The sequence below is a fragment of the Rhyacophila brunnea genome, unplaced genomic scaffold (genome assembly GCF_057557595.1).
Source record: "Rhyacophila brunnea isolate RB1 unplaced genomic scaffold, BYU_Rbru_1.0 scaffold_21, whole genome shotgun sequence".
NCBI classification, from domain to species: Eukaryota; Metazoa; Arthropoda; class Insecta; order Trichoptera; family Rhyacophilidae; genus Rhyacophila; species Rhyacophila brunnea.
Window position 1 is genome coordinate 37509264 of NW_028232871.1, and position 144179 is coordinate 37653442.

The following is a 144179-nucleotide window of genomic DNA, read 5'->3' on the forward strand; positions in this document are numbered from 1 at the left end:
ACAGTGGAAGGTCACTTTTGAAGACATTATTCAGGCGGCCAAAAGCACTCCAGCCTAGCTTTACTCTGAGAACAATTTCATCAAATATACATCCATCTATAGACACTTGTTGTCCCAGATAGATGTAGCTTTTCACCTGTTCGAGCTGAGTGCCATTGAAGAGGATCTCTTTTTGGCCCGCAAAGCAGTTGAACATGACTTTCGTCTTTGTTACATTTATTTTCAAACCTACTTTCTTAGATTATAGAAAAATACCTACTTTGTTGCTTACTTCAGCGAATTCCTGCATTCTACTTTGGAGGTTTTCTGAGTCTTGCGAGAAAATTACTAGGATGTAATTAAATATGTCATCGGCAAATCATGTAATAATTATCTATCTAAGATGTGAGGCCCCTTTTATATCTTATAACTGAATCGACTGCGTCATTTGCGTTACAGATATTATGGAACGACGGGATCATTTTCATATATAAACACCTTTTTATACATATTTAAACTGATTTTATTAGAAGCTAATTAATATAATGTATAATATAACAGATTATATTTTAGAGTTGTAGACAATAACTTGTTACCTACAGTATGGTTTAATACAGTGAATGCAGTCGATGCGTCTTTCTCTAAAGTTGAATTTAAACTTAATAATTGTAAATGTACCTATTTTGATTGAGTATATTATAAAACAAACATTGATATTACATATGGCATTCTCCGACGACAATATCCATTGGATGGAACTTTAAAACAATAAGCGATAAATCAAATCTTTATCAAACGCATTTCAAGACATTCATTGTACTCCTTACTAACACTTGATATAAAATTGAAAAAGATAAGCTCAATTGCAGGGCTATAAAACACAGAAACATTGATATCAAATACATCTAGATTCTAGGGTCATGAAAAAGTGGATATATAACTGAAACAATTTAATTAGATGGAGTGTTTATTGAAACATAATTATATAACAGACTTAATTATAGGACAGTGGGTAGATTGACTGCACACCAGAAATTTACTTTTACTAGGAGAGATCGGAACATACGGATAACAAATATACTATAACTTATAACAACCCTTATTACATCATAGTATTACTTATATAATATGTAAAAAATGCCTATAGGAAATACGGTATAAATTAATGTGATATGCTAGAGAATTAATAATACAGTGTTAAGTTTATGGAAAAATATACATTTCCAAGAGCAGTAAATGTTTGCTAGGTACGTCTGAATTGGTATAAGTAGTCAATTATAATTAAAATGCGTACTTATGGAAAATGGTTCAGTTAGTAAACATAGTGGGGCTGCAAGAGAAATTCATTTAGTATTTTTTTATGTAAGTATATAAATAGAAACTTCGTCAAATTGTTTAAATATAATATACTTAAGCCTAATTTCTAATTAAATAATCTGATTATCAAAATTATTACAACGTCTATAGTTGTGGTAGTATGCAATATTTACTAATCAGATGTTTTCTGGATTATGCAGTGATTTTTTTTTGTTTTTTTTTGTACTTATCTAATAAATCATCTAAAGTTTAGACTCTAGACCAGTGTCTGCCAAACTTTTTTACTTCACGGCACACTGGTGAAAGGGATTTCTTCCGCGGCACACCAAATAAAAATGCATTAAAAAAGGAAATGTACCTTATTTATATGAATAAAGGAAATAATAATGTAGGTATAATTTTTTTTAAATATTTTATCAACATATATGTAAGTACATAGGTGGTAATAATTTTATCAGTGAGAAGGATGCAATTGATTTTTAGAAAGAATTCTGTCAATACGCGACTCTAAATTAGATAAACAAACACGTAACTCGTCATCTACCATCTGTAACTGTTCACGTTTTTTGATTTCATTTCCTCGAGCGCTGAAAAACCAAATTCTCAAAGATACGACGATCCAAACGGCAACAGACAGATTTAATTGTTGTTGTAGTCAATCGAGGATATTGACTTCAAAGCCATATTAAAAATGCTGACAACTCTAGCTCAGAAAATGAGGCTTGTGCACAGGGTCGTTTTTAGATCTATTAAAGTTTCCTCCTCTGTTAGTGACAGGTGTGTACCGTCGAATCTTGTGAATGGATTGATGACCCACTGGTACATTATTTGATAATCAAGTGATGTAAAATACTTGGAAAATTATGCAGAAAGAGTTATAATGTCCTCTGTACTTCTAGCAAATTTAAAAATTTGTTTGAGGAAACGTCTACACCTGGGAAGCAATTAAGCTGTGAGTTTTAACGTTTTAACTTTAAAATTGAAGAAAATTTAAATGTAACGACATTGTTTAAAATGAACAGTTTGGAGACTTCTTGCGGCACCAGTTTGGCAGACACTGCTCTAGACTCTAGATAATCGTGGGATGTCACCACGAACCGAGAAAAGGAGGCCTCAGAAATGAGTCAACAAAGCCTTAATTGACATCAAACTGTGGCCATCTATAATCTAACGTCAGTACATACAAATTGATACATTAACATCAATAATATCTTCAAATGATTCGAACACTCCTCGTCCTTTTTCCTCTGCTTAATACTCCAGATGCTGGAGCTAATTCTTTGGTGAGATTTGTTCGATCTGCATACACTTCTGTTGTCAGGTGTTGTATCACTTCATGATCACGGTGCTGGTGAGACAGGTCTTTGGCGGCTGTGCGATGAGTCGACTGTTTCAGGTCTCTCTTGCAGACGAACTCGCTGCAGTCACCCGCCTTCGCCGCTTTGAAGAGCTTCTTTAGTCCAGATTTTTCCGCCACGTGCTCGGGAGTACTGCAATCAACATTAAGACATTCCTCTAATTCAGTAAGTGTATTGTTGTTACATTTAGCACATATTGTTAAATACAAGATGAAAAAAATAGTTATTTCAGCGCACAAGACTGCTATCGGCAGCTATCTAGGGTAGTTTTTCTTATGTTTGTATCGAAATATAATTGTTACAATAAGTCAAAACTGTCTACATTGCTCTAAAATTTAGCACACCCAAGAGAGGTGCTGTTAAAAACTAACTTATTGTAATTGTTACAACAAGTGCTAATACTTCGATACAAAACTACTGATAGCTGCCGATAGCAGTCTTGTGTATAGGATAGATGCACATATGGTATTTGACGTACAACTGTAACGATTAGTATATGTATATGTAAGTTTATGTGCGTAGGTACTTATGCGAAATGATTTCTAATTCTAACATACCCGTTTGTAAGCAAATGATGGGGGGAGGGGTACCAAAACTCACATATGACTGCAGTGTCGGGAAGAGGAAAAAATATTCCTAGTTATTTTTTAAATCTCAAAATAAAAACTAAGTATCTTTTATCCGTGTTACCAATCAATATAATATGTACGAATAAAATCCAATACCAAGAATGCGATTTACAAACACCCGACAAAACTGCCCGAACCAAAACCACTCGGATATTGCCGCCCAGACAATACCGCCAAAACAATTTAGAAACAAGACAATTTTTATTTTTACATAATATTATATTTTAGATACCTACACAAATAAACAAAACAGACGAATAAAGATATAAAAAATATAAGTACCTATTACTTAAATTATTTAGAATTAAATAAGTATCTATCAATATTGTGTTTCAATAATCTAAGGTGGTTAGGCGACCGTACATTAACTCTTGCAGTCTTTAGTTTAATTTATAATGTAGTATCGGCATTTTTTTTGTTTTTAGTAAGTACTAAGTGTTAAAAGCTGTCGATTTTAAATTATTATTCTACTAACAGCTATAACGGATTCAACCTCAAATTACACTGATTATTGTAAGAATGTAAATTTCTACCGATACGCAATTCGAAAAAACAAAAAATTACTTGTTTTATATATTTTTGTATTTTTTGCGGACGGTTTTGTATAGGCGGATTTGCACTGGTACGGGCGGATTTGGTTTGGCGGCAATGTCCGGGCATTTTTGTCGGGGTGCCCAAACATTTTAATACATCGTCTAAAAAAATTTAAATAATATGAATATTTTTTTAAATAAGTACACAATATAGGTGCGTACCTACCTACTCGTTGAATGCATCGGAAAGAGAACAATAATATGCAACACTAGAATCCTCGAGTGGAATATATCAAAGATAAAAGCAAAGAATATGTTCATTTTAAATGGTGCTCCAGGAGAAAGCTCTGAGTCCCATGAAAGTCCAAGTTGACAAACTCAAAAAATACAACCAAGGCAGGATGACAATATGAAAATATAACGGTATTAGGCCAGGTTCAAAGTTCGAAGGAATTGTGGAATGACTTCCGCCAGACGGGTAGGACGACAGTGACGCCCCGAGACAAAATGCTGCCCCATTTTTTATCATCCTTTCATGACTCCAATATCTAAGAAATGTGTTGTATGGATACAATATTACTACCTAACAAAATATATACCACTAAACCTAAATTTTAATGCCATCTCTACTTCAATAGACAATATTGCGAGTCCACGGTTTTAGATATATTAAAAAATACACCTGACAACTTTCAAAACTCGCGAGTGACTCTCAAAAATATTCAGATAAATTAATTAGGTAAGCATGTCCCGACCTGTAGTTCAAATATAATTCGCAAATCTGCACGTGTCATTGCTGGTCATCAAGGACGTTACGTCCAAGGACAACGGAAATTAACTAGACATTGCAAACCCGACAAAAAATACAGTCGTGTTAAACCTTACATTATTAATACATTATATTATGTCCGTTATTACTAAGTTTACTGTCCAACAAGATCTTCTTGGGTACGGGTTAAAACTGTGAACTAACAAGCTCTTCCCATTTTTAGCCGCACTTCGATTGAAGCGCCTTCCGGTTAGCGACGAGTTGCCCACGTGTTAAAACTGTGAACTACTAAGACTCCTCCTATTTAGTCGACGACAGCGACTTCCAGCTTGTGCCTAAATCTTCTTGTTGGACAGTAGGTACCTATTTCTATATATACCTAATGATTCTTCTCGATTTTCCGCCCTTTGAGTAACTACCCCCCCAAGCGACGCTCAATCTGTGTCACTGGGACGAAGTACCTACGTGACACGCCATGTTACTTAAAGCAAAATTAGGCTAGCCACAGCCCACAACATACGTCCATGGCCCCCACAAGGGGAGGGCTAACAGGGCTCTAGCCTGGGGGCCCGGGTTCTGGGGGTGCCCGGCGTGGCGCGTCTACCTTATAAGTGAGATAAACAGTCATCACAATTTTTCTCTAATGGTAAAAAAGTTGCCTGCGGCGCAATTTTACTTAAAAAATATTAGATAACATTATAAAATATGTGATACAAATTTTGATTATTGTGTGTCGTCGATATTCGAAAACTTCATAACTCAAGTGGATTTAATGAAAAATACATAATATAATCGCTAAAAATACACTGAATACCCTAAATTTTAATTGGAACACCATTTGAAAAACGTTTCTGTCGAGCGTCACACTGCTTTTAACCATAGCAATAGGTAGGGGCCGACAAAGATCCTGACCTGGGGGCCCGCTTTAGGATGTGGGGGCCATGCATACGTCATACGACAATGAATGAATGTCGAATTAACGTAAAATCAGTTACAATATTATTATCATCAATTTATCATAAAGAAACTGTGAGATAAATACCGCTGGCCTCTTATTATTATAAAACTTTACCCATTCTCGAAAATACCGTAACTATTCCGTTTAACTTTTGCTTTTCTTTAGAGAAGTACTAAAAAAAATCGATTTGGTCCGGCGTATTCGCAGAGAGAATAAAATTCATACACCGGCAGCCGGAGAAATTACTATTTCTCTTGCACCGAATTCCATACTCTGTGTGTGAAAGAGAAACTTATTGACTTGCGTTAAGCTCAAATTACATTGGCAGATTGCGTCTGGCCCAATCGGCGATCGTCTGCCACGACTGTCAAACTCTATTCTCTATGGTTTTCAAGGATCGTGAGCGATCGGGACAAAAGTGGAAAATTTTCTATTATTACGTCGTGCGATCCATTCATTAGCAAGCGAAGATTGCCGAAAGCGTACTAAAATAGCCGAGTACGCGCCCGCTCGCGAGCCACGCAAACGGTCGTTCATTCTACTACTCGATTTCAACAACTACAAGATGGCGAAATCTCAAAAAAATGTATGGACTAGCGTCCACGGAAGACACGGTCCTCGTCGAATTAATACACGCCAGTTGAAATATAGCCATACGCTACAATTAGTCTTAATCGATTGGCTTGGAGATTCAAACTCGCCTAGTTATTCATGATGTAAATTAACAATAAGTATACAAAACTTTCTATAAATGTCAAACAGCCGCGCAAATTTCAACATATGCTCGCTAGGTTTGACAGCTCAGTTTTTTTGACGTAAAATTGCGCGGGAATACGTTCAGTGCAGCCACCAATCTAAGAAATATCTAGTTTTCGGTCAACCTATATTTTTAATAATAGCAACATTATGTTTTTTTTTTAACTAATCAAAAGCAAGGACCAACGCGATTGAATCGTTGCGTGTAATTGCAAAAAGTGTTAAAACGTTTGCCACGACGGTTGTTGAATCGGGTTGGGTCTGCGCGTCTGCCAATGTAATTAAGCCTTTAGTTAGTTAGTCAGCTCGTATTGCAGTTAATCGAAGAAGCAAAATAATTGTCTTTTAATTTCAGTAGGTAATAAATGAAAAAATCAATTCTACAATATCATAATTAACAGTTTATTATTTAATTAGATTATCTGACAATCGCATTATAGCTGTCAGATTGGTCTTTCTCATATCCGGGAATTTTATGAAAAATAAACTTTCGCATGGCATTTACGGTAGGTGCAATGCGTGAATATTAAAATTGAAAAAAAAAAACGAAAAAAATATCATACATAATTTGGAATAATCTTGGACTTAAATCCGCATCCATCGCAGTTCGGAATTCGGCGGTGAAATTTAACGATTATGCTAACGGTACAACTGAGTATTATTTATACCTACATAAAAAATATTTATTTTCAATGTTGCATTCTTAAATCTGGTTTATTATTCATTGAATAATAATAACAATATGTCATTGACAGTCCATTGCTAAGGGTGAAAACTCCCAAACTTCTACGTGCGTCTTGCTACTGGACGGGGATATTCTTTCCTTAGAATGTCCAGCAGTACAGCGACTCGGCAACCTTTTCTTCCACCCCTTTTGCGATGATTACCAGCCACTCGAGACTGTTGGCATCCCTGTTCACAATACTAATTGAAGAATCAGTTGTTTGTTCTCCCGAGGAGCAGAACTAACCTGCCATTGGTGATGCCAATTGGGAGGGCAATAACTCTGTTCAACCAAATCGCTTCGGATGTTGATATATTCCATCTACGTGATGATGAGTATAGGTGGACGTTATTTTATAAATTATTAAAATAGGGTCTGCTTAACTCATCCGGTGTACTTGCTTGTACCTATATAATTTTTTTGTATTTACACATTTATACTGTATAATAACTTAATACTGATCTATCTCTTTTGTTATGTACCTAATATTGTTTTAATAATATTTCGTTGTTTCCAAATGTCATGTTGTGAACGTCTTAAACTTATAATTTGTAATGTCCACAATATGTAAAATAAATTAATTGAATAGAAGAATGCATATTACGCATTACGCTGGCATCCTGGGCCGCGATGTTAGAACTTGCGAGTGCAAGCTTCCCGGTCGACATGACGTCATATGACATCATTGTGACGTACTACCGGAGTGATAATAGCGCTCGAGAATATAACGCTACTCCTACAGCGGCGCTATTCATTGTCACCATACACATATACGTGTTTCATCATAATATTTTCTATGGTGGCACTGTGCGCGGGCGGCATGCCTCGAGCGTGACGTCACAATTACGTCATGTCGTCTGGTGCCACACGAGACGATAGTTAGGAAATCGCGGTGCTGGTTACGTATTTACAAACATTTCATCGTGGCACAGTTGGCCGTGAGCTTTCTTATCGGAAAGAGATGACCATACGGTCTCCAATTTTATTAGATTCAATATGAACATTAATTCAATTTTCATTGCTGACTTTGGCAAAATTCATGATTTCAAGAATGAAAACCTAACTTAACCTAACAAATAATATTCCAGTATATCGGCTATTTTCCAAATTTGATTACCTACTGCTGGCTTCCTGTAAAGTGTAAACCGACAAAAACTGTGTTTTATTTAGACATGAATGTTATGTCAGTACTATACGACCTAAAGAGGTTAGGCGGTCTTTAATATAAGTACGGCTATATATTTCCGATACAACATTTCATGGTGAAATGTGATACGGCGAACTACATACGTACAAGTTTCTGGACACATGATATCCTATTTTGGACGCTCTCCACATACCTGTGCTTGACTTTAAAAATGTCCCATTTCTTTAAAAGTTGTAAGCACCTGCTACAAGAATATTACACCTAATGAGTGATGACATGAGATGTTTTTAATATTTAACACGAAATATGTATGTAAATATATTTTTTTAATGAAATAGTACTAAAAATATGTCGGTGTCAGATTAGAAATTATTCCAATTTTTAAATGTTGTAAGTATACCATTTAATATGATACTATAGCCTATTACTTACGATACTTACCTACTATTACGATACTTACTAGAGGTAAGTTGGAAATACTGTCACCAGTTTGTGTACTCAAGTATCGGATGAAACTACCCATACTCAGTACGTGTGGCCCAATAAACTTGTTCCAAAAAACTTGTGATGATAAATCATCGCGAGTCGCTGGCTAATTGATCATAAATTTGTAAATGTGTTGAGTGACTGAGGTGACATAGTACAATAAAAAAAAATCATTGTTATTCATTTTTTGTTAACAAGAATATTATAACTTATAACATAACATAAAAACAACTCATAAATTTAAAATGTGTTTAAAATTTTATAATAAATGGGACATTTAGGAAAGACCAGCTAAGTGTATTTTTAGCGATTCTATTGAAGCCGATATTTCAAATACTGATTGGAGTTAAGTTTTAGTTCCAGTTTAGTATGAGACTTATGTCGCATACTACTGTCGCTCTATATAGTATTCCAAATACTAGTAAGTATTTTGGAACAAGTTTTGATACTAAGTATTTTTTATACCGGTAGTAAGTATACTTAGTCTTCAAAATCGACCAGTTTTCCCACCTCTAATACTTACCATTACCTTACTATAGCATTACCATTACTTAGCTTATGGCTTAGCTGGGGAACTACAGATCTTCACGCACTTTCAAGAATACATCGAGTGACTAGTCCGTTATTATTGCATAGGTACAGCGCTACAAAATCGTAGCCAAGATATAATGGTTCTAGTATAGTTTCCTGGAACTACTCCCTATGCGACAAAATGTGGTGCTTGGTGTGAATTTATAATGTTGATTTCAATATATACCTACTACATAAAGTGCAATATTATGATCATACTAATATGTTATATTCTTTTAATTCTTTTTATCATTATAACAGACCATGAGGCCCAAAGACATTTAAGTTAATGCGCCCACCAAACCACATCCATCCTGCACCACACCCGGTCTTAATCGGACGTATCACGGGACCATACGTTTGGATATGAAGCATCAGTTATCTTTTATGACTGGGAATGTCAGGTCGCCATGCACTCAAATGAGACCCAAAGACAGTAGTATAGTGAAACAGTAGTGTAATTACTAATATAAGTGAAACAATCAATCGATAGAGACTTCTGAAGGAGAAAGTTTGTTCTGCTGATTCAATAATAAATAATATCACATGTCTTGTAACATTATAATATGTCCGATAGGTTTTTAAATTAGTAGCAATCAATAAACAAATAATTACAAGATAAAAATAACTTTTTATAGACCACGTTTTTAAATTGTCTGTTGAATCATATAAACTTGACAATTCTATGTATTAATAAATACTTTTTTTTGCACTTGATAGAAATACTGAATAAATTTAGAATACTGAAATGTCATTTTGACATTTCATATTGATTTCCATAGTAACGCACGTATATATTAATAATTTAGTTGCTAGGACCCCCTTAGCAACCAATAATAGTGTTTTACTTTTTACGATTTTTTTCCGAAATAACTTTCCATACAAAACAGAATTAACTGAAAATGAATTAAAAGAATGCACTGTCGTCGTGTTCTGATATATTCTAAGAGTTCCAAATGTCTAGCTAGTCGGAAGTTAGTTAAAAATCTTCAATCGTCCAATACAAGTCTTGGACAAACAAGAAAAAATGTGTACTGGACACACAAGATAAAATTTGTACTGGACAAACAAGTATACGAGGTAATAAAAACGTGGTAAAATAGAGAATAAATTGTCAGATAAAATAGTTTGTATCCACGTGACATTAGATGGAAGGTTCTATTGTTTTATTTAAAGCTTTAATAAAATTAGTAAGTATTAGATTTTCGGAATAATGAACTTTAAAATTGGAATAATGGCAACGGAAGTGCTTACGCCTTACATCCATATAGATATCAGAAAATACCGCTTATACGTTTAATATCATCTTCTTCTTTCACCCTGTCACGACCCAGCATTTGGGGCATAGGGCAAACACTCGATCCATCGCCACCTCTTGCGCCTCCCGCTATGCCAGACCTACAGCGCGTAGATCGCTTTTGTAGCACCGTAGCAGGGTGAGCGAGGGCCGGCCACGACGACGGAACCCTTGAGGCTGTTTCACTCTTTGGCGGTATCAGCATGGCGGTCTCGGCTTTTCACCTTTGAGAATCGATGTCTCCGCCGAATCTTAGCCTCCCAAAACTCGCCTCGCCCGGAACGTGTCGAATACGTCGATGTGACATCATCATTATTCACAAAACACACGTTGCCAAAATGGAACTCCGCAGATTCACCCGACATACAGCGTAGGTATAATCCCAAAATTTCGCACTTCGTCAGTCATTTTGGCTTCGCGAGTGACGCCATTGTCCTCGCGAGGCCTTGCTATACACACATAAAAAAGTTGCATGTTGCGCTCAGTTTTGATTATTATCCCGGACGAGACGATTTTCAATGTGCGACCGGGCTTAGGGATACATTGGTACGACCGCGTTACTAACACCAAAGTTAGTGAACGGACACATCAGCCTTCGGTGATTGAGGTAATCACGTAGAGACGCTTTACATTTAATATAATATATTATGACTATTATTTATTCGTAAAATAAATATAGATCCATTGCATTTTAATTAAACCCGTTAATAAAATAATCAGTACGCTAGAATAATTATTAATAATATCACGGAGAATTTATTTAAAAGTATTCATAGTTAACAGTTGCTTTTAATGAATGTGTAACGGAGTCTGAATAATAAATTCTTGATGTAACTATGTCGGTACTCGGTAGCCCATACAAAAAGTAAAAGTTAATGTTATATTTCACTTACAACAAGTAAAAGGGCATATTATCTGAATGATGTCGCGTTCATAACTACATCAATACCATATTAATATTAATTCCACCGTAATATAATTAATATTGTAATTACTAATTAGCAATGGCGAAGGGTGGAGGTAGGCTTATAAGATCCGACATAAATAGTGCACACTAAACTATTTCAGACAGACGTTTTTGTTTTCATTGAACTAACACTAGAATGTGTAGAATGTAGATAGTGTTTGTTAGTTTTTAAAATTCAATTAAAACCTTCTTCTAATCCAACCCACAGTAGATAATAGTCAAAAAATATTCAGTTATCTAGAAAATATCTAACATTATGCCATTAAACCATGCATAGTTTTAGATCGTTTATAGATAGAATAATATTTTTGTCGATTTGCGTTTGGTATAAGTCAGGGGTAGTCAACCTGATCCCTACCGCGTTCCAGCTTTCATGGTGGGCGGTAGGGGTTTTAAAAACATTTTCATTATGCATCAGCCACAGGGATCTCATTAATAATTTAATTAATTAAATGTAATTCCGTCAGACTTCATGCTTCTATGTATGCAAAGTATAAATAAAACGATAGATTTAACTACAGTTAGTTGTTTTATACAGTATAGATAATATATTAAATTGGGGCAGGCATAACAAACTGGAGTTCAATATTGATAAATGCAATGTTTTATCGTTTACTAAAGCCTCACGAGTATTGTTTTTCCAGTACTCGATGCATGGCAGAGTTCTCTCGCGAATATCATCTGTAAAAGATCTTGAAATTACGTTTGACGGTAAACTGACGTTTAGTGGTCATATAGATACCATTTGCAAAAAGGCACTAAAGATGTTGGGCTTTGTCTTGCGTACTTCCCGGGTCTTTTCAGATGTTACGGTACTAAAAAACGTATATAACTCCTTAGTTAGAAGCAGACTTGAAAGTGGGTCTATCGTTTGGGCCCCGCACCAGTTGAAGTACGGCCTTATGGTGGAGAGAGTCCAAAAGAAATTTTTAAGACTCCTTTACTTTCGGCTGTATGGATATTATCCGTGGCTCTATCCGACTGATTTTCTCTTAGGGATGCTTACATACTGTAGCTTAAAATTTAGAAGGGATCTTTATTTAGCTACATTTTTTTTCAGACTTATACGCGGCGTAAATGTGAACTCTGCCATTCTTGGTGGTATTGGCTTGTGTGTCTCTGATAATTACCTTAGGAATCGAGGGCATCCGTTGTTTGTTCTCCCAAGGTGCAAAACTAACCTGCCATTAGTAATGTCAATTGGGAGGGCAGTAACCATGTTTAATGAAATCGCTTCGGATATTGATATATTCCACTTACGTGAGGGTGAATTTAGGTGGACGTTGTTTTATAAGTTTTTTAAGATATGGTCTATCAAAGTTCACTCTGTGTGCTTCCACTACTTTTATTTTGTTACTTATTTTATTTATTTTCTTATTTTATTACTTATTCTCTGTATTTTTATTTAAAAAAATTATTAACACTTATTTTATGTCATGTCATGAACGCTTTGAATTTATAATTTGTTATGTTCATTATATGTAAAATAAATAAATTTGATTTAATTTTATAAAGATGTATTCTGCCAAACTTAAAACTAAAAAGCGAAAATCTAACATAAAGTATTTGGTAAGTAATTATTATTATATGCTTTAACTTGCTGTAACTCTGCTTTATAAATTTTATAAAGTAAAGTTACTTCCCTACCTACTTTATAAATCACCATTACTGTGGAACCGGTGGGCGGTTAGAAAATTTTACTTACTAACAGAGATGCAAAAGTGGGCGGTAGGTATAAAAAGGTTGACTACCCCTGGTATAAGTAGACGGGGCTGAATGAATTTTAAAAAAAACTATTCAACACCATCTGTAATAGGATGTATTAATTGATCGGATGCGTATGACTGAAAAAGTGTGCACTATTTTTGTGGGATCGCCCATAGCATACCTAAACTATTATGGGTTGGTTTAGGCAGGGTTCATTTAATTTTAAAAACTAATCAACACCATCTACAAAGTGTATTCTTAGTTCAATGAAAACAAATAAGTATGACTGACAAAGTTTAGTGTGTGCTATTTATGTCGAATCTTAACAGCCTACCTCCACCCCTCGCCACAGGTAGGTATTTATTAAGATTGATTTGAGTACATAATTATGAGTTTTTTTTTAAAATTTAATAACATAATAACAGTACGCTGTTGAACAGGATGACGATAAACGTCCGAGTGTGCTACGTGATTTTAAATTCCACGTTACAATTAATACGGTTCTGTCTCTTTTAATTAAACACCCCATAAACATTTGATAATCTAGCTAGAAAGTAGTGAAGATTTACAATGCTTCGTTCTGTATTCAATTGTGTCTCATAGCGTAATGCCGAGCAAGTGCCTGTGTCCTATCCATGGCGCCCACATCCCGAAACGGCCCCCCTACCTATCACTAAGGTTAAGAGCAGTTCTACAGTAGTGTTCCCCAAATCCCCAAATGATATTCCTTGGGGTAAAATTAATGGTATTACGTGTACCTATTGATTGAGATACTTAATATTATTATCAATCATAATAATATCACATCAAATTGTATCACACAGACATGTTAATATTCTTTAATTAAATAAAATAGCGGTTTTTTACTAACAGAACGAATTTGTAGTGTGTGTTTATACAGTTTTACATGAATCCAGCGTATCAACTATTTGAACATAATAATATGATACAACTATTATGAAAGGTAAAATATATAAATATATTAGTGGCGAGGACGGAAGTAGGCTGTTAATATCCGACATAAATACATAGTGCACATTAAACTTTGTTAGTCATACGTATTTGTTTTTATTGAACCAATACTACAATTTTATTTTCAGACGGTGTTGGTTAGTTTTTAAAAATCAATTAAACCCTGTCTAAGCCAAACCATAATAGATTTGGTATATTTTGGGCGATCCGACAAAATTGTGCAAACATTTTCATTCACTCTTATTTGTTTTCGTTGAATTAGAAATATATTATTTGTTGTCAACAAAGCCTGGAGGGACCGCATAGTCGAGTTCAACTGCATTTCTGACAGGGTCGCAAGCGTGATACTTAAAATCAATGCTAGGTACCGGATTCAGATTTTGCAAGTATATGCTCCGACACAGAGCTATCCTGATGAAAAAGTGGAAGAGTTTTACGAGGAAATAATATCCTTGAAAAATAAAAGTAAATGCCACTTCAACATCATAATGGGAGATTTCAATGCACGTATTGGATCATACCAAAGAGATGACGTAACGGTCGGACATTTCGGACATGGCTCAAGGGATGGTAGAGGGGACATGCTTGTGGAGTTTGCTGAAACCAACAATCTTCACATCATGAATTCCTTTTTTCAACATAAACCTACACGTAAATGGACGTGGAGAAGCCCGACAGGAAGGACCAGCGAAATCGATTACATCCTCACTGACAGAAAATATACATTTTTAAACTGTAAGGTGATCAATCAGTTTAACACCGGCAGTGATCACCGGATGGTGAGATGTAAGATAAGATTGAACGTCAAATCAGAAAGATCCAAACTGCAGAAGAAGTCAAATGCTCGCGTATACCTGCAGAACAATACTGAATTCCAAAATGAACTCAAAAATGCACTATCGGCTTTCTTAGATGAGAACGAAACCGTTTCCCTATCCAACGCAGAGGATATAACGAATATTATTCTACAATGTGCAGAAAAAACAGGCGTAAAAAGCTCAGAAGTTACACCTTCCACCAAGCTTTCGAAGGCAACATTGAATCTTATGGAGCAGAGAAGGAAAACCAAGAGCGATAGACAGGCACAAAACGATATGGAGTTTTCATCACATTGCAAAACCCTCCGAAGGAAGATTAGAGAAGACCTTCGTAAATTCAATGTAAACCTCATACAAGCAATTGTGAAAGCAGGCAGAAGTTTAAACAAAAACAAGCAATGCTTGTCGATAGGAAAACGTCAAATCACAGCACTAAAAGCAAAAGATGGTTCTATCGTCAGAAATTGGGAACACTTGTTAAGCCGAGTTGAAGAGTTCTACAGCGATCTCTACAGTGATGACACTGACAATACGACTATAGACTTAGATCTTCAGAGAAATGGAAATTCGGAAGACCATACTCCCGAAATTACATCCTGGAAAGTAACCCATGCTTTAAATTACATGAAAAGTGGGAAAGCCCCCGGGGAAGACGGTTTAACGATAGATATCCTCAAAAAAGCAGGAAAGGATGCAAATGAAGTACTTGCACAATTGTTCACAGCCTGCATATGCAAAGAGGATGTCCCAGAGGTATGGAAAATGCCAGCATTGTCATTCTTCACAAAAAAGGTGACAGAGAAGACCTAACAAATTATCGTCCAATAAGTCTACTCCCTATTCTCTACAAGACGTTCACAAAAATTCTCTCAAACCGTCTGCAAAATGTACTAGACGAGAACCAACCGAGAGAACAAGCCGGATTTAGAGGAGGATACAGCACTATGGACCATATCCAAGTCGTCAGAGAAATCATAGAGCGGTACCAGGAATACAAACTGCCACTATGCATGGGTTTTATAGACTATGAGAAGGCGTTTGATTCGATAAAGAAATGTTCAATACTCGACGCACTCAGAAAACAAGGAATCCCTGGACGCTATATAAATATTTTCAATAATATATACAGTAGCGCAACAGCATCTGTAAATCTCCATAAACCATCGCGCAGATTTCCTATCAGCAAAGGAGTCCGACAAGGTGATACAATCTCACCTAAACTATTTACAGCTACCCTTGAAGACTTATTCAGGCAACTTGACTGGAATGACAAAGGGATCCCCATAAATGGAGAATACCTGAGTCATCTGCGCTTTGCCGATGACATAGTAATTTTCTCGCAAGACTCAGAAGACCTCCAAAGCAGAATGCAGGAACTCGCTGAAGTAAGCAACAAAGTAGGTTTGAAAATAAATGTAACAAAGACGAAAGTCATGTTCAACTGCTTTGCAGGCCAAAAAGAGATCCTCATCAATGGCACTCAGCTCGAACAGGTGAAAAGCTACATCTATCTGGGACAACAAGTATCTATAGATGGATGTATATTTGATGAAATTGTTCGCAGAGTAAAGCTAGGCTGGAGTGCTTTTGGCCGCCTGAATAATGTCTTCAAAAGTGACCTTCCACTGTGCCTAAAGCGCAAAGTGTTCAACCAGTGTGTGCTTCCCGTGATGACATATGCGTGTGAAACATGGACCCGAAGTAAAAGAGAGATCCAGAAACTTAGAGTAGCACAACGTGGTATGGAGAGGTGCATGCTGGGCATAACGCGAAAGGACAAAAAGAGGAATGAGTGGATAAGGAAGCAGACAAGGGTTTGCGATGTAATAGAGTTTATTAAAAGCCTTAAATGGAGATGGGCTGGACACATAGCTCGAAGAAGAGACAATCGTTGGACAAATCTAGTCATCCAGTGGTATCCAAGAAGTACAAAACGTCCACAAGGTAGACCTAGAGGCCGCTGGATCGATGAAATGATAAAGTTCTGCGGAAGTACGTGGCAACGCAATGCACAGGACCGAGAGAAGTGGAAGCAACTTGAAGAGGCCTTCATCCAGCAGTGGATAGATTCAGGCTGATGATGATGATGATGATGATGATGATGAGAAATATATTATAGGTACCTATTACACAATATGTTGTTGGCTATTTTTTTAATTAATTAAGCCCTGCCTAAGCCAAACTATAATAGATAAAAAATATTATTCTATCCATGAAATATTCAAAATTATGTTTGATTTAATGACATAATTTTAGATATTTTGAAGATAGATAAGTATTTTTTGACTATTATCTATTATGGGTTAGTTTCGTAGGGTTAATTAAATTTTAAAAACTAACCAACACAAAAGTGTAGTTCTAGTTCAATGAAAACAAATAAGTATGACTGACAAAGTTTTGTGTGCACTATTTATGTATAATCTTATTCTTAACAGCCTGCCTCCACCCCTCGCCGCTGATATATAATATCTACTGTAGATTCAATGTTGGTCCTTAGCATCCGTAGTTGTAGCTGCAAACCAGGTGTTCATTGCTCGACCCGACCCAAAATACGAAGTATCTGTGTAGGTACAGAAAATTCACCCGAAAATAATTACAAGATAAAAAGAACTGGTACTGATAGAAATAATACTGAAATGTCATTTTGACATTTCATATTGATTTCCATAGTTACGCACGTATATATTAATAATTTAGTTGCTATAACCCCAGTCCCCTAGCAACCAATAATAGTGGATTGGATTACGGATTTCTTCCGAAATAACTTTTCATACAAAACAGAATTAGCTGAAAATGAATTCAATTCTATTTAAAGATGGCTAAAAGCAGGGCTTTTTTTAAAAAAAAAAAGGTGCCGGAACTCACTTCATGTCAAGCTTTTTACTAAATAAAATTATATTCAAATGTCACTTAAATGAAATTTAAAGGAGCTATGCCACGAAGCGAACAAAAAAAGGTTGATTTTTACGATAATTTTTTATTTTAGTCAAAACAAAGCTACAGAAACAATAAAATACATACATTATATTTGAAATATATTGTACAAATAAGACTAAATAAGACTAACTTTAAAATATAATTGTAAATACATATGTAATGTATTTATTTATGAACTTGAATAAAAGTTTAGAGTGATTTCCAAAGTTTTTTTCCAATTCTCGTCTGATACATCATCTCGATTCCTTTTCTTAGTGTTAGAGTCTAAGGCCGAATGTCTTCCTTTAAGTAACCACCTATCAACATATTTTGAAGGATCGAAAAGTGTCAAGGGTGGTCCCACGAGTTTGATGAACAAGAGTGCCGAAACTGTTTTAGTGTTTAACGAAGCTCTTGTTGGGGTAATAATAAGATTCATTTGCGAAAACCCCCGTTCACATTCACTTGAAGAAATGGGAATAGAATTCAGAGCATATACCAAACGCAAGAGTTTTTCAGAATATGTCTTTTCGAGAATGTATTCGCGAAATCCACGAATCATTTCTCGTTCATCTAGTTGTAGCCTGATCGAAATGTTTCTAATTTCCATCTCTCCAAATGTCAACCGATTATCAATGTCTTCAGGCCAATATTTTTGGTCAAGTACGCGAGCCCAAAGTGCAAACTCAACATCTTTATTATCTAGCAGCCTTTTTTCAATTGACGTTTTCAACGTGGAATAAAATATTTTCGGATCAATAGGAGGATCATTTTTAGAAACTTTTTCGTGAAGTAAAACTCAACGAAAATGCAGATTGCTTATAGCAGCTGCAGCACATTTATAATAGGGTCCAAAATTCTGTTTTCTTTCTTCAAAAACTTGAACGAGTTCATTTATTTTTCGATTTGCAATGTAAAGGTTCACATTGCGATTTTGTAGGTCCAAACTAAGTTCCGACAATTCTTGGAGAGCGTCGCACATCAATGCTAGATCCAATAAAAATGCTGTTGATGTTATTTTGTTCTTGAAGCCACTGTAAGTACACTTGTCATTTTTATCTCTTGTAGGGTCATTCATCGCTTCTTCAAAATGACGCACAAGGGATTCATAATTATTCCACACAGCCGAAACTGAACGAAAACTAGATGCCACCCATCGGGTACTTAAAACTCTTCCGATTTTCAGTACCTCAACGCCTAGTGATTCTGCACATAAATGCAACTCTCTATTATTTTTCGGCGACGCGTGGTATAAAACATAAAGTTTATCAATAAATGATTTGAATCTATTGATCCCTGAAATTTTTTTTACAACATCACTTACTGATAATTCTAATCTGTGATTAGTACAATGCCAAACTATAATTGAAGGAAATTTTTCTGTCAGCAATTTTTTCACTCCATTTTTAGAACCTAACATCACAGCAGCGCCGTCGCATGCAACCGAAACTAAATATTTTTTTAAATATTCTTCTGTCATCCCATATAAATCAAGAGATTGGAGTAATGATTCAAATATTCCTTTTGCCGTTACGTCTTTAAGTTCAATCAAATCCAAAAACAAATTAATTGGTGAATTCATTCCAACACTTTCGACACAGCATCGAACATACACAATGAGGGTGGTTTTTTGGCTTATGGTGGTAGACTCATCAATTATCAAAGAAATTATATTTTTCGATTGAACAATTTCTTTGAAAACATTTTTTCTCATTTCATCACATATATGATTTACAATGTTAACACATGCGTTAGTGGAATGGAGAATATGACCCATTTCGATCCCATTTAGTTCTTGGAGATTAATTTCACTTTCAAACATATTGAATGATTGATTTTCCTTAGCTACTTTATATGCAGTTCGAAAAATGTTTGCTGTTATTACTTTTTCGCGAGATAACGATTTTAAAAAGTATTTTCAATCTGCTTTTTTTTGGCTTCAGAAATGATTTTTAACGCTGCTTTGTGTGCAATAGATCCTCTGTGATCGAAAATTTTTTTTCGAAGTGACCCCAATTGTAGCTTCCTCTCTTTCCCAGAATACGTGATTTCATTATTGGCCCATTCTTTGGATATTTTCATTCCCATTGTCGTTTCAGTTCCAAGAGTTCCAACGTTTCTGCAAATTGTGCAGCCAAGTTTCATTTTGTGTACATTCAACCATTCGTTTTTTGAGCAAAAATCGTTTTTTTGATCTAATGACCAGCAGTCTGGCCAATCGTTTTGAGTTCGACCTTGATCCCCGAGATCAGCTAGAGATGATTCAGGAACATCTACATGTACCGATATTTCCATATCTTCTGTCATCGTTTCTGTTTTGAGCTTTTTATTTGCGGAATCGGCGCCGCTGCCGGTGGTTGAGAAGTAACAGGAAATTTTTTTCATATTTAAACTTGGGGTTGCACTAAATAATATATAAAATAGTTGCACAACACGTAATCGTAACACAAACTGACTAAACAAACGTAAATAACAATATACGCAGATGCTGCCATGCGATAAACGTCAAACTGTCAAAATCATAATACGCAGCATACGTATGAAGCTAGTTACATACACATGTTTGCTATTTAAACTATACGGTTACTTCACTAACACTAACACGCCAACATTCAAAATGGCTTCCACCTGTACCTTATTTTATCATTTTAACGAATTATTATTGTAATTACTTAAGCGCAAATATTTTTTCGTTTAATTGATTTTGAAATAAAACCGTGAAAAAAGGTGCCGGAACGCCGTTCCACCGCGTTAAATGGAAAAAAAAGCCCTGGCTAAAAGTATTAAAAGAATGCATTGGCATCGTTTTCTGATATATTCTAAAAGTTTCAAATGTCTAGCTAGTCGGAAAGTTAGTTAAAAATCGATTGCAAGATTTGTACTGGATAAACAACCACCGGACAAATAAGAATACGACTAAATAAAAACGTTGTAAAATAGTGGGGTTCACAGTAGTTGAAGGGGCAGCCATCTATAATTATTACTTAGTAGGCGGCGTAAATACGGAAGTCAGTGGCCTCCCGTCTTATTATTATAGATATTTTTTTCGAAATGGACACATCCCACCCCACAACATTTATATATGTGCGCACATATCATAGTAATAGCGCTTGTACACGTCCATAGATTTACTGGCAGCAAGAGTGCGTATTTTAAACTATCGCGACAATAACTGTTTACACGTAAAAGTGTTACATTCTTCAAGAGTATGCGAGACGCGATGTTGTCATTTTATGGTACTGTTTGACAGGTAGTGAAAATCGGTTAACCTCAAAATTAGTACTTATAGTTTTTTTTCCGATAGGTTCGCCACTATTGTTCCACTGCGCAGGCGTACATCGAAAAAATCCCTACTGTCGCATGAAAATTCAGAAGCTTCCAAATTTTTTTGATTCATGCATGCAAGCTTGGAACTGCAGGATAATATGTACATGTTTACCCACACATTTTCTTGTTATGGGTTAATACCAAAGAGATTGAAAGACTGGAGAGGGAACACGCCATCATTTATGTACTAAAAAATACTAATACTTACTCTCAACAATAAATGAATGCATGTGTATAGGGGTTTTTTTTTTTAGAATTATTAATAACCATATCCTTGCTTTTTCGTACAAGGTGGTTGTTAGTAATTTTTGAACAATCATAAACGCCCAGACTTTGAGAAAAACACGTGTGTCCGACCGGGAATCGAACCCAAGAACTCTCGGGTGGAAGGCAAGCGCCTTACACACTGCACCACGAGAGCCGCCCGTGTAAACGGGTTATACCTAATGATAGTTTCCCATCAGAGTCCACGGATACCTTATAATATTATATCTCCTACAATATCTGAAGTAGTGAGTAGGTACCTAATACATTGTCGTTCATGTGAAATAACTGTAATTTTAATGCGATGTGATCAAAAAAATAAACAATTTCGATTGGTATTTGATTGAAACGTCATTATAATAGGTAGCCATTCCATTAAAAATTCAATAAACAATGAGATATGCTTTATTAATTTGGTTTGGAGAACGTTCGCGAGCTAAAATGCGCTCACATTGCATGCGCACAACTCCGGTAAGTAGGTATGTGAACCAGATCTGCTCAATCTAGACAACTGCATGATATAATAAACAATTTTTTTTATTCAAGAATAAGACACAACATTTGAGAATGTTACATTCTATATATTGAATATATACATAATTTGGAAACATCTCATTCATATACACACCAGAAAAAATCATTTTAAATTAAGGAATTAATTGTTACCTACTTCAATTTAATATATTAAACCGATAACCAACATTATAACGCAATTCGATAAGCATTTCATGTAACAACTACTAGTTAAAATCGTCGTAATTAACTAAGATGCCCGTAGTTTAACTGGAAAAACATTCTGGCCCGAATCCAGCAGATACAGGTTCAAGTCACGTTGGGTGTCGTATTTTTTTCTACAAAATGATTTTTTCTTATGTTCATAATATTTCAAATTAAAATAAATTAAACTACTTACTTATTTTTATCAAATCAATAATAATTAGATACTTGTAGATAAGTACACAAAATTGGAGAATGAAACATTTGTCATTAAACACACATAATTTGGAACACGTCAGATTTTTTGTAAAAAGGTTTCAGTATGGACCGCGGAGTGTCTATGGTCCAAACACTCCAAACCATGGCCCCGCATCCTGAAACGTGTCCCCAGGCCTGGATCTTTGGTGACCACCCCCCCACCCCGTTCCTATCGCCCAAGGTTAAGGCCAATGTGCTGTTATACAAATGAAGCGTTTACCAAATTCTACACGTGAATATGTTATCAATCATCAGTCATCACATTAAATTGCATCGTCCAACTGCATATCTTAACTTGACTTTTTTTACTATTAGAACCAAGGCCTGAACAAAAACAAACCATAAGTGCGAGTAAGTAAGCATTCGGAACGATTGTATTTCTACACTATGCGTTAGAGTACGATATAATTTCTACGACCAAAGTAAATGTTTTTTGTAGACGTAGCCGGTAAATATGGATATTGGATTTGACTGATTACATTCATTTAAAAATTGCGAGCACGTGTTGCACAAATTTATTGTTTTGTGTTAAAAATAAAGTTAGTGGTAATTATTGTAGTAGAACATTATTGTTAACTATGTTGTGTTTAAATTTGGTAGCCATACTGAGAAGCAACACTATGGTATAACGTTTTATAGTTTAGTTGATAATAGTAAAATCGAGGTTCTTCTGTGCCTTATACGCAAGAAACACGGTTTCATTTTGCCGAAAAATAGGCGCTTACATAACCTATCATTACTCTGAGATTAGAACAAATTTTAAGTATTTCACTTAGCTGATTGAAACTTTTTTTATTAAATACAAAAGATAAGCTTGGACGTGACTCTTGTGGAACGGAATAGTTCGTGTTTTGTGCTACAGTTAACCCTCATTACTTATTTATGTGTTAATGTCATCCGCATACTCAAAATTTTTGAACATATTGAAGGCTGTCTAGACCAGTGGTTCTCATGTGCGGCCACCAGAGGATTTTGCTGCGGCCACCAACATCATTTTCAGTAACTAATATAATTAACAGGGCTAACGTAAAAAATGAATTATTGGAAATGATAGAAATGGCATGACCAAATACTTAAAAACCATTTTAATAATAGCACGGTTCAAAAATTTTGGTCGAAGTTATACGTTGACCAAGAATCAAGTCAATTCAAAGAATTGGCAACAATTGCTTTATTAATATTGTCGATTTTTCCTAATACTGTATACTGTGAAAGATCATTCAGTGTAATGCACTTCATAAAAACAAATATCGAATAGAGTTGACAGATTTAAACTTAGAAGCAGCCATGCGGCTCGCATTGGAAAAAAGAAGTATTGAGGAATTTCCATTTGCATTATTACAACGTTTTTATAAGGTCGTATTCTTATTTGTCCGGTGGTTGTTTATCCAGTACAAATCTTGCAATCGATTTTTAACTGACTTCCCGACTAGCTAGACATTTGAAACTTTTAGAATATATCAGAACATGATGCCAATGCATTTTTTTAAACACTTTTAGCCATCTTTAAGTAGAATTGAATTCATTTTCAGTTAATTCTGTTTTGTAAGAAAAGTTTAGTAATCCAATCCACTATTATTGGTTGCTAGGGGTCTGGGGTCCTAGCAACTAAATTATTAATATTTACGTGCGTTACTATGGAAATCAATATGAAATGTCAAAATGACATTTCAGTATTATTTCTATCAAGTACAAATTTTTTTCATCGTTTTAGCTAGTCAAGTCAAGTTTATATGATTCAACAGAAAATTTAAAAACGTTGTAAGTATATAAAAAGTTTATTTTATCTTGTAATATTTTTAAATAAATATATAAGTATGTAAGTACTAAAATGTTCAAAATGTATTTTAATAAATAAATTGATCCATTTTTTTAGTAAATACAATTTAGGTGTATTTTTTCAATCACAACAAAAGAGAAATTTGATGCGGCCACCAGACGTTTCCATAGAACTGTCAATGTCAATTGTGCGGCCACAGTTAAATTTCACGTGAGATGTCTAGACATTGGAAATTCGAATTTAAGTTCATTCTGATTTCGCGAAAATCTTCGTCAAAAAATGTAATCGCTTTAGGATAGTTGAGAATACCTGCAAATTTAGTTTCGGTTGAGACGCTCGGTTAAACGAAGAGTCGTTGCGCTTATGATTTCGGTTCAATGCCAAAGAAAGTTGACTCGGAAATGATAATTTTTATTTTTATTGAGGTTGGTTGCCTGCCGCCGCCTGAGCTCGACATGCCACTCATCGCGAAATATTTTCGCATCGCAAAACTTAGACAAATAATACGATTGTCATTTTATTGTATTTGCAATCTGCTATCTGATCTAATATTTAGGCTAAGACCACATAGGTAGACCCACGGTGGCCGCGCGGCATAAGCGTTGGACTATCACGCCGTGGGTCTCAGGTTCGAATCCTGGGTCTGGCAAGTACACATATTGTTTTTCAATTTGTGTGTGTCAGGGTATGGACCTAATAGGTTGAGCAAGTGGCTGACATCCATTTCTCGTAAAAAACAAAAATCTCTTAATACAAAACCTCTACCCTGTGGAGGCCCATATGATCCTATTAGGATCGGACATGGTCGGAAAAAAACATAGGTAGGTGCCTTGCTTGGTGGCTACGTGCTAGGTGACATATCCTAGCGAACGGACGCACACTATACTATCGCAATGGCGACATTGCAAGCTTCGCGCCTCGCTACGTGATTATTAGTCAACTAGTGAGTCTCCCGGCGATCAAACGTCTTCGTTAATTTTATTGCGTCACCTAGTGATTTTGCAAGATGGCGGATGTTTATTCAGTATGACAAACGTCATACACGGTATATTTTGAGGTTATGAATAATGACGGATGGGATGAATCAACATAATGCACCCAACATCCGCCATCTTGCAAAATCCATAGACAATGGCAAAATCACTAGGTGACACAATAAAAATAACCATCACGTTTGTTCGCCGGGAAACTCATAATCACCATTGCGATAGACTAGTGTGCGTTTGTTCGCTAGAATATGTCACCTAGCACGTAGCCACCTAGCAAGGCACCTGTCTATGTGGCCTTAGCCTTAAGGGTTTTGGCTGGTATCAATGACACTCGTCACCAAATTTATTCAGAAATTCACGATAATATTATGAAAGATGACATCAAACTCATGAATTAGGTACGAGTACCAATGTGTTGAATATTATATCACTCGACGAAAGGATAACTGTTTTTTTCATAATACTATCGACCGCAGGTACTTGATGGAATTTGAATTTAAATTCTAATGGATTTATGTTTTGTACTATTATAATATTTTATAATAGTACTACTTTATATATTACTTATATTATTACTCGTATTATTTTATAAATTATTATAATATGCTTATCGAGTGTAGGTATTATATTATTAATAAGATAGGGGGTTTTTACTAACACTTCAACTAGTATTCATAATTTGTTTTGTTATATTTTTTATTGTGACCTTGACTTGATAGATAAGTAATGCTAATGGAGTTTTTACCAACTTAATTGTATTGATTTATTATATAAGTTCGAGTTAAGTTAAGAGTGTTCATTGTCAGTGTGTGTTTGCCTTTGGTGAGTATACACATCCGGTACACCCGGGTCGCAAAAAATGACTCAAATGTTTTATTATTATTATTATTATTGACACCCATGGTGGCCGCGCGGCTTAAGCGTTGGACTATGACGCCGTGGGTCCCAGGTTCTAATCCTGAGTCTGGCAAGTACACATATTGTTTTTCAATTTGTGTGTGAGTCAGGGTATGGACCTAATAGGTTGAGCAAGTGGCTGACATCCATTTCTCGTAAAAAACAAAATCTGTTAAAACAAATCTCTACTCTGTAGAGGCCCATATGATCCTATTAGGATCGGACATGGTCAGAATAAATTATTATTGATAAACCATGTCCTTGCTTTTTTGTACAATGTGGTTGTTAGTAATTTTGAAAAATCACAAACACCCAGACTTTGAGAAAATCACATAAATATATTGTGTCCTCACCGGGATCGAACCCAAAGCCCCTGGATGGAAGGCCAGCGCCTTACGCATTGCTCCACGAGAGCCGCCAATGGATAACTGTTGAACTGACAAATTTAGTCATACAGTGGTATCGAAGAGGTATTTTTAAGGACCACAGAGCCAACCTAAATCTTGCTGTACCTATCGACGGAAATACGTGGAAGAGTAACCACAAAGACCGAGAGTAGTAAATGGAACTGAGGGGGTTACATTCAATTGTACGTAAAACATTTCACCGTGATACGATTAGCCGTGGGCTTTCTATCGGAAAGAGATGACCATACCTATAGTACTATACGGTCTCCAATTTTATTAGATTCAATATGAATAAGAATTCATTTTTCATAGCTGATTTTGACAAAATTCATAAATTCAAACCTAACCTAACCTAACAAATAATCCAGTATCGGCTATTTTCAAAATTTGTTTGCTGCTGGCTTCCTGTAAAGTGTAAACCGACAAGCACCATGTTTTATATTTAGACATGAATTTTATGTCAGTACTATACGACCCTAAGAGGTTGGACGGTCTTTAAAATACGGTCATATATTTCCGATACAACATTTCTCGGTGAAGTGTGATACGGCGAACTGCATACGTACAAGTTTCCGGACACGAACTGAGGGAGGGTTTCATCTAGCAGTGGATAAGCCCCGACTGATGACAATGTTAATTTAAAATATGTGAGGATATCTTCACATGTGTCGTAAACAGATCGGTACCTAGCTTGACGGTTAAGAACACATACACGTACAGCGAAAGATGTGAATTCAAATCCCAAACAGTCCTAGGTTTCCCGCGATTTTTTTTCCAATATGTATGTTTTTGGGTTAATGGTGTTTTTCAAAAATATGTAAGTACTTATTTATTTTGTCCTCATTTAGTCTAAAATATGTATGTATACGTAAACATGAGCTCACTGATTGTCAGTAACACCACACCACTTGTACGTGGATCATAAGAAGTGAGTTTTAACGTTCAATTAAGGGACACTAGGTGAAAAAAAATGTGGTGCCTATTACTCGTAACACATCATGCAAGTATAATAAATTTAAAATAAAAACCTAATATGTATGATTCTCACTCACTCTTGGGCTATTTTCCAGTATACATTTTCAATGGTAGAAGGATCTGAAGTCTTTCCCTTCCTGATGACCTCGCAAAATTGCCAGTCATCGCAAGCTGCATCCCCTTGGCTGACCTTGGAATCAGTCGCCCTGATTAACTCCAAGAGAGGCGTGGTCAACTTCAAAGGGTTGCCATTATCATCGCTTAGAGATCTCTGGCGTATTGGGTAGTTTTTATCTCTGAAACAAATATTAAAATAATGCAATTAGAACATATTAATTAACCATTGGTTAATTAATTAACCATTCCAAGGTTCTGTGTTCAAATTCTATTTAGTTATCATCTTCTTGAATTGACAGTAGGTTTGACACCGTTAATAGGACCTTTTAACATTTTGCACTGGTGAAATCTCACACGGCGGATTAGGCTGAATACTTCGATTTTTACCTTATGGATATTAAGGCAATCAAAATATATTCAAAGCTGTATTTATTCTGTAATCTGAGGCTGTATTATAAGAAACAGGAAATACTATAGTATAAATTCGAGTAGGTAGATATTTATGTCAAACGTATATAAGTACTTAGTGGTGTTTTTCGCAAAGGTTTAATTTTTCTTACAGTTTTATTAAATATATATTTCATATTCATTCATCCAGATGCAGTGCACGGTTTTTCCGAAATATGAATTTACAGCTGGTGCAAATAATAAAATTGTAATCATCTAAGTATTCAGGTATTCGATGCCCAAAGATGCCAATCATCAAGTACGGCTGACTGAACTAACCCTCAAGATGGACTACCTAGCTAGTTGCTACTAGTTGCAAAGTCAATTATCTCCATATACATGTAAGTACTCCCCGATATTTATAAAAATAATTAGAAGATAAAAAGAACTTTTTATATAGGTACTTACAACGTTTTTAAATTATCTGTTGAATCATATAAACTTGACTTGACTACTTAGATTTTAGAAACTATGACTAGCTTAAACGATCAAAAAAAATGTACTTGATAGAAATAGTGATAGTAACGCACGAATATATTATTAATAATTTAGTTGCTTGGACCCCCAAGCAAATAATAATGGTATCGAAATAACTTTTCATACAAAACAGAATTAACTAAAAATGAATTCAATTCTACTTAAAGATGGCTAAAAGTATTAAAAAATGCATTGGCATCGAGTTCAGATATATTCTAAAAGTTTCAAATGTCTAGCTAGTCGGGAAGTTAGTTAAAAATCGATTGCAAGATTTGTACCGGACAAACAATCACCGGACAAATAAGAATACGAACTAAGAAGTAAAATACCGCATGTCATATAATTAAATAATTCTAAATGCAAATGGCGATACACAATGACATGGCAATAGGGATTTTAAAACCGGTATTTTCGGTATTAACAAAGCATACACATTTATGTTTTTTGAAAACGAATTTAATGTCATTTTTATCTTACTACTTATTTACTACTATATTCTATATTAAAGTTATTACAGTTATGCTGCCAAAACGCAATTATATTGACTGACAACAACAAAGATAAATACTTATTTAATATTATAAGAAAACCCTCAAATATACTTAAGTACAGAATTGTCGCGATGAATTAAGGCGATACATCAGTGAAACGGCAAATAATTTTCAACTATAGGCGCGACGAAATTTTGGACTCGCTGGCACTCGGAGAGCGATCGTCGAGGTGTGAATACGTCAATTTGTTTCGTGATGGCAACGGGGGTATTAATTCTTAAATCGTGTAAAGATGACTAAAAACGTTACCCATTTACTTTAAAAAGAAAACATGTCAATGAATATATTATTATTGTTACTAATAGAACAATAAACAGAACATTATATGGACGCATGTTGGATTTATATGACATATTATATTTCGTTCGGCATGCTTCATTTGCACCCGCGACCCGCGATCCGCGCATCGCCTAGCCACGATCTTTTTAGACCATGCCTCAACTGAGAAAAAGGAAACATTCGTGGGAAATATTTCCAATTATTCTATAGCTTTACTATTGATCCAACGTTGATTGTAAATCCAAGAAACGTTAAATTTGAGAGAGATTTTCCTGTGCCCGGACTTATAGTATTTGTAAAAATTAGCAGTTCTAAAATATTATGATCTATTCCTATTCTATACATATTATTTATAAATGTCAACATAATAAAATATGTAGGTAGCAGTGGCGACCGGTGAGTTATTTTACTGGGAGTTCACTTTTTTTAGTACAAGTACCTATGGTATTATTCATTTGTATGAGAAATCCATTCTTCTGTATTTTATCGACACAAATTTTGCAATCATACGTTTGTTGAAGTCAGGAATGTCTTATATCATCCTTTTTTTGGATACTGAGCATATATAATGCGCTCAATCTTAGTTGCATGATGGTGTTTCTGCTAAAACACTAGAAAAACTTGACACATATGTTACTTACCAACTTAAATAATTTGACTACTGAAAGGAATTGTCTTTGATTAATGATTATTGATTACTTATCTAACTGGTAGAAAACATTCTAGAAATTATTTAAATACATAATGTATGTAAGTATACCTAGGTACCTAACTTTGCAGGCCCTTTCGAGATAAAAGTGTTGGCAATTGGACCAAAGTGATTGGGATTGTTTTGAAATCGCACAGTAAATAGAAACAAACCAATTGAATGATAAGTCAGCGGAAATAGCTGAAATTTCTTGTGCACGATATTTATTTGCAAAATGCAACCGGACACAAATGTTTAGAAAGATTTTCTCCCGAGAGAAAGAGAGAAACTATTGTAGGTAAGTAGGTACATTCGTTTAGTGTTTAAATTGAACCATTTCTATAAACGTCAATATTTTATAACCACTCATTATGTACAACGATAATTACAATGAAACACTTAGTGCTTAGTGCTTCACATAAAAGCGATTTTATTTACTAAGTAGGTAGGTACCTACTTAAGTGTATGGATGTTTTTTTTTTTTGTTGAGAAAATGCGGTCTTACGAGTTACGAGATATAAAATCTAGCAGTCCTAAAATAGGTACCTATATTTTGTTCTCAAAAGTCAAATGAAAAAGACAAGTTGTGTATATTTCTTCTTTCTCAGTGGTTCTATCTATATGATGAAGTCTATAGCATAGATCGATTGAAAAGAAGGTAACTTTTAGTATGCAGTATGCTGTTTATACTGACCGGCAGATTATTACGATTGATTGCCCATCATGTTCATTTCTCAAATTGTATTTATTGGCCATCTATTTCAAGTATTTCGGTGTATGAACTTGCGTAATTGGTGTATTTATTTAACATATTCTGGGATGCAGATGACGCACTCGCTTCATCATAGAGCACGAATCTTAAAAATATGTTATAGTAAAAATTCAATACCTATGACTGTATTTTAAAAATTCATTATAGGTAGATATACATTTATATTCATAATACGTTCGTAAAATAGATATTGACATGACCCTGAAATGTTGGCCTTCAGCTGATATTTCAGACGCAGCATTGGGCAACGCGACTATGCGGTCGGACCTCCTCGTCAACCCTTCTATTAAATAAGTAAGTCGATCTCTTGGCAGAGCTGGTGTATAATATGTACTAAGTCCCACAGCGCTGACGGATATAACGACCCTCCAGGATGAAGAGAAGGCGGCCTCAAGGGCCATGATAATTATGAATACAGTAGGTTCCTACTCTCATCTTAAATGTTATGTAAGTGATTGCTAACATTCGTTATTGCTAACATTCGACTTTAGGTGGAAACAATAAATTCATTGTTTCACTAGGCATGTGTCATGATCTGTTCAATCATGTTTAATTTTGGTGTCTTTCATCATCGATCTTATTCCTGTTTCTCCAGAATTATACGAGTAAAAAAACACTCTTTCGTTCGTAATTCGTTGGACTTCTAACCAATAACACATATTATTGTAATATTTAAACTTTATATTAGCATTAGAGTAAGTATTCTTTTGTGATTCCTATTATTGTATAAAGTGGATAATAAAAGGACAATATTAATTCAATTAATATATTTTAATATCTCTAACCCATAACATAAAATATCATAATACTTTTGAGTTTCAATGTGGAAATTATCTAAACTCTGAAACCGACACTCTAGCGATCCACATATTTGGGTTGTATTGCAAATATGGGTTAATTTAAATATAGCGGTATGTCCAGTGTCAGTCAGTTGTCATTGCGTGAAACAAATATTTTCATACAAAAGTTTCGTTCGTCTGGAAATGCAATATATTTGCATGTTGTACCTACTTCTTTTAATCTATCTTAAATTATTGATAGGTACGACATCTTCTCAAATATCTTATTTGAACGTAGGGGAACCTGTTGTACCTCGGACCTATTTTCTGTTTTTGATTTTTCATAAATTACTGGTTATAGGTAAAATTTTCAACTTTAGTTGGTTTGATTTTAGCATCTGTTGCGCATGCTTTGATACATGTATCAAATTAAATATCTTGATATTTATGGTGATTTTAGGCCATATAAAAAAATGTGGATTTAGGTCCAAGGTACAACAGGGGTGTTGTACCTCGAACATATGAAGGTTGTACCTTGGACATACATTTAAAAATCTTAATAAGATGAAATTTAGGTACCTATGCTAAATAAAAACACAGATTTATTAAATTCGCATTCGCTTGTTTATTACGACAAAAGAAAATAAGCTTTTTACAAATATATTTTATGGAACAGAAGAACATTTTTTCATAACAGTTATACTTAATTACAAACCATAATTATCTTAATTAGAATTAGGTAGATATTATAACATACAAAATGAATCGTATTTAATAATAAAACCTCAATTATCTCTTTCTTATTACCCTAATACTTGACCATTTCCTTAACTTGATAAATGTAGATTTAAAATTTAGTAAATTAAGTAAATTTAGATTGGCATTTTTCAGGTAGTAGAATTTTCTGGATTACGTCACCTCAAGGATAATTCTTTGAGTCGATGTTCTCCGACCATTTCCAACCCGTTAGCGATTTTTGCATTGAGCTAATCTTGGCTCCATCCTTGCATATTTCTAGGATCTTTCCTTGAAAATAATTATTCTCTTTCATGAAGAAAAATTACAAAATCCCCCACTTGATATTCTAAATTCAGTGTAGATTAAAATTCATCTGGAAATTCTTGAGGTCCTTCTGAATCGCTGGAGTCTTGAAGTGCAAAATTATCAGCCGATGACTCTGCTGATGAAGATTCGAAACTAACTAATAGCTTTTTCTTAACAGCAGAAACTTTTTAAAGAACATAATTAGTTTTTTTCGATGGAATAATATTTTAAGTCTTCGCCAGCTTGGTTTTCTTCTTATCCTCGATTTTTAATTTCTCCGGTGTATCAGTCAGACTACGAGATCGACCCTTTTCTCGCCCCTGGCGATTATTTTTCCGCGGGGCAGCTTTGGGGTGAGGTATTATCATAGAAGGCATACTGCAAAGATGCAGCTTCTGTAATGTATTGCAGTAACATATTATGTTCTTCTTCTTCACTGAAAATTTTCTTTAAAGCAAGATTTTCATAAAGGGTGCAGGCTTTTCAGTATTTTCAAAATGATGAATATACTTTCTTATTGTGCTTCTGAGTAACCCGTTTAGTTTCGGAGCTCTGTTCAGCGTATATTTATGTTATTTTATTAAACGGATCGCACTGTGTATTTTTTCGTTATCCGGGCGAACCCTCTTGATTCCTGTCTTGATACCTGCGAGGCATATTAAGTAAACACCTGGAACAAGTTTAAACAATAGTTTGAATTAAATTGAATGTTTAAATGAATGAACAATACTAATCATAGTCATACACAATATGGGTGGCAAACGCGTTGTACCTTGGACATGTTCGAGGTACAACGCATTTTTTATGTCCAAGGTACAACACCACGCCAAAATGACAAAAACAATTAATAGTTATTTTTAGGTAAGGAATACAAAATCTATAATAACCCAATGTTATGGACATATGAAATTTAATTCCATTACACCATTACTTATTCACACAAGAAACATAGTATGGCATATATTTACAAAAAAAAAATGAAAAAAACTTACTTTTACGAACGAAAATTTTCAAACTCACTTCACATAAACACGCGTGCCGCTTGCCATCTGAAACTAGCGTTAATTATCCACCAAGATGAAGGTGTTCAAACTACTATTGTAAATTTTAAGATAAAATGGCGCTAACATACAAAAACATGCATGTGTTCGAGGTACAACCCTGTCCAAGGTACAACAGCTTCCCCTACTTACAATATTTTAACCGCATAAAGATACGACGTAGATGTAGAAGAACGTTTTGTGTATGTTAACTCAATTTTGACTCGTCAACTCAAGTCAATAAATAACTGGACTTAAAATATCTTTGCACTGAACATCGATTTCTATACAATCATGCATTAAATATAGAATTATATAATAATTATTATAAATGTAAACTTAGCCATTAAAATAACGTGTAATTAAAATATCCAAAACTGTGAGAAAAACGAAGATGCATATAAAATGATAGTAGTAATAAGATCTTTTAGTTATCTTTAGTAAGTGATAATTTTGTTAGCCCTCTGTTATAAATTTTATTCTAATCTTGTATTTTAAATGCATTGAGGTATGCGTAGTCCGTAGGAGAAGCAAAGGTTACGCAATATTTTTTTTTTGTCAGAAAGCATCGGCCAGATGTCCAAAGTTTCACCTACCTATGGGGTGGGGTGTAGTAACTAGGGGTAGGCCCGTCGCAGGCAAGTCCCACCCCCACCTCCGTTTTTCCCTATACAGCGCGCGCAGGTCTAGTTCGCGAGTCTCGTTTCCATGAATCTAGGTACATGTAAAAAATATTGGACAAAGACAGCTCCTTTGGCGACCCAAATCCTTGTAAAACTATGCGTGCGAAAAGGATGGCGAATATAGTTCGATTGCACTCCCTAGTCGCCAGGATGACACGCGAGGTTGCCAACTGTACTATAATTATTATAGTATTTGTACTATAATTTGGGTCCGCGTACTATGTACAATATAAACAGGTATAGTACGCCAAAGATACTATAATTTTGAATATCGGAAAAAATATGTAAAAAGTACTAAAATTTCGATATATCCGTTAAATAAATTGTTGCAAAGTACTATAATTTCGTAATACAAGAAGATTTGGTGAACTTAAAAAATTAAATTTCTTGAATTCTTCGGTAAGCATTTTTGGTTGGAAGAGGTACCTAAATAAAAAGGGGTCTCGGAGTTTCTAAAATTCTCCGTTATTTTTTTCTTCTGAGAAACAAAAAACCTAAGTATACATTTTCAATAGATGACAACGTGTACTATATTATATTTCCCCCAAATACTATAATTTTGGAGGCTCTGTACTATAATTCCACTTTGAAAAAATGGCAACACTGACTTCTATACTATTGTGAAGCGCAATGGCTATCAAAAAATGAAATAAAGGGGTCAAATTAATCATAATGTTGAAATTTGAGGCAAATTTGTTTAGGAACGATAATTTTGTTGTTAAACTTGTCTATTTGATTGTAATTTAAAAAAAAATGAGTGAATAAATCAATCCAAGGACCACTAATGCATTCACTGATTTAAACGACAAAGTGAAGGCATTCATAAAAAAATGGAGCTTAGGAAATCAAAATGACAAAAAAAAAGTTCGCCATGTCTCCACTTTTAAATGATTTCTACGCCAGATATATTGAAGCAAACAAAAATATATTTACTGAGTTCTTGGTTAGTTTGCTAATGCACTTTTCGCATTATTTTATTAATAGCAATTAAAAGTAGGAGTTCGGAGCTATTAAATAAAAAAGCCTGACCCGGGGGTTCCGCTTCAGAATGTGGGGTCCATGATAGAATCCATTTTTGTCAATGAACGAAGATGAATTTGGATTGACTACTATTCTGTCCCCAGACGCAAATGGGAAAAAATGAAAAATTAAAGTAAGTATGAGGAGGTATAAAATTCTGAACATAATTACATAACAAAATAAACAGGAAATCATTTATTTTAGTATACAAATCATCATAATGTGTTCATTACTTTTGCAAAAATGTTAGGCTTTTCGAAGCAACAAAACAGTAAATAATGATTCATAAGCAAAAACACAGCACATCTATCGATTTGCTGCGTTTTTTGCTTAAAAACGCTGGCTTACTGTTTTTTTGTTTATGATTCTAGAATTTTTACACAAACTTAATACCGCATGCAACTGGCAATAGTGAGATAACCTCAAATTAATCATTCAGTAACTTCATATCGCCCTACATTTTTAGCGATATTTTAAGACTCAATGGTGATTTAGTTCGAAATTGGACTAAGAATCGTGAAAAAAAGATTCTCAACCTTGTTTTGGAGAGTATGCAATTGGATAAACTTGGTCAAAATGCTGCAAAATCCAATGAAATTATAAGTGCAAGTAAAATGTTAATGACTAGTTAATTACATTTTAATTACCACATTTAAATGTCATGTTAATTATATCTAATGGCCAACTACTGAAATCGCGCCAGTCCTCAATATTCCTTTTTTTACAATGCGAGCCGCATGGCTGCTTCTAAGTTTACATCTGTCAACTGGCTTCGATATTTGTTTTTTATGAAGTGCATTACACTGAATAATCTTTCACAGTATACAGTAGTAGGTAAAATTGACAAATTGAAAAATTTTGTGCTGACACTGCGACTGGCGCGTTTGGCACGACCGGCCATTAGATATAATTAACATGATATTTAAATATGGTAATTAAATGTTATTTAACAGGTCAGCAGTGATTGTGTTAATAAAGCAATTGTTGCCGACTCTTTGAATTGACTTTATTCTCAGAAACGGACTATTTCACATATGATCTCATCAGAAAAAACACATTGTGGATCATTTTTGAACGTGGAAAGAAATTTAAGACAAGTCGTGTATTCAACTAATTTCATAATTTTATAAATACATTTTTGAAATATTATTCTGTAAAGCGCTGGTAGCCGCATGCGGCCACCAGGGCCACAGATGAAAGCTACTGTTGTAGACTCTACATGAAGGACATGATGATTATCAAAGCCGTCAGAGGCAATAAATTTAAAATACAAAACATCGTTTGATATCGCTTCTGCGGAGCACGATATGAAGTTTTTGACTAAAACTTCTCTCCTTAATATACCAAAACCTCAAGTGTACGTTAAACCATGCGGAGTAACAGAGGAAAAGAAGAAATGCATAATTCAAAAATAAGCAAGAGTAATGTCTACAAATAGGATGACGTTTTGGGAGTCTTCCCACCAAAACTGACGGATTTTTGTATATTTAAACACATATATTGTCATTCCAATATTATTTAATAAATAAACTAACATTACATTAAAAAATAAGTATTTCGTTTTTCAAAAATATCCATTGCAATTTAAATTATAAGCAAAAAAACATATTTACTGTTTTTTCCTTATGAAACTGACATTATTCCATTCAAAATCATAGATAAAAAGACAATAGTGAAGTTTTATAATCAATATTTTTGTAATTTTGCCATTTTTATGTAATCAACATATCAATTTTTAACTAATCTATTATAAACCGAAACATGTATTAAAATTGATCAACTTTTAATGAAGCAGCAATAAAAAACATGATAACCTCTCTTTTCTCAAAATTGACTTTTTCCCATTAGCTGTGTTTTTGCTTATGGGGGCAGTATTGAAATTGATTGTGCTAATAAACAAGCACATTCGTCAAAAATTAATGTAATATAAGTAGTAAAACCTTGTTTATTTTTTTTCATTTTTGTATTCGTAAGTAGGTACGTTGTTGACTATTTAAAAAGGTATTATTTAATGAAATAAGGGGGGGAGACGCATAGATTAGATTTTTTAAAAGGGAGGCGTAGTAACATAAAGTTTGGAAACCACTGACTTAACATTTGAAATTTGTCTATAAAAACAGGACGTTAATTACCCTTCATGGATATTTTGTCTAAAAATAACAAGACGTTAATTACCCCATGTTTAATTTTTTGAAAATGCAGAAAATTATTGGTCCTATATGCGTACTATATTTTTTGCCGAAATACTAGAATTTTGAAGGCACTGTACTATAATTCCACTTTCAAAATATGGCATCACTGCTGGGCAGTAGCTTTTTCAGTAATCAGTAGTAGCTAAGCTGTTCAAACCGACAGGATAAAGTCACGTCGCTACGCGATTATATCGGGGCGATTTCAAATTTCTTTTACAAGTCCAGATTCGACTATTGAGTTATTTGTGCGATTATTTCGGAATATTTTACCAAGCATTTACTATACCTTTACTTTTACAATTCTGTAAGATCTGTGAATAAAACTATAACCTATAATAATAAAGTAGTGTGGCAATATAGTGGAACTTTCAAAAAAACCTAATAAAAGTTAAGTTGAAAAAAACTAAGTAGGTACATAAGTTTTTCACCGTTAATAAAACCGGTATTTTTTAAATACAAATCGATGTACGACGATCACGATACACTCAGTGTCTCCTGTGTCTCCAGTGTGATGTCAAACGCCGCAGCACTCGAGCCGAGAGCCTACCCGCCATGGGCACCAGAGCCGAAATTACGGGTCACGTTTGACGGCCACCCTAAACAGCGCATTGCGGTATTCCTCAAGCACTGCGAGGATTATTTCAAAGCCGTGGACTATCCGGATAAATACTGGTCGAAGATAGTCCTTGGCCAGTTAAGAGGAGAGGCGAAGGCTTGGAGCCGAACCATTGACCCATTAGACAGCTGGGGCTCGTTCTGCGATAACGCCACGAGATTCTTCGAATCTCCGGCCAGACGACGCGGCCAGAAAATCGAGTTGGAAAATAAAGAACAGCGGCTAGACGAAGAGCCGTATGTTTTCTTGTTAAGGAAGATGGAGCTGGCAAAGGTCCTGATGCCAGACACCAAGTCCGAGGTCTTGGCGACCACTTTCTACGAACTCCTCACAGAGCGCGACCAGTTACGCCTAAGCTGGGCTCCATGGAAGACCATGGAAGAGCTGCTAGCCATAGCGGCCGTCCTCCGCCCGCTTAATAATTCGCGGGCTGTTGCCATGCCAACGCCACCGGTCGCCAAAAAGGAAGACCGGAAGTCCTGTAACTCCTGTGGATGTAATTGCAAAGTGCAACGAGAAGAAAGCGGCCAGCCAAAGCAATTGTAGTTAGTTTCACTTATAAAATCCCATTTAAAGATTTTTTCCGTTGATATTATTGATACAGTATAAAATAAATAGGTACTTACTAACTTAATTAAAAATCGCTTCTCATTATAATGCAGTATTTTATAGGTAAAATGTGTCTCAAATTTTGTTGTAATTTGAATATTCTCATGAAAATAAAATAGTTGAGTACTTATTTAATTTTTTTTTTGTATTTAAGTACTTATAATAATTATATTTCTACTTAAAATATATAGGTAAGTATAAGGCAACGGAATCAGTGGCGTGCGGTCCATAAAGCTGTGGATGCGGAGCATGCTCAAAAATGGTCAGTTAAATTAAATGGCGGCAATCGGCTCCGGGAGCTCCGGGTTCGACCCGGTGAGGTTAAAATACATTTACAAAATCTAATATGTAAATTCATCAAGCCTGGGAGTTTTGCCACTGTAATTGGGCTACACGACGTGTTGTGGTGTTTGACAAAGAAACAAAAAAATATATTTATATTATATTGTCTTTGTTATGTAATTGGATAGTAAGAAAGCATATTTAAAGTGTAAAATGTAAGTCTTGTTTCAAGATTCACTTTGCGACGCAAGTTGACAATAATATTATAGTCTGTATGTAATTATGTATAGACTTATTTTTTTGATTCACCGATCGAAAGGGTGGCAAATTTAATTTGAACTGGCACCCGGGTGCGCTAACCACATTCGAAAAGGTGTCCAACCCGTGGAATAGAATATAATATTAATTATTGTCATGATCTCTACCACATCAAGATACCATTTTTAAAAGCTAAAATGAAAAAACATTGGGCTTATCACAATAATTGAAAGATGTTAAAAATAATAATTCAAACACCTAATCTATTATAATATGAAAACTTATTTACCAGGTACCATATTCTATGTAACAATTTATTAATACAGCTATGCTGCCAAAACGCAATTATATTGACTGACACCAACAAAGACAAATAATATTAAAACAAAACCCTCAAATATTATACTTAAGTACACAGAATTGTCGCGACGAATTAATTAACATATTTCGAAAGAGGAAACATTCGTGGGAAATATTTCCAATTATTCTATAACTTTACTATTATCCAACGTTGATTGTAAATCCAAGAAACGTTAAATTTGAGAGAGATTTTCCTGTGCCCGGACTTATAGTATTTGTAAAAATTAGCAGTTCTAAAATATTATGATCTATTCCAATTATATTAATATTATTTATAAATGTCAACAATAAATGTAGGTAAGTACTTTACGTTGCAATAAAATAGTGTTTTGAAATAGATTTTAATAGTATCTAATATTTATTGTTAGGTACTTCTTTTTTTCTATAATATGTTTTGACGAATACCGGTACTCAATAAAAAATACCGACATATCGGTATTGATATATTCATTCGGTATTGCAATCCCTACATGGAACAAATACAGTGGGAGTTTTATTAAGTCTTCTACATCATGCTCCGGAATCGGTGTGCCGCGAGACAATGCTAGGTGTGCCGCGGAGCATTGCTTAAAAAACACAAATGATTTTGTATATTATACAATAATTACTTGATAGCCAAAATTGCGTACATGGCTGGTAATAAATAAATTTGAGCACGTGCATAAACTTAATAAAACAATGCAATATCAGAATGAAAATATATTGACGTGATCTGACAAATTAGAAGGATTTAAGACAAGGATCTCTACAAATGTACCAAAGGACCTACCAGACCACCAATGAAAACAAGCAATTAACTTTGGATCCGTCTCCTAAACATTTAACTTTGCTTTAAAAGAAATTTCATCATTACTTTCATTCAATCAATACGTCTGGATTCGAAACCCTTTTGCAACCAATGCCGAAAATTCTATAGAAGCGCTTATGATATTTTCTGGATTTCGGTTAATAAAGAATATCCTCGTATTTTTGACAAGGCTACCAAACTAAGTAAGTAAGGCTAAAAACTTTTACGTTCATTGAAACAAACTCAGGTATCATATTAATTAGTTATTCTATTGCTAATACAAATACATGTGAATATGTAGGTATTGTGGCGCCCAAGCTCGGGGGGGCGGCGTGGCAGGTCAAGCAGATAAGTGAGATAAACACAAATTACATGTTTGCTCTAATAGCGATTGTGGGATACAATTTATTATTATTGTGCCAATACTCGACATATAATTATTGTTAAAACGACAACTAACCGTAATTCAAGTGGATGTTATAATAAATACAAAAAGTCGTTCAACATAGAATCAATACCTACGATTAATTTTACATCGAACATCATTTGAAAAAACGCTATTTTAAAGTATCACACTGTCTTTAACCCTAGCGATAGGTAGGGGGGGGCGCTGAATATTCTGGCCTGGGGTCAATGTTTTGGTGTATAAATTGTTTACGTGTGGTATGCTGCGGAATTCTAGGAATACCTGTAGTGTGCCGTGGCTGAGTAAAGGTTGCGGAACACTGTTCTACATTACCAAGATCGTTTCTGGAACTAAAACCCTCCCCCGTAATTACTTTCCCCGCTATTACATTCCCCGCGCCATCAATTCGACTGGAGTTTTATTATAATTAGTGGAAGCAGATGAAGAGCATGATTTCAAATGTAGACATAATATTGTGAGGGGAAAAAACAGAAAATAAAGCATTTAATTCTTCACAACGGTTTAAGAGATATGATGATTGTAAAAGTCGCACTGTCGTTTCCTATTATACACGTAACCATATGTCGCCATTGTTATTGATGTTACTGGTTACATATAAATTGTACGTATTACATTTCGCCGTAGCACAGTTTTCCGTGAGCTGTCTTACTGGAAAGAAATTCCCGTATAGCATTAAGATTAAAAAAAAAAAAAAAAACATTGTTCGTGGAGCTTCGCTGACAGTACTGTTCCAGTTTTATTAGATTCAATAAGACCAATCATTTGATATTGATTCCCATCAAATGTTTGATAATAACGCTGTTATTGATATAATCAGATATTTGATAGGTACGACTTGATACGAGAACCTACCAGAATTTTATATAAATTATACGACATTATGATTGCATTTCTAATTTACTAACCTACCTATTTTTTGTCTTTCCCTTGTATTCCGGTGTTTTTTAACGTATTTTTAGGTGGTTTATTTAGGTAGGTAAGGAATTGATTTAAATATTTTATACGGTAATCTATTTCCAACAGAACTTCTCACGATGAACAATGTTACGGCAAACATACGTACAAATTTCCGAATACAGGTGATACTCACCAACTCTGCAAGTAATTTGACTACTGAAAGGAGTTGTCTTTGATTAATGATTATTGATTACTTATCTAACTGGTAGAAAACATTGTAGAAATTATTTAAATAAATAATGTCATGTAAGTATACCTACCTAACTTTGCAGGCCCTTTCAAGATAAAAGTGTTAGCATTTGGACCAAAGTGATAGGGATTGTTTTGAAATCGCACAGTAAATAGAAAAATGCGCGCGAACGAGATAGCACTTGAACAGTGGCGCACCCAGGGGGGGGGCAAGGGGCCCTGGCACCCACCAAACATGAAAATTATCAGAATGATTTTAAACATTGAAATTGAAAGCCGATAAACTATACATTGGGCTTAGACAAATAAAAACACGGCAAAAAAATGATTTGTAATTCTCCAGCACCCTTTTTAGAAAAAATTCTTAGATTTTAATTTCTAACACAAAAATTTCGAAACACTAATAAATGTCTGGGTTTCTAAAAAAACCTAATCCCTAATGGAACTGTCAAAAAATTCTCGGTGTCCACCCGAATTCCGGAGTGGTGTAGGTCATGGCTGGGAAGGGCTAACAGGGCTCTAGCCTGGGGGCCGGCGTGTCGGGTTGACCAGATAAGTGAGATAAACACACATCATAAATTAGCTTTAATAGTAAGTATTAGTATAAGTAATAGTAGTGGCCATGAACATTTTCAATTATATAATTGTGCAATATATTTTTTGATTATTATGTGTCGATACTCGGCAGCTCCATTATTAAAGTAGATGTATTAAAAATCGCCAATAATTCACTGTATGAGATCACTATTTGAACTAAAACACAATTTGAAAAACGTTAATGTAGTGTTTCACACTGCCTTTTCTCTTAGCGGTAGGTAGAGGGGCCGCCAAATATCCTAGCCTGAGGGCCCGTTTCATGGGATGTGGGAACCATGGTGTTGGTACACCGAATGCAATAGACTATAGGCCGATAAACGAGAAATTAGGCTGTGAAGAAGAAAAAGAGCCTATGGGACTAATTTACATTCTCCTCCTTGCCCCCCCCCCCAATAGTAAATCCTGGGTGCGCCACTGCACTTGAATATAGGTATATTTTAATTTATTAGTCTGTTGCGTTCGAATGTATGAATAAATTTTGTGTCGCAGCACAGTGGTGAGATGACGCACAGGCTTAGGCTTGTTATGTGACCGCTGAAAACATGTTTAAAATTAAAAAAAAAAACTGAAGAATATTGTAACCTAAAAGAAAAACAACTCATAAATTTAAAATGTGTTTAAAATTTTATAATAAATGGGACTTTTCGACAAGCGGAGCCCAGCGTATTTTTAGCGATTCTATTGAAGCCGATACACAGTCTGAGTTCCCTGAGCCGATACGTATTTCAAATACTAATATGGAGTTGGTTTTAGTTTCAGTTGAGTATGAAACTTTTATCGCATACGCACGCCAAACGCTCTATATATAGTATTCCAAATATTAGTAAGTATAATATTAATACTTTCGACCGAAGGTACTTGATGGAATTTGAATTCAAATATATTGGAAAAAGTTTCTATACAAAGTATTTTTTATTATACTGGTAGTAAGTATACTTGGTCTTCAAAATCGACCAGTTTTCCCATCTCTAGTAGGTAGGTACCTAAGTGTTTAAATTGAACCATTTCTACAAACGTCAATATTTTATAACCACTCATTACAACTATAATTACAATCAAACACTTGGTGCTTCATATAAAAGCGATTTTATTTACAAGTTGTGTAATTATAGGTATTTCTTCTTTCTCAGTGGTTGTATCATAATATATGTTATGGTGACGGGTTTTAATGATGCAGACAAGTCTATTATAGCATAAATCAGTGGTTCTCATGTGCTGCCCGGGTGGCCGCATGCGGCCACCAGAGGATTTTGCTGTGGCCACCAGCGCTTTACAGAATAGTATTTCAAAAATGTATTTATAAAATTATGAAATGGGTTGAATACACATGACTTGCCTTAAAATTCTATCCACGCTCAAATGGTAACATGGCCTTTTCAGATGACGACAAATGAAAATTTCATAGGAATACAAACGAGATTAACATAATTTACAGTATTTAATTTAAATAACTCGACTAACGTTAAATATGACGTGTTATTGGAAATGAGTCATGGCCAAGCACTTAAAAACCATTTTAATATTATCTACCACGGTTGAAAAATTTTCTTCAAAGTTATTCGTTGAACAAGAATCAAGTCAATTATTCAAAGAATTGGCAACAATAATTGCTTTATTAATATTGTCGATTTCTCCTACTAATGTATACTGTCAAAGATCATTCAGTGATGCACTTCATAAAAAACAAATATCGAAGTCAGTTGACAGCTGATGTAAACTTAGAAGGAACCGTGCGGCTCGCATTGGAAAAAAGAAGTAGGTATTGAGGAATTTCCATTTGCATTATTTTTAAATAGGTACCTAAATAGATATGTACTAAAATGATCAAATGGGTCTATAAATAAATTGATACATTTTTTAGTAAATAAAATTTAGCTTTTTTTTCAATCACAAAAAAAGTGAAATTTTGTGCGGCTACCAGACGTTTCCATAGAACTGTCAATTCAATTGTGCAGCCACAGATAAATTTCACGTGAGAACCACTGTCTATCTATATGGTTACGGGTTTTAATGATGCAGACAAGTCTATAGCATAGATCGTTTGAAAAGGATGTAACTTTTAGTAAGCTATTTACACTGACCGGCAGACTATTACGATTGATTGCCCATGGTCATTAAGTCATTATGTTTCCAGCGTTTACGATTCTCAAATTTATTGGCCATCTATTTTTTCAAGTATTTCGGTGTATGAACTGGTGTAATCGGTGTATTTAGTTATCATGTTCTGGAATGCAGATGACGCACTCGCTTCATCATAGAGTACGAATCTTAAAAAGATGCGTATTTTTTTACAATATGACGTGTATTACAGTAAAAATTCAATCCAAGCGTAAAAAAGCCCTGACGTTATACCTATGACATTTTGAACATTCATTATAAAATGTACATTTATATTCATATGCGTGTGAAACATGGACCCTAAGTAAAAGAGAGATCCAGAAATTTAGAGTAGCATAACGTGGTATGGAGAGATGCATGCTGGGCATGACCAGTGACGTCCCGTGGGGGTAGGCAGATTGAGCGGTCGCTTGGGGGCGGCAGATACTCGAAGGGCGGCAAATCGAGTAGAATTATTTGGTATTATATTGAAATAGCTACCTATATTAGTTATATTATAACCAGAGCGTTGGAGATGTTTTTTTCCGGATGTTTTTTTTATCCAGTACTTACTATATTTTAGTATGATGTCACCACGCTTCGCGAGGAATTTTTGTTTTATTTTTGACTGCTCGGTTTCGTATACAAATGACAATAAAAAATATTTTTACTACTCTTGCTACGTAGACACATTATAAATGATAAATGTAAAACACCAAAAACCCATAATAAATCAGTCATAATACTCATAAATAATATAATAATATAATGTCATTTGCTCAGATTAAAGAGTTCCTTTCATAACAGTGATATTATGTAGGTATACGCGCAAAAGCCGTCGCGCCATAGCTGGCGCCGAACAAGCGACGTAGGTAGGTATTGAAACAAAATAATACTACCTATATAGATTTCAACGTTGGTGACGAAACAAGGAACATTATGGTAGAGATTTATAGGTAGGTACATACCTCCGTATTTTTTAATTTATCCAAAAAATTTTGCTAGTCACTCCCGAGATTTAAAAGTTGCTGGATGTCTATTGCAAAATAGATATTCATAATGATTATTAATCCATTGACATTTGTCATAACAAGTCATAAGTCATAATCAATTAGTATTCGTGCATACTATATTAAGTACCAGCTAATTGTAATAAAAATGTACACTAGTAGGTACCTATCTAGATTATATCGTATTTATCGTGCTGTGAATAACAATATCTTCTTTAAGTCATTTTTTGTAAACATATTTTGTGTTGATAATAGTGTGGATTTGGGTATTTTATTTCAATCATCAACGGTTGAGTGTTGAGACTATTAATTAATAGTATATTTATGATTAAAATTAGGTTTATATTAAAAAAATAACGAGGAAAATTATTGTGTTTACATATTGTAGGGTACAATAATGGCATAGAAAAAATGGTGTAAAAATATTACGTCTGCGTAGGTATTACTAAATGGTACAGACCAAATGTGTCAGACATAGGTATCAACCAAATGGCATCTCAGACTTTGGTGATTTGGGTAAGTGTTTAACTAATATTATATTTATTTGATAATTTATTTATTAATATCTAAGTCTAATTTTTTATGATTCAGCTTAGTGGTAGGTATATATTTTGTTAGTAATGTATCCATCCATACCATGCCCCCCACAAGAGGGGGCTGACAGGGCTCTAGCCTGGGTCCCGGGCTCGATAAGTGAAATAAACACATATCTCAAATTCGCTCTAATAGCAAAAAATTCGCCTGCGGCGCTATTTTCTTCAATATTATTAATATTTATAATTATGTGGTTGTACGATACAATTTAAAATTGTGTAGCGATACTTAAAAACTCCATAATTCAAATGGGTGTATTAAAATATACAAAAAACACTAAATATACACATCAATTTTAACGCGTACACCATTTGGAAAACATTACTGTAGAGCGTCACACTGCCTTTATCCTTAGCGATAGGTAGGGGGGCTGCCAAAGATCCTAGCCTGGGGGCCCGCTTCAGGATACGGGAGCCATGCTTCATACAACACATTTCTTAGATATTGGAGTAATGAAAGGATGATAAAAAAAATGGGGCGGCATTTTGACGCTGCCTAGGGGCGGCATTTTGTCTAGGGACGTCACTCCGCATGACCATTTATTTTTTCCCCCAAACCGGGACACCTAAAAAAAGTAGGTACCTACTTATCCATTTCAGGCGCCTGACACTTTCATAAAATACAATAATTGACAAGATAGTAATGTTTTTTCATGTCATACCTATTAGGTTACCTATTGTATTTATTTATTTGAAGATTATCAGTAGGTATGTTTGAGCAGGCGCATACAACGCTTGAGTGACTACATATTTTTCTAATAGTAGGTACATATTATTTTATTTATTAATGAAAAGTATACACAGGTAATGAATACATGAAAATTTATCTGATGTTATATTTTTCCGAAGAACAAATTTAATATAATATCATTGTGGTGCTGATTTCAAAAACGAATGAAATTCTTGGCAGGATTTTTTCGAATTTACTTTTATATTAATTAACATTGCTTTAAGGATATCTACTTTCAACTGTGTTTTTTCACTCGTCTACAACTTATTCATAAGAGAGAAGACCCTTTCTACTGGTGCATTAGTGCCGGACAGACATAAAATATATTCAATAATACGATACGATTTTTGTGATCCAAATTATTGACGCGAAAGTGTTTGAACAACTCCACACAACGACTTTCGGTTGAAGCATCCCCAGTGTTACATTCAGACACATTTTGCGGTAGGTATAATGTAATTAGAAAAAAGTGAATACTTATCAAATATTTCTGTATTTTGGTCACAAGTTTCCTTCATTTCGAAAACGGAACATTTTGGCGTCCCGAAGCTGTGTTCGGGGACATAGGGACACGCCGCCTGAAAACGGGACTGTCCCGGTGAAAACGTGACGTCTGGTCACATTAGGCATAACGCGAAAGGACAAAAAGAGGAATAAGTGGATAAGGAAGCAGACAAGGGTTTGCGATGTAATAGAGTTTATTAAAAGCCTTAAATGGAGATAGGCTGGACACATAGCTCGAAGAAGAGAGAATCGTTGGACAAATATAGTCATCCAGTGGTATTCAAGAAGTACAAAACGTCCGCAAGGTAAACCTAGAGGCCGCTGGATCGATGAAATGATAAGGTTCTGTGGAAATACGTGGCAACGCAACGCACAGGACCGAGAGAGGTGGAAGCAGCTTGAAGAGGCCTTCATCCAGCAGTGGATAGACTCAGGCTGATGATGATGATATTCATATGGTGTTCGTAAAATAGATATTGACATGACCCCGATATGTTGGCCTTCAGCTGATATTTCAGACGCAGCATTGGGCAACGCGACTATGCGGTCGGACCAACTCGTCAACCCTTCTATTAAATAAGTACGTCTGAGAGTACGTAGAGCTGGTGTATAATAATGTACCCACCAAGTCCCACAGCGCTGACGGATCTCGACCCTCCAGGATGAAGAGAAGTCGGCCTCAAAGGCCACGATAATTATGAATACAGTAGGTTCCTACTCTCATGTTAAATGCTATGTATTAATTGAGTCAACATTATTGCTAACATTCGACTTTAGGTGGAAACAATAAATTCATTGTTTCACTAGGTATGTGTCACGATCTGTTCAATTATGTTTAATTTTGGTGTCTTCATCATCGATCTTATTCCTGCCTATCCAGCTATATAAAAAAAACACTCTTTCGTTGGTAATTCGTTTTACTTCTAACCAATAACACATAGGTATTATTGTAATATTCAAACTTTATATTAGCATTAGAGTAAGTGTTATTTTGTGTTTCCTATTATTGTATAAAGTGGATAATAAAAGGACAATATTAATTCAATTAATATCTCTAACCCATAACATAAAATAACATAATACATTTGAGTTTCAATGTGGAAATAATCGAAACACCGAAACCGACACTCTAGCGATCCACATAATTTGGGTTGCATTGCAGATATGGGTTAATTTAAATATAGCGGTATGTCCAGCGTTGTCACTGCGTGAAACAAATATTTTCATGCAAATGTCTCGCACGTCTGGAAATGCAATAGGTACACATATTTGCATGTTGTACTTCTTTTAATCTATCTTAAATTATTGATAGGTACGACATCTTCTCAAATAATATCTTATTTGAACGTACTTACAATATTTTTACCGCATAAAGATACGTCGTAGATGTAGAAGAACGTTTTGTGTATGTTAACTCAAGTCAATAAGATCTTTGCACTGAACATCGATTTGTATGCAACCATGCATTAAATATATAATTCTATAATAATTATTATAAATGTAATCTTAGCCATTAAAATAACGTGAAATTAAAATATCCAAAACTGTGAGAAAAACGTAGATGCATATAAAGTGATAATTTTTTTAGCCACTGTTATAAATTTTATTGTAATCTTGTATTTTAAATGCATGTAGGTATGCGTAGTCCGTAGGAGAAGCAAAGGTTACGCAGTTATTTATTTTTTTGTCAGAAAGCATCGGCCAGATGTCCAAGGTTTCACCTACCTAACTAGGGGCAGGCCCATCGCAGGCAAGTCCCACTCCCACCCCCGTTTTTCCCTATACTGCGCGCGCAGGTCTAGTTCGCGAACGAGATGTCCAGTTCGCGGGTCTCGTTTCCATGAATCTAGGGTACATGTAAAAAAAATATTGGACAAAGACAGCTCCTTTGGCGACTCAAATCCTTGTAAAACTATGCGTGCAAAAAGGATGGAGAATATAGCTCGATTGCACTCCTTAGTCGCCAGGATGACACCACTGTGGGGCGTGGGCAGTAGCTTTTTCAAACCGACAGGATAAGGTCACGTCGCTACGTGATTATATCGGGGCGATTTCAAATTAAATCAAGTCCAGATTCGACTATTGAGTTATTTGTGCGATTATTTCGGAACATTTATAGTTTTACCAAGCATTTACTATACCTTTACCATTTTTACAATTCTGTACGTTCTGTGTTCTGTCAGTAAAACTATAACCTATAATAATGAAGTAGTGTGGCAATCTAGTGGAACTTTCAAAAAAACCTAATGAAAGTTAAGTTGAAAAAAACTGAAGTACTTACATAGGTTTTTAAAAAAAAAATTCACCGTTAATAAAACCGTTATTTCTTAAATACAAATCAATGTACGACGATACACTCAGTGTCTCCTGTGTCTCCAGTGTGATGTCAAACGCCGCAGCACTTGAGCCGAGAGCGTACCCGCCATGGGACCCAGAGCCGGAATTATGGGTCACGTTTGACGGCCATCCTAAACAGCGCATTGCGGTATTCCTCAAGCACTGCGAGGATTATTTCAAAGCCGTGGACTATCCGGCTGAATACTGGTCGGAGATAGCCCTTGGCCAGTTAAGAGGAGAGGCGAAGGCTTGGAGCCGAACCATAGACCCAACAGACAGCTGGCGCTCGTTCTGCTATAACGCCACGAGATTCTTCGAATCCACGGCCAGACGTCGCGGCCAGAAAATCGAGTTGGAAAATAAAGAACAGCGGCTAGACGAAGAGCCGTATTTCTTCTTGTTAAAGAAGATGGAGCTGGCAAAGATCCTGATGCCAGACACCAAGTCCGAGGTCTTGGCGACCACTTTCTATGAACTCCTCACAGAGCGCGACCAGTTGCGCCTAAGCTGGGCTCCATGGAAGACCATGGAAGAGCTGCTCGCCATAGCGGCCGTCCTCCACCCGCTTAATAATTCGCGGGCTGTTGCCATGCCAATGCCACCGGTCGCCAAAAAGGGAGACCGGAAGTCCTGTAACTCCTGTGGATGTAATTGCAAAGTGCAACGAGAAGAAAGTGGCCAGCCAAAGCAATTGTAGTTAATAGTTTCACTTATAAAATCCCATTTAAAGATTTTTTCCGTTGATATTATTGATACAGTATAAAATAAATAGGTACCTACTTACTTAATTAAAAATCGCTTCTCATTATAATGCAGTATTTTATAGGTAAAATGTGTCTTAAATTTTGTTGTAATTTGAATATTCTCATGAAAATAAAATAGTTGAGTACTTATTTAAACTTTTTTTTGTATTTAAGTACTTATAATAATTATATTTCCACTTAAAATATATAGGTAGTTATAAGGCAACGGAATCAGTGGCGTGCGGTCATTAAAGCTGTGGATGCGGAGCATGCTCAAAAATGTTCAGTTAAATTAAATGGCGGCAATCGGCTCCGGGAGCTCCGGGTTCGACCCGGTGAGGTTAAAATACATTTACAAAATCTAATATGTAAATTCATCAAGCCTGGGAGTTTTGCCATTATACTTGGGCTTCACGGCCTGTTGTGGTGTTGAACAAAGAAGCAAAATTTATATATATATAATATATTATAGTGTCTTTGTTATGTAATTGGATAGTAAGAAAGCATATTTAAAGTGTAAAATGTAAGTCTTGTTTCAAGATTCACTTTGCGGCGCAAGTTGACAATAATATTATAGTCGGTATGTAATTATGTATAGACTTATTTTTTTTAACATTGCGACTAAAAGGGTCACCGCACGCCAGCGATCGAAGGGGTGGCAAACTTAATTAGAACTGGCACCGGGCGCTAACCACATACGAAAAGGTGTCCAACCCGTGGAATAGAACATAGGTAATATCAATTGTCATGATCTCTACCACAGCAAGACACCATTTTTAAAAGCTAAAATGAAAAAACATTGGGCTTATCACAATAATAATTGAAAGATGTTAAAAATTATCATTCAAACACCTAATTTATTATAATGTGAAAACAGTTTCCATCGATACTATGTATTCGTATATTGATAATCAATAAGTAATAACGTATGGCAGCCAATTCATTAATCAAAATCTCGAGTGACAGATAGGTATAGGCAAGGCGATAATATCTTCGCTTTGAGTCTACTGAAAATGTTTATTGGCAATAATCGATCACGTCTCACTGCAAAACTAACAAACGCGTATACGTGAAAGAAGATTCGCAAATGGTTTCTTTTATCTAAGCCGTCGGTCAAAAAAACCGCAATGCATAATTAATTATTTATTTCGTAGGAGGTCGTCACTGCCTAATGCAAAAAATCGTAATTTGGAGTAGTTTTACCTAATAGGATGTAAGGGCCAGTGACGTCCAGTGGGGGTAGGCAGATTGAGCGTCGCTTGGGGGCGGCAGTTACTCTAAGGGCGGCAAATCAAGGAGAATCATTTGAAATATACAGAAATAGCTACCTAAACTTAGTAATAACGAAAATATCTTTCCATTAAAAAAATCAGCTCACTGGTTTTGTCGGGTTCGCGATATCTAGTTTACTTCCGTTGCCTTTCGACGTCCTTGGTGACCAGAAACGACACGTGCAGATTTGCGAATAATTAAAGTCTGCTATTTTGTTGGTAATGTCTCCATACAACACATTTCTTAGATATTGGAAAGGATGATAAAAATACTGTATAAAAAAATGGAGCGGAATTTTGGCGCTGCCTAGGGGCGGCATTTTATCTAGGGATGTCACAAGGGGAAGCATTTATTTAAATGGGTAGGTAGGCGTTTCATTACAACATTTAAAAAAAAAATGCTATTCAACATACGCCGACAACTCAAGCAAATTATAATTCTTACTTTTCGATTATTTTATGCCTTTTTCCATAAGTATCATAATATAATGAATGTCTTAAACTTATAATTTGTAATGAACCTTCCATGTTAAGAATAAATCGATTTGAATCAAGCCAAATACAATAATATTGTGCGTAAAACATGAGCGGATAATACCTACATGTAAGTATTTACATTTAGTTGCAGGATGTCATCAAACTTAGGCTGGTAAGTATAAAAAAAAATCAAATACACACTTACATTAAACCAGTGGTTCTTAACCGGTGCACCTCTACCTTGTTGCAAGTACACCGCGAAAGAAGCAGAAAAATCCGCGAAATAATGAAAACCGAAAAAGTCCTTAATCCAAAATTATGAAAGCAGACGAAAGATCTAATGCTAATGTGATTTAGACTTTGACGAATCGATCTGTTTAATTTGTAATAAAAGTCATGTACTTACGCATATTTTTCTTTGTTTTCTGACCGTTTGATAGTGGTGCATCGCAATTTTTTCTTTATGATCAAAGGTGCACCGTGACTTCGAAAAGGTTAAGAACCACTGCATTAAACTGTCATCTTTTGCAATAGGTGTGGACTTTAAAAAGATGTATCTTTCCTAAAGCTTCAATTACATTGAGCTTCTTTGCGAGCTGTTTGTTGGCGAATTTATAATCTGCCTGTAAAGTCGCCCAGTGTAATCATCGAACATGTTAGCTTGTTCGATAATTACACTGGGTGACTTTACAGGCAGATTATAAATTCGCCAACAAACAGCTCGTAAAGAAGCTCAATGTAATTGACGCTTTAACTAGATAACTTTTAAAACTGTAACCTCTTGGCTAAGTGATAAGCTCTATCAGGTGTCATCAGTCATCAGTCATCAAGTCATCAGCATCACACTCATCTCATCACTCACGTGATAATATTCCATTATGATTATAGCATTTTTCTGTTTACGTTTACAGCGTGACTGCCTTCTCTTTATGTTATCATCTTAAACATATTGTGATTTATTTCCACTCAAATTCACATTACCCATTCGATACCTACTCAGAATAATAAATTCGAATTTTCGTGTTAAAATATCTAGAAAAACACAAGTTAAAGATAGGTAAGTACCAAGAAGAAGAACCATCTTAATTCTAAGAAAATTATGCAAAAATTCTTCTGTGTTTTGTAGGACTAGGAAATTACCTCAAACATCAAGAAAAGATTTGCACAATTTATTAAGAGTTTTTTTGTACATTTTCTTCGATACATCGATCTGCAAGATAATTTATTTCACTTGTTTAAAACATTCTCTATTTAAAACTTGTCTTTATTTTTCCCAGGTTCGTTTACTTACTAATTACTTCATAATCAAACACCCCCTCTCCCGTCATACTGTCCAGATATTTCACAGTAAATTTTGATATGTTTCGCTTTAGTTAAATAGCTTTCGATTTCAAATCATGCTTTAAAAAATATCTTACTTATGTGCATATCCACAAAAAACTTTGAAACGAGAAAAGAACGTATTTACTCATAAACGTCGATAATTGAATTTATCATTACCTGAGTGTTTGTTCCTGTTGTATTATAAAAAATCTAACGTTTAGCGTCGATTGGCGCAAAAGACAAACAGATAAATTTATTTTAAAGACACGCGACCGAGAGTGAAAGTCGTAGAAAACAATTATCTTACCCATTATAATTCCAATGACATCTACTGAAGCATTTTTTTATTGTTATATCAGTGTTGCGTGTCCAACAGTTTAATTTTTAATAAAATTTAATGCTTTTGTAAACACTACACTCAGGTACACCTCAGTGGCGGAGGGAGGAGGTAGGCTGTTTAAGATCCGCCATAAATATTGCACATTAAAATTTTTAGTTTTCAAAATTCAATTGAACCCTGCTAAACCAAGCCATAATAAATTGATAATAATAAAATATACTCGTCTATCTATAAAATATCTAAAATAATGCAATTAAATCATACATAACTTTGGATATTTTATAGATAAAATAATATTTTGTATCTATTATAGTTTGGTTTAGGCAGGGCGTAATGAATTTAAAAAAAAGAACAAACAATATATTGTGTTCTTAATCCAACGAAAACAAGTAAGTATGAATGAAGGAGTGTGCACAATTTTGTCGTATCGCCCAAAATATACCAAAACTATTATGATTTGGTGGGTTTAACTGATTTTTAAAACTAATCAAGACCATCGGGTAAATAAAATTGTAGTCTTAGTTCAATAAATGCAAATTCGTATGACTAACTAGTTAAATGTGCAATACTTATGGCGGATCTTAACAGCCTACCTCCACCCTTCGCTATTGGTATACTAATCATTATAACATAACATTTTAAATAGGTAATCTCGACGGCCCGATCCTGATCATAATAATATATGGGCCTCTGCGGTCCACAGAGTGGAGGATTGTATTTAAAAAAAGTTCTTACGAGAAATGCATGTGAGCCACTTGCTCAACCTATTTATACACAAATTGAAAAACAATATATTGTGCACTTGCCAGAACCAGGTTCGAACCTGAGTCCCACGATCGTAGTTGCTTTTACAAAAATATACCTAGGTAATAAGTTTCTTATTGTTATAATGCTAGTTGTATAATTTACGGTTTGTATCAGGATATCCATACACTATTTACATTTACGTGTTAAAATGATATCAGCTAGATCTATCTTATAATTATTATTTATATAAAAGACAATTATTAATCTGAAAAATTATGTAGGTATGTTCAATAAAAAGATTTAGTTCGCTCAGCCTGGAATTGTCAGGAATGATAAGTGCTTGGGTTGCGTCATCTGGTAAGTATCCGTCGAACGTGTCATATTGTGTTTTGGGAAGTTGAAGGAATAAAATACATAGTTTATGGACTTATTGTGATTAATTTGTTCATAGATTTTGAAAACAATTTAAATGGCTGTATATATGTTACGCCGATTGTGCGAAATTGAATATTACATGAAATGGGCAAAATTTTGCCTAAATCATGAAAAATGCAAGCCCGTTACCTTATTCATGAATTAGACAAAATATCTGGAGAGTGCGTGAATTCGGCAGTAATTTTTCTGTCTAGTTCATGTCTTAGACAAATTAGATAGTAGCCCTACGGTGGTATTTTTTGCAACTAAACTAAATGTATCAAAATGCTCATGCATTGGTCAAAATGTACATATATTATCTATGGTCAAAATAGATGATCGCGCTCCGGTGGTATTTTTTGCAACTAATCAAACTAAACAAATGTCATTGATTATAATATAAAAATATACCAATCAATATGTAACTGCAATGAGGTTCATATCTATTTACTATGCGCAAAAAAATCTAGAACTATAATATGATAACGGAAGAATTTTATTGAAAAGTATTTTCGTGATTTGATTCGTGCTTGGTCGATTGAATGTTTGTGATAGTTTGTTGACACTTGATAGCTAACCTCAAAATGGACATTCAGTTGAATACTTTAATTCAGAATTACAAAACCAAACCTAACCTAACCTAACCTAATAATAATAATAATATTATATTATTATGTCCAATTATAACTAATAAAACCATCCGTATTAAATTTACTTTTTCTTCTGTCATGTTGACAGTTCAAGAATTCCATACCCTGGCGAATTCATGTACCCAGCAGAAAATTTACCTAATTCATGAATAAGGCAACAGGCTTGACTGTTACATGAATTAGCCAAAATTTTGGCCATTTCATGTAATAGTCAATTTCGCACATTCGGTGTAACATATACATCAATATACATACCTGGGTACTTATATACTTAGCAGTAGGTTTAACCACCATGAATATTAAATTCGCTAATTCGCACAATAGTCAGCTTTTTTATAAAGGTATAATGTAGGATTAGTGATTTCACTGATTAGTGATTACATACTAGAATCTGGTAAAATGACGCACATCAGTATTTTGTGCATATTCGAGCAGACAAAATACTGCTGAAATCTATTGAAATTTTATAACAATATTAGGTAAGTACATCATACGAGCAGTACGTTTGACCATCTAACTTATCATATAAACTTGACTTGACTAGCTTAGACGATCAAAAAAAAAATATAGATACCTACCTGATAGAAATAATACTGAAATGTCATTTTGACATGTCATATTGATTTCCATAGTAACGCACGTATATATTAATAATTTAGTTGCTAAGACCCCAGACCCCCTAGCAACCAATAATGGTGTCGAAATTACTTTTCATACAAAACAGAATTAACTGAAAATTAATTCAATTCTACTTAAAGATGGCTAAAAGTATTAAAAAATGCATTGTCATCGTGTTCTGATATACCTATTCTAAATCTTTCAAATGTTTAGCTAGTCGGAAAATTAGTTAAAAGTCGATTGCAAGATTTGTACCGGCCAAAGAACCACCGGACAAAAAACCACCGGACAAAATATAAGAATACGAGCTAAGAAAAACGTTGTAAAATGATAACTACTTGAAAAATCATTTAACTGTGAAACAAAACATATACTTAAATACTTGAAAACGTAGTTCAATATTTGGTGAAGGATCATTCTGTTGAAATAGATTATATTTATATTCTAATGGATTTAAATTCAAATTCCATCAAGTGCCTACCTACCAGTGTTGCCAACCGTACTATAATTATTATAGTATTTGTACTATAATTTTGGTCCGTGTACTATGTACGATATAAAACAGGTAGGTATAGTACGCCCAAAATACGATAATTTTGAATATCGGTAAAAGTACTAAAATTTAGATATTTCCGTTCGATAAATTGGTGCAAAGTACTATAATTTCGCAATATAAGAAGATTTGGAGAACTTGGAAAAAAATTGCTCGAAAAACGTAAAAAAATCCCTTGACTTTGGTTTAAAATGAAATTTCTTGAATTATTCGGTAAGCATTTTTGGTCGGAAGAGGTACCTAAATAAAAAGGGGTCTCGGAGTTTCTCAAATTCTCCGTTATTTTTTTCTGAGAAACAAAACCTATACATTTTCAACAGATGACAACGTGTACTATATTTTTTCCCCAAATACTATAATTCCACTTTGAAAAGATTGCAACACTGCAGTACCTACATTCGGTCGATAGTATTAATATTAGATTATTTATACGAGTAATCACGTTAGTTACATTAATTTATAGTGTTTTTGTCATTAATCTTCCGCACGAATTTTATAAATCTTTTTTCATATACTTAAGCTTACCTACTTAATTTAAATGACTGGCAACGATCCAAAGAAAGAAGAATCCAAATGTTTTCAGTTGTCCGTTGGCTCGTCGTACATTTGGGATTCGTATTGGGGAATTCAAATACCGATAACTTCAAATTCCAACTATATATTTAGATTTGTTCTTACATTATTTGAACTGAGTAAGGGAACAGTTAATGCAAATTCTGCAATATCATCACTCCGTTTATAAGTCGTTATAAAGAGAAAACTATGTAAGTACTTACTTATTTTAATTGCAAACATTTATTAAAATAGAGAATAAACTACTTACATGAAATGCCTACCTCGGTTGTCGTCTACAACAGTCTACACTCTACGGGAAGACTGGAGAAACACCATCAGATCGTTAAAAAAAAAATCTAAAATTACCAATGCAATATAAAAATCTTTCCTGCATTTTTGCACGGACCTTATAATCTCAATTATTTACAATTCCTTTAAATAATCAATTAAGCATATTGAAGTACCTACTTTTCTCTTCAAAGTCACGAATAATGTTTCACACGACCTTTGACCGTCAACTGCTTTCGATCCTTTAACACAATCTCTCAGATTAAAGAACAATATAATATATTCTATAAATCTATACCTACTGAAAGCAGGGCCAGCTTTGTGCGCGATAGAATAAAAATGCTATATAGACAGTGAAAGTTAATAGTGCTAACTATATAAATTATAACTGATATTTTTAAAGACAAATCAATCGGTTTAGTAGACGCAAGGTTTGTATAAATTGGCATTGTACTTAAGTACTTAAATTATTGTTAATTTGATAGTCAATTCCTCTTCTTATAATATTAATCGTTACCATTTTTTCTACAATGGACGATTTTACACCTCTTGAGTGTAGTATTTTTATTGTTTATAATTACTAATGATCTATTATTAGGTTTTGACGATTTATTATTCTTATCGAGTGTATTTAATATTAATAAGATAAAGTTTTTTACAAACAATTCAACTGGGTTTTCATAATTTGCCTTTTGGTGAGTGTACACCAGTAGCGAAGGGTGGAGGTAGGCTGTGAAGATCCGCCATTAATAGTGCACATTAAACTTTGTTAGTGATTCGTATTTGTTTTTATTGAACTACAATTTACAGATGGCGTTGGTTAGTTTAAAAAAATACAATTAAACCCTCTCTTAACCGAACCATAATGGTTTTGGTATATATTTTGGGCGATACGACAAAATTATGCACACTTTTTCATTCATACTTATTTGTTTTCGTTGGATTAAGAATACAAATATTGGGCACGTAGCCTACACATATTGTTGGTTCATATTTTTTAATTCATTAAGCACTGCTTTAACCGAACTACAATAGATAAAAAAATATTATTCTACCTATACAATATTATGGTTTGGTTTAGGCAGGGCTTAATGAATTTAAAAAAAAAAATTGACAACATGTGTAAGGTATGTATTCTTAATCCAACGAAAACAAAAATGTATGAATAAAAAAGTGTGCACAATTGTGTCGTATCGCCCAAAGTATACCAAAACTATTATGGTTTGGTTAGACAGGGCTTAATCGATTTTTCAAAACTAACCAACACATCTCTAAATTGTAGTATTAGTTCAATAAAAACTAATACGTAAGTATGCCTAACAAAGTTTAATGTGTACTATTTATGTTGGATCTTAACAGCCTACCTAAATATTATTTACTGAATATACATATTTAAACAAAATATATCTAGTAGATATACTTACATATATTTCAACCCTACTATACACATAGGGGAGACGTGGAGATTCATAGAAACAACGCTCAGAAAACTTAAATCTTTGAGTGCTTATGAATGCATGCTGCATCACAGGTGAGAAAACAATGTTTCGAATGTTAAGGAATAGATAGAGGAAGGACAAATTCTTCTTCTGGCATTGCGGCCACGACGAAATAATCACTTTGCAACGATGTTGGTATCATTTGAAAGTTACACCTAAATGAATCGCCTGCACTGCCAGAAGAATTTGACACCATTCTACCAAATCAAATAAGTAGGTAAGTAAAAATAAGAAAGATGTGCATATTTTGACAACATCCTGCGGCATTCATATCATTCAAGGGAAGATATCTGATAGGTTTACTAACCTACACTGTTTCAGGATTAACCATACTACCAAAACTAGTGTCATATGCATATATATAGTAAAGAAACCAATCTGGGTGATTTTATATAAAAATGTTACTAAATAAAATAATTTAAGCCAAGGAGGATCCTAAGAATCGATAATTTTAAACACATTGCACTAACCGCTATTTTTATTTTCAAATGGGACGAACCGTTCTACGACCATGCCGATGACATGGTACAATTATTGCATTTTCAATCAATCCCTGATTCGGTCTTGGTTTTTTTGAAGAACTCTGAAAATTTTTTGATGGGTTATAAGAAGAAAAAAAACCTTAATAAAAAAAAATTACCACTAATATCGTCTGGCAACATCGACATTATATTTATCTTTGTGACCCCTAGAACCTATTCCAATTGTCAGAATGCGTTCCGAAACACAAAAATAATGGTTGATGTGTGGGTCGCCTTCTGGGTGAGGCTGTAAGAACTTTTAAATCTCGAGTGTGAAGAAATATGGGTTAAACTTAAACAAGTGTTGTTTCCTAAAGATACGCCTGCTGGTATCATAATATGTATTTAAAAAATACCGACAAATAATAAAATATCCACTGAGGGTACTTACTTGAAATGATTTGAATTTTAATAAAACAACTCATTTGGAATAATACAAAACTTAAATAAATGTGGTGTTGGCACCGAATGCTTCGTACCTATATCTTCTTGGCCAGAACACATGACGAACCAGTCAATCATCCAGAGACTGCAGACTGCAGCTCTCGGCAATATGTCTGAGACGCATTCTGCAGTTTTTTGGTCATATTGTCCGGCGCGGACCGGACAACCTGGAGAGACTGGTGGTTTTGGGTGGCCTCCAGGGAAGGTGAAGCAGAGGAAGAGCGTCTGCGCGCTGGGGCGACCAAGTAAAAGACCTAACTGGGGGCACCATTTATTCTGCCCTGAGAGAAGCGGGAGATCGAGAAGGATGAAAAGATGGCAAAATTTAAAAGAGGTCACGATCCTCAGCCATGAGTGTACGACCAAGAAGAGAGGAATTCAATTAGAATTTATATGCATTAAAGTTTGTTATGTATGCGAAACGCGCATTTAATATTGGTAATATTTGAGGACACTGCGCTTTATGGCATAACCGTCATAAAGTCATAAACTAAATCCGGCTTCAAAACCTTGCTCCATGGCGACTTGATTTCACATGTCTATTTTATTAATCTGATATGCGGTTGTACAATTCCCCGCGAGATTTTTTTATTTCCTTCAATCTTAAAAATGTGCGTGATCTAAGCCCTAAGAAGCGAACTTCCCATTATCATTTTTTACCATTATCAATACCATTCTTATACATTAACTAGCTGACCCGGCAAACGTTGTTCTGCCATATAAATTATTTCTAGTGAATATTTTGGTTGTTAAATAAAAAATAACGAATGTATCGTAAGTGTGTGGGGATGGGATCTATGACAGAAAGAGGAATGGAGCGCTGTAGACGATGACCGCAAATAAAAACAAAAAAACACCAACTATTCATTTTCTCAATTCAAAATGAGTAATGATGTTCATAATAAATGAATTACCTGTGACAGGATCTCGTTGTTTAATGTTTATGCAATATCCGTCTTGTCCCTTCCAGAAAATTATCGGATATTAGAGAGCGTCGTATGAACAGTGTGTGTTAGCGATGAACTCCAGATTATTGTTTCTTCTTCGAATGACGATTTCTCGCGTCGATGTGCGGTCGCCAACCATGATTTCAGCAATGTCATCAACAACAGGCGCATTGAATCGACGCACGTGCTCTCCAGCTGGTGTTTTATCAGGATTGATGACAATAGCGTGATTCTCACTTTACAATTCGTGCATGTGTGCTTTGAAGAATTTCAATAATTCATTGTGCTCATTCAATAGGGCGTCCAGTTCGCCGACGATGCGCCTGGCATTAGGCAAATTGAGGTTATTGTAGCCGCAACGTGCATCTACATGATTGATGTCTTCACCGCCCATGAAGTAGATTTGTAAAAATGTATGTGGTTCGTTTGGCATTGGCAGCAATGAGCCTACTTTGTGGTATACTTGGCCTTTGATTTTGAACGTAGAATGGAATTGTTGACCATTTGCCGCAGTATTGTGAACTATTTCTGTTGCTCCGAACGAAGTCATTTGGAAGCATGAATTGAATGTGCGAATGGACTTCAGGAACAGGTTTGAATCTGGAACCGTGCCGATGAGCAAGCCGTTCAATGGTTCTGGTGGTATCTCAATTTCTGGTAGTTGCACTTTTCCTGATGCGAAACACATCCCGGCTGACTCATGTTTGAATTTGAGCGCATGACAATGGGGACATTCCTTGTCCATATCACCAATCAGCACTTTCGGAAGAGCGGAATATTCAATATCTGGCTCGTACTCGAATGCGAGACGAAGGAACGAAACGGATGTAAATGCTCGATGTACTTGTTGGCGTTGTCCGTCATTTGCTTTGCGTTTGTTAACTACGAACCGGCGCGCTTGGCTCCATTCCAATTGTCGTTGTTGATTTCGTTCAGCTCGTGCCTCTTGTAATTGAAATGCACGCAATAGCGACATGCTCACACGCACGTTTTTGTTATCTTGTTGGATTTGTTCGTCTGTTCTTTCTGCTCTACTATTTTGCATGTTTGTTGCTTTATTCGTTCGACGGCCCAAACGGCCCCCTTGCGTCTTGCTGGCATTATGCACTGTAATACACGCACACAAAAATAGATAATTTAAAATAAATCGTACAAAATTTTGCACGCACTGCGTTGTGATATGCCGAATGAAATGTCAAAATGACGCGACGCTTCTCTTGAATTCTTCTTAGACGTAGCGCCATCTGTCATTCAACAACATAAATAATTTCGTTCTGTTTGAAATACGAACGACGGTTAAATTTGTTCATACAAAAATAATAAAATCGAGATTTAAAAATGGGAGGGTGGGGGTAGGAGGGTGAAAATTTGGGGTTATAGGTATTTTTTGATGATTATTAATAAAAAAAATACAAAAAAAAAATTGTCAAAAAACTAAAAGAAATTTTTTTCTGGATAGAGATACCCTAATCACCTAGCGGTATGAAATATACTTGTTGACCTATTCTCATACCTAACAAATATACATTAAAAAATTCATAAAAATCGGTTGAGCCATTTCGGAGGAGTGCGACCACAAACATCGTGACACGAGATTTTTATATATATAGAGAAGATATAATTATTCGTTTTTTTTTTAATTTTTAAAATACTTATTATCTACTATTGCGTGTATATACGTCACATGATGCAACCCCTGCTTATTATAATCTCCAATTGAACCGACAATAAAATTACTTCCATTAGCCAATCTGATCCGAGAAGTCATTCACACAGTCCTCGGCTCTCGTTAACCGACTGACCTGTGACTTAATGACCGTGACGTCCCTAGAAAAAATGCCGCCCCATTTTTATGCAGTATTTTTTACCATACTTTCATGACTCCAATATCTAAAAAATGTGTTGTATGGATACATTACTAACAAAATAATACCACTAAAACATACAAAATTAAATTATGATATAAAAAGCGCATAAATATAATATAACTAAGTTAGACACTTACACAAATCACCAGAGTCAAGATACACCTGACAACTGTTAAACCTTTTATGTTAATTAATACATTTTGTTGCCAACCACTGCGCTGATTTTTTTAGTGGAAAGATATCTTTGTTATTGTTTAAGTTTAGGTGCCTATTTCTATATACTATACCAAATGATTCTCGACGATTTGCCGCCCTTCGAGTGACTGCCGCCCCCAAGCGATGCTGAATCTGCCTACCCCCACGGGACGTTACTGAATGACCTAAGACAGGGGTGGCGACCTTTTTATGTATGCGTGCCGAAATTTCCCAAATATTATTTTTCAATTCTCAGACGTGCCCGAGCATTTTATCATGAGGATAAATAGTTAATAAATATATAAAATAAATAAAATAAATAAAAATTCTATTAAAATAAAGATGATGTTCTAGATACCACCCACAAAACATAGCAGACATATTTATAGCTTCACTAACAAAAATCACTTTTTTCAATTACGCCAAACATTTAGGTCCACCAATTTTGAAACTGTCTGCCAGATTTACTATTACTTAACTAGCTTCACCAAGTTTTTGTTTCTTATTTTGTGCAGTCATTTTTTGTGGGTAGAAATAAAATTGTTTGTTAATGTATTTTGGTTCGTATCGTACAAATTGACATGAGAATTGCTTCGGTCAGACGATGCATTCTCTCTTTACAGTGATATCAAGCATTGTAAATTGATCAAAATTAGAGGTTCACGGCGCGGCATCCCCCGCCGCCTGATAAGGTAAGTGTGATAATATTATATGTGACGCATAAAGTCTAAGGACCAACCTATGCAACTATATATTTAAATTAAACGTAATGCTTATTCTTTAACAGTCTTTTTCTGCTATTTTTATACAATGCGGTCTGTCATTTATTAATACTAGCTGAGCCAGCTGGCTCTCGCCAGTCTGTCTCGCTAGGTCTTGCAGACGGCTTGGCGGTGTTGGATTTTAATATAATTGTGAAGTATGCATAGATGGCGCCATAGTTTTCTCTTCGGGATGGGTTTTTTATTCACGTCAGACAGTTTGACATTTCGCTGATAGTAGTAGAATGAGGTTGCGGAATCCTTCATCCAGCAGTGGATTGATCCTAGTTGTTGATGATGATGATAACGATATGAGTATGTAGACAAATATAATATCACCAATTTTGATAAATACAGCAATTCAAATGATAGATAGGAGTAGAATATGGGTAGGGAGGCCTTTATCCAGCAGTGGATTGGATCAGGTCGATGGTGACGATAACGACATTAATTTATGTAGATAAATATAATATCACCGATTTTGATAAATACAGCAATTCAAATGACAGAAAGGAATAGAATCAGGCTAGGGAACTCTTCATCCAGCAGTGGATTGATCCTAGTTGATGATGATGATGATAACGATATGAATATGTAGATACATATAATTTCACCGATTTTGATAAATACAGCAATTCAAAAGACTGAAAGGAGTAGAATCAGGCTAGGGAGGCCTTTATCCAGCAGTGGATTGGTTCAGGTCGATGACGATAATGACAATATGAATATGTAGATAAATATAATATCACCGATTTTGATAAATACAGCAATTAAAATGCAGAAAGGAATAGAATCAGGCTAGGGAGGCCTTAATCCAGCAGTGGATTGGTTCAGGCCGATGTCGATAAGGATGATATAAATAGGTATAGTATCACAAATTCGTTTAACTGCTAGTAGTCGAATCAGGTTGCGGAACCCTTCATCCAGCAGTGGATTGATCCTAGTTGATGATGATGATGATAACGATACGAATATGTAGATAAATATTATATCTCCGATTTTGATAAATACAGCAATTCAAATGACAGAAAGGAGTAGAATCAGGGTAGGGAGGCCTTTATCCAGCAGTGAATTGGTTCAGGTCGATGATTATGATGAAGATATGAATATGAGGATAAATATAATATCACCGATTTTGATAAATACAGGAATTCAAATGACAGAAAGGAATAGAATCAGGCTAGGGGGGCCTTTATCCAGCAGTGGATTGATCCTGGTTGATAATGATTTAAATAATATGTATAACACCAATTATTGTTGAATACCTTTTAAATATTTTTGGGCTATATGAGCTAATTGAATGTATAATATAAGTTTCATTGGTTTAAAAAATTATCATTTAACAGCCATAAAAAAAATGTTACGCTATCAAATTTTGAAATAATATTCTATGGTATCCAGTGTTGCCATGTCTACTGAAATTTCAATAGATCAACTGATATTTTTTTTCGAAATTCAAGAAATCTACTGATATTTGTGTTTCTCCATAATTGTAAATTAACTGATGATTCTTTTAATAATAAACTTGTAATGATTTACGCATGACCTTTTTTGATGTTATACACTTCTAAATTGACATAAAAAGCATTTTAACTCTACCCAAGAGCGCCATTTTATCCATTAATATCATCATTGCTTACAATAAATTAATATAATTAGTTATTGTTATTCTTATTAGTTTTAAATCATATCTAATAAACCACATTTTTCAAAATCTACTGATATTTTATGAAATCTACTGATTTTTTTGTCAAAATCTACTGAAATTTTAAATTTTGACTTGGCAACACTGGGTTGATCGCATAGTCAGTGTTGCCATGTCTATCTACTGAATTTTTAAATTTTGACTTGGCAACACTGCAACCCAGTGTTGCCAATTCAAAATTTAATATTTGCAGTGTTGCCAAGTCAAAATTTAAAAATTCAGTAGATAGACATGGCAACACTGACTATGCGATCAACCCAGTGTTGCCAAGTCAAAATTTAAAATTTCAGAAGATTTTGAAAAATGTGGTTTATTAGATATGATTTAAAACTAATAAGAATAACAATAACTAATTATATTAATTTATTGTAAGCAATGATGATATTAATGGGTAAAATGGCGCTCTTGGGTAGAGTTACAATGCTTTTTATGTCAATCTAGAAGTGTATAACATCAAAAAAGGTCATGCGTAAATCATTTCAAGTTTATTATTAAAAGAATCATCAGTTAATTTACAATTATGGAGAAACACAAATATCAGTAGATTTCTTGAATTTCGAAAAAAAAATCAAAAGTTCAGTATATTGGCAAAAAATATCAGTTGATCTACTGAAATTTCAGTAGACATGGCAACACTGCTGGGTTGATCGCATAGTCAGTGTTGCCAAGTCTATCTACTGAATTTTTAAATTTTGACTTGGCAACACTGGGTTGATCGCATAGTCAGTGTTGCCATGTCTACTGGAATTTCATTAGATCTACTGAAATTTTTGTCAGGAAAATAAGAAATTATGATATTTGTGATGAACAAAAGTCACTTTTTACATGATTTTTTAAAAAACACTTGTAAGATTGTGTCAATATGCACGCTTTCACCAAACACAATCGTTGAATTTTATACATTTTTGTCAATCTACTGATATTTTGAAGAAAAAATCAAAAAATCTACTGAACTTTGAAAATTTTAGTTGGCAACACTGGTTGATACCTTTTTAAATATTTTTGGGTTATATAATGAGCTAATTAAATGTATATAAGTTTGATTGGTTCAAAAAAAATTCATCCAACAGCCGTACAAAAAAAAAAGTGACATTAAATTTGGAAATATTATTCCTTGGTTATGTTAAAACGTCGATATTTTGTGCGCCCGCGTTTCAATGAAATGGTCAGTTTTAATCGGAATTCGTATAAATGTTATTGTTTATTTGAATAATTATAGTTATCTACGGGTACTTGTTATAAATAATGTGAGTTATTATATAGTGCTGTGCATTTTTAAATCATTGTGAGACGTAAATAATATCACCTGTGACCAGTGAAACAACAAATGACGGATATTACCTAGTTTTTAAAAGTGATTTTTTTGTGACTGTGTTAAGTTTTACAAAATTGTGCTCACTTCAAATTGTAGTTACTCGAATGCATCTGATAAGTAAATATGTGGTGAGTCAATTGAAATACCGTAATTAAGTATACATAGCATGATAAATACGCGCAGTGTCAAAAGACTTCCTTTCCGTCAGAGGTGTAGAAACTTAACTTAAACAAAGAACTTAATTCATAAAAATTTAAATAAATCAGTTCTAATATGTTTATCGGTTTATCTTATTATGATTAGTTTGTGAAAATCGATTGTATATATCGGTTAAAACGCATTTTAAATTTAAAGCGGCCATCTTTGGTTAGTCGGTTTGAGTGTTGCAAACATTGTGAAAAAATAAATTCCCGACATAATCAGTTGTCAATAAAGTGGCGTGTCGCTGGAAAATGTATCGGGAAATGCATAAAAATCACCGATATCGGGTGGAATTTCGTCAAACGGCTGTCAACTATGGTTTACCGATATTTCACGATCCGAGAGCCGATTTTTCATTTAAACCTATTGGACATGACGAATAAGGCACACAATCGCTCGCAAAAACGGGCAAAGCTGTAGGATAATAATATATAGGAACACTCATCATAAATTAGCTTTAATAGTAAAAAAAGGCGCTATAATACTTCATTGCCATGAACATTTAAAATTATATAGGTAATTGTGCAATATATTTTCCGATTAAGTATTATGTGTCGACACTCGATAGCTCCACTATTAAAGTAGATGTATTAAAAATCACTAACAATTCACTGTATAAGTAAGTACCCTTAATTTGAACTAAAACACAATTTGAGAAACGTTAATGTAGTGTTTCACTCCGCTTTTAATCTTAGCGATAGGTAGGGGGCCCGCCAAATATCCTAGCCTCAGGGCCCGTTTCAGGATGTGGGGGCCATGGTGTAGGTACTCCGAGTGCAATAGACAGAAGACCGATAAACGAGAAATTAAGCTGTGTTGTGTTGAGTAGGTTTGTGTATAAGTTGAATGCAATAATTCTTTTTTTTGTCCATTTTCAATTAATATTTTGTAACCTCAATATTAAAAAACCAAAAATCGACGATAAACATTCGGCGAGAAGAACGACTACACCCACTACAGTCGGTGGTGGTGCAAAGCAAAAGAACATTTTTTTCAATGGAATTCGGCATAAATATTGTAGCTGTAGCAGTTAGCACAGCCGATATTCTTTGAGTAATGTTTTAGCATACTAGGCGCACATGTCCAGCATGGTCGCTGTTAGTCACTTCTGATCCGCCAGTCGCTGATGACACGCTAAACGGTTACCGCCACTATGCCTCAAATTTTATAAAAAAAACTAGGAGAAACTGTACAAATATGCCACCGTGTATTGTGAAAATATGTAAAAAATAATTATATGAAGAAGAAAAAGAGCCTATGGGACTAATTTACATTCTCCTCCTTGGGCTCCCCAATATTAAATACTGAGTGCGCCACTGCTTGACACAACCAGTTGTTCAGTGATGCAGATAGGTATTCTTAAATGGTTTAGGATTCCTGGCTTTCCCTATGACCAAAAGCTTCAGTTTGTGTGTCCCAGTTGCATTGGAGCACGGCATAATAATTGTGATGCGGTCCTTAGGAATTTTCCTCCCTGGTACATTACTTTCTTCCCGATGAACGTACGTTTTACGAAGGAGAAGTTTCCAAAATAAACCCATCTCATCTGCGTTGTATACTTGTATGCGGCGGACTACTGAATTTGACAATCGAATACCGGCGAATTATAGAGCTTGATTTTGTGCTTTCAACTAGTAAAAATAACGGCTTATTATAGTAGTTGTTCCACCCCTTTTGCGATGACTACCAGCCTCTCGAGATTGTCGGCATCCCTGTTCACAGTACTGCTAAATAATTGGAGAATGCATATTATGCCGGGTCCACAATGGCAAAACATCGCCAGCAACCTCGTTAAATTTTAGGATAATCATCATAATTGCTTAAGAAATTTTACGATAATTATCATACTTATCGTAAAATTTATCGAGGTTGCCGGCGACATGTTCCCAGTGTGGACCCGGCATTACGCATTACGCTGACATCCTGGTTACATGTAAATTGTGCGTAAAACATTTCACTCCGGCACAGTTCGCCGTGACCTTTCTTATCGGAAAGAGATGACCGTATACTATAACGGTCTCCAATTTTATAAGATTCAATATGAACGTTAATTCAATATTCATAGATTTTGGCAAAATAGTACATGAAAACCTAACCTTACAATTAATAATCCAGTAAGTAGGTACTTATATCAGTGTGTGCTTCCCGTAATCACATATGCGTGTGAAACATGGACCCTAACCAGTGATGCCAACCGTACTATAATTATAGTACAATACTATAATTTTAATTCCGCGAAAAATGTAAAATACTATAACTTTACGCCAAACATACCAAAATACTATAATTTTAAAGGATTCAAGACGAAAAATGTTTCTGTACTATATATTTTTTAGAAATACTATAATTTTTACCCCTTCGTACTATAATCAGCATAGAAAAAGATGGCAACACTGACCTTAAGTAAAAGAGAGATCCACAATGCGGTATGGATAGGTGCATACTGGGCATAACGCGAAAGGACAAAACTAAATTTGTCCAACAATTGGCTCTTCTTCGAGCTGTGTCCGGCCCATCTCCATTTGAGACTTTTAATAAACACTATTACATCACAAACCCTTGTCTGCTTCCTTATCCACTCATTCCTCTTTTTGTCCTTTCGCGTTATGCCCAGCATGCACCTCTCCATACCACGGCAATGTAGATAATGTACAATATAACGCAGCATATCTGTAGCTAATAGAGAAGGGTCCAAGGCGAATCTCTGGCGCCTTAAAACGAGAGACCTTTGGCTCGGGAAGGATCACCCAGACAGAAAAACCACACACCAACCCGTCTGGACAGCGTGGTGTGTTATGTCCAAAACCTTCATGAAATGAACTGTAATAATCATGGACCCCTACATCCTGAAGCGGGCCCCCCTACCTATTACTAAGGGTAAAGGCAGTGTGACGCGCTACATTAGCGTTTTCCATGATGTACGCGGTAAAAATGAGGTGTATTTTTTTAGCGATTTTCTGTATTTTCCCATCCATTTGAATTATGGAGTTGTCGAATCAAATATTTTAATTATTAATAAATATTGAAGCAAAATAGCGCCGCAGGCGACTTTTTTTACTATTAGAGTAAATTTGTGGTCTGTGTTTATCTCACTCATCTGGTCGACTCGTCACGCCGGGCCCTTCCTGAGCCCGGGCCCCTAGGCTAGAGCCCTGTCAGCCCCCCCCTTGTGGGGGCCATGGTAATAATATATAATAATAATTCTAAATGTATGTTTTATGAAACATTTTCTTTACATAAGAAGAAGAGAAAATATAATAATTAATTTGAATATTATTTAGTAAAACATTCATAGGTGAAATAATGAAGTCATAAATTATTATAAATTTATTGTTTAGCGTGGGCCATAGTTATCGTGTGATATTTTAATAAATCGGACTAATCCTACTTTAAAATGTATAACAGAGAGAATTTAAAAATATTAAGTACCTATTTTTTCTATAATCTAAGGTACCTATCTTATATTAAATAATGCCCTGGTTCGCTTTATTGCCTGGTGATTTCGTTGAGACCATTTTAAAAAAATGCTACAAATTAATTTTGTCAATAATAAATTAAGAATTTATTTTAAATTCTCAACCGAAGATTAACGACCATAAAGTAGTTCAAGTTGTAAGTCGCACAGTCTCGTTTCACAAATCAATTATTTATTGTAATGTTTGAAAAGCCAGTGTCATAATTCAATAAATTTGAATGAGTTGTGATAAACATAATATAAGTTTTAGCACTCGTGATCGTAATTTAACATAATATATATCAGCGATTTCCAAACTGGGGCGCGGAGTGTTGCCAAGGGAGGCGCCTAAAGTTTCACACAATTAATGTAGCCACAGGTTTGCAGTTTGCAAATGCTTATTTTATAAAACAGCCGCTAGATATAAACTACATAAAACAGTCCTATAAAAGGTTGTTTGCAAACCTGTCTGAAAATATGGCGACTAATTTTATAATACCTCACTTCTTTAGTATATTGTGAAGCGCGGTGGCTATCTCGTGAAAAAATGAAATAAAAGGGCTAATAATAATGTTGAAATTTGAGGCAAATTTGTTTAGGAAAGATAATGTTGTTGCTAAACTTGTATATTTGGTTGAAATTTAAGAAAAAATGAGTGAATAAATCAATGCAAGGACCACTAATGCATTCACTGATTTAAAAAGACGAAGTGAAGGCATTCATAAAATATTGGAGCTTCGGAAATCAAAATTAGAAAAAAAATAAGTTCGCCATGTTTCCACTTTGAAGCAAACAAAAATCTATTTACTGAGTTCATGGTTAGTTTACTAATGCACTTATCACGTTATTTTATTAGTAGTTATGCGTTGCAATGTCTTTATGATGATTGATATACTTAAATGAATTGATATTTATGATGATTTTTAAAAAGGTGTCAGTATTATTTAATGAAATAAAGAGGGGGAGGCGCCAAGATTAGATTTTTTTAAAAGGAAGGCGTAGTAACATAAAGTTTGGAAACCACTGATATATATTATAATTAAATAGCATATTGTTACCATCATAATACATAAGTAATAAAATAACGCATATATTCGACATCGGTGTCAGCGTTAGCGCATCTATTCTATACCGTGTCCGAAAACTTGACGTATGCAGTTCGCCGTATTACACTTCACCGTGAAATGTTGTATCGGAAATATATGGCCGTATATTAAAGACCGTCCACCCTATTTTGGTCGTATAGTACTGACATAAAATTCATATCTAAATAAAACACGGTTCTTGTCGGTTTGCACTTTGCAAGCAGCAAACAAATTTTAAAATAGCCGATATATTGGATTTTTTGTTAGGTTAGGTTAGATTTTCATTCTTGAATTCAAGAATTTTGCCAAAATCGGCTATGAAAAATTAAATAATGTTCATATTGAATCTAATACAATTGGAGACCGTATAGTATACGGTCATCTCTTTCCGATAGAAAGCTCACGGCGAACTGTGCCACGGTGAAACGTTTTACGTACAATTTACATGTTGCAACACTGCTATCGGCGGCTAACGAGGGTAGTTTATCATATTTATGTATCGAGGAAGTTAATTGTTACAATTAACTGTCTGAACTGTCAAAAAGTGATATGTTAATAGCACCTCTCTCGGTTGTGTTAACTTTTAGAGCGAGCTAGATAATTTTAACAGTTTAAATTGTTTAGTTTAGAGTTTAGGTTAAAACGGCTAAATCCGCGTTGACACGATCCGAGTGTACTCGGACCGAGCACACTCGTACGAGACTGCCGTGACAGCTTCATACTAATTACTCATATACGAGCTAGCTCGGAAGAAGTTACTCTTCCTAGGTAGCTCGTATAGGAGTAATTAGTATGAAGCTGTCTCGTACGAGTGCGCTCGGTCCGAGTGTACTCGGATCGTGTCAACGCGGCTTAAATAAAATTCCGATAGGCTATATATTCAATACACTACATATTGATGCAGGGTTTTGAATGTGTGGGTGTCCTACGAAAATGAAACACGCATTATGCACACCAATATTTAATAATCGTCAATGCATAAACCGAGAGCAGTTGTCAGTATTCGACGTATGACGTATTCTTGACACGTGTTTAAGTTTATTCCGGATTCTTCCTTACTCGAAATCGGTTGCCTGCTACTCCTTACAGTCCTTACCCGTTGGCCGTTAGGTATCTCAGTTCCCATTATTTCTGAGTTCCCCCTTTATGTGCCAAACGTGTGATGTTGCGACATTTATATCACGCATCAAAACTTTTAAAATAGGTTTATTTTTGTTAATATGTGAAGTTCGTGTTAACTCATGCATAATATTCAAGAAGTTAAGTGTTAAAAAGTGTAGTTTGAATCAGCGGTCCCCAACCGGTGGTCCGCGGACCACCAGTCGCCCGTGAGAGAATTTTGGTGGTCCGCAGAGTAATTTGAACATACTTGCAATTTTCGTATTTATTAAAAAGTTTCAGTATATTCTTATAATTTTTTTTTGCAATTTTAGCCTTATTACGTCGTCAGTCCATATTCAATGTAAATTAAAGGAAGACTTCCTCTGATCGCTATCCTTGCCGGGTAAGACAACCGGCTCTGAAATATTCAATGCAATTAATGGTTATCTCCTGGAACACAGTATATAATGGAAGAAATGTGTGGGGATATGCACAGATGGTGCCACAAGCATGACTGGGCATCGTTCAGGAGTTGTTGCAAAAGTTAAAGACGTCGGACATCTTGTTTACTCATTGCATTATACATTGTGAGCAACTTGCTGCGTAAAAAATATCTCCAGAAATGCACGGAGTACCTACTCTCTGATGTAATTAAAATTGTAATCAAAATTCGCCACAAAGCGCTCAATTCTCGAATCTTTGAAGCACTTTCTGAAGAAATGGGCCTTCAGCGTACTCATCTTCTTCTTCACGCCAAGGTGAGATGGCTGTTGTGGGGCAAAGTACTGACCCGATTATTTGACTACGCCAAGAAGTCAAGTTATTCTTTCAGTAGCAAAATAATTTGAAGTTCCAAGATCTCTTGTATGCCAACGAGTGGCTGGCGAAGCTTGCATACCTGGCAGACATTTTTTCTCTGTTAAACGAGTTGAACGCGTCCTTGCAAGAACTGCACACGGACATGTTCACATTGCGAGGCAAAATTGATGCATTTCAAAGGAAGATATTGCTGTGGCAAACACGGTTGGCTGAAGAAGATCTGCAAATGTTCCCTAATTTTGATGATTATGTGAAACAGGAAGATGTCAACCGACAGGTAATAACTCTTGTTCGACAGCACTTACAGTCGCTCACCGACTCTTTTTGTCGTTATTTTCCAAAGGAAGAGGGTCACAGACACGGAAATACGTGGAGAATAGATCCATTTACGACGAAAATTGATAATAATTGTAATTTGGACATAAACGAAAAAGAAAGCCTAATTGATCTGTCATCCGACGATGGACTCAAAAGTAAATTCCACTCGTCTGTATCAAGACCTCATTATTGGCTTTCTGTTAAAAATAAGTAGGTGTTGAGTGAAAAGGCCTTACAAATTTTGATTCCATTTACAACTACATAATATTTGTGTGGAAAAAATACGTGGTAGGTAGTGAGTGGTCCGCGAGGTCCGAAAGGTTGGGGACCGCTGGTTTAATTAATATATTAAAAGGGTCCCTTTACACATTTGTTTACGACTCAACCCGAAGACATTAATATCTGATTTATCGATATGCACTTGAAAATTATTAGTAACGCTAAGCTTGCATTCGTGAGAGCGAGCTCTAAATACTAAAATGGCGTCATGTGGTAAGTCGTTTGTACAGGATTAGTTTATTCGAGTGTTCTGATATTATAAATGATTTATTAGGCTAAGGCCATATAGGCAGGTGCCTTGCTTGGTGGCTACGTGCTACGTGACATAATTATCCTAGCGATCGGACGCACACTATACTATCGCAATGGCCACACTGCACGCTTCGCGCCTTGCTCCCTACGTGATTATTAGTCTCCCGGCGAACCAACGTGTTGGTTATTTCTATTGTGTCACCTAGTGATTTTGCAAGATATGTTTCTTCAGTATGACAAACTTAACGTCAAACACCGTATATTTTGAGGTTTTGAATAATGACGTAGACGAAAACCCATAGACGAAAAAATATTGCGAGGCAGAGAGATGCAAAAGAATTTACCTTACCTTAATGTTACAAATTGATTCTCGGGTGTTATAGAACATCTGAAATGCGTATCAACCTTTTGTAATTAATGTCTCTTTTAATTTGCCCAACAATAAGTTAAATGTTTCCTGGTTCATCTTCAAATAACTAAAAAAACTTTTCATCGTATTTCCGAAATTCTTTGTAGAGAAGTTGAAACTCTCCAAGAGTACTTCTAGACGAATTGATATTATGCACCCAACAAGTTAGAATTTGAGACATTTGAGAATTTTAAACATAAATTCTCTGTGAGAAGTAGGTTTCTGGTTAGTTTTGAGAGTGACATCGTTGTTGACTTGAGCGCTCCCAAATGTCAAATGAATTCGTGCCTAAGCACGTAACGCGCAATGTGGCAGTAGCGTTTTTATTAGCATAGCACCTAGCTCAGCACTAGCGAAGCACCTGCCTATGTGGCCTCAGCCTTACGGTTTTTTAGTGTGTCGACATAATCTTAAGGCTATACTTCAGTTGAGGCATGGTCTAAAAAGATCGTGGCTAGGCGATCCGCGGATTATGCAAATGACGCGTGCCGAACGAAATATAATTTGTCATAAAAATTCAACATGCGCCCATTTAATGTTATGTTTATTGTTATATTACTAATAATAATAGTGTATTCATTGACATGTTTTCTTTTTCAAGTACATACGTAAAGATTTTTAGTCATCTTTACACGATTTAAGATTATACTCATCCGACGCAATGACAAAACAAATCGACGTGCGCACACCTCGTGCTACGAGTGCGACATTTCGTCGCACCTACTGTTGAAAATTATTTGCCGTTTCACTGAAGTACGCTCTTAATATCTTTGGGTTCTGGACTGGTGTTATGATGACATATTTTTATTGCTTTTTTTAGTAATAGAACAAAGACGATAAGCAAAACGAAAAAATGTCCCGATTTTTGACGTAGATGCCGGGTTGAATTTATAATTTACTATTGTAATCTATCTTCAATATCTAAAGCCAATCAATGGTCGAACTTTTATACCTATGTTTAGAATGTTCAGATGGTAATAATATGGTTGGAGTGTCACAACTTCGGTGCCATCTGGAATAGGTACATGCACAAGCCACATGAAGGGCCTATTCGTGGCCACCTCCGTTCCCAAGGACTGACGTGGCCAGGGAACTCATTTATTATCTGTTCTGTGGACGTGACATATCGTGCATTCGGTATTGGGTATTTTTTGTAACGTGGATGTGCCAGTTTTCCCTTAAGATTTGGCGGATATCTAGATCAGTGGCGCACCCAGGATTTAATATTGGGGGGGGGCAAGTTGGAGAATGTAAATTAGTCCCATAGGCTCTTTTTCTTCTTCATATAATTATTTTTACATATTTTCACAATACATGGCGATATATTTGTACAGTTTCTCATAGTCCTAGCCTAAGTGGAGGCATAGTGGCGGTAACCGTTGAGCGTGTCATCAGCGACTGGCGGATTGGAAGTGCACCTAGTTTGCTAAAACATTACTTAAATAATATCGGCTATGCTACCCGCTTGGTCTAGAGCAGTGTTTCCCAAAGTGTGGTACGCGTACCCCCTGGGGTACGGGAAGAGTTTGGTGGGGGTACGCGCTGCACCAGGCTATGGCTACGCCTGGTGCAACAAGCATTAATACAACATCCATGCTAGAAGGCTTATCACAAGCGGAAGAAGAGCAATCGTTGGAATTATTAGCTTCAGACGGATTCTTGCAAAATATATATAAGGAGTGTACTTAAACATCATTTAGGTTGCAAATGCAACATGTGTATCCAGTTTTAACAGAGAAATTCCTGAAATACATTGCCTTTTTCAACTTCATATCCATGTGAAGTTGCTTTTTCAGCATTTGTAGACATTAAGTCAAAAAAAGGAACAGCCTTTGGGTGTGGAACCGCATTTCAGATTAAAATTAATAACCAGGGAACCAAATTATGATGATCTGTCGTTTCATTATAAATAATTTCATCCTTCTCATTTTTTATAATGAATGTTATTTTTTATAATATAACTTTTATTTATATTTTATTATGAATTAATTTTATTTTTCGTTTATTATTATTTTGTTAATGTACTACAAAAGGAATACATAAATATATTTTGATTGTTATTAAAGTACTGCATTTTTCTTTGACGAGAAGTACTCAGTGTTACGAAAACTATAAAAGGGGTACACAGATGTCGAAAGTTTTGGCAACACTGGTCTAGAGAGCTACAATATTTATGCCGAATTCCACGGAAAAAAATGATTTTTTGATTTACACCACCAACGACTGTAGTGGGTGTAGTCGTTCTTTTCGCCGAATGTTTATCGTAGATTTTTGGTTTTTTAATATTGAGGTTAAAAATATTAATTGAAAATGGACAAAAAAAGTATTATTGCATTTAACGTATACACAACCTATTCAACACAACACAGCCTAATATGTATCTCGTTCTCGGTCTTTTGTCTATTGCGCTCGGTGTACCTACACCATGGCCCCCATATCCTGAAACGGGCCCTCAGGCTAGGGCAGTGGTCGGCAAACCGCGGCTCGCGAGCCACATGCGGCTCTTTGGCCCCTTGAGTGCGGCTCTGCCACAGATGCTCTCTCCCATATTTGACATGGCTACAAAGAAGAAGCAAAGAAAATGGAGGAGGATAACCGTAAATGTAATGTTGAATAGACTGAGACTTCGCGTTTATTCAAAACTTAAATGGCTTACCGACCTGTATTTATGTGTCGAGAAAAATTGGCGCATTCAAATTTAGAGAGATACTACAACTAAAAACTCGTAATTTTGCACTAAATATTTTGTCGATGATGCAAGGAAGAAAGCAGCTGAGGAGAAGAGTCAAAACCCGTTACCGTTTTAAAAAAAAATCGGTTAGGTACATGTTCAAACACGCGCGTTAACATTATTTTACTCCCTACTTCAATTATAGTTTGTCAATTTATGTGCTACGGCCGCATGTTGTAGCTTAACCACTGGGGAATGCCAAAATAAATTGCGTAGTTGAAAAAAATACTACCTTATTCTTAGGTCAATAATTATTATAGAGCAATCATTATTCGTACGATGTTTATCACACCTTGAATGGTCAAAGACATCGCTTATAATTAGGATCTTTATAATTATCTTCAAATGTGTTAATCTTGCCCATTTTTTGAATAATAAAATGCCTAATTCTTGTCAAATTTGGGATCACAGAGATTACAATATAATTTTTTATCGTAAATATTTCACTATAATAATGTCGATATAAATTATACTGATGGTTTTATAAATGCGTTTAAAAATTAATAAATGTAAAAAATCTTAACACCACTGCACATTTATGTACTGAAATATGACTATATTCTAAAACATTAGAGCGAGAGGTTTAAAAGAATACTATTTTATGTTATAGAAATACTTTATGCAGTCATCACATGTTTAAAATAAACATAGAGGATAATAAGGCTTCAAAATTATATAAATAGATTGTCTACAACGTTTAAGGTATGTCCAGGATCATGCTTTGAATATAGAACAAAAGCTCCATTAGGACCTACGCTGAGCATGTCCCCCCTTAAGAAATTTGGCTCTCAAAAGAAATCTCAATCGTTGTACTGTTGATATTTGGCTCTATTGACTAATGAGTTTGCCGACCACTGGGCTAGGGTATTTGATAGTCCCCCTATCCACCACTTAGATTAAAGGCAGTGTGAAACACTACATTAACGTTTTTCAAATTGTGTTTTAGTTCAAATTGAGGATACAGTGAATAATTGGTGATTTTCAATACATCTACTTTAATAATGGAGCTGTCGAGTATTTTTTTATTTCAATTTTTTTTATATGTTGTGGACATTACAAATTATAAGTTTAAGACGTTCACAACATGATATTTAGAAACAAAAATATATAAAACAGTATTACATAAAAAAGAGATAGATCAGTAGATAAATAAATTAGATATGTACAAGGAAGTACACCGGATGAGTTAAGCAGACCCTATTGTAAAAATTTATAAAAAAACGTAATAACGGAATATATCAACACCCGAAGCAATTTCGTTAAACATAGTATCGACACATAATAATCAGAAAATAAATTGGACAATTATATAATTTAAAATGCGACCTTTTTTACTATTAAAGCTAATTTATGTTGTGTGTTTATCTCACTTATCTGATCAACCCGACATGCCGGGCCCCCTACAGCCCAGGCCCCAGGCTAGAGCCCTGTCAGCCCTCCCCAGCCATGACCTATACCACTCCGGAATTCAGGTGGACACCGAGAATTTCATTAGGTACGGTTCACTATAGGTACAGTTCATTAGGGAACGGGTTTCTCAAAAAACCCGACATAAGTGTTTCGAAATTTTTGTGTTAGAAATTAAAATCTAAGAAATTGTACTGAAAAGGATGCTGGAGAATTACAAATCATTTTTTTCCCGTGTTATTTGTCTAAGTATGGTAAGTATAGTTTATTGGCTTTCGATTTCAATGTGTAAAATCATTCTGATGATTTTAATATTTTGGGGGGGGCCAAGGCCCCTTGCCCCCCCCCCCCTGGGTGCGCTACTGATCTAGATACTTACTTAAAGCTTAAAAGGCGTCGGTAAAATACAATGTCCCGGAGCACATAATTACAAGTGATACCCACACGATGACTAAGCACCATTCGGTCTTCACACAATACAGCCTTGATCTCCACACAACTCTAAACCGACTCTAACATCTAAACTCGACCGTCTGCCTCACAGTCATAAATCGCGACAGTCGCACGTAACCTTCAAAACGTATAGATATTTGGATGCGGCGATCGGCGAGCCGGTATAGGAATGACCAATTCGTAGATGTTTTTTTTCAAACTAAAAAGTCGCGTTCGACCAATCTGCGGAGCTCCATTTGGCAACGTGTGTTTTGTGAATAACGATAACGTCACATAGACGTATTCGACACGTTGCAGGCTAGTTTTGATGTGAGAGCCGGCTGAATGCGAACCCCGCTATACTTTAATAATTACACTGAATTAAATTCAGTTTACGTTACAGATTCTACGCCTGAGTTACACTATACTTGAATCCGTTAACGTTAAACCGTATAGGCAACGGAATCGTTACATATTTTCAATTTTAAAACAAGCAATAATAAATAAAATGACTTACGGAACATTGCTGATGGTGACAACGTTCGGCGTGAGAGCTGATATGAGGATGCCGACTGGAAGAAAGGCGGTCAGCATGTGAAGGATTCGTTTCCATGGAGACACCGGCCTGGATTAATTATAAATAAACATCATTATTATAATATAATCGAACTTAACAAAACACTCAAACATTTTATAAGCTTAGTAGTTTGTACGCAAGGTAACTTATGACTTGACTTATAACATTATTTCGTCACTGTTCTGGCAGAAGACACTAATTCGAAAAAATGACATATTAAACATATTAGACATACCAAAATGTTCCTTATTTCAAACTTCACCGTCTGGAAACCTTCTTAATAAATAAACAGTCTTTATTTTAAAGTCATCCTTTTTACGATTACTTAATAAACTCACATGATAGACCGTTTCAAACATTTTAACAACTTCAAAGTCAAATTACTCAAAACTAGTATTCTCCAGTTAGTGTGTTCTGCCAGAACAGAGACGATTTGTATTACTAACTGTTTTGATGAAATTAATCACTTATCTTAAAGAACATATTCATGTCAGAAGTCATCGCACGCCACCAATCCGTATAAAATAAATGTCCACCAAATTCGTGAATCGTACACATAAATACTTACAAGATAAAAAGAACATTTTATATACTTAACAACGTTTTTAAATTTTCTGTTGAATCATATAAACTTGACTTGACTACCTTAAACGATAAAAAAAAATTGTATTTGATAGAAATAATACTGAAATATCATTTTGACATTTATATTGATTTCCATAGTAACGCACGTATATATTAATAATTTAGTTGCTAGGACTCCAGACCCCTAACAACCAATAATAGTGGATTGGATTACGGATTTCTTCCGAAATAACTTTTCATACAAAACAGAATTAACTGAGAATGAATTCAATTATACTTAAAGATGGCTAAAAGTATTTAAAAATGCATTGGCATCGTGTTCTGATATATTGTAAAAGTTTCAAATGTCTAGAGCTAGTCGGGAAGTTAGTTAAAAATCGATTGCAAGATTTGTACCGGACAAATAAGAATACGACCTAAGAAAAACGTTGTAAAATACTTGAGTCAATTGTTAATTAATTATTTGTACTAACTCAAAGTTATTGCAAATTTTACATTTAAGTAGCTAGGTACTTAATTTATTATTGGGACGTCATGATCGTTTTGTATTTCAAAGGTGTGAAAGTTGAATTTTATACAACACATGTTTTCAAATCTTTAAAATATGATCAGCATTTACTTAGAACTAGATGGTAATTCATGACATTCTATAAAATGTGTTCACTTGATTTTATAAAACTTATGAATATTATAGATGATCAGATAGTAATATTTTTCATGATTTAGTAATAGTAACCCTCTAATCCTAATCAATAATGATAATAACTTAGTTACATATAGGAATTTTAAAATCCTTAATGGCACGAAGAAAGTGGGTACTAGATTGTTGAAAATAATGTAAGTACTTATTGACAGATTTGTTAACAACATTTGAACCATAATTATTCCCCATTATCTCATGATTTTACGATGAAAATTGTTCACATAAGATGAATAGTTAGGTAGGTACTCAAATTATAACATGGAAATATGTCAATCATGGACTATCCCTTTCCCATATTACATCTACCCCACCTAAAAGCACTAACAACAATAATTATAACATAAAATTACTAATTATCTTATACTCAAACGTAAATTTCAGTACTTACTCATATTTAAAAAAAAAACTAACAAAACATGTTTTGAACATATATAATTTTGAAAAACACTGTCTGAGACAATATATAACCAATAGAAAAAATCTTTTTTGAAAAAAAGTAAGTCAACCCGACGGGGAATCGAACTCCGTATCTCACAGGTTTAAAACATGTTTTATAAGTGGTGAATTAATACTGTAAGTAGGTAAGATCTTTCGAAGCAGCTGTCAGTATCTGCACCACACAACAGATAATAAATAGAATTCCGATAGGCTATATCCAATACGCTACATTTTGGTGCAGGGTTTTGAATGTGTGACTGTCCTACGAAAATGAAACACGCATTGTACACGTGCAATAGTGTGTAATACACCAATATTAAATGAGCGCCAATGCATAAACCGAGAGCAGTTGTCAGTATATTCGACGTATGACGTATTCTTGACACGTGCTTAAGTTTATCCCGGATTCTTCCTTACTCGAGATCGGTTACCTGCTACTCCTACCCGTTAGGTATTTCAGTTCCCTGATACTGTACATTTTAGCAACGTCCCTATGTAAATTGCCGCTTTTATAGAGACTCAAATGTCACATTTCACAATAATTGTTTGGTATTCACGAAGACTCAGTACAAATTTATAAGACGGTTTTGTGTAGCTTTTTGTGCTCAAAAATAATAGTTTAAACTAAAAGATTATAGGTATACAATAAAATTTAATTAAAATAACTGATAATCTTTACTGACTATTTATATCGGCCAATGGGTAGCCATATAAAGCAAATTCTATCGGATAACTCGGTGATTTTCAAATTCACTGCCTATCTTTTTGACAGTTCACTGGCGCCGCAGACTAATCCACCAAATCCTTAAAAGTTCATAACAAGTACATAACTTGTCTCATAAAATATGCCATGACAAAGACCAAAGCAGCAAATGATCACGAGACGTCACTTTGTAATTTATTTAAAATAGTACGAGTATAATAATTAATAAATGACATATTTGACTTACATCTTTTTCGGCTTTTCTACTAAAGGAGGCGGTTTCTGCTCGCCAATTCCATATTTTTTGTCATCATCATTTATCCACGGGGAAATTGGAAATTTTGGCTCCTGGTAGAATCCTCCAGCCGGTACAAGAGATGGCGTCTCAGCAGTCGTTATGAGGTAATGATCGGGTTTCTTGAAGCCGGTCGACCAATTCGGCTTTTGATTGTCGAACGCGTAAGGGTGCACTTTTCCAAACGGTTGAAATTGATTAAAACCGTTATTATTTTGTATTTTGATACCTTCTTCATTTGAATTCTGAGAATACTTTAAGTTTAAATCTACAGGCGTGATTTGAGTATTTTCCACGCTAGTATATTTATTGTATTTTTCGGCCGAATTGCTACTGTCTTCAAATGAATTTGACGTCGTCTTAAACTGCGGTTGTAGTTGTCCGTTTTGTTTAAACTTTTCTGCAAGTTTCTGCTTCATAATCTCTTCCATAATCGGATAATTATTAACCAGATCATTCAATTCGGGATATTTCGTTTTTAAATCTTCGAAATCATTTTCGAACGACTGCAAACCGTTTTCAACCCTCAGTGGCAATCTAGGTTCACCAAAATTACCATAATTTACGTTAACGTCATGCTTTGCAGGCTTCGCAGGTATATATGCTGGCGCTACGTAATTAATAACTTTAGGCTGATGATATGCGTGTGGAACAAACCCTGAGTTGTCTTCGAAAGGACCTAACTCTTGACTCGGTACAAATGCATTCAAATTGTAACTTCCTCCATTATGTTCAATCTGTCTTTTGCTGGAGTTTATTGCTTTAGGATCTGTCGTAGCGAGTGGAGAAATCGGTGAGGGTATTTGCCATTTTTGCTGATTAATATTTCTATGATTTTTATCATCTTTCTTTTCAATGTCGACGCTGGTATATCGATTACTTCTGTCAGTAGTCAGGCGTTGATTTTCGCTGACTTGTACATTTTTCAAAGCCATGATACTTTGCGATTGAATCTTCTGGTTATCGGCTACATACTTTTGAGCTTTTACGTGATGTTCATTGGAGTTTTGTTCATTGTTTGATGGTTTTTGAGTTGCTTGTGCACTCAGGTATAATGTTGTTATTTCAGTCGCACCGGTTGCGGTGGGAACTGATAATTTCTTGGTTGTATCAATGGTAAACGGTGGTTTTTCATCTTCTGTTACATTTTCGTAGACTTTTACTGATAATATTTCATTGACAAACCATAATAGTGAAATTATTCCGCATATATAAACTTTCGTGGCATTCTGAAATGAAATAAAAAATCTATGTTAAAACAAAAATATATGACTTTACTATTTACCTAATTTATAATGTATTATTAATATGTTACAGCAAAGAATATATTGGGCAACCGTTATGAAATACAGTATTTATTATTTACAAAACAAGTGAACATCGTTTTGCCGTCACTCGCATTCAAAATTCATTACGTAGGTCAGCGATTTCCAAACTGGGAGGCGCAGAGTGTTGCAAAGGGAGGCGCGAAAAGTTTAACGCAATTAATGTAGTCACATGTTTGCAGTTTGCAAATGCATAGTTTATAAAACGGCCGCTAGTTATAAACTATACAAAAAATAGTCCAATAAAAGGTTGTTTGCAAACCTGTCTGAAAATATGGAGACTAATTTTTATAATACTTCACTTCTATACTATTGTGAAGCGCGCTGGCTATTTCGTGAAAAAATGGAATAAAGGGTCAAATCATAATGTTGAAATTTGAGGCAAATTTGTTTAGGAACGATAATTTTGTTGTTAAACTTGTCTATTTGGCTGAAATTTAAGAAAAAATGAGTGAATAAATCAATGCAAGGACCACTAATGCATTCACTGATATAAAAAGACAAAGTGAAGGCATTCAAAAAAAAATAATTTCGCCATGTCTCTATTGAAGCTATAAGCTATATATAGCGAAAAAAAAACTATTTACTGAGTTCTTGGTTAGTTTGCTAATGCACTTTTCACATTAATTTATTAATAGTAAAAAAAGTCGCCTGCGGCACTGCTTTATGTCAAAGCTATTAAATATGTGGTTGAAAGATCCTGACCTGGGGGCCCGCTTCAGGACGTGGGGCACATGATAGAATCCATTTGTCAATGAACGATGATGAATTTGGATTGACTACTCTTGAAATTGAATGTGCTAATAATAAACAAGCACATTCGTCGCATAAAAAACAAGTAGTAAACCTTGTTTTTTATATATTTTTTTTCTTTTTTGTATTAGTACATTGTTTACTATTTAAAGTTTGGAAACCACTGACGTAGGTACTGAAAAGTTAGTTCCAAAAATATTAGAACATAGTGAAAAATTACATATGAAACTTGTACTTAAATAAAAAATAATCGATTAGGCCACATTTATTTTAAATGTACAGTCATGCAATTCTTGAATAGTTATGCAATCGAAGAAAAACAATGTAAGTGGGTAACTATATTTTTGGCTATAAATCTATAATTTAATTAAACATGGAGGTTTTATGACACGTTGGATCGTTAAATGCATTAAAATCCAATTGACATCCGGATATTCCCATACAATGGTACAATTTCAAAATAAGCTAATAAGTACCATTTAATTTTTCGGCGCATTGACACACATTCAAAAATAATCAAGATTTTGTTTTTTTTTTAACTTAAGTATGTTAAAATGCAACTAAATATTATTTTTATGTGTGACATCCGCGTGTAATGAAAATAAAACTGTTTAAAATACGGCAACCAAAGCAAGTAGTCTGTGGTTTTCGTTTTCACTTGTAAAGAGGTATTTTTATGTTTTATTTTTGTTAACAGACAACAATTTGCCATCATTCTAGAAAAAAACAGTCGATATTTTTTTTAGTTTTCATGTAATTACCTACTTAATATAAAATAGAATTTGTTGAAAACTGTATTTTTCTTTAATGATATTATTTATCATTAGGAATTTAAATTATAATTAATTTGATATAAGTAGGTACTGAAACACGATTCCAAAGTACATTCTAATAATTTAGATGTATTGATATATTTCAATTTCTAAAATCCGTTCTTCTCACAGAAAATTCGCATGATCTATACTTACTTAATAAATTTGGATATTGTGATTTTGTAAAAATAAATTTATAATAACAACTCAGATAAGTAATATACTTACCATACTCTACGGATAGACGTGATTTATGTTCTACTTATATAATATGATTGATTCATTTTTTTTAATCTGCTGTGATACCCAACATGCATCTTAGGTACTATGCCACGGCTCCATTGGCACGCAAGTCAGACGATTTACAGTCTTCGGACTTATTTTCGCGTGGAGCACCCCAAATCTGCGGACTTTTTAATCCGCAGACCAGGCTCGTTGAATTTCAAACATGTTTGATATTTTACTCTCCGAGTTGCCAAACTTCGTCCGTCGATCACTACGTAAATCCAATTTGACATTAATACGCAATCATTCGGACCGATTATTAATTTGTTAATTTACACATTAGAAAATGAGAGATTTGTCAATTATTCTTTTTTTTTTTATTTCTGAAATTCATAAAAGAAAACGTAAAACTAAATTATGCAAGTCTACATATAAATAACACAAAATTGTAGGATTATCGGGAGACATTACGATAATCGCAACTTTTGACTTTTGACAGCTCGACTTTTTTATTCGTTTGTTGATCAGTTGCAGAGTATAGACAAATCGGACGATTTATTGTCCTCGGACTATTGGCTTGCCAGTGGAGCGCCGGCATAAATTCCTGAATTGCTGAACAAACAAGAGGATGCGATGTAACTAAGTACCATAAATCTAGTGGTATCTGAGGAATATAAGATATCCGAAAGGCCACTCCGAGGTTTGCTGGGTAGTCGATAAATTAAGGTTCGGTGGAATTACGTGGAAGCGAAGAACGAGGAACCGAGAAGAGAGGAGATGGCATGAGAAAGCTTTCATCCAGCAGTGGATTGAAACAGGGTGATAATTAGATTGATTGAAAACAAATCAATATCACACATTTATATGCGATTAAGAAACATGTACTTAATAAGTTAATAACCATGAGTTTTAAAGGAGAGGAACTTAGTAAGGCCGGTATTAGACTATCGAAGATATTTATAATTGGCATTTTTTTGAAGAGCATTCTTTTATAAAACAAGAATATGAGAGAAAATATTTTATAAAGGTTAAGTTTTAAACATGGGCAACGAATGTATGTTGGTTAATACATTTATGTTTTCCGTATTTTATTTCTAATTTTATAATCTAGTTGGCAATTATTACATTGCAGCATTTCATATTTAGTCAAAGTTTAATTACTTACTGAATTTTCAAAAGATCTACTGCTAACAATAAGGATATATGTGTTGAATTAAATGTCACATTTACGTGGTTTTTTAGAAGATTTTGGAAGACTTTGGGCTATTCGTTTATTTTTTATATTAATATAATATTGTAAAATCAATCCATAAAGTTTTGAAAATGTCATCTGGTAACACTGCAAAACATAAAATATATACCAGTACACATACTTTTGTTTTTATTCTTATATTATATCGATTATATTATTATAATATAAAGAATTGATTGCTAGGGTTCCTAACGCTATCTTGTGGCTGCTTATAACTAACTAACTTATGTACTTATAACTTTTTGAGAACTAAAAGTTTGTTGTATTTAGGGACCACAATATAATCTTTTAATTTAATTACTTACGCAAATAGTAAAAGTAGGGGTAAAATCAATGTTTACAATTAATTTAAATGATCCGTAAGTAGTTACTTACCTATTTAAATATAGGTAAATGAATTAAATAATTTTCTGAGTTAACTAAATGGGGACGTGTCTTTAACTAACATAATACCTATAGAATATCTTTATATATTATTATAATAATTCATTACTTACCATTTTAACAATATTTAACACAAACCCAACTAAAACATCCACTATAAATAATTATAATAATATGTCGACACTGACAGAATATATCTTGTATGTTTTCCAGTTACAAATGACTTTTCCACTTGTTTTCCGGCCGTATATATAGATTTCCCAACATGTCTCCTCGAATATGACAATGCCTTTTGTCAAAATTAAACAATGAATGATGAAAATTATAAAATAATGACGGCACGAGGAAGACGGAGCGAAAGTGAAATGCACCGCTCCAAGAAATACACTAGAGTTATGAAATTAATAAAAAAACAAACATGACTTTAATGATCACATTTGTTTATGTAGGTATCTGTAATAACGTGATTTATCAATTATTCTAATGAGGCTCTTTGCTAGATTAAATGGAAATGCCTGCAAATTTAATACGAAATTCATGTCAAAAGAGTATAATGGAAAGCTTTATAAGTCATCCGTTACAAAGAAATTTCATAAAAGTTACAACGAAAACCGATTAAATTTAAATATTTTACAACGTCTGCATACATAATTAATTATTATTAAACACCTTTCATGAATGATACATCATTAATCATTATGTGCATGACCCCCACATGGGGGGGGGGGGGCGGCGTGGCAGATCGACCAGCCAAGTGAGATAAATAAATTTTACAAAACTGCACTAATAACATTTCACTTCAAGCACACTAACATTTAAAAATAATATGTGGTTGTGCGATGCTAAATCGCTAATCGAAAAGATGCTAAATCAAATCGCTAAAATACCCTAAATTTTACCTCGAACACTATTTGGAATGCATAACTGTAGGTCGTCACACTGCCTTTAATCTTAACGATAGGTAGGGGGGGGGGCGCTTCAAGATATGGGGGCCATAATTTATGTGTACACATTTATTATCAATAAAGGAAATATACAGCTAATCATAACCCGCCATCGGAGATGCCGATTGTGAAGCCAATAACTGTGTTCAACCGAAATGCTTCCGATAATGATATATTCCACTTGTGTGAGTGAGTTTATGTGGACCTTTTTTATCGAGGGTATATTAAATTTAACCCACAAATTTTCTAAAATTCTCACTTTTTATTTATAAGTACACATTTTATTATTCTATGAATACTTATATAAATTTATTTATTTGCGCGAAGTCAGTCGGGTACAAGTTGAAACCATACGTAGCTCAATTCTCGGAAACTCTTTAAGATACCTATATTATTTTAAATTAAAACGAATTTCCAAAAAAATACAGTTTAGTTTAGTATGACAACGTATCAGTTAGGTAAACTTTGTTAGTCATACGTATTTGCTTTTATTGAAGACTACAATTTTATTTACAGATGGTGTTGGTTAGTTTTTAAAAATCAATTAAACCCTATCTAGCCAAACCATAATAGTTATTACACATATTGTTGGTTCATTTTTTTAAATTCATTAAGCCCTGCCTAACAAACTATAATAGATAAAAAATATTATTCTATCTATAAAATATGCAAACTTATGTATGATTTAATTGCATAATTTTAGATATTTTATAGGGTATTTTTTTACTATTATTTATTTTGGCTTGGTTTTGCAGGGTTTAATTGAATTTTAAAATCGAACCAACACCGTCTGTAAATTGTAGCCTTATTTCAATGAAAACTATTACGCATGACTGACAAAGTTTAGTGTGCACTATTTATGGCTGATCTTAACAGTCTGCATTCTATCCCCACACTTTGCCACTAGAATGGGCATGGGCGCCGCCAAGATTTTGTGTAAGATGGTGCATGTAAACTGTAAAGCCTCAATGACATTGAGCTACTTTACACGTTGCTTGTTGGCGAATTTAAAAGCTGGCGAGTCAGCTAGTGCGATTGTGATGATGACACACAAAACTTTCCACTCGCTCAGAAGCCAACAAGCTAGCGAGTTGAAACCGTCTTTTTTGGTACTATTTTGACAGGACGTATTGAGTAGTTCGTTTTTTTACTGGGAAGTCGCTACTATCGCTCTACTGCGCAGACGCAGTAGGCACACACGCCAGCGTTTGTAGCGTGTAAAGTTGACCGGCTTTCAACTTTTCTCGGTAGATTGTTTACAACCTGCTTGTTAGCTTGTTGGATGATGAAACTGGGCGAGTTTACAAGCAGATTGTAAATTCGCCAGCACGCTCCTTAAAGAGAAAAAAAGTTACCTTCTCAACAAATAATGTACTCACAGCCTGCATTAGTATCTACAATAGCAGCAACTCTCAACTATTGTGACGCAAAACTTTTTAGTTTTCACCAATGAACATACGTTAAAGTTCCCACCACCACCCGTCATATATGCACAGCCGTGGATATGCACGGCCGCTTTCCATGACGCTTTAAACGTGTCTGAAAGAAGTGATTTTAAGTGCTCATTCTGTCCCGAGACAGAGCCGCACGGGACTGATGCTGCAACCATGCACCGTAGTGCTTAAAGAAGAAAGTTAAGAAAGATTTTTTTTTGTTTTTTGGACTGGCTCTGCTGTCCGCTGACGTTATGCGCTTTATGTAATCGCATACTGAGTGTCACGAATTGAAATGCATGAGTCTACAGAAGAGTCGGGACTATCCCGCTCCCCATACGACGCTGCAAATTTCTCGAATGCCGCAAAGTTGGCCTCGGTTGCTATCAAATCTCCATGACCAATTGGGCCCGTGTGAGGACGGACCCTGGCAAACAGCTCCGCTCGTTCGATTTCCATAAGCGGGTAATCCCAGAGGGTGTGTTCAACATCTTGGTGGTCATGCCCGCAGGTACGACCCGGCCCATCTGCAATCAAGCCAAACTCGTGGAGTCTGGCGGCGAAGTTACCATGGCCGGTGAGGAACTGGCTAATCCAGTGCGAAGGTTGGAGTCTTCTAGTTTGGTGCTTGCAGAATACGTCTGGAAAAAAACGGTAAGTGTGCCGCCCCTTGGGGGAGGCGGTCCACCTCGCCTGCCATGCCGCAAATGCGGTCTTGTACAGAATGTCACTTACAGTCTTCCTGTAAGGAATGTCCTCGGATCTCTGCGGTGGTGTCAGATGGACACCGGCGAGTGTTGTGCTGATCCCCCTCAAGAGGAGGGTGATCGATCCTCTGACTCGGACGTGCAGATCGAGGGGTCACCAATGAACAAACGGACCTATGTGTAGGTACATGCACAGAACAGATTAATAAAGAGAATTCTATATCTATTCTAATATATAGGGCTATAACCCAATGCACCAAATTTTGACGCAGGGTTGTGAATGTGTGAGTGTCATTATAGACGTGCAATAGTGTGTGTGTTGCAACCTTCAAATACACCAATATTGAATGAGCGTCAGTGCATAAACCGAGAGCAGTTGTCAGAACGAAAGACAAGCGTATTCTTGACACATTTATCCCATATTCTTTCACACTCGAGATCGATTGCCTGTTACTCCACACACGTTAGGTATTTCAGTTCTTATTATTTCCGAGTTCCCTGTGTATATACGTATTGGCGAAAAAGAACTTCTTGTCCACGTGTTTAAACTGTGAACTGACAAGCCCATCCTGTGCAGTTAATCACACTTCTGTTTTCAAATGGGGAACGCCCCCGAATTTCATTTTACGCTTCTGTGGTGCACGAATTTACGTAATTTGATGATTTTTATAATGAAAATATATCTAAAACGATCAGGAGTGATGTTAGAATTATTATTATATTAAGAAAATTATAGTTTTTTTCATACTGGCAATATACCTACGTAGGTATTCTTATTTCGCCATCGTCATTTTGCCTAAATAAAACTATCTACCTTCACTTTTTGACATGACCACCTAGGCATAGGTATAAAGTATAAGAATGGTAAAAAATAATACTATTTTCCAAATAGATCTAAATTCTAAATCTACTAGACCTACAATAAGATGATCTACATAGCAGTTCTATTGAAATTAACACAAAAATCTTCTTATTTTTGGAACGACTCAATGAGTTTTGCAATACTTCGTACATACCTACTGGCTATAATATCACAGATCATCAAAAAATGTATGAGTAATTAAAAAAATGGATGAGGAATAAAAAAAAATAACCAATATCAAAACACATTGGTTGTACAACACAAAGTTTAATAAAAAAAGTGTTCAAAATACAGGTTTAAAATTACTACAAAAAATACCACTTGCTCAGTGGCCAAATACCGACACATTGAAAGACAACAGACCCGGGATACGAACCTGGCACGACATTATGGACACAAATAATAATACCACTACAACAAAAAATTTACCATGTCCGATTCTAATAGGATCATAATATTATAGGCCTCCACATAATGGAGGTTTTGTATTAACAGATTTTGTTTTTACGAGAAATGGATATCAGCCACTTGCTCAACCTATTATGGTACGTTTACATCTGACACTTATACCGATATACTTATTTTATGTGTCTGACATAAAAATTCACTTACTGTTTACACCTGCATTGATCTGACATAAAATTCTCGTATACTTCTCGTTGAAATAAAGTCTCGACACTTTATTCAATGGCAACATTTGGATTAAATATATGCGGTGTTTACATATGGTATTGTAACTTATTTCGTATACTTCTCAAAAACGTTATGTCAGTTGTCAGTAGTTGTCAGTTGTCAATATGGGAATGTTAAAAAAGAAAGCAGCGAGTTTTATTATTTTAAGTCTTTTGGCAACAAAAAGAAGGAAAAAACGGTCTAAATGGGTGCGGGAATGGATTCAGCGACGAGAAGAACTAGGTGCCTTCCGTTTAATGTCAGAGTTTAAAATCGAAGATCCAACTCAATTTGTGAACTTTGTGAGAATGAGGCCAGTGGATTTCGAAAAACTAGTTTGCAAGATTGGACCTTTTGCCAAAAAACAAGACACAAAATTTAGAAATGCCATAAGTGTAGAAGAACGATTAACAGTAACATTGCGATATCTAGCAACTGGTAAGAAGTGAATCGTCCTTGCATATTCAATAATATATTACTTCTCGTAATATGAGTGCAGTTAATACCATTTGAAGCACATTTTTTCTTCACAGACTGCATCAGAATTAATTGTATGTGCCGAGAACATGCGATATTTTATTTTTCCACAAAATCCATAGAACACGGCAACTCTGATTTATTTCTCACTGTCTATGATATTTGACAGATCGCTACAGTACATTTTTATTTGCGTGCGTTGGGATCTTTGATCTAAAAACACCCACATATATCAATACTTATTGATGAACTACTTCAATGTGTGTTTGGTCCAATGCGAATATGAGAATGGGCCAAATTAATGTCACACAAGATTATATGTTGAATATGCAGTGACGGAATATTCAAAATAATAAAAACATTGTATACATATTTATTCACACAAATATTTTTACAATTCTAGGTGATTCGTACGCTAGTCTTGGTTATTTATTTAGAATACCCAAATGCACAATCAGTTTGATCGTTCCAGAGATCTGCCAAATACTTGTCGATGTTTTGGAAAAGGATTACATGTCGGTAGGTTCAGTTTAATTCAGTAGGTATCGCAGCTGTCAGTTTCGTTTTCAATATAGGTAGAGCCGCGTTGACACGGTCCAAGTAGACTTGGATAGGAATAATTAGTATGAAGATGTCTCATCCGAGTGACAGCTTCACACTATTTATTCCTATCCAAGTTTACTTGGATGAGTACGACGCGGTCCAAGTAGCTTGGTTAGGAATAATTAGTATGAAGATGTCTCATACGAGTGCACTTGGATAAGAATAAATAGTATGAAGCTGTCACTTGGATGGCACTCGATCCAAGTGTACTTGGATCGTACTTGGACCGTGTCAACGCGACTTAGTGCACTATTGAATGAGGTTGATATTCAATCTGAATATCAACCTCATTCGATAGTGCACTATCCGATAGGCTCGGTGATACTATAAGGGATTATGGAAGTAATGAGGTTACTCTTTGTAATTTTAAACTTGGATAACAGGAATTAAATTAAATCTTACAGTAATATAACTATGTGCTCAAATAATTTCCAGGTAGACCCGTCTCTTCAACTGTGTAGGCATTTACGTTTTCATTTATCAACTTGAACATGTCTGCCTGTACTACCTTATCTGTTGGTATTGCATTTTAGCAAATTACAATATTTAATCAATAATAATTAATTATAGTGTATTTTATGTGTATGGATGGGAGTACCGAATATATAATAAAATATCTTGAAAATTTATAATAAATTTATTAAATCACATCCTGAAAAATAAACACAACCTAGAAATAAAAACAGTAAGATGAAAAACAAGTAGTTTAAAATACTTAAAGATAAGCAAAAAGACGAGGAAACAGTAAAAACACAATTGAAATTAATAATAAAATACAAAGCAATGTACGATTAATTCCCACCCAAAGATTAATGATTATTCTAATGTTTTTTAAAAACCTGTTTTAAAATGATATACCTAGTATACAATATAATAGTCTCAATAGAATACTACATGTATGATAAAAGCGCCGTAATTTAGGATTAAAATATGATAAAACAAAATTACTTAGTCGCTTGTAATAAGCTATTTACATAGTCTGTATTTTTTAAGAACCTATCAATATATATGTATTTAATTAGGAATTCAATTTATAATAATATCACCGGTTAACTATATCTTTTATTCAACGAATAATTCACAAGATTTAAGAATACATATATCATTCTGATTATTGAACATATTTAATTTTGAAAAACACTTTCTGAGAGAATATATTATAACCAATAGAAAAAATCTTTTTTTGAAAAAAAGTAAGCCAACCCGACGGGGAATCGAACCCTGTATCTTCCAGGTTTACGCCCTATCCGTGCATTATCACTATGCTACGAGTTGTTCGGGTTGGGTTATTTCTTTTCAAAAAAAGATTTTTTCTATTGGTTATAATATATTCTCAGAAAATGTTTTTCAAAATTAAATATGTTCAATATTACCGGTGATTAAATATATTTTATTAATTTTATAATAAAATAAATTCTATCTACAAATCGGTAGGTTCAGTTTCGCAGCTGTCTGTTTCATTTTCAATATAGTGCACTATTGAATGAGGTTGATATTCAATCTGAATATCAACCTCATTCGACAGTGTACTATCCGTTTCGCACGGTGATGCTAAGGATGGAGAGGAATACATTCCTGATCGTATCATTTCCTCTTCCTCTTCAGTTACCTCTAACACCGCCCGCTGTATTTTTCTTTTCATTTTTTTTCTTAAATATTCGGTTTTTGTTGTCCTAATTTGTGATGCAATATAATTGCCGAAAATATCATACTCATCATCATCCTGAGAGAGTATGTGTGTGGCTTTTCGCATTAATAATGCATCACGATCGTCTAGTGTCCTTTTTCCTGGTTTTTTTTTTCCCCTTTATATTACACGCCCTTTCATCTTCTGGTTTCGTTGGTTTCGTAACTGAGGATGATCCTTCAACTTGTTCTTCAGTTGTTACGTATGTGTCGTCTAATGTGGAAGCATCGTCCTAAAAATAGAAATTATAATAAATAGGTTGTAGGTTGAACCGTTACTAATAATTATTTTGATGTTTTTGTAGGCACCATCAACACCAGAAGCATGGAAGGCTGTCAGCGAAAATTTTCAATCAAAATGGAACTTTCCCCAGTGCTTGGGTGCTATAGACGGCAAACATGTTGTTATTCAAGCCCCCAAGAAAAGTGGAAGTTATTATTTCAATTATAAAGGACAGCATAGTGTTGTTTTAATGGCGATTGTTGATGCACACTATAAATTTATCATAGCTTCCGTTGGTGGAAATGGCAGAATTTCTGATGGTGGAGTTTTTAGAGCTAGTGGAATTTCAAGTTACATTCAAGAGCAAGCAAACAGTTTGCAACAAACACATCTTGTTGGTAGAAATATGAAAGTTCCTTATGTCTTTGTCGCTGATGATGCGTTTCCTCTTCAACCACATATAATGAAACCATATGCACATAAATGTCAAGGTTCAATGAGAATTTTCAACTACAGGCTTTCTAGAGCAAGAAATGTTGTCGAAAATGCTTTTGGTGTAATGTCTAGTATTTTTAGGGTACTAAGAAAACCAATTCTTCTTGTGTTGATAAAATAATATTAGCCACATGTTCGTTACACAACTTCTTACTTTCAGAGAAATCTTCTGCTAATATATATGCCCCTGAAGGTATATTTGATAGAGAGAATATAGAAACAGGAGAAATTGAAAATGGAAGTTGGCGAAATGAAGAATCGACACGTAACCTATTACCTCTAGAACAGCAAGGGAGTAATAATTATTCCTTGGATGCAAAAGGTGTAAGAGAAGAATTTAGGGAATATTTTGTCAGTGCACAAGGGGAGTTATCTTGGCAATATAAAATATTATAAAATACACTTTGTACTTACTTAGATACTACTTAAATATAAAATTTAAAAAAAACTAAGAAATTTTATTTTTTTAATCATTAGTTTTACATACCTACCTACCCACTTGAAATGTGAAGTCGAGAAAAGTGCATTATTTGGAACGGCCCTCAAAAATCAATCATTTTAATGATTCCACTAGGAGAAACTATATTATTTCTATGTGAAATTGATGCTTATTGTTATTCCTTATGAATTGAGTATTTATAAAACCAACATAATATGTCATTCTATCCATCTAGTGTTTATGGCAGTGTTACTTTGAACAAAGTTGTTTTTTGAGGGCCATTCCAAATAGTGTACTTTTACCGCGATGCCTAATAATATCTTTGAGCATATATTAATAGATTTATTGAATTTTAAATATTACTTAAGAAAAAACTATAGTATATTGGTAAAACGACTACAAAATGAGAAAGAAACAACACTTTGACAGTTGAAAAACAAAGCGATGCGTTTGTGTTACCAGCCTGCCTAGAAATTCCATAAACACAAAAATGTATCGACTGATATTTTTATAGAACCGAATAATGAACAATAATTCTGCATAGCCTAACATAACCTAACCTACTTTCAAACTAACAGCCTCATATAATATAAATTTTGACTGTTACCTTTTCAATTAAATTAAACTTATACATAAACTAGGTATAAACAGTTTCAAACTTACAGTTATTGGAATGTTTCCCAGTGTCGATCGGCATGTTGAAGCGTTTGATAAAAACGATAACACTTTATAATAGGGCCACTTCGATTCATATAAGTCATCGAGGCCCGATCCCGATTTCTTTATTTTCGTTTTTTTTGTTCGTTATTATACTGGTTTCTTAAGTTGTGTATTTTTCTGTTAATTTCCACAACTGTGGTATCAAAATTTTTGGCAAGTTCTGATATTGCATCACTTTTTTTCGTACGGTTTTTATAATCTTTCGCGGTCACATCCCATAACTCCGGTTTAAGGTGATATTTGTCTATTAAATCAAATGTATCTGCTTTTAACCACTCTTTTTTAATATCCATATTGCTCGATGCACTTTACTACCTGTCAAACTAGCTAGGTACGAATAATGTCAGGTACTTGACATAAAGTAGACGGTGGCTCAACTTTGGTGATATATCGCTCCAAGTTCGAACTTGTCGTAAACGCGGTGTTTACATTTGCGTATATAAGTAGATTGAATAAGTTGCAGGTGAGAGTCGACACAGGCAAAATAAGTGGCAGATACAAATATACTTACTGTTTACACTTAAGTGAATATGGTGTCATACATAAATATGACGATATTAGTGTCAAATGTAAACGTACCATTAGGTCCATACTCTGACTCATACACAAATTGAAAAACAATAATATGTGTACTTGCCAGACCCAGGATTCGAACCTGAGACCCACGACGCTATAGGTCGACGCTTAAGCCGCCATCGTGGGCCATCATGTACAATTCATTATTATTTAAATACAATCCTGTAATGACTACGAACGTGTGCCGAATGGTTGGAATGTGCTGCTGCAAGTAAATTGTTGAGAGCCACCGTATGCGAGTTTAGTATTCGTATATGTGTTGTATGTAGGTATATTGTATAGCAGGGGTGGCAAACCTATGGCACGCGAGTTGATTTTGCATGGCACGCGTTTGAAGAGAAAAAAAATAGCAGGCAAATACTCTTCAATAATAAGCATAACGTTGAATGTAAACGTATAATTTCATAGGTCTTTCCTTAAACTTTATGTCTCACATATACTATTAACACACTAACCTCATCAGGCGGCGGGGGATACCGCGCCGTGAACATCTAATTTTTATCGATTTACAATGCTTGAGACCACTGAAGCGAGAGAATGCCTCATCTGATTGGAGCAATCCTTGTGTCAATTTGTGCGATTAGAACCAAGCTAATTACCTAATACATTAATAAACAATTTCACTTCTACCCATAAAAAACGACTGCACAAAAAAATAAATGAAAACTTGGTGAAGCTAGTACCTAGTAGCTGACAGACAGTTTAAAAGTTGGTGGACCGAAATGTATGGCGTAATTGAAAAAAGTGATAGAGCTATAAATATGTGCTATGTTCTGTGAGTGGTATCTAGAATATCACAATTTTTATTTTTTTTAAAACTATATTTTCTTCATGAAAAACTGCTTGGCACCTCAGACAGTTGAAAAATAATATTTGGGAAAATTTGACACGCTTAGATAAAAAGGTTCGCCAACCCTGTTGTATATGATATTCATTTTCATTGAACATGAGCGCCAGCGATACGATCGGTTCTCCATCTTAAAGTGTGGTGATTTATCATTTCCTCTATGCATAAATAATGTGCAAACCGAACTCTAAACACAAGCAGAACAACTTCTTCTTTGATGTGCCCCGAAATAAGACGATGTTTGTTTGGCACACCCCAAAAACACAATGAGCCAATAATTCAAATCTGCGAAAGTTTACCGAAGAGAAATTTCTCCGTTATTTATTATTATAACTTTGCGATGTGCAACTAACTTTACTATTCAATGTCGTATTTATTTATTTTTGCTATCGTGATTGAGCTATTTTTGGCGAGACGTTAAGTTTAGTTAGTCGGTTAAGATAATATTGCCCAGGGAAGGTTTTCCAGTGGTCTAAAACGATTCGGCGCCAGGATAACTGGGCGCTACGCAATCGAATGAAATTCGAAAATAAATGGAGAATCGGAAATAATAATTAGTTTGTTGTAAAATATATTATATTTTAATACTTGATGAGAATTTAAATATTTATACGTAAATAATGATTTAATAATAATAATAATAATAATAATAATGGGCGACTTAAATGCAAAAATATGCCAACCCAGACAAGACGAATACTTAGCTACGAAATCAAACGGGTATGGAGCATTGATATGGAGCGTAGTATATCAATGGTATGGAGAGAGAAACCAGAAGGCCAGAGATTAACACTTTGGAGGAGGCCTTCACCCGAAGAGGGGTTCTTACAAACCAAACAAACATACCATTGTTCAATTTATAAACATTATCTAGTAGTTTTATATACAAAAAAAAATCTTAATAAGTATATAGGTATATGTATTATACAAAAAATATTAAAAAAATAATAATAATTAATATCTATTATATAAACTAGAAAATAAGTAGATAATACAACCATAGATAGATATATATACATAATACCTAGATATATTCATAGGTTATATAATATATATTCATTAGATATAGTCATTTAACTGTCATTTACTTTTGTTTGTAAGAAATAAAAAGGCTTTTTATTTTATTTTATTTATTATTTATTTACTTGATGAGAATTTAAATATTTACACATAAATAATGATTTAATTGTGTAATATAGAGCGGAAGGGAATTGGTGCCTTTGATATGTGGTGTTGGCGCCGAATGCTTCGTATTTCTTGGACGGAGCACAGGACGAACCAGAGACTGCAGATAAAGGAACGGCTCTCGACAATATGTCTGAGACGAATTCTGTAGTTTTTTGAACATATTGTCCGGCGCGGACCGGACAACCTGGAGAGACTGGTGGTTTTGGGTGGCCTCCAGGGAAGGCGAAGCAGAGGAAGAGCGTCTGTGCGCTGGAGCGACCAAGTGAAAGAGCTGACTGGGGGCACCATTCATTCTGCCCCGAGAGAAGTGGAAGATCGAGAAGGATGGAAAGCCTCGGTCGCTCAAAGGATGGCAAAATTAAAAAGTTCTCACGATCCTCAGCCATGAGTGTACGACCAAGAAGAAGTGCAATATTATGTTCATGTTCCAACAAGAAGAGAATTCTTTTATTTTTTATTCTTAATCCGCAATAAAAAAAATATGTTACGGTCAAAATTAATTAAAACTACTAGTTAGTATGTAGATGGAAACTTATTAAACTTCCTCGTCTACTTTCTGTATCAAATCGTAACGAAAGTCTATTTATTTCATTCGACAGTGCGGCGCCAACTTTTCCTGCGTCCAGTTGTCCCAGTGCCTTTTCGACAAAACAAACCATGTTCGGAAATAGTGTTTTACAGGCTCTGCCCTTAGGCGATCAATATTTATTATAAAGACGCGAAGAAATTCGGATTTTCTTGATAACAATGTCGGGACACGAGTCGGTGCGACATTGCAGTGACGCTACCGAAGCAGGGTGGTCCCAACTGAACTCACTTACCAAAGGGGAAAGGATTTAATAATTGGACCGCGTACAATAGTGCAGGGTTGGCGAACCTTTTTACGTACGCGTGCCAAAATTTCCCAAATATTATTTTACGGTGCTATAATGCCGGCGCTCCATTGGCACGCAAGTCAGACGATTTACAGTCTTCGGACTTTTTTTTCGCGTGGAGCACCTGAGATCTGCGGACTTTTTAATCCGCAGACCAGGCTCGTTGGATTTCAAACATGCTTGATATTTTACTCTCCGAGTTACCACACTTCGTCCGTCGATCACTGTGCAAATTCGATTTGACATTAATACGCGATCATTCGGACCGAAAAAAAATCTGTAATTGTTTTAAACAATTTTATTGATTAATTTGTTAATCTACACATTAAAATGAGAGATTTATCAATTATTTTTTTATTTATATTTATGAAATTCATAAAAGAAAACGTAAAACTTGTGGTATTTTCACTGCTATATTATTTTATGCAAGTCTACATATAAATAACACAAAATTATAGGATTATCGATTATAGACGTTACGAAGTTTTGACTTTTGCAAGCTCGACTTTTTTATTCGTTCGTTGATCAGTTGCAGAGCATAGACAAATCGGACGATTTATTGTCCTCGGACTTTTGGCTCGCCAATGGAGCGCTGTCATAACACTATCTGACGTGCCGATCAGTTTTTCATGGCGAATTCTTTTTTTTAAAGAATTCCATTAAAAATCGATGATGTTATAGATACTACTCACAGAACATAGCACATATACAGCTTTATCACTTTTATCGATTACATTACACCGTACATTTCGGTCCACCAATTTTGAAACTGTCTGCCAGAATTACAATTACTTGACACAGCCAGTTGTTCAGTGAGGCAGATATTCTTGAATGGCTTAGGATTCCTGGCTTTCCCTATGACCGAAAGTTTCAGTTTATGCGTCCCGGTTGCATTGGAGCACGGCATAATTAATTGTGATGCGGTCCTTGGGCACTTTCTTCCCTGGTACATTACTTTCTTCGCGATGAACGTACGTTTTACGAAGGAGAAGTTTCCAAAATAAACCCGTCTCATATGCGTTTACACTTGTACGCGGCGGACTACTGAATTTGACAATCGAATACCGGCGAATTATAGAGCTTGATTTTGTGCTTTCAACTAGTAAAAATAACGACTGATTATAGTAGTTGTCGGATAATCGAACGACGGATTACTGAGAGTATACTGTAATTACTTTCTGAAGATATCGGTTTGTGTAATGCAGTACCATGCTGTACACTGCTGACCAGAAAATTACTAATTAATTACCACATTTAAATGGCATGCTAATTTTAGCTAATGGCCAACTAATGGATATGCGCCTGGCGCGTCTTTAACACTGAAAGACTTTTAAAGAAATTATAATATTTCAAAGTTAAAAAAAAGTAGTATGAAAAATATGGCAACATTGTAATTTACACGTCAATTTAACTGACAACTCTAAAACGGATACGATAACTGATAGAAAATCCATCCTGTCTCGTCTCCGTTTCGGTTTCGGTCGGCCGCTTCAGTTTTGCATTTACACGTCACGTCAGTGTAACTGACAGCCAGAAACGGAGACTGATTGGATAACAAAACTGATCGTTTAAATTTTAAAAGCACTTCTATTTTAAGTGACGTGGTTTTTAGCCATTTTCTCAACGTGCTGGATCTCTGGATCAACACACATTGAAAGACCATATCCTCACACAGTTCTACAGTATTATTTTATAAATACCTACCAATGCATAATTATATACCGAAACGACAACAGAAACTTGCCTACTTACAAATGTTGATGAAAAAATAGTCCAATTAATATTAGGCAAGTAGGTAACTATTCATTTTGACATTATTGTGTTAAGTTGTTAAGTATGACTTTTTTGTGATGTCTTTACAATTCGTGTACTTATCTACTGCCTCATTGTATACTAAACTTGTTAGCTAAATGGGATATTATGTAGGTTATTTCTTATGTGCTTTACAATACCTTTTGCAAGAGTGTCATCGACCCGCGTGACGAGCCTTTCTAGGGTGACCAAAGATATGGGAAACCACATGTTACAATAATTACGTATGTCATCCATGGCCCCCACATCTTGTAGCGGGCCCCCTTACCTATCGCTAAGATAAGGGCATTGTGATTTTCGACAGTAGTGTTCCTCAAATGGTTTCCGCAGAACCCCAGAGTTAAGGTTATTCTGTGTATTTTTAGCGATTTTTAAATAAATCCAGTTGATTTATTGAGTTGTCGGCAGTCGGCACCATCGTCATATTATTATTATGTAGCACTGATCGTAACATTCGTAGCCTTCTTTTGTGGTACCAGCCAAATATCATGCAACATATTAAATCTATGCATGCAACCCAGTTCTCGCACTAATGTCATCTGTAATGGACCTTGGCATTGCGTTTGAGAGTAAACTGACATTTATTAGCCATATTCTGTAACAAGGCGCTTAAAATGTTGGGCTTCGTCATGCGTACTTCCCGGGTCGTTTTTGTTTAATTCTTAGGTCGAAACAGGCTTGAGAGTGCGTCTATTGTTTGGGCACCGCATCAGTTGAAGTATGGCCTTATGGTCGAGAGGGTTCAGAAGAAATTCTTGAGACTCCTTTACTTGAGGTTGTATGGATACTATCCGTGGCTTTATCCAACTGACTTTCTCTTAGGTATGCTTACATACTGCAGTCTACAATTGGATGTAGTTAAGCAGAACCACACCAACATCCAACCCACATTTTTGCAAAAATGAGATATTCATATATTCAAGATAGTCTACACTGAAATTTCAATTTACTGAAAACATCCAACTTCAACGAATATCACAAAAAAAATATGGTCATTTTTTCTAACCCACAACCATGTAATTGTTCAAAAAAACACGCTTAAACCATCCATGTGGGTTGAGCGCTTTCAGCTCTTTTTGACATTAAATTAATTACCATACAAATTTATTTGTAGAATATACATATGAGTAGACCCATGTGGGTCCATAGGAATATGGACCCACATGGGTGGGTTGAATGTCTTTACATTTGAATAAAAGACACAAATTTTGTTTTACTGAAAAAGTTCAAGTGGTTTGAATGTTTTCTACAATTCAAAAATGATACTTTGAATGTCGCTTTCAAATTTTGCTGAACACATCCCATCCACATGGATGTATACTGTAAAATTGTTTGAGCTAGATTATTTTGTTTGTTTGTGGTCCAAGCGTGTGAAAAGTGAGGTTATGTTGTTGTTTTCAATACGGCGCTGGTTTTGTTTGTATTTGTTTAATTTACTTATTTAACATGTACAGCAGAGGAAAGTAAATTATTTGTAGTTAAGTGTATAGTGATAAAACAAATGATAATAATGACAGGGAATAATTCTATTGCAATCGACATTAATCAGATTCAATGGCTGGGTGAAAAAACCGGAGAATTGATTTTTATGCCTACCGATGACATTGGAAATCAGGTAAATATATATTTTATACTCATCACTGTTATCTCAACTTATTTTTTTCATAACAGCATTACGTCTCAGAGTGTCGTTGATACAGATGACGAAATAAATTCTATGGACAACATAGAAAATCAGGCAAATTATGTTAATTATTTGTACATATTACATAATTGCCCATAAATGTGCCATAATAATATGTAGATACTTTATCCGCATTGAATACTTTCAGAGTACTTACTTATATATAAAAGCGACGTTGATGTAAGTTCCAGTGATGATTATAGGTATGCCTAGCTGCGGTTCGCACACATTGTCATTAGCTGATGATGCTGACATAGGTTTGAATCAAATGAATTTTCCAACGACATCCGAAGACATCCAAACGAGTAGAAATTATTTTGTTACTGGCCATCCTAAAAGGGAAGAAGGAAGAATTTTTTGCAAAGCCGTTCTGGAGCAAAAACTAATCGAAATCGTAACGAAGCATATGTTGAGTATAAGGGTGTTTTGAAATCTGCTAAAAAAATAACGACTTCAAATGTAATTTCACACTCATATGTGATCACATTCTCAGTAAAGAAGAAAGGAGTCGTGAATTCGAGCTTTTCTGGAATCAGGGTTCATATAATTTACAGACATGTTATATTGCCCGGGCCGTCAGGCATATGAGCAGGTCAAGAAACGCCTATACGGAAGAAACACGAAAAAAGGAAATTTACGAGAATGTACGCACACACAAATAAAAGAATTTGTCGCATGATGTACTGCAAGACGTTAAGTATTAACCCGTTTAGGATAACTACAGCACTGATCAAAAACAGAACAAGTAGCGTTCCATTATTAGATCAGAGGGGTCGAAAACAAGGTAGAATGAATAAAATCCCCGAAGAGGGTGTTCAAAAGGTTTCCATCTAATTGAAAAACTACCGAAATATGTCTTGCATTCTTGCCGAAGCGAGACAAATGTCAATTTTCTACCTCCAGATATGACATTATCAAAAATATAAGATATAAATCGAAAGTAATACGACCAGTAACTTTTGCAATTTACAAAAAAATCAATTTGCGTACCAAAACATTAAAAAAAGATACTTGGAAGATTTGTGACGCATTTGAAGTAAAAATTTAGAATGAAGTAAACCCTTTCAAAAAATAACATACTGAATCTTGAATAATGCACACATGGACTCGGTGAAAAAATCCCAAAATCTTATGGGAGAAGATTAAATTTAATGTTCGCAAAAATATTCCGGAAACTGAATGCATAACATAGGATATGCAAAAAATACTTACACTAATATTTTTTTTACAAACATCAACTATGGCTTTATAATGTTGGTGTTCACAGTGGCAAAACTAATAAAAGTTTTGGCTATGTTTGGATAGAAGAAATTGCTGGAAGAGGTGCTTAAGAGGTGGGATCTTGCCTCCTCAAACATATATATAACAGGAGTTTCCCCCAATGTGAAGAACTTAATATTGTGGTCAGACTCTTGCGGCAGCCAAAACCGCAATACAAACTAAACTCTAATGCTAATGTCAATATTACAATCGAGTTCATCATTGGAGAAAGTATCACTTGGAGTATCTAAATTCTGGGCATACTTACCTGCAGTGGCGCACCCAGGGGGGGGGGGGGCAAGGGGCCTTGCCCCCCCCAAAAACATTGAAATTGTAAGCCAATAGATTAGACAAATAAAAACACGGCAAAAATGATTTGAAATTCTCCAGCACCCTCTTTAGAAAAATTTCTTAGATTTTAATTTCTAACACAACAATTTCGACAAATACAAACACTAATGTCAGGTTTTTTTAGAAACTCAATCTCTAATGGAAATGTCAAAAAATTCTCGGTGTCCACCCGAATTCCGGAGTGGTGTACACCAGTGGCGCACCCAGGGGGGGGGGCAAGGGGCCCTGGCACCCCACAAACATGAAAATTATCAGAATGATTTTAAACATTGACATCGAAAGCCAATAAAACACGGCAAAAAAATGATTTGTAATAATTCTCCAGCACCCTTTTTAGAAAAATTTCTTAGATTTTAATGTTTTTTTAAGGTTTTTTTAGAAACCCAATACCTAAGGGAACTGTCGAAATTGCCCCCCCCCCAATATTAAATCCTGGGTGCGCCACTGGTTACCTGCCAAATGATAACGATTTTGGTGACATAGAGTGTTATTTAAAAAGGTGCCAAGGACTCACTGCTGAAACTGCTGCAAACTGATACATTTTATTCCTGCAGATGCCATAGACTTTTACAAAAATCTAATATCATTACCATCACCCTTGATAGAAGATATCGACAGCTTTAATGGTGATTTAGATTATGATCTGGAGCTATATGAGGCTGATATTGATTAGTATAAAAATACTGTGGATAACCCAAAGATTCTCTCTGTTTTATCTATTTTTTGCTTTCTTCTGATTGTATTCTTTCTTTTTTTGATGATAGGATAGATGATTATTGCTCATTTAATTTCTATTTCTATGTATAATCCGCATTGCACACCTATTGCTTAACCAAAATGTGGATGTAATTTTGTTGTGTATGTCTAAAGTTGAATAAATTGTAATATTTTGGTGAATATGTTCTTTTTTTGTTAACCCTTCTGTTTTACTAAGTAAATAGTTAATGCTATAAAAGTGTTTTTGTTTTCTGTATAATACGTCAAGAATACACTAATTATTATGACATTCACAGGCATCATAATAATTTATCATTCACACAAACTAAAACATTATTCAATTTTGCAAAACCCATCCAACCTTAAAAATTCCTTATTGTGGCTTTATTGAAACCTTTTTTAAAAAAATTGACAATGACACATGAAGAAGCATTTTTTTAAATGATTTTGATGTTTATTCTCCCAAGGTGCAGAACCAACCTGCCACTGGTAATGCCAATTGATATATTCCACTTGCGTGAGGGTGAGTTAGGTGGACGCTATTTTCTAAATTCTTCAAATAGGGTGTCCTTAGCAAACTCAGTGTACTTTTTTGAACTACTCGTACCATAGATGCATTATAATTGTATTTTTACTGCATTTGTATCTTTATAATATTATATTCTCTATTTATAATTAAATTTTTATCCCTTTTATTACTTTTCTTTTTCTTCTATATAATAATGTTTCATGTCATGTTGTAAACATCTTAAACTTATAATTTGTAATGTCCACAATACGTACAAAATAAATAAATTGAATTGAATACTGGATTTTTATCTAATACTTCAGTATTCTTTTTTCCCTGTTTAACAAATTTGATTCACGTTATCTATAGCGCTTGAAACTGTTTACCACGAAACTACGATGATACAATACCAAAATTTCTTTTATTCAATATTGCCATCGAGGGTTACTGACTGACAAAAGGCTATTGTCTCTTTCTGTTATCATCTTCTGATCAAATACGTACCCCCACAGAAGAGACTAATAATATAGAAATGTAAAATCCATCGCCGCTGACCAAAGTTTTGAAGCATGGTACTTTATGACATCAGGCCATAAAACCCAAGCAAAACAAAGCACACCGACTGCCCTCAAATATTGCATGCGCGTTACATTTACATGACAAACTTTAATGCATAGTACATGTTATAACACATGTTTATTTAACTCATATTTTTCCACACCCAAAATATTCTGTAGCCTTTTGTTCCACACCCAGTAGGGTAATCCAGGATCCAGGTGCCATCAGTTTTGTACCCCTCATGCGATCAGTAAGGACGCCTTCTACCTGGTCTTTTTTGCCCTCGATTTAGTTTCCTCAATGCATAATATTTGTGGGAATTTAAACCATTCTTCAGAGAACAACACCATTATGTATTTGTTCCATAATATTCTTACCCAATTTCAGTGTAGGTACTCGCTGAATGAAGTTACAGAAAAATAATTCAAAATGCATAAACAAGTTTGTTTTTACCTTGTACCTACTCACTGTGCATTTAAATGTTGAAAGTGTGAAAACAATGATATGAGGAAAAATTGTTGTTTTGTATGTTTTTTCTACATCTCAGTTAATCCGCCTCACAGGTAAGATGTCACGAGGATAGTAAACCGTCAAAAGTCAACTATTAACAATAGTTCCTTTATGATTTTCAGTCACTTGGAGTCGATTTGATTATGGGCATCTCTGCTCCATTACGGCTCTGATATACTTTCAACAGTTATATGTTAATTGTATGTATTACATTTCACCGTATCGCAGTTCAACGTGAGGTATTGGACCGAAAAGAGATGGCACTCTAGCATTGATATTAAAAAATGACGCATTGTTTGTAGATCATTGTTTATTAGATTCAATGAGAATATTAATTGGATATTGATAGCACTGTCATTATTATCAGACGCAGGTACGACTTTATACTTTGGAGCGCCTACTCGCTAACCTACTTTTGAATTATTCGGAATTTTATTTAAAATTTTACAATAAGACCGTATTTTCTTCAGCCTTTCCCTTGTATTCCGGTGACAGTGTTTTACTTAGACATGAATTTGATCACATTGCTATACAGCCATCAGTTTTTAATGCAACATTTCTCGGTGAATTGTGATACGGCCAATTCCGGACACGACTTTCAACAAGAGCACTTTCGGGTACTGTTTTACGGCCGCTCTCATGAAACTTATAAAATCTTATTTAAATAGAATATGTACTTGATTTAATTTAAAAAAAAGATTATAGACATGTCATGCTAAATATTCAGTAAATATATATAAGAAACTATACTTAAACAGTCTAAACTAGTATATATTTCAAACGTGTACATATAGGTAAGATAAAATAGATATCAATGTCTGTTCAGTTTTCATATAATAAAAAATCATTTACTTTTAAGTATTTAAACCACCGTCTTAATTAATTTCTGGAATTTTTACAGGTATAAACTGAGGATGTAACATAACCACCCCTGAAGGATAATAATTTTTATTAAGAAGACTTCTTATACCACGGCTAGCTCACTGCGTGGTGCCAGGAAGTATATTATTAATCAATATTTGAATTCAGTTTATTTAGGTATATTTTCTTCTATTGGGTTTTTATTTTTCTTTTCCTATGCACTCCGGACTGTTGTACTGTAAAGAAGCACGGATGAGACGGTAGGTATTTTTTTAAAGTAGACGCAGATTTAGTTTCACTGTTATATATTTTGCGACCACATTATTTTATTACAATCGTTCCATACAATAAATAGTAATTTATATATATTTTTTTTTAATTATTTATTATTTCTTATAATTAATTATTATAACTATTTATTTATGGCGCTAGAATTTATTTCCACTTTCTAATACACTTGTAAGTTTTCACCTTTTGTTACTTACTGCATTTATTACTGTAATTTTTATGCACTTTCCTAAGCAAGGACGCGTGGGTTTAGTGTTTGTTTTTTGAGTGAAGCAATCTATATCGGGTCGTCAATTAGATTGGATCTTTTTGTATGAGAAAATTATCCCATAGACTTTTTGTCGTATTAACTGACCCAATCTGAGTTTATTTGAATTTAAGTGATGTCTGAGGGACCAGGAGTTTAATATATAGTTGGAATATGCCGTGCATAAGTGGGTGGATGTACTAAAACTATAAAATTGAATCTGCTATTGCTATTTTATTTTTAATTAATTATTTAAAGGGGTCAATGCGACAACCCCTGTGATCAAGTCGCGGTAAATCTCTTATGACGAGTGATTTTACTGAAATAAAAGGTGCATTTTTCCATCTTGGCAGAACGACTCCCAACTGTCAGCAGGGTTGCCAGGTCGGCAGGTCGCCGCCGCCTCGTCCTCTACCGGAATATCCGCCTCGTTGGCCGGATCCATCGCCGCGTCTCGGCGCTTCTTCTTCAGTAGGATTCTCCCAACAGGCAATCTGCTTTGGCTCCGCCCGCGGTTTGTCCCTCCAATTGTCTGGGTTGGTCGGCTTCTTGGGCTCGCAGCTGACGCAGCCACAAGGAATGCAAGGCATGTGCTCAGTCTTTGCTGACGACTGGTATGCTGGCCGACCGGTGGCGTGGTTGCTCGGCAGTGGGTGGAGCTTTCGAGCAATCGCCAGGAGTTGCTCTATGGGTCGCCAGGGCATCAGGTCCACGCGGAGTTGGTCGCGCTCGGTCAAGAGAAAGTGGAATGTCTGACTGAGGACTTCCGGCTTGGCTTCTGGCATGAGGACCGCTGCCAGTTCAGCCTTCTGGCGGAGAAATTTGTATGGTTCCGTATCCGGCCGCTGCCTCTGCACGAGCAGCTCGATCCGCTGACGCCGGGCGAACGACTCAAAATGTATCTTGCCATCCTGGCAGAATGCCTCCCAACTGTCGACTGGGTCGAAGGTGCGACCTCAGGTCTTGGCTTCCCCTTGAAGGCGTTCCAGCGCCTCCCTCACACGACAGTTGGGCGGGCACTTGGACTCCTTGAAATATGCTTCGCATTCCTCGATGAACGTCACGAAACGTTGTCGAGGGTCGCCGGTAAATATGGTCCGCAGTTCTGGCTTTGGAGCATACGGCTTCCTGCCTTAATCCTCGTTCACTTCCGCTCTGGGTTGTCTTCCGGGAAGATTTGGGCGTCTTGGAAGTCGACCCCTCCGAAAATGTCGGATGGGCTGCTTATGGCTGTCTCTTTTGCTGGGTGGGGCATGTTTTGGTGATTGTCTTGGCTTTCGGTTGATTGAGCGCGGCGAGCCTTTGGCCGTGTGTGCATGAAGTAATTTGCCACCGATCACACTTTGTCCCACCTCTGTAGGACGTCCCGTTCGGTTTTTATAAGAAAAGGTGCCAGATTTGGCGTGCCAATGGTGTGCAATCGACCGGGAAAACTATATGTAGTAGATGTAGGTATTTCGCATCGATTAAGGTTATAAAATTTTCGTCGAAAATTTAAAAATTATAGTTTTTTTTTTTTTTTGAAACTATAGTTTATAGTTATTTTTATGGGTAAAACTATTGTTACTCGTTTAAATATCGATTTTTAATGATTTTTACCTACTACTAATTTGCACTAACATCCCGTGGCGCCCGGCCAGTCCGGCAGGTCTTCTCCCCGCATTGTCGGAGAATCGAGACACGCAACCAGCTCCATGGTCTGCGGGTCCGTTTTCTGTCGCTTGATTACTTCCTCCCGGATGTTCACCATCTCCAGTAACACGGGGCTTCAAAACGGGCGCATTCCTCTTCCGGACTAAGAGTCGCACCCACAGGTTCTTGCGGATACCTCGAGAGATGATCGGCTAGGTAGTTCTCACTGCCGGGGCAGTGTTCCGTTTCGAAATTTAATTCCGAAAGCAAAATCACCCACCTAGCGAGCTTGCCCTTTTGGTTCTTAGCGGTGTTCAACCACGTCAACACCTGGTTGTCCGTTATCAACTTAAACTTTCGGTCTTCCAAGTAGCCCCGGTACTTAGTAATTCCCCACACTGCGGCCATGGCTTCTAATTCGTTTATGTGCTAACGGGCTTCAGTTTCGTTGATGCGCTTGCTCGCATAGGATATGACATCGCGTTTGCCATTGTCCCTAGGTTGGAACAACATTGTCTTGATGCCATGTCCACTGGCATCCGTTTGAAGGCAAAAGGGTCTCTCGAAGTCAGGTCGAGCCAATCTCAAAGGTTGCTGTTGCTTCATCGCGTCCTTTATTTGACGAAAGGCAACCTTGGCGTCATCGTCCCATCGAAATTGTACAGTGGTGCGAAACAGTTTCATTAGTGGTATCGCCATTTCTGCAAAGCTTGGTATGTACTCTCTGAGCCAATTACATAGACCTAAGAAAGCACATACGTCACGCCTCGTTTTCGGTACCGCCACCGATTCCACTTCCGCATGGTGGTGTGTTCCTGTGGTTCATTTACGTTCCGTTGCCGTGATATGGTGACCCAGGACATTTCTTTGGGGCAACACGTAATTCATGATATTGGAGTCTCTCGAACACGAGCCTCAGATGTTGCGCGTGTTCCTCCCTTGTATTACTGTAGACGATGATGTCGTCGAGGTAGACGAGGCAGATTTTGTTGACGAGACCGTTCAGCACTTCTTGGGACTTCAGGGCTTGTCAGTGGCTTCGTCTCGGGGTTATGTTTTAACTGCCAGTACCCGTGCTTCAAATTCAACAAACTGAAGATCTTTGCAGTTCCCAGGTCCTTCAGTCTCCAAGATCAACGGTTGCGTCGTCGCCTCGTCTTTCGTCTGCGAGTTCGACTTCCTATAGTTGACGCCGAATTTTGTGGAACTGTCTGTATGCAATATAACTTAATCCCTTTCATCTTCGGTCTTTCCTGACCTTCTTAGCGTTTTCTTTTTTTGCCTTCATGACACCTTCCTTTCCAACAACATTTATGGATTCACTTCGATCTGTAACAATTGAAACAGGATACATAAATACAAAAATTTTAAATTTCAAGTATCAAACAGAAACAAAATTATATTATTATAATCAAACCACGTAGGCGCGAGGTTCGATAGTTTTGGTAGGAAATAGGATGGGCAAAGAGCGAGAGACCGAGATACACTATGCTTTATGTAAGTAAAGTCGACAACACAAGCATGGATCCTCTAAGCCAACCCGCCCAGCACTACACCCTGTGTTAATCGGGTGTATCATGAGGCCCTACGCATATGCGCATATTTTTGCTTCAACGGTTTCACTATGGTTCATATAACTTATAATAGTAATTGTAAAATTACCAAACACCTATTAGCAAATAATTATTACTGCTTACAAATAAAGCTTACAGCAAATTCTTACAATTTAATGAGAAACAAAACATAAATCGTACCTTCGTTTACTGTTGTTTCTGGTGCTGGTAACTGGATTATAGTTTGGCATTGGCTTGTCGACGGAACATCCGGATCATAAGGTATATTGATGATTGCAGAGCCGTCAGCTTCGATAAACTCCATATTGTTGATGTCTTCGTGGATACTATAAAAGGAACCATGTTTCCAGTGGGTATAATATGAGTAGACATTTTGATATGTGAAAAAGTAGATATTTAAAAGTGGACCCAATTATAATAACACCCGAAAGAAATAAGCCCAAGAGTATATTAATTATGTACATGAAATATTTAATTACCATTGTTGGTCGTCATCAGACTGTCACTACTTCTACTTGCAGTTCTTGGTAATTATTTACTATTTCCATCAGTGGTTCCCTGTCACGAGTAGACTCAGCATCTAAACAAATTAAAGCGACATGTTGAATGTGAACAGTGAGAAAAAGTACACATATTAAATACTAATTCCAATTTATTATGATAAAAGGCAACAGAAATAGCCCCAAGCCAATCTTAATGGTGTACGAAAAAATTCAATCACCGTTGCCAGTTGACATCAGATTATCACTCGCCGGTGGATTGTTTTCATAATTATTGGATACTTCCATCAGAGGTTCCATTCCATGTCAGGAGTAGTTTCCGCATCTAGAAACAATAAAACGACATGGAATATCTATCATAATAAAGAATGTTAGTTTAGATCCTACGCGAATGAATTTAGCGGTATGCTGCACCTAAAATTCAACAAATAATAATACAGTGAAACCTCGATTCTACGTTTTTCAAGGCACCCTAAAAAAACAACGATAAATGCGGGATATAAAATAAATATTTATTTTTTAGATATTTTTTATTCATCCTTTATTAATTAATTAATGTATTATGTCATAATACATTATTACAATAAATATTCATTTTTTAAAAAAAGTCCTTAACCCGGCCAAAGCTGAACTTACGTCATTATGTCATACAACATACACAACATCGAAACCGAATGTTTTTTTTGCCCTATTGGAATGAATGGGCTAGTTAAAAATATAAACTCTGGATTTAATGGAGGCCAGACTCACAAAGATTCCGTGAAAACAAAGCAGTTATATATTATCAAGTTCTGTCATAATATCCGTAAAAAATATATTGTGTATACAGGAGGACCTCGACTTTCGCACATAATTGGTTCCTGAAAAGGTGTGCGAATGTTGAATGTTCGAAAGTAGAGGGAAGTAAAAAAAAAAAAAATTGTGTGTATTTTGAAATATGTATTTATCAAGTAAATATGAGATGTTTAAGAGACATGTTTAAGTGGGGTTTGCGGATGTTTCCCTTAAAAAGTTATCAAGAGTTAACTGTTTGCCACTCTTCTTTTTCTTATTTTAAATGGTAAATTATTAACTTTACAATATTGCTTAACTGCTGGCACGAAATGTAAAGTGAACCAATCTTATAATATTAACGCAGTAAACCCACTTTTATTTATCTTTATTTGATTACTGGAAGCAATTCTTTATCCTTCCCTTTCAATGCCCTGGGATTTTCTGGTTGATAAATTAACATTGGCATCAATTTTAAATCACCAGCCAAGTCTCCACCAAGAAGCAATGTCAATCGGTTTTTAGAAGGTTTATGCCAAGGGGCAACTGATTCTTCCTTAGATAAGAATGTACGACTAGGCATTTTTTTCCAAAATAAACCTGTGTCATCTACATTAAATATTTGACTAGAAGAATATTCTACATCTTCAATAATTTTGGATAATGAGGAAATAAATTCTCCGCGAAAATCAGCCGATTCTCCAGTGAATTTAATATAAACCAATCGTTACTTACTTAAAAAATCGTGTTAGAATCTTCTTTTAATCTAGCCTTCCAATCTTTGTGCAAACTAAGAGCCTTCGCTTGAATAATTGAAATATTCAGAGGGACATCTTTTTGATGTTGGTCGTCGATCCATGATGACAAATATTTTTCCATTTCATCCATAACTATGCCGTGTCTTTTGGAAACAACCTTTAAAGATATATTTCCACAATTTTGAACGTATTCCTTAATTTTATTTTTATTTTTCAAAATTGAACATATCGTAGTAGACCTGTTTGTATCATACGAACGTCCGATTGAAGAAAAAGATTCACCGCAATCAGAACGTCGTGTGAAGTTTATAAGTCCTTGATTTCTCTTTGTTCGTATCAACACTGCAGTTTTTCTGTTTCTCACTCTTGTTTATAAATCTTTAGGGTGAAATATTTCAAATGAATAAAATTAGCAAAACGCACAACATAACACGCCCGCACGCGCTCCTGCGCAAGACAAAACCTATCCTAGCTAGCTCACAAGCAAAGTGACGAGTGCGAGCAGGATGCAAGTGACGCAAGAAATGCACTTGCTTGTGAGCGAGCGAGAAGGGGATATCTTAACCCCACGGCCAACGCGACGTTTTAAAAAAACGATTTTTTTTGAAATGTGCGAAATAGCGAATTGTGCGAAAGTCGAACGTTCGTAAGTCGAGGTCCGCCTGTACTAACAAATCACTCACTGTGTGTCACCATCTTGTATCGAATTGGACACTACTTGCCGACGCGACTGAAAGGTCTGTATATATCATAAACAATTCTACGAATATTGCACGCTTGCAGGCTCTTCGAGGGGGTAGAACATGCTTTATGAGCGAAATGAAAAATATGTATTCAACAAAAACGGTAAATCGGGATATTTGTGACGGGACCATAATATTTAAACGATAGATCGAGGCAAACGATAAACCGGGGAACGATTAATCCGGGATTATTTAACATTGTTCTTATGGGTGTTTGGCAGGACTTTCAAAAATGAACGATCCATGCGGGAAAACGATTTATGCGAGAATGGTCGATCGGGGCTCCATTGTACAAGATGGCATTACTATTTTATTTTTTGCACATGAGGTTAATACTAGATTAATCATAACGAGGGGTTAGTGTCAATGTGAATATGCCACTATATTCAGTTTTTGCCGCTTTATATTATGTCAGAATGATGTACTATATCTTTAAAGCCTAGAAGTTAGGCATTAGAGAAACTACAATTCTTTCAAAATAATTAGTGTCATAACGATTCAACACCTCTTACCTCGTTGTGTCATTAAATAACATATACTATGCAATATGGTGTCGGGCGATACACCCTTCTGACACTAAGCAACATTAACATTTTGCATTATCGTTTCATATCGATAAGCTAGATAAGATAGTAGACATGAAAATAATATAGTGAAAATTGATCAGAGAGGTCACCACCTTCTTGGTGTAAAATAAACCCCATCAGACGAAAAGGAGTTTATACAAAACTACATAAGATCATTTACAATTTTGCCAGCACATTATCTACACAGCTCTACAGAATTGCCCTTGAGAATTGAAAATATGATTATGGTCCGGAATTATTGGTCTACTAATAATATACAAAGGTTACCGACAATGCTTGTGTCAAAAGTAAATGGTCTCTAAATTAAATTTAAATCATAAACACGGTCGAAGTGAAGAAAGTACGGGGTGACCAAAAAAATAATATCATCTAATATACGTAAATGTTACTAAATTCAATTTGTTAATCAGCTGTTTGGTGGGAAGTATTGCAGCCTATATGTCTATTTCAATTATGTGGTAGCCACGATATAAGCTTAATAATATATTAATAACTTTTTAACCTGAAATTGTCCGAGAACTAAACATATGAAGGGTGTCGAAATACATATCTATTAATACACCCCCGAATGGTCCCCATTTGGGGATGTCTCTGTGTATCTGGAGAGGCCCGAGTCAATCAAACCAACAAATAGTAAGGGTTGATTGCGAAAATAATTAAATAATGTTAAATATCTGACCGGCAACATTGTCTGAATGCCGTTACAAAAAATACGAATTTGTACCGCTTGTACTTGTTTTAGCGTGGGAGAAGCATTTTTGACAGCAGCGCAGTAAGCAGTGTTAACCTCGCTATCCACCAAAATTAAATTGAAAAGAACTTGTATAAAAATGTAACCATTAGATAATATTAAACGTAAATACATCTTGCCGTTTCCACACAATTCCGGTGTGTTATTTGTCCACCTCCAAGTCCTGAATCCAGATGAAAAACCACAAAGAATAAAAGTGACAGCGTTTTTTCATTTTCTAAAATGGAGGGAGATGACACTACCTACATTTTTATTTCATGTGCTATCCAAAAAACATTATTAATGAATAGTATTTATTTTTAATGTGTAGGACCTATTACATAATGAAAAAATAGGTACATATTGTTTAATTCTAATGCATATTTTAAAAAAACCTAGAATATAGTGATGTCTGTTTATTATAAAAAGAAAGTGACTTTTTATTACTTACCCGATTGGTTTAAATTTAGTCTTGACACTTTTAGAAACACGTAACGCAACTTTACTTTTATCCTAGTGAAACAATAGGTAGGTACAACAATTAAAACCAATGCAAGAAATAATTTATATCAAAAATGATTATTAACGTGCAGTCACTACAGAGTACTTTTTTATTCAAAGCCAGGCGGTCATCACAAAGGACACCGACAATAGCATATTTATTTATTCACGCCAGAGCTGTGTCGAAGACGCAATTTATTTATTATTATGATAAGTTGTTTTTAATTGTGTGCAATTTGGCGGAAAAATGTAATATAGACAGTTGCTTACCATTCGGTTATCCAATGAGCTGTATAATATTTGTTATTTATCTTCATTCTCGTGATTTTTCCTTAAATATAATCTATTGTATTAAATTTATCTACTTTAAATTTTCACTAAACTTATTTGATTTGTTTCGTCGTTTTCACTTTTAACTGCACTAATCGCATTCAGCTGCTAATGACACTGATGTGAATATAAAACTTCATATGAGAATATATTCACATGCTCACACTGCACGTTGACCGTTCAAACAGTTATCTTGACGTTTTGGCTTGACTGGAGTTTTTTAGGCTTATTTAAGTTTTGTGCATCTAATATCCACTGTGGTTCACGTAGTGGCATGTACCTGTTTTTTCTGGGGTCAACTAATTCAGGCAGTAAAGACCCATAATAGAATTTTTCCAGTTTTGGTTGCATCATATTCCAAAACTCATCATCCGTAAAAATCGTTTCCGATTTTATAAATGGAAATTTCTCAGTGTACATAGTATTTTCTATTAGTTATATGAAGTTGACCTTGAATCTGTAATAAAATAATACACATTATAAAACTTTCAAATACAAAAAAACACATTTTCCAAGCTTTCAGTCGTACTCACTCATGAATGTCATTCCTCGTTTAGGTATATACAAATTTTGATCTTACAAAGTAAAAAGTTCCCTGACCTTTTCACTATATATGCATGCAAATGTAATGTTTTCAAGTGATTGATTTGGATTATAGGCCGTCGTATTATTTTCTCGAAATCATAAAGATACTATAATATTAATTGAGTATCATTGAGTAATTTAAATTGGGTTATAATATATACCCGTAGATATATCAATAGTATGTTTGCTACGATATCCACCCAAGTTAACAAGTAATTCGTCAAAATGGTTAAATTGAGAGCTAGCAGCTATCCTGGTAAATAAGTTTATATTGCGTTCCGGATTGTAGAAAACTGACAATTTTCTACTCTGGGTTAGTTTTGGTGAATACCTAAATTCACAATTCAATATTATACATGGTTGCGTGAGATACTTGCCTGGTAGTAGTAGGGGTGGTTTTTGTTGACGCTTCCGTCTTTGTTAAAAAACTTGACCTTCCCTAAAGCTATGGCTTCTTCCGGAGTATAGTTTCTTGATGCATATGGACATTTTATTTCAACAATCCCACTACACTGCCATTGTCGGAAAACATAGTCTTCACAATGAAAGTAATGACAATGGTACCCGACTAATTAACTGTGTAGCGTCACTAAATATGGTTATTGGTAGCACAATGTTTCCCCGGATGGGTGCACAATAAACTAAATAGACCATATTTTGATAGACAACAGGCACAGATCGGATCTAATGAGCGTCTGGACATACAGAGGGGCTAATGTAGACTCAGACCATTTCCTAGTGTGTGGAAAAGTTAGAGCAAAGATCTCAAACAACAAAAAGGAAATGGGAGCAAGAGCAAAACCCTTGACACAGAGAAACTGAAGATTCCGCAGGAACTGGCTCGGTACCAGGAGAGCTTGAACACTCACCTGAGCGACAATGTTGAGGTTGGAGACCGTGAAGAGGTGAATCAACACTAGGAAGAGTGCAAGACTGCCATAGTATCCTCAGCTAATGATACCTTAGGACGAAAAACAGGTGAACGATCAGAATGGTTTGAAGAAGATTGCCGCGAAGTCACTACAAGAAAGAATGAGGCTTACTTAATGATGCTACAGAAGAAAACACGGGCATCAGACGATGAGTATAAAAAGCACCGGCGTGACGAAAAGAAACTACACAAGAAAAAGAAACGTGATTATTTAAAAAAGGAAATGATCCTACTCCAAGAACACTATAAAGCCCAAGAAAGTCGGCTGTTCTATAGAAAGATAAATAATGTTAGGAAGGGTTTCAAGCCTCGTATCACAATGTGCAAGGATGACAATTGCATGATACTCACAGAAAAGCACCCTATTCTTGCCCGGTGGGTGGGTTTCTTTGACCAACATTTAAATACCCCCCATAATGATGCCGGCAACACTAACATTAATACTCATGACCAGGAATCAGTACAAAGTGGCATGGATGATAACGAAAAACCACCGACACTAAATGAGGTAAAAGGTGCCATGTCAAGGTTGAAAACAAACAAATCGCCTGGAATAGATAACCTACAGAGTGAATTAATAAAATGTGGGGGAGAAAGCCTGCTCAAACATTTACATAGCCTAGTCCACCAAGTATGGACTTCAGAAAAGATGCCAGAGGAGTGGAAGGTTGGGCTGATTTGTCCTCTGCACAAGAAAGGAGACCAACTAGAATGTAGTAACTACAGAGGGGTGACATTCCTTAACTCTGCATATAAACTGTTGTCGATTCTGATATTCCAGCGGCTGGAACCCATTGTAGAAGGAATACTCGGGCACTACCAAGGAGGCTTTCGACGACGGAGATCATGTGTTACTCAAATATTCACTCTAAGGCAGATTCTAGACAAGACCACTGAATTCAATATTAACACGTATCATTGTTCATCGATTTTAAGGCAGCTTATGATAGCATTAATCGATACCGGTTATACGAAGCAATGCGAGAATTTGAAATTCCGACGAAAATAATTAAACTTGTAGAGATGACAATGACACCAGTACAATGCCGGGTAAAGCTTTAAGCGGAAATATCCGAGCCATTTATATCACTGAATGGCCTAAGGCAAGGTGACGCTCTGGCATGCCTTCTTTTCAATATTGCGCTAGAAAAGGCGATACGAGATGCAAAGATTGATGCCCGTGGCAGCGGCACGATATTTACTAAGCCTGTGCAGCTGCTGGCGTATGCCGATGATATCAACATCATTGCCATATCATAATTGGCAAGAATGGGTTTACAAATAAACGAGACAAAAACTAAATTCATGCCTGTCTATGTCACACCACGAGAAGTCGCACCAAAGTTAGATATTGGTGCATACAAGTTTGATACGGTCGACAGTTTCATATACCTTGGATCTCTTGTAACTCGACATAATGATATTACAGAAGAAATCAACAAGAGAATCATGTCTGCGAATAAATGCTGCTTTGGTCTGTTAAGACATTTTAAGTCCCGCTTACTATCTCGCCGAACTAAAAGCACTCTTTACAAAACACTTGTAAAGCCAGTGCTCACCTACGCATCGGAAACCTGGACATTAACTCTGCGAAATGAACGAGCCCTGAACATCTTTGAAAAAAAAATTCTCCACCCTATATATGGATCAGGGATGGCACCAATTGGAGGAGAAGATATAATGCTGAGCTCTACGGGCTGTACGAAGATTGCAGCGCAGTTCAATCAATTAAGATTGGGAGACTGCAATGGCTAGGTCATGTTCACCGTATGAATGACAATGAACCGGCAAAGAGAGTGATGTCCAGCAATCCAATAGGACGTAGAAGAAGAGGGAGGCCAAAGATTCGCTGGTTAGAAGGAGCTGCCAGTGACTGCCGTATTCTGGGGGTACCAAATTGGAAAGCGGCCACACTGGATAGGGACAGGTGGAGGGAGCTGTTGGAGGAGGCCAAAACCCACACCGGGTTGTCGCGCCCCTGATGATGATGATGATGATTTCACCAATCCCATCAGATCCTATTAAGCCATCAGGTGATGCTCCAAGAAATGCATGTCGTATTGAGCTTTGTTCTTCGAGTATTGACAGTGCTTTCTTTTCATTTTCATTTCCATATTCTATAGCAACTGTTCTTATATCGGAGTACAGAATAGCTCTGACTAAATTTGCTGACTTTGTAGTTGCTCGCATTCGGAATACCTTTCCAAAGTTGGAAGCCGTCAGTCTCTTCCTCCGTTCTTCCTTCCACTTTTCACACATCTGTTGAGGTATGGTTTCCTTTTCTATGTCTATCGTATCATTTCCGTTCGAATTTCTAATGATAGGTTCAATAAAAATAAATGAGACTCTCTATCGTAGCCATCAGCAGACAGGTCAGCTTTATTGGCGTTTGGTCCAATAATCACCATCTGCCGTGTGGTGTTGCAGTATTTTTTTTTGCATGATCTATTTACAATACGTGCTTACAATATTTACAATATTTTTGCTTTTCTTTTTTGCTTCAAGCATTTTTGTAAATATCCCGGGACTTTTCAAGAACATTTTTATGTGAATTTTTGAATGTACTGCAGCAGTATTGTAAGAGATCACTGCTCCCATTGTTCGTGCTTGGTAAGATCCTTTCTGGCAATAGTTCACCCTTTTCCCACCTATGAGCTAAAGACCTTCGTAGTTTCCAGGTCCTTCAAGGTCTCCAGGATTAGAGGCAACGTCGTCGCCTCATCCTCCGTCTGAGAGTTCAGCCGCCGATAATCCACGCAGAACCTTGTGGACCCGTCCTTCTTGGGGACCAAAACTACTGGGCTCAGGTACGGACTGGAGCTCAGCTCGATTACTCCATCTGCCATCATCTGCTCGACGTCTTCCTGTATCTGTCTCCTTTTCTGTTCCGACTGTCTGAACGGACCAAGACAGAACGGAGTCGGATTTTTCAGGAAGACCCGAACTTCTGTCGTACGGCACAAGGGACCCGTCTCGACAAAGCGGTCAGCGTAGTCCTCCAGGACTTTTGTCAAGGCAACGCGGGCCGAATCAGAAATTCCGGGCGCTAGTTCCGCCAATTGAACCGGACCACCTGGTAGTGGTTTCCGGAGCGTCTTACTGTATAGCGTCTGTTGCAGATCGTCACCGTAGTGGATGCAGCGTCGCTTCATATCGACCATTGCTTGCTGCGCCTCCAGCCAGTCCAGCCCGATCAAAAAAGGGACATGTAGGTCTCTGACTAGAAGTGCTTGCACCACTATCGGACTATCCCTAAGAAGGCCCTTTACGGTGACGACCCCTTTGGTATGCAGCGATCCGCCCCCGGCCGTTACTAAAGACTGCGGTTTTCCGCACGGCACTAACGTATGGGGATACAGATCGCTACGCAACCAAGTGTGCGTAGCTCCCGTGTCAACGACGGCATCGTACTCCTTCTCGCTTCCTTCAATGCGGAAGGGCAGTGTGAGAAGGTGACCTCCCTTTAAAACAGGAGCGCCCCCTCCAGACACTGTATACTCCCGTAGAAGCCTCGTCGTTGACTACGGTGGCGTTCCGCACCGTCGACTCGCTATCGATCAACTCCACCTCGTCGTCGGTTTTCAGTTTTACACTATTTACACTATCACTATCTATTGTACACTAGACGGACACGGAGACCCTTTTTGATCTCCTGGTTTCGGCGCTCAGTGGGGTTGCAGCGTGGCATATAAATTGCTGTCGTCCAATGTTTTATTCCCCATTTCTCTAATGCCACTCGCCACTTTGGACGATCAAATTGAGTTCAGTTGTCTGTCAGTATTGCTCGCGGATAACCGTAACGTTTCAGGATTTGTTCCTCGACGAACGGTAAGATTGCCGACACCGTTGCGGATTTCATCGCAAACGCTTCCAGCCATCGGGAGAACATGTCGGTCATCACAAGCAAGTACTTGTGACGCCGGCGAGTTGTTGGGTATGGTCCCATTAGATCCAACGCCAGGATCTCCCATGGCCTCACTGCTTCGAGATGTGACGTCTGAGGGGCCGCAGGTTGCGGGGCACCCCTCTTCCGAGTGGCACATACCTCGCAACTACGGACGTATCTTTCGACGTCACGTCGTCTTTTACTCCAGTGGTACCATTCCCTAATAGAGCGGTCGGTCTCCGCGGCACCTGGATGCCCGCTCTGGTCATGGTACACCTTCAATACCTCCTCCCTTGTGCCGGCTGGTACAATTAGTTGCGGATCCATCCGACTACTAATTTTCACCAGCATTCCGTCTCGTACGGCCAGTCCGGCGGGTCGTCTTCCCGCATTATCGGGAGAATCGAGGAGCGCGACCATCGCCATAGTGCGTGGGTCGGTTTTCTGCTTCTCGATTACTTCCTCCCGGATGTTTACCATTTCTAGCAACATCGCCGTAGCTTCCGGTCGTCTCGTCGGTGCTTCAATACGGGCGCATTCCTCTTCCGGACTAAGAGTTGCACCCGCTGGTCCTTGCGGAAATCTCGAGAGGTGATCGGCTAGATAGTTCTCACTGCCGGGGCAGTGTTCGGTCTCTAAATTGTATTCCGAGAGCAGAATCGCCCATCTAGCGAGCTTACCCTTCTGGTTCTTGGCGGTATTCAACCAATTCAATCAATCAATTTGAACTTCCTGTCTTCCAAGTAACCGCGGTATTTGGTAATACCCCATACGGCGGCCATGGCTTCCAGTTCGTTAATATGATAACGGGCCTCAGTCTCGTTGACACGTTTGCTCGCGTAGGATATGACATCACGTCCGCCATCGTCCCGTGGTTGGAACAATACCGCCGCGATGCCATGCCCACTGGCGTCCGTCTGGAAGCAGAAGGGCCTCTCGAAATCGGGTCTGGCCAATCTCAAAGGCTGCTTAAGAGCGTCCTTTATTCGACGAAAGGCGACCTCCGCTTCGTCATCCCATCGAAATCGCACAGTTGTGCGAAGTAGTTTCGTCAGCGGTACCGCCATCTCGGCGAAATGCGGCACGTATTCCCTGAGCCAGTTACACAGGCCCAGAAAAGCGCGCACATCCCGCCTCGTCTTTGGCACCGCCGCCGATTCCACCTCCGCAAGGTGGTGTTCCTGGGGCTCATTACCCGTTTCCGTGATATGATGACCCAGGTAATCCACAGCCTGCCTTTCAATCTGGCATTTCTTTGGGGCGACCCGCAATTCATGAAATTGCAACCTCTCGAACACGAGCCTCAAGTGCTGCGCGTGTTCTTCCCAGGTATTACTATATACAATGATATCGTCGAGGTAGACGAGGCAGATTTTGTTCACCAAACCAATCAACCCACAGCCTGCTTCAACCCGAAGGAAAGAACTCGAAACTGATAGCAGCCGCCATCAGCAGTCGCAAAGGCCGTCAAAGGTTTGGTTTCCGGATGTAGCTTGAGCTGCCAGTAGCCGTGGCGGAGATCCAGTGAACTTAAGACCTTAGCAGTTCCCAGGTCTTTCAAGGTCTCCAGGATTAACGGTAGCGTGGTCGCCTCGTCCTCCGTCTGGGAGTTCAGCCGCCGATAATCCACGCAGAACCTTGTAGACCCGTCCTTTTTCGGTACCAGTACCACTGGGCTCAGATACGGACTGGAGCTCGGTTCTATCACTCCGTCTGCCATCATCTGTTCCACGTCCTCTTGAATCTGTCTCTTCTTTTGTTCCGACTGTCGGAAGGGACCAAGACGGAACGGAGTCGGGTTCTTCAGAAAGACTCTGACGTCCGTTGTTCGGCACAAGGGGCCTGTCTCGGCGAAACGGTCTGCGTAGTCCTCTAGGACTTTCGTCAGGGCGACGCGGGCCGATTCGGGGATCCCGGGTGCCAATTCTGCTGTTCGGACCGGACCACCCGGTAGGGGTTTCCGGAGAGTCCTACTGTACAGCGTCTGCCGCAGGTCACCACCGTAGTGGATGCAGCGGCGCTTCATATCTACCACCGCCTTGCTGCGCCTCCAGCCAGTCAAGTCCGATCAAAAACGGGACATGTAAGTACCTGACCAGAAGTTCCTGCACCACTATCGGACTATCTCGAAGGTAGCCCTTTACGGCGACGACCCCTTCGGTACGCAGCGATCCGCCCCCGGCCGTTACTAAAGTTTGCGGTTTCCCGCACGGCACTATTTCATGGGGATACAGATCGCTACGCAGCAAAGTGTGCGTAGCTCCCGTGTCAACGACGGCCTCGTATTCCTGCTCACTCACTCCAGGTGACCTCCCTGTAAAACAGGAGCGCCCCCCCCCAGACACTGTATACCCCCGCCGAAGCCTCTTCGTTAACTACGGTCGCGTTCCGCACTGTCGACTCGCCATCGAACAGTTCCGGTGCGTCGTTGGTCTTCAGGTTCACATTATTTGCAACACTCACTTTCACAACAATCACTACATAGTATTTACATTATTCACAGCATTAACATTATTTATAGTATTTATATTATTTTCACATTCACTAATTATTTTACACTTAATATTATGGCACACATCATTAATTATAACACACTTATCACTACTTAATACACACTTACGAATACTGGCCGCACTAATTCCGTCGGCATTAGCGCGTTTGTTGTTATTTGTTTGTTCTGGGTTTTTGGGTACCGCACACCTATCCACAGGTGTCGCGGTACTTGAAATGGATTGTGTTGAAGTAGATATGGTCGGCACGGCGGTTACCTGTTTTCTGTACATGAAATTTCTACGTTGGTCACCAACCATGTGTGTATCCCCGCCGCGAGCGTTATCGGGACAGTCTCTGCCCCTAGGGCTGCGATCTGACGCCGTTCCGGTTCGCCGTTCGGATTTTCCGTTCGGAACCCCGTCGGAGGCAGGAGTGTCACACACATAGTTGGTGTTACTACTATGGTTATTAGTATTTTTAATATCTAAGTGGCCAGCCTCAGCCCTACGTGAAATTTTACTAACAGTATACGGTTCGCCAGGTTCGGCACTAGAATTATACTTGTTAGTCAACACAAAGGGGTCGACGTCAACTTTGACGCGCCCCGGGTTACTTGCCATTCCGGTCGAGCTCTCCTCGGCTCTTGTAGTACTGGATACCCGCCGGCCGCGTTCGCCCGAGACAGACATTCGGTACTTACCGTGTCTGTCGGCCACCTCTGCGTTGCTACTATACACTAATTTGGCTAGTGCCACCTTATTAAAAAATATGAGAGTTCCAGTGCGTACAAGTGTCGCTCCCACCTCAGCACCTATATTAACATTGTTGCCACTCGGCGGTGACGCGCTCGCGTCAGTACTAACATGAACACCGTCCGGGTGCACGTTTTCTGAGGGGGCTGGAACAATTTCAAGGATATTATTTACACATAGATTAATACTACCGGAGCCAGATTCAGCTTTACGAATTACAAAGTTATTGTTCTTATTCTGTACATTGAATGATTTTACTTTAATGTCATTATTCAAAAACCTTATTTCACCCACTCGGTCATTATTTAATGCCGATAATGTATTCAAATCACAGACTATGCCTTGTGTAGGCGTGAGGTGGACGTCTCTACACTTAACATCGCCTGCTACTTGGATGGGCCCGTTAGGCCGACGCCCTCTTTGGAGCCGACAATGGGTCGTCGGCGTCGGGGGGTGTCCTCAGTCTTGTTGGGATTGCTCCTGATGTCTCGCCTCCGGCTCTTCTCGGCGCTGGCCGCTGGACCCTCGTCGATCACCGCGGTTGGCGCCGCCCCTTCCTCTCCCGTTGTACCCGCCTTGCGGGTTGGTTGTCTCCTGGCGCCTTGGCGCCTCCTCTTCGTCGGGTACTTCTCGACGTGCTGCTGGCTTCGGTTCGGCACGTGGCCGCTCTCTCCAATTATCGGTCGTGGGAGGTTTCTTTGACTCGCTGCTGCTGCAGCCACACAAGATGAATGGTGGTGGCGGCAGTTTAGACGACGACTGGTACGCCGTTCGCCCTGCGGTTTGCGTGCTAAGCAGCGAGTGGAGTGTCTTGGCGACGGCTATCAGTTGGTTCAACGTCTTCCATGGCACTCGATCTACACGGAGCTGATCTGGCTCCGTGAGTAGGAAGTGGAACGTCTGTCCCAGCACTTCCGGTTTCATGTCTGGCATTAATACTGCCGCGAGCTCTGCCTTCTGCCGAAGGAATCTATAGGGCGTCACCTCTGGTTTCTGGCGCCACACCAGGAGGTCGATCCTCTGCCTCTGTCTGCGGGCAAAGGATTCAAAGTGTAAGATGCCATCCTTCCTAAAGGCGTCCCATGAGTCTGCGGGGTCAAAGTCGCGACCCCACGCTTTTGCCTCTCCTTCTAGGCGGCTTAAAGCCTCCGACACTCGGCAGTTGGGAGGGCATTTCGAATCTTTAAAATACTCCTCACATTCTTCTACGAAGGTCACGAACCTCTGCCTCGGGTCTCCTGTGAACTTTGTTTTCAGCTCCGGCTTTGGAGCATATGGTCTCCTGCAGTCGTCTTCCTGCGCTTCTCGCCTTGGTCGCCCACTTTCAACAGTGATGTCCGTACGCGGACTGTCTTCCGGGAATATTTGTGCGTCCTGGAAGTCAGGCACGCCGAAGATGTCTGAGGGACCACTGACGGCTGGCTCTTCAGCTGGGTGAGGCATGGTTATAACGGTATCTTCGCTATCCGTTGATTCTGCGCGGCGAGCTTTGGATCGCGTGTGCATAAGAGCCGCTAGTATCGGTTGGCTTTTGTTTCGCTATCCTAGCACTGTCCGTTCGGCCGCAATCTCAAAAGGTGCTGGATTTGGCACACCTCAGCTTATCCGTCACTTCGGGCCCAAAATCGCCTTATCTTCGTCCCTGGTGGTCCGATCTTAGCGGGAAAAACGGTATGTGGTAGGTATTCGTTTGGGGTATTAATTGATAAAAATCCGCACGAATTTTAGCACTTTTGCGAAAAAAAATTAAAACCTCCAAAAACTATAGTTTTAGTTATATAATGGTTTCGGGCGTCGTTATGTATTACGTAGTCGCATAGAATTAGTTTTAATACAAAAATTGAGTATTTTTTTAAAAAAAACTAAAAAATAGTTTTATTATTATATTTATATATTTTTAAGTAATTAAAAAAAAATTAGAAATGGTACACGTATCGTTGGTTCTCTTGATGGTTATCTCTGATTGTTGTTCCAATTTCCGAAAATGTTTTTTTTTTTTTTTAATTATAAAATTTTACTATATATTTTTTTTTTTAGTTTTGTTATACTTGTTTTAATTATAAATTATAAAACCCAAAACAAAAATAATTTTTATTTTTTTTCCATAAAAAATCAGTATTTTTAAGTTTTTATTTTCTGTTTTATTATATTTTCATTCCAATCGTTCTCGACAGAGGATTTAAAAAAAAAAAACAAAAAAATAATTTTTATTTCTTTTCATAAATTCGCTAAGTGTTAAGTTTTTATTTTTTTAAGTTATTATTTTTATAATTGTCACTTATTATTGGCGATTCCTTTCGCGTTGTATGCGTATTTATTAAAAAGACAATTATAATGAATTTTATGTGTTTACAGAAAACATAGTAAATTACTATGTATTTTTTTTTTTTTTTTAAGATCCTCTGTCGAGAACGAATGGGATAAAAATATAATAAAAACTTAAAAACACTTAAAAAAAAAAAATTCTTTTTTTTAACACTACATATTTCATTACTACAATCACAATTATTTAACATGAATCTATTTTTACTTAAAACACACTTATTATCACTAAAAACACTAATTTTATTAAGGCAACCGTTTTCACTATTATATGATTTATATTGGTTACTATTGGGCGCACGCCTTTTATCGGGTGTCGTGGTACTTAATTTTTGATGTTCCGGGGAAAATATAGACGATATTACCGCCGGTGTTGGTTTTAATAGATCCTTGTATACAAATTTGGAATGCTGGTTACCAACCATGTGTGTTTTCACGGTGGGTGATTTCAGGCAATTTCTGCCTCCAGTTTCCGCGACCTGTCACCGTTCCAGTTCGTCGATCAAATTGTTCATTCGGAACCTGGCGGGGGCAGGAGTGCCACACACATAGTTGGTATTATTTCTATAGTGGTTAGTTACTAAACGGCCAGCCGTGCTACTTACCCTTCCGGGCGAGCTCTGCTTGGCTCGAGTGGTGCTGGGGGCCCACCGGCTGCGTTCATACGAGACAGACATTCGGTACTTACCGTGTCTGCCTGTCACCTCTGCGTAACTATCATAACCTAAATCGGCTAACGCCGTCCTATTAAAAAAAAGCATAGTGGCAATATGGCCGTCGTTGCGACCAGGAGGTGGGTCCCTCCACTTGTTCAATCCGGGAGTTTCGGGGTTAGGACTTCTTACGGTCCGAACCATACTGGTCGTTGCTTCAGTGCGTACACCTGACGCGTTTTCCTCCGTACCAACATCAATGTTGCTGTCACTTTGAAGTGACGCACTCGCGTCAGTCTCAACATTAACGATGTTTGTGCGTTCGCCCGCCGTATTCGCTGCAACATTCACATGGTCATAATTTATAAATAAATTAACAATATTTTCACTAGATTCAGCGTTCAATTCATTGACTTAGTTATTGTCCCTTGCAAAGAAAGATTTTACGTTTTTAATATTGTCTTTCTGTATTAATTCACTATACCTATTGTCGTTTACACCTATTAGAGCGTCTAGATCACTGGTTATGCATTGCGTAGGCGTCACCTGTACGTCCTTACACTTTACACTAACCGGTTCGCTCGTTAGCATGGCGGACCGGCGTTCCTGACGAAGCCGTGAAGATTTCACCGGCGCCGTGGGTCTTCCTCAGTCCTGTGCTGGACGTTCCTGTCGTCTCTCCTCAGGGTCTTACTGTCGGGGGCTGGCATTCCCTCGGCGATCGCCCCTGTGGCTGCCGCCGCGGCCTCCCCTCCCGCTGTATCCGCCGCATGGTCCACTTCCTTCCCCGCGCCTTGGCACCTCCACTTCAGCAGGGTTATCACGTCGGGCCGTCTGTTTTGTCTCCACCCTTGGCTTTTCCCTCCAGTTGTCAGTGCTGGTCGTCTAATTGGTTTCGCCGCTGACGCAGCCGCATAAATCAAATCAAATCAAATCAAATCAAATTTATTTATTTTACATATAATGAACATAACAAATTATAAATTCAAAGCGTTCACGACATGATATAAAATAAGTGTTAATAAATTTAAAAATAAAAATACAGAGAATAAGAAACAAAATAAGTAACAAAATAAAAGTAGATGGAAGCACACAGAGTGAACTTTGATAGACCCTATCTTAAAAACTTATAAAACAACGTCCACCTAAATTCACTCTCACGTAAGTGGAATATATCAATATCCGAAGCGATTTCATTAAACATAGGATGCATGCATCGGCTCGGCCTTCGACGATTGCTGGTACGATGGGCGACCAGTAGTTTGTGTGCTCGGTAGTGGATGGAGCTGACGTGCGATAGTCAGGAGTTGCTCCATCATCCTCCACGGCATCAAGTTCACGCGGAGTTGGTCGCGCTCGGTCAATAAAAAATGGAATGTTTGACCGAGGACTTCCGGTTTGGCTTTGGGCATGAGGATCGCTGCCAATTCAGCCTCCTGCCTATGGACTAGCAGCTCTATTCTTTGTCGTTGTTGCCTGGCGAACGACTCGAAGTGGATCTTGCCATCTTGGTAAAACGCATCCCAGCTGTCAGCTGGATTGAGCGTCCGGCCCCAGGTCTTGGCCTCCCCTTCGAGGCGGCTCAGCTCTTCTCGCACCAATTACAAATCAAATCTTATATTACATTTAATCTAACTTAATTAACCCCTTTATCCAAATATATATTTAATCCAAATTTAATCCTATGACCTTTCACCTTATATTTACATGGTCTGTGACCGACTTATTCTTCCACAGTTCACCCTGAGAAGTTGTGGGACCTGCCAGAGCAAACTGCGGGACTTGTACATATATGAAATATTGTCTGTTTTTGTTCGGCTTTGTCGAGGGTCGTAATCGGTGACCGGTGGCACATTGACTACCAGGGTCAGACCGAGCGGCTGGGAGGCACTACTCCCTATGGGAGCGCCCCCCACAGGGGCAGAAAAATCAGTGCGTGACAATGGAAACAACTGATCTTTTCCTCAGATAACCAACGCTCCTTTACCTATAAGCCAAGAGAAATAGAATGCTCTTATACCTCTATTTCCGCTAATTCCAACTATATCTCATGACTTTTATCACCAACTGCCCTCTAGGAACATACCTGATATTCATCCAGATTTAGTGGAAACATGAAAACTATAAGAAATATTAATTATATTTAATTTTCAATGATGTATGTATTTTTTGATGTTTCATTTGTATCTTGGTGGATTTTTGAAGTAAAATTTTGTTTTTTATGTCTCCTGGTTCTTTTTTCTCTCTCATTCTTTATAATACGAGGGTGGGTCAATAAGTCCTTAGAAAAGCCGACAAGTGGCGCGACTAGTACTGTAAGCGGTTTGTTTTCATGCAGCGGCACTACCGATTCAGTATGCTGCGAAGTTTCAATCAGATTGGTCGGGTTGTTGTGTGTTTTTCGTACATTTAAAAAAAAAATCTGCTTGTGGAAAATGGAAAAATGGAAAATGGAGAAAATTGAGTTTAGAGCTGTTATTAAACATTTTAATATAAAAGGGTTAACAGCAAAGGAAATAAAAAATGAGTTGGATTTAGTTCACGGCATATCTGCTCCTTCACTTGCAACTATTTATAACTGGTTAAATGAATTTAAACGTGGTCGTACATCAACAAAGGATGAACCACGCTCAGGACGTCCTGTAGAGGTGACTACACCAGAAATGATCAATAAAATCCACGATATGGTGTTAAGTGACCGAAGATTAAAGTTGAGTGAGATAATTGAGGTTACAGGGATCTCAAAAGGTAGCGTCATTTCTATTTTACATGACAAAATGGGCATGAAAAATATTTCTGCAAGATGGGTGCCGCGTTTGCTCACAGTCGACAATAAACGCAATAGGGTGGTGGCCTCTAAAGCCCTGTTGTCGCTCATGCAACGCAATCCGGATGAATTTTTTCGTCGCTTTGTGACTGTAGATGAAACATGGATACACCACTATACTCCCGAGACGAAAGAACAGTCAAAGCAGTGGATTGCGAAGACAAACCATGTCCAAAGAAGGCGAAAACCGTAAAATCAGCTGGTAAGGTTATGGCTACTGTATTTTGGGATACACGTGAAATTATTTTCGTTGACTATTTGGAAAAAGGAAAAACAATAACAGGGGATTATTATGCATCTTTATTGGACCAGCTAAAAAACGAAATTGAAGAAAAATGGCCTCATTTAAACAGGAAAAAAATCCTCTTTCATCAGGACAATGCCCGTGTTCACACATGTTTACGATCAATGGCTAAAATTGAAGAATTGAAGTTCGAATTGGTCGACCACCCACCGTATTCGCCAGATTTAGCCCCCAGTGACTTTTTCCTTTTCCCAAACTTAAAAAAATGGCTAAGTGGACAAGGTTTTTTTGCAAATGAAGAAGTCATCGATCGGACAAATGCTTATTTTGAGGACCTTCCGAAAACTTATTTTTCTGACGGTTTAAAAAAAATTGAGAAACGTCTAACCAAGTGTATTGAGCTCCAAGGAGATTATGTTGAGAAATAAAAAAAAAATACAAAAATAAAAACTGTTTTAATCTTAGACAATAGATACAGATAGACACTTCACATTGCCTTGGTACGTGAAGCTGCGTGCCGTGTGTTTGGTTGTGTGAGTGAGTGGACATATGCGTATACAAACGTTCGAGACCATAGGCGTGCGGGAGAAACGGAATATTATTAATATTCATTGATGTTCATTGGTGGATATCTTCAATATAATAAATACAGAAACTTCAAAATGTATTATTATTTAATTATCATAATAATATGGTACCTACATTAAAATTAACAAAGTAAATAACTAAGTAGGTACATGAGTATAATCAATATTAAATTGACAAATTATCATATTAATTTACAAGTATCAATAATTCAAAGGTATGAAATCACATCATCTAAAAATATATACCTACAGAGTATATAAATAGACATGCACAATAGCGAATCGAATACAAAATATGGATCAAAGAAAATCACTTTGAAAAATTCAGATTATTAAAACACAAGTTGAAGGACGTGCAAAAAAAACCTATACAAATTATAATATTTGGATTATATAGAACAGGTCTGGGCAAGCGGCCCGCCAAGTTTTTCTGCGGGACCCGCGAGTTTTAATCGTATTTTTGAAAAAAAATACTTTTTTCTACATTTAACGCTTCGTTAAAAATAAAATTTTATAAATACATAAATTGCACCGTCAAGAAGATATCTGCAAATTTTACAACACTCTTAATTCGGACAAATTAGAACAACTTAAATAAAGATTCTGATCGAAAAATGTTGGTCATTTCTAGATCAACTTATATAATTATGTGAACAAACAATTTCAATTAGGATGATTATCAATACAAACTCTTTACAATCAAACATCACTGATGAACATTTACAAGCAGTTTTAAGAATCTTAAAAATTAACATCTGAAATTAAAAGGATGTTGAAGAATGTAAAACAGTTCTTATTCATTCTTCTCCTTAAATTGTTGGCTATTAAAGAATTATTTATTTTTTTATGTTGAAATTCTTTTTTCATGATAACGAATAACGTGTGTCCAGAAAATAATATTTTACTTGCGGCCCGCCGTTCATTTTATATTCCTAACTTAGCCCTTAATCCAAAAAGTTTGCACATACCTGAAATAGAACAACAAATAACAAAATACATATTATATTATTATCCTAGAACTCTTTCCATTTTGGCAAGCGATACGATAGACCTTCTTTATTATGTCCGATATAATATAATATAATTATAGACATGACAAAAAAGTGTTATTTGAGAGAAGATCTAGTTTCAAAATAATTGTCTAGCAAAATAGAAGAATGAATCATGCCAGTAGGTATGTTTTATCTATTTTTGTATTTTCGTTCAAGCGGTTGCCACATTTAACTGGTATTTTATTGTAATTCGTTTAAATTATATATTATGGAACCTCTTTGTTCAAATTACTTACCCTCAAAAAATGTTTCAATCCTTCAAATTGCGTGGGCAATGCGTCATACGTTAAGCATACCCTTTTTTTCGTTCTTTTAAGATATGCCGCTTCGAAATGTTTGGAACAAATACAACTACTGGAAGTCGGAGCCCAGCTGGAAGGATTGACACGATGTATTTGATTTATCCAATTCTGCCTTTTTGGTTCATATTTTGGGAATCTGTAATCCATTAGGGAGCAACATTACAATAACATTCATAAACCAATTACATTTAGGAAATCACGAAGCAAAAATGTTAACAAACAGGGCACTAAATCGATTATTCCTCGGGAGTTTTTCAACATGTATACTAAATTCCATTTCTTCAAAACAATAAAATGATTGCCTACTATAGGTAATCTTTACTAATATTTTTTTTCAGTTTTTTGTTACTTCAATTTTAACCACATACCCACTTTTTGCGGACGCCTATGAATAATCATTTCGCTAGTGCTCGCCCAAAGTGCTCGCACTAGACGTTCAGCATTAAAATATAATTTTCTATTTTTTTACATTATATAGTATTGTTAAGCGGTGAAAATGCATCCATTAGATAAAGATATGCATAATTAAAGTTATTTCGAAAAAAAAACTAGGTCACTTGATATTAAAATATATAATAATATACAAATAAGTTATCACGAACATGTATCAACTTACCTATGAAACGTAATACCATCTTCTTGCTTATCAGTACGGCTACCACATTTTAACACAACACACAGAACCATCTTTTCTACTTAATTAACTAAAAATATTTACCACTGACTTTATGTTTACCACAAAAAACAGCAATTGTTGCAACACGAGCTCGCGGTTATGGATGCTTTCTGAAGCGTTTCACCACGATTTGCCAGCGACATTGTTGGAAACTAACCAACACACGTGTAGACCTTTTATCTTACTCTAGCGCGTGTCTCAGAGATCGTAAGGGTGCCGAATACTTTCTCGCTCGCACTCATGCATCGTTTTTGTTCAGGCCTTGGTTTTAATGCTTTTTTCTAAGGAATTATTGACCCACCCTCGTAGATTAGGTTCCTCTTTGTAATAATTAATTATATTCAATAAATCTGGTATTCCTTGATAAAAATCAAAATGTTTTCATTATTAATATGATTTTTTTTAATGTTCTAATAATTGGCCATAATCACATAAGTCAGCCAAACAAGAAAAAAACTCATGTGTATATACAAATAAGTCAGCTCTGCTATTTACTTTATTTTAAATATTTCATACTGTCTTATGAATTCATTACATATAAAATAACTATAAACTGAAAAAAAAATAATTGAATAGCAAAGGTTTCTTGAAAAAAAAAAAGATATTCACAAAAAACACTCTCCTGAAAAATGTTGTTTTTTGACTTATGTAGTTGTAAACCCTGTAAACCCCGGCCACAGAATTTATTGTTTGTAAAAAATATATTAGAGAAAAGAACAGTTTTAACCAGTTCATAATTGGGTTACACGCCACTGGACATTCAGATGATGACCTGCGCATTTTTAATACATTTATGTCTAATTTAACTTACCGTTTTCGGCGTATTTCGTTGACTTTCCAAGATTTTGGTTGGTTCAACCTCTTCCTAGCTTTATTAACTGGAGATTTAACCATATTTATAAGTTCGACACACATTTTAAGACTATAAATCGTAAGAATATCAAATTAACAAAACAGCACTTCTACCGCAACTCACAACATAAATGTACTGACGGCCAGGTTGCATTTCGTCTGATTCTCACTTCTTATTGGTCAGTTGTGTTATAGGGGATTTTGAATGTAACACACAGTGTTATAGCATGAATTGATTGACACATTGATTTTCTTTCATAAATGACAGTCAATCGTAGCGGACTTTGAAAGAGACAATAAAATATTCATGTAGAGATTTTAACGAATCCATTGATATATATATCTCAATTATTTCAAAAAGGTGTTTTGGGGATAGAGGGTTTTGAAACTCAGCGACACACTTAGTCTTCAAAATCGACCAGTTTTTCCACCAATAGTTGTGACTACGATGGAAATAATAATTGTAAAAGAGAGTGTCAACTGTGAGCCTTCAATCGATATTCAGGATTAAACTTTTAGAATGTCTTGCATAATTTACCTGAAAGCCATGATTCCATCACTGTTCCACTTGAAGGCCAAGTAGCATCTCGCTCGCCTACCTGATATCTTGAACTGGATGTCTCTGGGATAACCCAGTGAAAGGGACAAAGCTATGTCTCTCAGGAAATGTTCATACTGCTTTAAATGGTAGAAGAGAACTGATCAATTAGCCAGTACAATGGCGACCTTGGATTCTGAAATCAAATTTTGCACTCGCCAATATAATGTCACTTCATAGAGAGTTAACTTACAAACATCGCCAACAATCTCTTTCCATCTAAAGCGATCGTCTGCTGATCTTGTCTCGCTTCATTTAGAAGACGCATGCACTTCTTTCAATGCCATCAGAGATCTCTCTCCTTTTCTACTTTGGTAGACGCAGGTAAGCTTAGAGGTCGAAACTTCTCCTGCTGGCCAATGCTACTAGATGAGGAGTTTCCCCATACAAGTGTCATATTAAAAATGTACCACAAAAGAAGATATTACGAATATTGTCTTATAATATTTCCTTGTAGGTATAATGCGTTAAGACCGTTAACATGGATTCCCGAATTTCACCCGTATTGCCCTGACCGTAAAACTAAATTTGCGTACTTGGAACAGTGACCCTAAGGGTGTCTGTAACCCAAAGCTTGCAAGCTACCAAAAATTTATGTCTGAGCGGACAGAGCAAGTCGTCATGCGCTGACTATTAGTTAGAGTAAGATGCAAGCTAGATCAGGCTTACTCATAATTATTGCCAGGTCGTTTTCGAGACAAATATTAAGTGAGCTTATATCGAGTTAAGTCCGCTGATATTAAAACAGTAAGTTTTAACACTGGCCGAGTCGCTGAAAATCGGGCGTCATTTTAAGAAGCATATGATTCATCCAGTAGTATATCAATGCCTGCTGGTCACTTACCAATCAGGGTGAGAGAAACATGTATGGATATCTTTAAGAGTAGAGTCTTGAGGCAAATCTTTGGGGACATTATGAAGCTAGCTAGTGTAGGCCTCCGAATCCTCGGCTAGCTCCGGGCCTGGAGTGGAGGTACATTGAAATTTTGGAAGAACAGGTAGGCACGGCAATGTAGTTATTAAAACTAATGTTCACAGTTTATTATAGTTATTTATTGGGTTCACCGTCACCAAATTAAAACAAAGACATAATTACTAAGCTCCGAACCACAGATTGTCTCAAGAAACTAATTTATTATAAAAACTTATTTAAAGAACAACACACAATTTATTTATTTAATTAATTAATTATTATTGGTTGTAGGCGAGATTGCACGAGCGCGGAGATTATTGACAAAGGTTGAGGACCGGGTACAACAATGAAGAAATAAAAAAAAAATACGCGAAAACGACTAAGTCGCTGACTGACGTTCACTCCGCGATCTGTCAGAGTGACAGTAGGTATGGGAGTATAGGTATCAGCCAGTAGGTATTTGGACCTAGGCGAGTACCTCTTCACAAGTCCCGGCGACTTGTATATAAAATGCTGATAAAATCACGCCGCTGACCTTCGCAGGTTCAGGGTCGTAAATGCGAGCGAAGACTGATATTGAATTTAATAATTGGGGGTTTTTATGCAAATCTGCCCGATTTCATCCCTTAGCTCAACGTTTTGAGGGTGACAAAATTAATTAACGGTTTCCTTACGAGATTGGCGGAAATTGTACAATGACTAATTACCCGCGACATCTACGCAAGGGCCGACTAAGTAAAATCATAGGCGCAAGTCGACGCTCGCCGATGGGCGGCGTCGCTCACGCGTCACCTACGTACTTCGAGTACCTGTCAGTACCGAGAGTGCGCAATTGATGTAGCAGTAGCGCATTGTTTCTGGGCCAGCCCCACGAAAAACGCACCTACGGAGGCGTGCGTGGCATCGACGGATTCGTGGTTGAATTGCCTATCGATACAGCACACCCCCCGCGTGGTGGCGCTCTTCATGGCTGAGGGAGGGGCGTTCCCGCGGCGGCCGGCTTTACGGGCCCTAGCGGCGCGAAGGTTCCTCTCACTCAGAAACAAGAGTACTACGAAGTTAGCCTGGATGATAAGGCATCATATGCCAGTGGTTAACTTGGCATATTTGTGGCACCAGGCCTACGACAGCGCATACCAATCCTTCGGCCAACTACCGTTGGGGGGTCCAACTTTGAGGCGCCCCGACGGCCTGAATACCTACTTGACGTTAGTCCAAGAACATGAACTCGGTAGATTGTTAATCTGACTACAAAATGGATGCTTAATATTAAATAATATCAAGCGGGGAAGTTACTTTATTTGAATATATAAATGTACTGGTCGCGCAATCTTTCTTACATTAACAACTAATATAGCTCGGTGTCGCCACAGGCACATACTTACGACTAGTTGACGGATGTTATTCCGTCAACCAAACATATAGGCAGTAATAATTGTTTAGTACATACTCATACCTCGCCGATCAAAGATTTCCCGCACTTTATTCCAGTACGTGGTCTCCTTGATCGACCAAAATCATTGATCCGATTCTCCCGTCGCGCGTGAGCGTGATGCCGTCATACACGCGAGCGAGAGGGGCTCTGTCACTGCAAAGCGGGCAAATTCGTATCGCGAAATCGATTTCTACACATACGACAGAGACGCCGTCGTATGTCAGAGCAGGAAAGCTGCCAGAATACCGATTCGGAAACGCCGCGCGCGGAATAGCCGCGGATATTAAAAATCGAATTTAATATGAAAATTAATTACGCGGGATCGTGATTATAATCGGATCGATGATTGCCCTACGTGTTGCTATGCTTTGCGATTGCACATATGTACAAATGGAAGCTTTCGCAACAGGCCTATGAGCATATGTTAACAATTATTGTGCCGTGTACGCGCGACGCGTAGCGACATCGAACTATATACCTTAACATTACATACATCTTAACTACCTTAATTATTATATACCATTAACGCCCATCTATAGTCCCCCTTTATTACTTCGTTATCCTTTGCATTACATATTTTTACATTTACCTATTACATTACAATTTATATTACATATTTATCTTACATCCAATCATATTTTATATCTAATTTAATTTAATTACCCCCTTATCTAGACGTATATTTAATTAACATTTTAATCTTATAACCCTTTACCTTATACCTATACGGCTTAACCATCCACAGTTCACTCTGGGAAGTCGTGGGACCTGTCAGAGCAAACTGCGGGACTTACACATATGAAATATTTTGTTCAGCTTTGCCAAGGGTCGTCATCATTCCATCGGTGGCACATTGACTACCAGGGTCAGACCGAGCGGCTGGGGAGCACTACTCCTTATGGGAGCGCCCCCCACAGGGGCAGAAAAACCAGTCGGTGACAAATCCCCCCAACCAAAGCAAAACCACCGCCAGGATCTGACCTCAATTAGCCACCGGCCCCTTGGCTCCGCCTCACAAAACAAAACAGTACATGCACAAAACCAAAACAAAATAATTATCAAAAAAAAACGTACAAAGAAAATTTCTAAAATAATCATAAACGCTACGGCATGCACATGATAAAAAAGGTAATTATTATTTATTTATTATTGGCCCAGAGTCGGGTACAAGAATATAGATAAGAGAAACAAAGCGAAATTTTTATATAATGCAAAATAGGATAAGAGTAACTCATTCCCGGGCTGCTGGTGACGAAGTAGTCTGCCTGTTACCCTCCTGACGAGGAGTGTTTGCTAGGACAAGATCTTAGCGAAGCATCTTTCCACCAGTCCATCGTCAGGGGTGGGCGTACAGGTTTCCCGATGTGAGCCAGGCAGCCCGTTCTGGGACCACGGATCACACGCCAGGGAGGTTCCCCCGGTCGTATCTTCGACGTCGGTAGTACATATATGGATTTTATATACAAAAAAAAGAAAGACAAAAATGTACATGCGCAGTAGTGATTAGTAAACAAGACAAAAGAAAACAAAAAAAATAATCGCCGTTCCGCTTCCTCCATTTCGACGTGGTGGAACCCAACTCATACCCGTGTGAGTACTCCGCTACCCTGGGCCTCGGTCCCATTTATGCGCGCGGTGTCTTTGCTGTCACGTCACGTAAGGGCTTTCCGTTAGAGAGCTTTATTGGGCGAAGGCGTGCACTCCTTCGTCCCACAGCTATTAGCCTTACGTGCGTGACTCTTCTTGCGCGCATCAGAATAGCGGTAGTAAACAACGACGCATAGTTCTGGGCTCCTACCGTACGTCCGCGGACGCCGGTAGAACGGACCCTTTTTGGCGCCGTTTTCCCGTGCGCCCTGCCAAGCGGAACTCACGTCTGGGAGGCCTTGACCTGAAAGGTGTGTCGTCTAAGACGTCATCCAACACACTCTTCCGGTCTTCAAGGCTCCCGCTGACGCCGGGCACCGTGGTGCGGCCGTCAGCCTCGGGGTTTTCTGGAGACGCCGGTCCTGGTGACGTGCGTCCCCTCGTATCGTCCTCCATCTCCCACGGGCGATACTCCCCTGATGGCGCGGGGTCGATTATATCATCCACGCCATCCACTCCTTGGGTTTCCCCAATCTCGTCGTCAGATTCGAAGTCGATTATTCGGACCTCGTCTTCCACCGTTGGGATATTCGACGATCCGACCGGTTCGGTATCGTCTCCCAAGCTCGCGGAAGTGACGACCGGTGGCGCTGGGGGCGTCACCGAATCGTCTGCCCCCTCGTCAGTTACCTCGGCTCCCGTGGCCACAGGAGGCAGATAACGTCGGAGTTGATCGACGTGGAATTTATAGGGCCTGCCACGTCGATTAACAAAGTACTGGGTGTGTCCAACCTTCATTATTACCGTATGAGGACCACTCCACTTTGCGTCTAAGCCGGCGCATGCGCCTGGCCTCTTCTTCGGGTGCTCTTTTGTATACACCCGGTCTCCCGTTTCGAACGTCAGCGGACCGGTGGTCGGCTCGGTACCTCGCCTTCTGAAGTACGCCGCTTGGTTGGCCGATACCGCCGCGTTCATTTCCTCTCTATCTAACCGGACCTCATCATCGCGTTCTGTCCGCAGTGGGTTGCTGAAGTGTCCCGGTCGGCAGATCGGGAACCCCCATAGCACTTCCGCGGGTGAAAACCCAGTCGCGGCGTTCCTCCGGCATCGGAGATCATACATAATATCCGGAACGTGCAGGTCCCATTTGTCATGGTCATCGCTCGCTGGACGGACACGGAGACCCTTTTTGATTTCCTGGTTTCGGCGTTCTGTGGGGTTACAGCGCGGCATGTAGATCGCCGTCGTCCAATGCTTTATCCCCCACTTCTCCAAAGCCATACGCCACCTAGGATGATCAAATTGAGTACCGTTATCCGTCAGAATCGCGCGCGGATAACCATAACGTTTCAGGACCTGGTTTTCCACATATGGTAAGATCGCCGACACCGTCGCGGATCGCATCACGAAGGCTTCCACCCATCGGGAGAACATGTCAGTCATCACAAGCAGATATTTGTTGCGACGACTGGTCGTTGGGTATGGTCCCATCAAATCCAACGCCAGGATCTCCCATGGCCTCACTGCTTCCATATGCGATGTCTGCGGTGCCGGAGGTTGCGGGGCAGCCCTCTTCCGAGTGGCGCACACCTCGCAACTACGGACGTACCTTTCGACGTCACGCCGTCTCTTTTTCCAATGATACCACTCCTTGATAGAGCGGTCGGTTTCCGCGGCACCTGGATGCCCGCTCTGGTCGTGGTATACCTTCATGACGTCTTCCCTTGTGCCGGCTGGTACGACTAGCTGCGGATCCATCCGACTGCTAATCCTTACCAGCATTCCGTCTCTTACGGCTAGTCCGGCGGGTCGTCTTCCCGCATTGTCGGGAGAATTGAAAAGCGCGACTGTCGCCATAATGCGTGGGTCGGTCTTCTGCTTCTCAATTACTTCCTCCCGGATGTTTACCATTACAAGCAACATCGCCGTAGCTTCCGGTCGTCTCGTCGGTGCTTCAATACGGGCGCATTCCTCTTCCGGACTAAGAGTTGCACCCGCTGGTCCTTGCGGAAATCTTGAGAGGTGATCCGCTAGGTGATTCTCACTGCCGGGGCAGTGTTCTGTCTCGAAATTATATTCCGAGAGCAGAATCGCCCACCTAGCGAGCTTACCCTTCTGGTTCTTGGCGGTGTTCAACCACGTCAACGCCTGGTTGTCCGTTATCAGCTTGAACTTTCTGTCTTCCAAGTAGCCGCGGTATTTGGTTATACCCCATACGGCGGCCATGGCTTCCAGTTCGTTAATGTGATAACGAGCTTCCGTTTCGTTGACGCGCTTGCTCGCATAGGAGATGACATCGCGTCCGCCATCGTCCCGTGGTTGGAACAGTACGGCCGCGATGCCATGTCCACTGGCGTCCGTCTGGAGGCAGAAGGGCCTCTCAAAATCGGGTCTAGCCAATCTCAAAGGCTGCTTTAAAGCGTCCTTTATTCGACGAAAGGCGACCTCCGCTTCGTCGCCCCATTGAAATCGCACAGTTGTGCGAAGTAGCTTCGTCAGAGGTACCGCCATCTCAGCAAAATGCGGCACGTATTCTCTGAGCCAATTACACAGGCCCAGAAAAGCGCGCACATCTCGCCTCGTTTTTGGCACCGCAGCCGATTCCACTTCAGCAAGGTGGTGTTCCTGGGGCTCATTACCCGTCTCCGTGATATGATGACCCAGGTAATCCACAGCCTGCCTCCCAATCTGGCATTTCTTTGGAGCGACTCGCAATTCATGGAATTGCAGTCGTTCGAACACGAGCCTCAAGTGCTGCGCGTGCTCTTCCCAATTATTGCTGTACACAATAATATCGTCGAGGTAGACGAGGCAGATTTTGTTCACCAAGCCGATCAAGACCTCCTGCGACATCAGGCGCTGAAAAGCTCCCACAGCCTGCTTCAACCCAAAAGGGAGAACACGGAACTGGTAGCAGCCGCCGTCAGCTGTCGCAAAGGCCGTCAAAGGCTTGGTTTCAGGATGCAACTTGAGCTGCCAGTAACCATGGCGGAGATCCAGTGAACTGAATACCTTAGCGGTTCCTAGGTCTTTTAAGGTCTCTAGGATTAACGGTAGCGTGGTCGCCTCATCCTCCGTCTGCGAATTCAGCCGCCGATAATCCACACAAAACCTTGTAGACCCGTCCTTCTTCGGTACCAGTACCACTGGGCTCAGATATGGACTGGAGCTCGGTTCAATCACCCCGTCTGCCATCATCTGCTCGACGTCTTCTTGAATTTGACGCTTCTTTTGTTCCGACTGACGGAAGGGACCAAGACGGAACGGAGTCGGGTTCTTCAGAAAGACCCTCACTTCCGTTGTTCGACACAAGGGGCCGGTTTCTGCAAAACGGTCCGCGAAGTCCTCTAAGACTTTCGTCAAGGCGATGCGGGCCGAATCGGGAATTCCGGGCGCTAGTTCCGCTGTCTGGATCGGACCACCCGGTAAGGGCTTCCGAAGTGTCCTGCTGTACAGCGTCTGTCGCAGGTCGTCACCATAGTGGATGCAGCGGCGCTTCATATCTACCACTGCCTGCTGCGCCTCCAGCCAGTCCAGTCCCATCAAAAACGGGACATGTAGATTTCTGACCAGAAGGGCCTGCACCACTATCGGGCTATCCCTAAGGTAGCCCTTTACGGTAACGACCCCTTCGGTACGCAGCGATCCGCCCCCGGCCGTTACTAAAGTTTGCGGTTTCTCGCACGGCACTATTTTATGGGGATACAGATCGCTACGCAGCAAAGTGTGCGTAGCTCCCGTGTCAATGACGGCTTCATACTCCCGTTCGTTTCTTTCTATGCGGAAGGGCAGTGTGAGGAGGTGTCAGCCCTTCAAATCAGGAGCGGCCCCCCAGACACTATATACCCCCGCCGAAGCCTCGTCGCTGACTACGGTGGCGTTCCGCACTGCTGACTCGCCATCGAACAGCTTCCCGTCGTCGTCGGTGGTTGGACTTATACTATTTACATTACACATTTTATTTACATCACTAACACTATTTATCGCATTCACATTATTTACACTTACACTAGTTAATTTACACTTATTATAGTACACATCATTAATTAAAATACATTCAACACAATTTATTTCACACT

The 144179-nt window shown here is 36.8% G+C and overlaps 1 protein-coding gene and 1 pseudogene across 2 annotated transcripts; both read right to left on the reverse strand.

Annotated features, from left to right (window-relative positions):
* Window positions 1-1518: 1518 nt before the first annotated feature.
* Window positions 1519-84205, reverse strand: LOC147070995 (uncharacterized). Its single transcript, XM_085949038.1, has 4 exons — window positions 82935-84205; window positions 80199-80306; window positions 27595-27813; window positions 1519-2786 (listed from the first exon to the last, which is right to left on the reverse strand). Exons 1-4 carry the CDS (start codon window positions 83915-83917, stop codon window positions 2510-2512), a joined length of 1587 nt encoding a protein of 528 aa, XP_085805164.1. The 5' UTR covers window positions 83918-84205; the 3' UTR covers window positions 1519-2509.
* A 10529-nt stretch (window positions 84206-94734) lies between these two features.
* On the reverse strand, window positions 94735-97481 carry LOC147070996 (uncharacterized; annotated as a pseudogene). The gene is made up of 2 exons (XR_015070902.1): window positions 96938-97481; window positions 94735-95350 (listed from the first exon to the last, which is right to left on the reverse strand). The product of XR_015070902.1 is annotated as an uncharacterized LOC147070996 (transcript).
* Window positions 97482-144179: the final 46698 nt, after the last annotated feature.

What these genes read in the sequence shown, in the direction of transcription:
- LOC147070995 (XM_085949038.1), bottom strand. Translation starts at nt 83,917, where the DNA reads ATGGCTTTGAAAAATGTACAAGTCAGCGAAAATCAACGCCTGACTACT. An exon ending in GTCACCATCAGCAATGTTCC is followed by an intron (nt 27,814 to 80,198) that starts GTAAGTCATTTT and finishes TATTTGTTTCAG; the next exon opens with AGATAAAAACTACCCAATAC. An exon ending in TACTGGAAAATAGCCCAAGA is followed by an intron (nt 2,787 to 27,594) that starts GTGAGTGAGAAT and finishes TGTTGATTGCAG; the next exon opens with TACTCCCGAGCACGTGGCGG.